Source organism: Durotheca rogersii (assembly GCF_024521655.1).
Source record: "Durotheca rogersii strain YMJ 92031201 chromosome Unknown GGS23scaffold_19, whole genome shotgun sequence".
Taxonomy (NCBI): Eukaryota; Fungi; Ascomycota; class Sordariomycetes; order Xylariales; family Xylariaceae; genus Durotheca; species Durotheca rogersii.
The window spans coordinates 1-104,728 of NW_026251250.1; the positions used below are offsets into that span (position 1 = coordinate 1).

Sequence of the window (104,728 nt, forward strand, 5' to 3'; positions counted from 1 at the left end):
TATAGTATTAACTAAAAACGTACGTTTAACTTAGTAAGCTAATTCCGAAATAAAGGCTAGGTTTCGCCTATGTTATTTCGATTCCTACGTCGTATATTAAATTACCTTTATAACGGCTTTATTAAAGACGTAAAGGAATTCTTCGTCGCTTAATTTAACGATCGTCTTATCTTTCTTATTTAAACTAAGTTCGAGGGCCGACGAGTTCTTAGCTTCGGAGATAGGTATTACCTTTATATCGTCGTTATAAAGGCGGGCATAATTAATTTTAACTTAGAGGCTAGCGTCGGTTTCTAAGTACTCGGCTAGGAACGCGTTTTTAGGCCTATATACGTTATTAAAGCGGCCTAGGGTATTAATAGTATTTAGTTTTCTTAATCGCCGAATATAAGGCTTAGTAGCGTATCGCTTCTTAAGTTAATAACGAGAGGAATTATTATCCGGGCCGAGCTAAAATTAACGGTTCTTATAAAGGTACTTTCGTCGAATTCGAGTTTTATACGGGACTAGAAAATAAAGTTTATACTAAGTAATAAGAAGTAACTAACGAACCTATCTTTAACGACGTAGATTGGTAAACGAAGGTAATAATCGGTAAGCTAAATAAGACCGTCGATTATTCCTATATATAGGGTCTCTATAAAGGATCTAAAACCTCGCTATATCGCCTTAGTACCGGTTATAAGGAGACGCTACTTTTTTACGTAGCTTTTTACGATTATATTAAACTACGTCCTTATATCGATTACCGTAAATATAAGAGCTTCGTTCCCGTTAGGTTTTACGTTAATTACTAGCTTAAGAAAAGGCCGGATATAGTTTTTAGTATCCTTCGCGATAATAAAATTTACCGCCATTCTACTCGAAAGGTTAATAAACGAGGCGGTAGTTTACGGTACGTTAGGTATTTTAACGCTTTCTTCCCGATCCTTTTATACTTATTCCTTTATAATCTTAATAACCTTAGGCTAACCTTCGTTAATCTCTATAGCGCGTATCGTAAGGTACTTAATTACTTATTCTAAAAACCTAGGTATGAACTTAATTAAATCGTCCTACGAAACTTCGAAGCGTTTTCTATTATTCTTATTAATCTTATCTAGCTAAAACTCTCTTAATAACTCGTTAATAGTTTTCGCTTTCTTAGCTTAATCGTTTATATTCGAAGTAGCGTTTTTACCGGCTTTAGTCGGTTTACGCTTAGGTTATAACGATAGAACTTCTATATCCTTTTAATCGGGTACTTTTCTTTCGATATACTCGCCGTTAGAACCTCTAGCTCGTTTAACTATATTAACTTCGATTAGATCCGTTTTAATAATACCCTTATAATAATAGATACCTTCGTCGTTAATAAGGCCCTTCGTTTAATTATAACCTAAGATCCTAGTCTCGTATAATTCGTAGCTATATTTACGTTCGATTATTTAAATAACGTTAATTTCCGATATAGCTCTTAATATTTCTTCCTACTTTAGTATTACTTCCTCGTTCTTAAAGTATCGTAAGTCGAAGGGTATAAGCTTTAGCTTCCCGGCTAGGTAGTAATATATTATCCTACGTACTTACTCTAGAGATTCCTTACTTTAATATACGTAAAATAAGATATAATAAGCGATCGGTTTTCCTTTACGCTTAGCTTAGGTAATAATCGATCCTAGAACTAATATTAACTTTAACTTATCCGGGTTTCCGTTCTCGAGGTAGTATAGTTACTTATTATTCCTATAGTAGAACCGATTTTAGGTTATATTTATTAGTAGCGGGTAACGGCTATAGTTATAAAGCCGATCGAAAGTACTATAAAACTAATATTCGAATTCCTTATAGTTATTCGTTTAAGTTAATAAAATCTTATTACGTATACTTCGGTAGTTTAATATAGTATTACGTTTAAAGCCTACTAAGGTTCTTTCGTTAATTTATAAGTTATAAAGATTTAAGTTCCGAACCGCGTTTACTAAGAACGGATTTTCTTATTAATATTATTAATCGGCGTCGTACGTATCCTTAAGGCTATAAAAATTACTCTCCTAACGGTAGTTTTACGAAGTTATTTTTATCTCTAGAGCGTTAAGTCGGTCGTAGAGGGCTTATATACTAGCTTCTTAACTAGTATTTAGGTAGCCGTAAAAGGGTTTAAGCTACGAGAGAAGCGGTAGTAGAGGTATTTAAAGGCTAGAAGTCGCTAATCGTTAAATTATTTATATTATAGGCTTCTCGGGCTCCTCGAAAGTTACCGTTTTTTACTATCGTCGTTCCTCGGCTTAGGTCCTATCGGTAATTTATATTACTATACGACGTTCCGCTTACTTATAAAGCTAGGTATAAAGAATCCGGTAGTCGATATCTCCGATCTTATTATAATTATAATCTTCCGTTTTATAGAACTTTATAATTAAGGATATCCGGAATTTATCGGTTAAGTATCCTACTTTCTAGGGAAGCTTTCCGTTATCGTTCGCGAGCTTGGAAAGGCGTTTATAGTTTATAAGATACGTAAAAATCGCCTTAAGATCGTTAATTACGTTACCTCGCTCTAGCTATACGAGTTTACGTTTAACGTTAACTTAGCTTAGTTTATCGGTAATCTTAAAACGATACTTTAAGGCTATAACGATAACTCTTTAGATCGTTTAATTCTTCGTAACGTCGTTAATACGCTTCCTAATGGTTTTAATCGTAATCTATTCGCCGATTTTCTTAATCTTATCGTCGTCGCTTATACGGTAGCGATTAAATAATCGATCTACCCTCTTTAGTTACTAGGTTATATTATATTTATTAAACTTAAGCCTAAGGTAATCGGTAAGGTTAAGGAACTTAATGACTAATATTACGATAGTCGGGATAACTATCGGTATATTCTAGCTATTAAAGGCCCCGTTATTATTATTTTAAAATAATACCATAGGGATTAGCGGAATAAGTATAGAGCCGCGGGTAAGGGGTAACTAAGTAAGAGTTTTATCGTCGTCCTCTTCCTCTTCGGGCGGATATAGAGGCGGAGAATTAATATCGACTCTTAAGGTCTTTATTAATAATTTAATCTTTATTACTTCGGGTTCTAACGGCGATTTATTCCGTTTCCTAGCTACGGATTTCGTTTAATCTATCGATACGAGGTATAAAATAAAAAAGGGGGTAGTAAGGGTTTTATTATCTAACATAAGGGTAAAGGTATAATAGTTATTATCTATATCCTAATACTTTTCCTTTAATATAGGTATATTATTATTTATTATACTATCCCGATCGATAGGATTCGGATATTATACGAGCTTCTTTAGTCGGCTAACGCCTAATTAAAATACGATACGTATTCCTTAAATTAATAGTTTAATTATTATAAATAAGTCGACGATAATTCCTTTTATTAAAGTCCAGAACTTTTAACGTATAACCTTCGTTAAGGTAATACGTATAAAGAATAGATCCCGAATAAAGGATCGCGCTAGATACGATACCGGTTATAGCTATAAGCCGGTCTCGATCTAACGGGGGTTATTTAATAGTATTAACGGTATTACCGCTAGGCGCCGTTTTACGCCTATATTAATACTTCTCGTTATATTAACTATTAATTAGTAATATAAAGCTAACCTATATATAGGTATACTTATTAGTTCGACTTTAATTCCGTTTTCCTAATCCTTTATATTTACGTAGTCTTATTAATATTAATTCCTAGTTCTTTTTAAAACTATCGGTTATTAATAGCTATTAGTTTATTAATCCTATCTATACTATTAATATAAATATCCATGTTATATCGTATACTATATCGTCGAGTCGTTACGCTTAGGTATCTTAAAATGCCTCTAGTATAATAAGTTATTAGTATTTATATATTTAATTTATATCGATTAATAGGTTTAAAGGAAAAAAGAAACTATCGTAAGGTCGGTTAGGGTATAATTACTATTAGCCTTTATTCGCCTTTAGTATTAGTAAGGAAGTAACGGGTCGTATAGGTTATCGTAATTTATATTAAGGCGTTCGTACGTTTAATTTATATAGTAGATAGATAATTATAAGGGGGCTGCCTTAATTACTATAACCTTTATTTACTCGTACGAGATATACTATATTATTAGCGGTTCGAGGAAGCGGTTAATATCGAAGGCTAAGTATTATCCCTAATAGCGGTAGTATTACGACGAAAGTTCTCCCGGGTTTTACGGGTTCTTCCGTATAGTAAATAAATAACCATACGAAGGATATCTTAATCGGTATAAACGCGGTTTAATCGTCGTATTATATCGTAGTATCGATAGTTTATTAACGTTATAGGTATTAAGGGCTAAGCGCTATCCTAATAGTTATAGTATCGTTAGAAAAGTTCCCGGGCTTATACGTACCTCCCTATAGTAAATAAATAACCATAAGGCGGGATATTTTATTTAACGTAAAACGCGGGCTACTTCGCGGGTTAAATAACGGCGCCGACGGCGATCGGTATCCTTTAAATCCTAGTAGCGTAATAAAAACTCCGTAGATTAAAGGTTAAAGGGTCGAAAGAGTTATAGGGTAATCGCTACTAAGGAGAAGTAAAGCGTACGCGATACTAGAAACCCGGATAGGTTTACTTAAAGGTATACTTTATCGAAGATTATAATACGTACGATAGTCTAGGATAGATAAATCTAATATCGCTATATTAATCGAAAGGCAAGGAATTTAATGTAGTTATCGTATTTTAGCTATGCCCCTTAGTCGTAGAAATATAGTAATCGCTAGCCCGAAGGTATAAGAGGTAAAAGAAAAAAAGAAGTAAAACGTAAAAGTTACTTATTCGGTTATAGCGATACGACGAAGTAACCTAAGCGCTTATAACTAAAATAAATATATTAATCGGAGAACGACGAATCTAATAATAAAAACGAATCTTTAATTAAGGTAAAAATAATAAAGATAGCAATCTAACTAAGTAATAAATTAAATAATAAGTATGGCATATCCCGCACTTACGGGAGCTATGGTTACTCTATATAGGCATAAGGCCTATCGTAACGTATTACGTAATGCATTAAGAGGGCATGTCTTACCGCACTACTATAATAAGTAAAGGGGAGATACCTAGTTAACCCTCGGAACGCGCCCGCTCCCCTACTATCCTCTTAACTAAGAAAGCTAGGACGAAACTAAGAAGAAGGTAGCCGAAATAAAGAAGGAAAACGCCGATCGGGTTAAATCGGCGAAGGTAAACCGGGCTAAGTTAGCTATAAAGTAATAAAAGGGCTCCCTTATAATATTAAACGAAAAGCTAAAAATACGACGGTAATAGTTAAATAATAACCGGTAGAATAGAGTTTCGCGGTAGTTTTTAAGGAAAGATATTAATCGAGATATACCGTACTACCTTTTTTAATTTAATTATTCCTTACGATATAATTAAACTAAGGAAGCTATAATAATACGGTAAGACATACCTTCTTAATATATTACGTAATACGCTACGATAGGCCTTATACCTATATAAAATAACCATAGCTTCCGTAAGTACGGGATATGCTATGCTTATTATTTAGTTTATTATCTAGCTAAATTACTATCTTTATTATTTTTACCTTAATTAAAGATTCGTTTTTATTATTAGATTCGTCGTTTTCCGATTAATGTATTTATTTTAATTATAAGCGCTTAAGTTACTTCGTCGTACCGTTATAGCCGAATAAGTAACTTTTACGTTTTACCCTTTTTTTTCCCTTACCTTTTATGCCTTCGGGCTAGCGACTACTATATCTTTACGACTAAGGGATATAACTAAGATACGATAACTACATTAAATTCCTTATCTCTCGATTAATATAGCGATATTAGTTTCATCCGTCTTAGACCATCGTACGTACTATAGTCTTCGATAGAGTATACTTTCGAGTGAACATATCCGGGTCTCTAGTATCGCGTACGCTCTGCTCCTTCTTAATAGGTATAGGAAGAATAAGAATAAGGAGCGTCGTTGAAAAAGGCACTAGAACCTGATTTTATTAAACTATATTTTATATAGTAAAATAATACCTATAATTAATTAGTAGCCGGTTATAAAATAGTAGCTAATTAATTAAGAAATAATTACCTTTTCCATGGCTTTTTATATATCATTTATTATTCGACCTTTCTAATTAATAATGTAATAAGTGTCATTCTTACTTATTATAGGCCATATAGGAATATCCGGTACCTATATTATAGTTTCGATACGATATTCGGTATATATTCCAACGCTTTAATAAGAAGAAATTAATTTTAATTTCTCTAGCGTATAATCGACGATAGGATCTTCGTATATTACTTAGACCTATGATCGATTTTAAATTAATTAAGAATTAATCTTTTATAACTTAGGAGTAATACCTATTCTTCTTCTATAGCGTTCTTATATGTTCCGAATCTAATTTCTTATAGCTCTTATAATTCTGAATTAATTCTAGATTAATTATCAGGGTTCGTAATAATATTATTATTTTAAGATAGGTCTAATTCGAAGTTAAGGCTTAGATTTATATCTACATTAGAATTAGATACGAAATCTATATCTAATTAATTAGAAATTAATCCTTAGATATAGATATAAAGAAGAATGAAATATAATACGTTAAGTATTATATGTCTAACCGATTTTAAATCAGTTATTAATCGATTAGCGATTAAAATTAGTATGTAGGTAGGTAATTCGAACTTTCGTAGAAGTTTTAATTTTAAAAAGTTTAAAATTAAAGAGTCTATGGGATATACGAAGAGATATACCCGTAGATCTATCCTATTTAGTTAACAGGGAAAAAGCTCGGTAAAATCGCCTAATCTGGTTAGAGGTTAGGGTAAGGTACTTGGGCTGATCTGAGACCTCATTAAATATTCAACCTGCACCTTCCTACCTACCACACCCCTAGGGTATACGTACCGAAAAGTGGAGTTTTTTCCCAGTTGTAGCTATGCGACTCCGTAGTATAATACGGTTATACCTGGTAGAAAGTACCTAGCGACTTTTGTGATTTTTGGTGGCCCGAGGCCCGTTGGTCAGGTGACATATGGTCACTAATATCACAGCCCTGGAGTCCTAGCGTTGGCCTCCACCTGACTCTTAAAACTCCCTGAACACCCCCCATTTCGTTACGGTAGGGATATCCTATCAGGGCTCAATTCTGCCCTCTACGGAACGACTTGGTCCCCGATCGAGTCCTTAAAACAGCATCCGCCGACAAAACCTCGCGATTTTATCAGAAAGCCATTGCACAACGTCTCACCGAATCATACCAGCCTCCTGCCCGACAGCGTCAAGCCTGATACTGACTGCTTCCTGATAGAGTCGTCATGCAACAATACGTGCCCCCCAGCCCACCCCCCCAACCAGACCTGCGAACAGCAGTTACCGACGCCACCTCTCGTTCGTTACTACAAACTGTACCCTCGAGCGTACTATAGATTGGTGGGAATTCTCCCCCAGCATCTTCTCCGAAACCGGAATCCTCGCTCCGTTTTTCAAACGAGTGAAGCTTGGTCTTCAAAATGCCTACATCCACGAGACGCCTGGATGCAGACCCGGAAATCCCCGCCATCAACAACACTCGTCTCCGCCGCTTCCTAACTCTTCTCGCCCTCAAGACCACCGCGCGGCTCTTTCGTCGACAAGGCGCTTGCATTCCTATCTCGAAGCGCCTACTTGTTAAATCCGATTCCTTTGTCCACTTGGCAGAAGCAGCAACAATGAAATTTATCGCTGACAACACCACCATCCCGGTACCAAAGGTCTGGTGCTCCTTTACACATAATGGCCGCGTATACATCGTGATGGAGAGAATCCAAGGAGATCCTATTCCCAGAGGCTGGGGTTCTCGGTCTAAAGTATCACAGGAAAAGCTCCTAGCGCAGTTGAAGCCTATGATTCAAGAACTACGCTCGCTACAACCTCGTCCTGGGTCGGGGGTGGAGAGCTGCACGGGCGGGTCGTTATTCGATTGCCGTATGCCTCGTCCGAACGGCCGCCGGTTTGGCCCTTTCAAAACTATTCAAGAGTTCCACTTGTGGCTGAGGGGGGGCTTGCAGCCATCGGAAGTCGAAATTCCTAAGCTAGCGACCCAAGAAGATTGGGATGATGTCAAGGACATGGCCAATAAACAAGATGGGCCTTGGCCCCGGCCAGTTTTCACGCATGGCGATTTGAACCCAACCAATATACTTGTCCGAGGCGACGAGGTTGTCGGGATAATCGATTGGGAGTTCTCTGGCTGGTATCCGCATTATTGGGAGTACACGTCAGCGTGGTGCACTCACATCTTACTGACGGAGTGGCAGGATCTGCTTAGCATCTTCCTAGAGCCGTTCCCCGAGGAATTGAGGATGGAGAGGACTAGGCAGAGATGGTGGGGAGAGTTCTAGAGGTATTCATACCGACTCTGAATTCCCTGTTGTTTTAAATACCCGCTTGACTCTTTTGTCTCATTGCTCGGAGATGACAGCATGATTGTTAGGTCCATTTGTCTAACAGCTCTCAGCCTGCCTTCAGCCATCATTCCGAACTTACTCTGATTCGTCCTAAGGCACAATCTCCCTGCCTTCCAACATATCCCACGTAGGCCTCGGCAAGTCAGTCAGTGTAACGTCTCTAAAGCGACCACCCTCCGTCTTTTCCCCCGCATACTGCCTCGCGACAGTTTCAATCTCTCCCCAATCTAGTACTGCTCTACCCACGGCTCTACCGTCCTCCCTTAACGCTCTCAACGCATTTGCGACCCAGGTGCGACCCCTCCAATCAGGGTCATCTTGCACAACAGGCACCTCTCGGAATATATTTGCCAGACGTTCCTCATCTATAATCTTGGCGACGAGAACGCGAACGAGTAGGTTGTTTGTGTTGCGTACATCGGGTAACTCAACCTCCTCGTATACCCAGCCGAGGGCCACAGGGTTTTTGACGTGGTAGTGCATGCCTCTGACGGGGTGTTCGCCTTCGACTTTAGGCCCGACCAGAAAGCCCCAGTGGTACCTGTTCTCGAATTGAAGTGTAAGGATATGGATCCAAGCTCGAGAAATTTAGGAGGTTACGTCACCTGCGCTCTTCATTGTTTCCGACACCACTAGGATAGAGAGCGACGTAAAGGCGTTTCTTGTTAGACACCATCTTTAGTGCTCCGTTGAAATTGTTGTAAATAGGAAGGTAAAGATGGTAGCGGTCCTATGGCATCTCTAATTCGATTAAATGTGAAGAATCCGCGAGCATACGGAGGCCGCGAAGAGATTCTTTATATGTATGAAGCATTTACATGCTTTGGTTCCCTCAATGAGAAAGAGTGGTATTCTTGGGCGCCCAAGGACCACCGAAATCACCAACGAGTATACAGACCAGTCCAATGAGTCCCCTGTAGTTCCTGTTAAAGCGGATCTCGGCTTCCCAAAGATTCTATTCACTCATTTTGAAACGACCATACAGGTTGGGCTGAGGTTTTCCCTTTACTCTAGTTACCACTGCCACTGCTGCTGCCGCACCAACACTACTACCTTAGCCACACCATCATCAACAAAGCTGCATCCACATGGCGCAGTGGTTTAGCGCCTGGCTGTCTACGAACCGTGCATGATGCCGCCACCCCTGTAGAGTCGAATCCTGCTATTACGGAAGCCCATATTGTAGTGGTGCGGTAGGACTAGGCCACGAAGCGTTTTGGATATATATTTATATGGGTCTCGTATTTATATTTTTATCGATCAGATTTAAACCCGTAGATATTAGAACCTATAGTATTTATTTCTTTTTTACTATACTTTCTTAGTTGCCTTTCTTGCTATCTTATTTCTAGCTTTTTTTAGCTACTATTTTACTTAGCCGATTAATTAATTATAAGTATTCATAGCTATAATTTCATTCAATCCATACTAGCCTAGTTATTAATAGTGTAGTGGTGTGGTGAGACTAGGCTACGTAGCATTTCAAATGTATATTTATATAAGCCTCGCACTTATCTTTTTATTAATCAAACTTTGTCCTGTAGACATCAGGTTCTATAGCTATTCACTCATTTTACCATGCCTTCGATCGCCATCTCTCTCTTCTAGCTTTATCCTTCCTAGCTGCCCTTTCAGCTAGCCGATCAGCTAACTACAGCTGTTTACAGCTGTGATGTAGTTTAATCAGCATTGGGCTAGCTGTTAGCAGTTAAGCAGTCCTTGCACGGGTCTCTAACGGCGTGCCCACGCTGCTCATATTTATTATATAAACGTTAAAAAATAAATTAATAAAATCCCGTTTCCTATAGCTAAGTATTTTAAAACCCCCTAACGTTAAGTAAATAACCAACCGTCGAGGTTCTTAAAAAAAACGTCGGCTATGTAATAAGAGAGGAAAAGGGGAAAGAATAATATTCCGTAAGGTTAGTACTCTAACTAGTACTACCCCTCTTCTTCCGCTAGTACCTATTGTTACTCCTCTAACCGTGGTTCCTAACACAATACTACACTAATTATGATGACCCCCTTAAGCTCAGTGGACACCAACCCCACTGTTGCTCGTGTCCCCGAGACGCAGCCTCACAAACCTATCCAGCTGTGTGGATCCATCGCTTCGCACATACCCATCATCCATATCGGACAGGAACCTGTCAATATATTCCCCAGCACCAGAGAGCTGCAGAATATGCGCAATCGCTCTGTGTACTGCGAGAAGCCTACTGGAGGGAGGGTCAATGTTACGGTCGGGGCTGAGACGGAGGGTGCGGATGACAGGCAACGATAGTATCTCATTAACGGGAGTGAGTTCAAATGACTCAATCCTATATGTATGCGGCTCTCGGTCGGCGATCTGGGTGAAGAATGTCTTAAATGTACCAAATCGGCGGTGGTACTCCACCCGTAGAGTCTAAGTGTTAAATGGTCGGTCGATTTCCACGCCTTCGATCAGCCGAGCGACGCCAATGTCGAACATATTAAGGATAGCAAGAGCAGCCTGGCGAGACTATTAACGGATATACATTAGTATCCCAGCTCAAAATGTTGAGCAATGATGCCTACTTCGTAGTCTTCTTGCGGTCGCATTAACGAGTGTGGTATAATGTGCGCGACCTCGAGGTAAGCATATGGGCCAGAGAGTAAATTGCCATCGTCATCTTTAGCATTGGCCACACCCTCAGAACGCATGCGTTTTTCCCCCTCTTCAGCATCAAAAGCGTGCGATATTACACATCTATGGAGATCGCGGACGAGCGTCGTGCCTCGTAAAGCGGCGATACGAGTTGGTGTGGTCGTATAGTCTTGGCAACTTCCCTGAACCATCAGAACGGCCGAGTGGCAAGCTGGTGATGGCTGGGGGGTCTGGTTCGCCGCAGCCTTGACTGAATTGTGATGATTAGCATGACGAATAGACATCTCTATGGTGAGTCACATACGAGGTAAGAAGAAATTATCCATCAGATACTCGGCAAAGCCGATCATATCTTGTCGTAACTCTTCCTCTCCGTCTCCAAAAATGACATCTCCTTCATCGTCGAAATCTAGTCGTATAGATCGAAAAAATGCCTGCAACAACAAGTCTCGAGAGTCTTCTGAGAGCGCATACTCGTAGGTAAGTCGGATAAGTCGAGGTCGATTGTATGAAGCACCCCTGCTCGGTTCTATCTCCGCGTCAACGTCAAAGTGGTTGACTATCTGGTAGAACCTCCGGGAAGCACGATTGCGCTGGTCGCTGGATAGCGAAAGCGGACCAGAAAAATCAAGGATACTCTCGAGGGAGGCTTGGTGCTGATGGAGCGCCATTGTGTGGTAACCTGTATTAGAAGAAAGATTGGGTGAAGAGTCGATCATGTGAAGTCCACAATTTTTCTGTCTAAAATATCTGTCGAACCGCTCCGCTCCCTTACATTAAATTCGATTAAACACAGCCCTACATGAGCTTTGGTGTTTTGAGGTTGTCAACTTCATTTTTTTTCTATTATTAATTTTTTTAACATATACCTACTGTAGCGGTACGGTGGAACTAGGCCACGCGGGCGTTTTGATGAGTATTTATATGGGTCCCGTACTCGTAAGCACACAGAGGCTTGTAGATATCGCAGACCTACTAGGTTATTCACTCGTTTCCCACTATGGCCTTTTAGTCTCCATCTCGTTCTCGTTGCTCCCAGCTACCATTGCAGCTGGCCGATCAACATCTTATAGCTGTTTGCAGCTGCGATCCTGCTTGATCGGCACCGGGCCAGTTGTCAGCAGCTGGGCTGTTCCTGTTTCTATCATGTTCCCCTACAGCGTGCCCACGCTGTTCATCTTCAACACGTAAGAAATGAAAGCCTATTGTTTGTTCGGGGAATATTGAGGTGTAAAGGATATATAAAGTAAATATAAAACTAAAAGTGATAGTCACGATCAGTTAATTCGAGCCAGTTATCTCGAAGGACCCAACCTAGGCCCGGTTTGAAGGTAACAGTAATCGTTGCGCAGGTCTAGGATCGCGATGTGTTGACGTAAAGTCCTAAGAGCGTACTGTACTCCTAGCGGTTTCCTAAGTTATTAGTAGTCCGTAAACTGCGTAAAGTGCCAGGAATCTGTAGATTACGTAGAATACGGCGAATTTATAGGAGTCCGTAGACTGCGTAAAGCACGGAGAGTCTCAGGTTGGAAACAGCGCCTTGAATAGAGAATAGTGTTTCAACGGGCAAAGCCACGAGTCTCACTATATACTAACGCACCAAACTACCGCTACTAGCTAAAACTTCTCAGCGTGTTCATATTATCGTAAAATTTAACGAGCCGATGATTATGATAAGCAGCAGGGCGCATTGCAAGTGATTACAATAACTCGTGGTTTAGTTCCTCCTCTCGTAGGGATGCAGGATTAACCAAGATCTGCCCACTTAGGCCTTCTTGTTCGGGCCCTCGCCGTCGGCGTACTCGGAGTACTCTTTCATGAGGTATCCCATGTCGAACTCTAGGGCTTTGCCGTTTACGATGATGGGCTCGACGTCGAGCATGGTGAAGATCATGCGCGCGGGCTTGTCGCTCGACGTGTTGCGCCAGCGGTGCATGGCCCCGCGGTTGATGGACACGTCCCCCGGGCGAAGCACCCGCTTCTCGCCGCTGTCCACGCTCAGCTCGACCTCGCCCTCGCAAACCGTGCCGATGCCCAATGTCAGCGCGCGGTGCATGTTCGACTCCGTCCCGGGCGCGAAGTCGATCATCCGCACACAGACTCCGTTGGGGACGTGGACGGCAGGCTGGGATGAGGAGCATCGGTCAGTGGACAAAGCCCAACCTTACGGGGAAGAGCTGTCACGAGACTCACCCTGTTTTTGCGGGCGAACTCGAGGTCCGCATTGTCGGTGAGTTGGATGGGGTTGCTGGGGGCGCTGTAGATGATGTTCTGGGCAGCAGCACCGCCTAGCATCTGAGCGCGGTGGTCGCCGTGATCCGTCTAGGAAGTGAAAAGTCAGTATCGGCGATTTTCCAAGTTGAAATATGCGAATGCCGTCCCACCTGTAAGAAGACTCCTTGTCCCTTCTCGTTGTGTCCCGTGATGTACCGGAACGGATCGCGTAGACCCGGGGCCGGAAAGTCTTTGATCGGCCCGGAGGTGGTCATTATGATGGGGATTTGCAAGTGAGATGCCAACGCCCGATTACTGTACTCGGGTGCAGAAGTATGGGCGAATACTGGTAGAGTTTAGGTATGTAGGACAAGTTGGACCAGCAAATGGGAAAAGCTACTCAATAATACGATATAGACAACGACTATTTATGCTCGATAATAGCTAACGCGGAGCCGGAATTCTACTTTCCCTTTTCCGAAGGGGGGGTATTAGATACAGTATCATGGGCAGCAAGATGTACGTGTCATCCAGTATCCCCCCATGCAGATGACGGTCTTAACTTTGATCAATGCGTTCGATGCTAGCAAGGGATACCCGAGAATCATCTCTGATCGGCATGGGCATTATTTTGACAAGTCCATAGCTAACTAAACCGGCAACGTAGGACTACGCGGACGTTCTTATCACGCAGGTGTGCACTGTGGTAGGATCGGATCGGATCGGACACGCACCCTCTTGGAAGGCGTCGGCTACAAACCAAGACATGCTCGGTTGCATGGCGGGAACGACACCTACTAGATGTCGTAGCCACCGTGCCTGGCGTGATTACTTACTTGTAGCAAGCAGCCTTAAGGCCGCAAATGCGGAATGATTCGGTGTGGGCTTATGGTTTGGCTCCAATACGATGCGTGTTGGCTTCACTGCATATATTAACTCGGATAGACTTACGACTTATCAGTGTCGGGAGGATCGGTAAAGTCGCAACTCAAGCGTACAATATTATAATATGCGGTAAGATTCGTACGCAACCCGCTATAGGCAGCGACAGTCGCCGAGATGCATATGCGTAAAGCGGACAGAATAGGATGAAAGGCAAGTGGAGAAACATTACGGATTGTTATTAGGAGGTGGGCTTGGAATCGAGATCGTCGCGATGTTGGCTTCTAGTATGATTATGTACCGAACACGCGTTACTATACCTAAATTTGATGCGGGTAATAATACACAATCTAGGCAGGTTTTGATATGTTTACTCCGTGTCCCATCTTACCACCCCGATACCTATGTTTCACGTAGCTATAGGCACATCCAAAATCACGCTATACCACTTTACCTTCATCAACATCACACCGTGTCTAAGAAAGTGGTCCTCTTAAATCAGCTTTACTGCGATAGCGCTCAGGTTTCCGCGTCCACTAGCCAGGCTGTGTGTGTAACGTCGATTACCTGGCGGGTAAGGTGTAAGCCGCAGGCGCCCACTTACGGACAGCACAAGCAACGCGGGGTGTCGGGGCGGTGAGCCTCAAGTAAGCTACTCTCGATCTAAAGGTAAGCCCGGTAGGAGGGCGGAGCATTTGAGATGTGTTGGCTCCCGTCAGTGACCATGTCTATTAGGTAGGTATTGTAAAGCTCTATCACGGAAACCCTCCGCCGTCGATAATCCTCGGCACTGGAAGCGGCATCTGTAAGATCGGGAGAGAATGCCGGGCAAGGGGCTTTTTGCTAGGATTAGCCCGCGTGGGGCAAGAAGGCCAGACCTCCCTGCGTAATACACTGTAGTATACTCACGCATGTACTACCAACTCCGGCTTACCTTCAGCGGAGGAAGAGTGCGGTCCATCATGGTTAGGAATGTAAGCTGTATCCCACTCCGCTCATGCAGCCTTACTTCTGCTCCGCATTTGCATGATCCACCCTTGAAGGAATATCATGCAAGCTTACAGCGGCAATCTAGAGACACGGCTTGGGAATGCAGCTTATTACGGCGTCTCTGCTGCCGAGCGGTCCACGTACCAGTAAGATGGACATTATCCCGAACCAGAGTACGGTGGCATTGCTCTCCGCACGCAGGGCAATGTGCCCAGATGCAACCGGTACTAACGGGTCGCAGGAATCCCTGGCTCGCATGTGCATATAGATAGATATACCCCCGGGATCTGGGAATGCTGATAAATCTGTATGGGCGTGTCCAAAACACCTGCGGAGACGGCAGTAAGAGCTGGCTAGGCGTACTTGGCCAGCGCCAATGCCGCAGGGCCAAGTGGCTGCGATGCCTGGGTAGGTAGATCTATCTACTTACGTATGTGGCAGCCTTCGAGCATTTCCACCGAGTTGAGGGGTATTGTTGGAGCTGATGGGTGGCCGTGACCGGAGAGCAGCTAGGTATTTATTGTCAGATAGCTCCTCGCTGTGTTTTGGGTAGTTTAATATCTGTAGAACTTCCCTTGTCTGCACCTGATAACACCATTAATAACGGAGCTAAGAGACCTTTATTCCTCGCGGGGTTCAACATGGCCGAGTCCACGGCACCTGTCCCAGAATACTATGTGAGCAGTTTCCCTGCGCCGGGGCTGCGTCAGATCTTTCGACACATCACGCAGAACAATGCCAAAGGCGAGTCTCAGTTTCTCAGTTCAGACCACGGCGAGCATTACCGCCGCATGGTGGACAACCGGGCAGTCGCCAACATCATCTATTCCACTCGAGAAAATCCCGTCGACCTCAACAACAATATAGACGTCCAGAAAGCACATGAGGCAGAGGTTCGTACTTCCAACCACTTAGGCCGTTTGGCGAAGTTCTGCTGAATTCACCAACTATGCTAGCCACCATTCCACTACCCCAGCGGGTCCATAGTCCGCATGATCGACTTTGGCCCCGGCGTAGAGTCGCCGTTTCACCGGGCGATGACCATCGACTACGGCGTGTGCATCGAGGGTGTCTTTGAGCTCACCCTCGACTCCGGCGAGAAGCGTATATTGCGTCCGGGCGATATCTGCGTCCAGCGGGCTACCAACCACAAGTGGAAGAATATTACAGGCAACGGCACGCTTCCGGGGCGGATGCTGTGGGTTCTCCTCGACTGTAAGGAGGTCATAGTGGGCGGGAAGAAGGTGGAGGGCGATCTAGGCGACCTGCATAGCGAATATAAGGGGCGGGGAATCTACTAAGGGCTCTCTCTTCGCACCGGACGGCCGGACGCTCGGTCCATCGCATCGTGGACACTAGAACGCGAGGTAATACTCGCCGTTTCCGGAACCGTCATAGTCGGCATCCGGGCAACTAGGCGTTGCCGAAACACAGGGTGAACTTCTGACGAGCCGGCAACGCGAGCAAAGGAGAACCGGTTCAGCGGTAACAGCTGATATCGGTGTTGTGTAATTATTATGCCTCTTCGGCCCGTGGACCGAATATTACTATGACGGGACCGCCGCATACCAGGTTTAAATGTCGGCCGTGTGATTCGAGTCGGACGCCGAGGAGGAAACAGCAGTGGACGAGGCGACGGAATGGCTAACGATATGAGTGCATTTCCGGTTTCGATGAGACCCCCCGTGAAGCGTAGGTAGACAGGCTCAGGGCGCGTCGTCCCATGGACACAGACATAGGTAATACCTACTAGGCAGATAGGCAAACTGAACCACGAATACGTGAACGGCGCCGGTATGGACAGGGAAAGAAGTAGGTAGGTTACGAAGAAAGGATAACAGGCGGGCACCCATATAATATACTTACGAGTCTATGCTGGGGGGTGCTTTACCTGAACAGAGGGAGATGTCATGTAGGTATCATGGTAGGTAGGTAGGTAGGTATAGGAGCTCCGGTTGCTGAGGTAAGCAACGAAGAGGTGCGAAATAGGAGCAACCTCTACGTAACACCCTTTTAGCTTTCACGATAGTAGCTTAGAACCTATAGAATCAAGCGTTTTCGATCGAGTCTTGTCTGTTAGCTTTATTCCCGAATCTACCCCACCCCCCGGCCGATGGCCTCTCATCTCCAGCAGACGCCATCATCCCGTAATCTGAGCAGCCTCGTGAATACCTCCGAGCACCGCCCCGATACAGAGAGCGTGCTTCGAGAAGAGCCTGGCACTCTATATGTCGATATCCCGGGCTTCGATAAAGCAATTTTCAGAGCGCTTCCTAACCTAGCGGTCGCGTCCAAAGCCGTATTCGAAAAGTATACCGCGGGGACAGATCCGCTCTTTCGCCAAGGCTGGACTAGCTGGCCCGAGGGCGCTGTCGAAAGAGATGCTTAAGCCTGGCTTGACGATCTGACCCAAAAGCTCTTTCAGTAGGCGCCGTACCGCGGATCCGCAGCACCCATACAAAGGCTAGCGGCAGAGCCGAACAAGCCTCTCGGGGGCTCGACGGCGAAGCGGAAACTGGACGTTGGCATCATCTCTCATCCTGAGTCCATAACACGCCGGCCTCGAATCCTGATACCTGGCGAGCTAAAAAAAACAATCGAAACTACAAAAAGAAGGCATAGCAGGGTATCAAAAAGTGCGCATGGGAAGTCTTTACGGCTCAAGATACTCGGTGCTTGGTTTTGGCCTGGACGGGTCGGATAGGTAGGTAGACAAGACTCGGTAGGCGGGGAGGCGGAGAGGTTAGCCAGGCCGGGCGGGTTACACAGACAGCACGCTGTGCGTAGGTAGGCGAACCCTCTGTGGATGTTTCATGCGTGTGGAAATTTGACCGTCTTGGTGGGATCGCTTCGACGCTGTTCGATATCAATACCGACGGGCTTCGGCTCGTTTCGATAATTCTCAGCTTCCTATGGGTGGACGAGAGAGAGTTGGGGTTTGACCCTACTATCATGCTTACCTCTAAGCATGAGCGATATATCGACATAATCCGGGATGGAGTGATCGCCTTGTACCGCGGGCCGAGCGACCGCATGTTGGAAAGCTTACCCGGAAGGACAGCCACCCGTGAGCCTTCTGGTTAAAGATCTGTGGCAGTACCCCGAGCGCGACGAAGAAGGCGACTTACTTCGCGAGGCAACCGAGAAGGGTGTCTGTAACGTAGCCAGATATTACTTCCATTCTAGGTATGCATCCACTACGAGCGACCGGGTGTGCCGAGGGTTGTTCGCAAGTTTGAGAAGTGGAATTGCATGGGTCTAGCGGACCTGAGTGAAGCAAAGCTGGGTATTGTTTCGGAAGAAGCTTTCCCCGCGGCTGTTAGCACTTTACCGAATATTTTCCGCCCTTGATCCCCTGTGTGGATAAGTTACGGAGCGTGGTATTCCCCAGGAGCAAGGCGTGGAGGGTGGAGGATAGAGGAGTGTACTCGTCGATCCTCCGCAATGCCCGGGAGGAGCCAGATGTCTAGCATATGTACCCTTCGTGCTGTAGTCGCAGCACACCATCTAATACTCCCCTCAGACGCGTCGTATTACACCCATATACGAGTGCCCGTGCAATTGAGATTAACAGCTCAAAACCAGTCTAATAGATGCCCTACTCCTACTGGGATACCGTGTTACCCTGATTCAGATGGCTCCCCTGCTTCGGCATCTCCGAAGAGCGACAGTCGTTCTATAGACGACACGGTAATGGCCTAGGCAAGACAGAATTGAATCGATGACGTGACGCGTATAATACACAATTAGGGCGTAATAACGTTATCGCGAGAGATCTACCGCAAGTTTCCCTTGTCGCTATGTAAGCAGTCCTGCTCACTCAATTCTCGGCCAGCCTGAAGGATACTAAGCTATAGACGCGGACGCACTGATGTGGTGGATGTGGTAAGCTGGCTTCTATATAGGTACATTGCTCGGTCGATGGCTAGGATGTGATGCCCCCATTTCAACTCCTCCTCAATTCCCACCCTGGCGCGGTCGATAAGGACCCACTGTGTTGCTATTCAGGAGAACTTATGCCGGAGATCACCTCCAAACGGCAATAGCGAGAAGATAATTGGTTATATGGTGATATTATAGTTGGGATTCTATAAGCTAGACAGACTATCGGGACATGTGTAGCATGGGTAGGGGTAGAGAGCGAATACCCTAACCTACACAGATAGCTCACTACGTTTCGACACATCTTCATAGCTTCAGTAAGCTATCTACTATCCAATCAACCTGAGTGGCAATGTACTCAGAATAGTCCAACTATAGGAGTCGTCATATTTTCATACCTACGTAGTCACCCCGACATATCTACCCAACTCCTACCATCCAAGGAAACCTACGTAAGGATAGCCAGGCTAGTAACCGTTTTCCCCTGGCCCATTAACTCCCATTTCCATATTTTCTTATCTCCCCCCTATATCTGCAATCCTATTTTCGGATCTCCATTGTACCGTAACAGTAGAACGACGGGTCTTTTTCTGAACACACAGCCTTCACTTCCTGACAGCGCAACCAGGAGCGAATAAGCCAACCTTGCCTAACGTTGCGTTGGACGAGTTCACGTGAAACATCCAGGTTCATGGAAACCGACCTTCTGAAAAGCGTCCCCTGATCCGCAACTGCTTTGCTGATAATCGGCGAAGCTCTACACCTCCTTTATGGGGCCCTTGAAGTAGTGTCGAGCACGCACGACGTACCAAACAACGCTGAAAATCACGACTGCACCCCAGACAAGTACACTCCAGTTCGCGTCCTCAGGTGTAGTTGGCGTTATCTGCGGCCAGAACGACCAAAATAAAAGAAGGACGCTGTAGAGGCAAGCGATAACGTTGTTGACAATCCCAAACGGTTCAGGCAGCTTCCACGGGCCCCAAAACAGGTTTTCGGAATTAATAACGTCGGACGCGGCGTAGTACGGTCGGAGGGCCCCGGTGGTGCGGCGCCAGAGAAGGAGACCACACACCAACAGATAGGATGAAAATAGGGCTGCGATCGCCAACGAAAGGAGAGCGTTGAGCGCGATTGTGGAACCGAGAACGATCAGCGAGAGCAGCATAGTAGTGGCCAAAGTAGTCAAGATGGCGTTGACGGGGAGAGAGTTTCTCGTTAGCTACAGACGCAGAGTTAGTCAAACACCAGAGTATGTGAAAGGACGAAATTCTTCGCCGCGTACCTTGACCAAGTGGCTATGGAAGGGGAGGCCTTTATCACGAGAAAACGACCACAGCATACGGGAGGCAGAGGCGTAGACGCCAACACTGCTCGCGATCGCCATGACGAAAACAACACAGGCCATAACGCAGGCTCCAGTGGTCGACTTAACCGAAGAGGAGAAGATCTGGAGGAACGGATAATACATGGTTTCGGCGGCATTCACTGCCGCTTCGACGTCGCTAAGGCAAAACATAAGGGCAAGTGCCATGGCGAAAGCGAGCGACCCGTTGATCAGAATGGTGAAAAGCAGAGCACGAGGCACCACGAGCGCGGCAGACTGTATCTCTTCGGACATGTGGACGGCGCAGTCAGCACCTAATAGGGAGCCCGCAATCCCCGGAAAGCCGACGAAAAAGGACAAGCCCTGCGTCGACCAGCCGCCGTAGTTGAAGAAGGTGGTAAATACGAATTCCGCGTTGTTGTGAGGCGCGAAATAAACCATAGGGATCAGCACGCCGAAAAACCCGGCCAAGTGAAGGATGAGAATGAGGCCTTCAAATTTGGCTATCGCCCGGCTCGTGGTCGAATTCACCAACACGGCGAACAGCATCGTGCCCCAGATGAGCAGCACGGTATGCCATGCCTCTGGCACGTACGACGAATTCGTTGACAGCACTATGATTCCCTGGAGCATGGTCGCGATGATGTAGCCGACAGAGACGGCCAGAGCCTGCCAGGCCAGCGTTGTCATCCAGGCGGTCATGTAGGTGAGGAAAGTGCTGCACGACTCCGGGGCCATCATGGCGACCCAGTGGTCTGAAGAAGACTGTGAGCAGGGACTCGACGGGGTGGAGAGTCTAGAGGCGACTTACATTGCCCTCCAGCTGTAGGCGCCATCGAGGCCAGCTCGCCCAAGGCCATATACACCGATATGAATCCGACCCAATTGATCAAGAACCCCCATATCACACCGGCCGGCCCTCCGTTTAGTAGGCCGGTGATGGACGTGACCAAGATGCCTTCCCAGGACAGCAGGGCCGAGCAGGAAAAGCCGAGGATCGACATGAAGCCGAAGCCACGGTTGAGGAGCGGGCGCTTGCCCAACCGTTGCAGCTGCTCATCGTCGTTGATGGAGCCCCCTATCGTGTAGGGCGGCTTCAGCGTGTTTGCTGCGCCGTTGGGATGAGACGTGGTAACATGGAGCTCAATATGGCTCTTAGAAGGCATGGTTATCGGCATGCCGGAGGCTATGACGAGCGACGCTCGAGGTCGACGAGAACGTGGAAGAAAGGCGGGAAGGGTTGGGCCCTAGACTGTAGAATGGTATCACGGCAGCAGCAGCAAGTGAGACAAAGCTGAATCTAGTTAATCGTACAAGGCAGAAGTCTTCGGACGGATTCGAGGAGTCGATCTAGCTCCAGCTGGGCACGTTCTAGAAGGTCTTCGATCTTAAACCCTCGATCCGCGGGCTGCGTTGCGAGAAATCGCCCATACCATGTCGACAACCAACACGACAATAAGTCTTAGTCATTTCCGAACAACGAGCTGATTGCCATGTGTTCCTCGCCGGCCAAAGGCATCGGTCAATATGTTCCAACGCTTGCGCGATCTCTGGCAAGGAGATCCACGCCACAAACGGATGGGGCTAGGCAATACACCACAAACAGTTATCGAAGCATCGCTTGTTGGCGTGTCCCATCCCCCCTTATCCGTCTTGGGGGGTGTGAGAGGGGGGGGAAGGGAGAGAGTCTTACGCGAATCGAGTCGTCGGCTCACCTTCTGAGGGTGCTTGATTAAGAGGGACCTCGCACGAGCTGTCTGCAAGGGCTGCTCGACTGCCATGGCCCCCTTGCCCGAATACCGCCAACACTCGCCAATCAAGGCAGTCAACCAGAGTGTGGCGTATTGAGCGGCCGCAACTCGACAGCCGGGATCGTCGGTTCATTTCGAGTCAGCACGACCCAAGAACGCAAGCCCCCTCTCGCTTCCCCCCCCAGCCTCACTCCCGTGTGTCCCGTTCTGCACTACCATGCGCACATACTTGCACATGTGTACGTATGCTGGATCGGGCATCGCGGTCGCCCCAGCCGAGGATCCCCGATGCTCCCGGCTTTGTCAGGGTCGTATTTATAAGATACTAGCTAGCCTCTACGTAAAAGTACCTGGAATATTTCGAGCAAGCCTCTGTTAGTCCACCCTTCAAGCCTTTTTAGCACCATATCGTAGACCGCCGCGCCAACCCATGATCTTGGAAGAGTCGGACCGCCTTGGCGATCAACACCAGAACTGGGAATCCCCGCCGCGCTACGCCTGTCTCGGAGGGACGGAGAGACAGACACACCCAGGGCGAAATTCCTGTCGCGAAGTAGGCACTTGGTTTTTTTTTTGGGTTTCTCTTTTAACCCACACCACCTACACGTACTTCTCCCTCCTTATGCACATATATTGTATGTACGTGCCTCGCGCAACCCTGCTTTCTGCCCTTCCGGACCTGGAGAAGGATCCGTTAGGTTGATACTCGCGGCGCAGGTGTCTTCCGATTGAGCCAATTGTACCCACATGCCCACGACATCGTACAGAGCAGATGACACTCCCAGGAAGTTCCAGGTATTATTGCGTGACAACAGCAACCCCATCCGCTCGTCGACACACCAACTCGAGTCGCGAAGGCGGCCTGATAGGCCTATAGGCTCTGTGCTGAAAGGCCGTAACGTGGGTAGACCTAGACAGACTCCTGCGTCCGGCCAGTTCGCGACGTCTCTCTCATTCGGTGTCGTGTGTCGTGTGGGGAGGGGGGAAGGAGGGGACTGGGTAAGCGAGATTTGATCACCAGGTTGCTCGAGTCGAGGGGGCCTTTTTCCCGTGGAGGACTCGCCATAAGAGACGTATTGCCGCCTATTGGAGGTTTCAAAGCTCGGCTTGGTGCTGTCCAGGTTGGGCCACCTCTTTGCCGCGGTCGTGCAACAACTGCATGGTCACACCCGTTAGCGAGCGCCCCTGGCGAGCGAGGCTTTTGGCGTACAGAGGAGTTGGTCCTTGGAAATATCGCAGCGCCAAGCGGCAGGGTGAGCTGCTAATACACCTGGTACTGCCCCTGTTATGCCGCCATGCTACGTAGTATCCATCCATTCCCCCATCCCCGCTAGCCTTTTACGTAGTTCCACATACACTTTCATGGCAACTTAGTTCCCGTCCTGTCGAGGTGGAAGCTCCCGAGATCCCGCTGTCCCTCGCCTTTCCCCTCCTGGATAAGGGGAGAAGAGAGAGGGGGGGAAGTCGGGGATAGCGGCCGGAAGGCAAGAATAGCAGAGCCCTTATACCTACCCAATGAATAACACGGAGAGTAGCTGTGCTATGCTATGCAAATTCCAAGCGTGGTGGCTGGGAATAGATGAAAACGTGTAGCAGGAGCTGGAGGCACTTAAAAGGAGTGAAAATATAGGAAGATCCTCATGAAATACCGAATCCTGCTGACATCAGGACGGTGGGATCCGGATACCATGCGACGAGCAGGCATGGCAGAGACGCGACTGGACGGCAGAGATAAGAAGCTATTCCCCCTGGGAAGAATGGTCTGCCATTTATGAGGCCCCGGAGGCTATGGTACCTACTCTTATCCAATCCCTGCCATTAGGATGCGATCTTATTTACCATAGGCATCCTGTAACGTGTGGTTTCGATGCACCCAACAGGTATTCCGGCTTGACTCATGTCGATCCGAGACAGCATGAATGTACGCAGGTATGGATGTGGACGCGGCCTCCTCAAATAAGCTATCGGGTCCGCTGCTGAGAGAGAGAGAGAGAGAGACCCATGGGGAAGATCTCACTTGAATCTGTGTAAGCGCCGTACGAGACATCGGTTGGCCGGATGGCGTGCGCCCTCCCGTCCTCTTCCCACCTACATCTACATATTTATCCCCCGGACTTGCGCACGGGCACGCGCACGAATCAAGGCCCCTCTCTCTCTACTCCATCTCGGCACTTGAGGGGGCTCTAAAATTGCACATCGTGATCGCATGGCGCAAAACCTTTAATACGCTTCGTTTGCGAGAAAACCCTGCCGCCGCCGCTCTCTGTGCCTTGCCACCGATGTCTGACCCGCCGTCGCTCGTCTAAAATCGATCTTAGGATCCAGTGCTTCTCACGGCCTCGACGTGGACTCGTCGGCGCCTCTCACGATGCTGTCTGCGCTCCGTCGCGCCTCGGCCGAGGCCGCTTCCCCGCTGCCGACGGGGATCGTTGTCACGGACTCGAACCTGAACCCCATCCTACAGATGATCACCTGGCTCTTGCTCGCGTTGACGGCGCTCATGCTCTGCTTTCGGTTCCTGACCAAGTTCTTCCTGAGGACGAACCAACGGTTCGGATGGGAAGAGGTGTTTATCACGTCTGCATTCGTGCGTGAAGCTTGCCTCCCTTCTTCGCCTCTCCCCGCTATGTATAGTTATATAACCTGGTAGCCGGTGGGGTTAACATGCAGGCGTATAATAGCTCTCTGGTGTCGGTGAATCGGTGACGTTCCTCGTCCCGGCGGGAACGATTTTTGGCAAGGATTCGGGGGACATCTCGGGCGCGGAGCTGACAGCAGGCTTGAAGGTATGCTCGGCCAAGCTTCGATGCGATGCGCAGCGGCACACACACTCGCTTACGGAGGCTAATTTTGGATATCAGGTCCAATACGTCGGGGAGCTCCTCTTTATCCTTACCCTCGGGCTTGCGAAGCTCTCGGTCTGCGCCGGCTTCACGGCACTGTCGCTAGACACAGAACACCGCCGCCTCACCTCCATCTTCGCCTCCGTGTCTATAGCATGGACCGTGGTGGCTTTTGTCGGAACTGCTTTCCAGTGTGGTGCTAGCGGGCCGTGGGAGGGGGGGGACCTCCAGTGCCTCGACAAGGTGAGAGAGAGCTAGCTGGCCATGCCACAAGAGGGAGGGAGCAGCGGATGCTAACCAACAACTGATCAGCACGCATTTTTATATTATGTTACTATTTCGAACATCATAACAGACATCGCGCTAATACTGCTCCCGGTGGCCGTGATATTACCCCTGAACATAGACTTCAGGGCGCGAGTCGTCGTCTTGAGTTTCTTCTCCGTAAGAATATTGTTCGTATCACAAGTCCCCCCTATCCCCCCCCCTCTCTGTCGCTCCGGCGATTCTAATACCGGTACGAAGGGCTATCATAGCCACGGCCTTCCAGATGACCTACATCCCCCGCCTCTTCGAAGACAATTTCACGTTGCGGTCCTTTCCGTATTATCTTAGCGCGCAATTCGTCCAATTCGCGAGCATATCCGCCGCTTGCGCCGCGTATCTCTGGCCGTTCCTCCGCTCGTTGCGCAGCGGCCTCTTTGCGGCCGACAAAACCGGCTTCCCGTCCCCGTACGCTTTATCCAAACTGAACAAGGGCGTGCGTAAGGACGCAGATGTTGATATGTCGGCAGGTAACTCCTCGAGGAACAGGGATCGGAGCAACTACATCAAGATCACCACAGACAATACGGTGACTACTTCGACACGAAGTCACGAGTCCAAACCCCACGAACCGATCGGGACAGAGGCGTATATGAAGGGCTGGTAGCAACAAGGAACGGACAGTGGCGTTAAAAAGGATTGGGGATCGGGTTGGCCATTCTGTACTATAATACCCGAGTTGTCGCAGTGGGGATCAATACTCGTGATAGTATGAAATACGACCGAAACAGCAATAGTATCTGCGTTTGTGAGGATGTGCGTGATCCATGATTTTTCTCTATTTTTCGACCGAGCCTCACATACCGATATGTGAACCAAGATATACCCCGATCCTTTCGTTGACCAGTAATAATACCCCTTTCTTTCCCCATACCTGTATCAGCCCTATCGAAAACAGGGACCAACCTCCGATACCATCGCCCCGGGTCTCCCAACTGCCATGAGACAATCAACAACAACCGCACCCCGGGGGGGTGGTTGGCTTAGTCATATCCTAACGTAGCCTGGACATTGCCGTCCACGAAGAGGTTCACATCTTATTCTTGTTGGACGGGAACATCGAGAAAGACGATGAGGCCAGCATCTCGCTTCTCCTCGACCGGGACGTCCTGCAAGACGATGGTGCTCGTATCACGCTTCTCTTCGACTGGGACGTCCTGCAAGACGATGTTGGTCGACTCCCGTTTGTCTGGAACTGTTTAGCCGCACGTCTCAACTGGGTTTCGGCCTGGTAGGTCTGTGTAGGGCCGGATACCTGAGCTAATGGGAGCAGCGAGAGCCGAAAGGCCCATGAAAGCCGCGATGACAATCTCGAAAAGCATGGTCTCGGAAGGAAGTGATGGTGATCTTATAAAGATGCGAAGGGCAAGAGGGAGTGAGGGCGACTTGTTGTGATGCTTCGAATGTCGGTGTGCGAGGTAGTCGAGCAACTTCGTGACGATTCGCAAGGTCTGGAGAGCAGGGCGCCCGAGTGCCTTTATCCTAGAGGAGGTACCACACCAAGTCCCGGATGATCGTCCCATGCTGTCTCAATAAATCTAGGTATACGAATAGCCTTCCCCCCCCTCCTCTTTCTACCCCTCTCCCACCCCGATGACCGCTGGGATCGACCGGTGGCACTGCATAAAGATTGGCGCATGTGATCTCAACAACAACCGGTTTCACCATTGAAAGCCTGGACGTTGCGGTTCGTCTTATGCCGCCAGCCTAAGGACGAGACCGCCTCGGGATCGCTTCATTTGCCTATTCGATGCCGCCAATAGCTCGGCTGCTAGGCGCAACCAAGCGGTGACATGTCGCACCCCTCTGTGCTTCGCAAATCCTTCGAGTTGCTTGCGTTCCAGGGACCAGCGTAGCGCCTCCGATGATACCTACAGAGAAGCTGATGCAATGTTCGGCCCGTCTAAGAGACCAATGGCATGGCACACCATCGTCGGTATATGCCGAATCGTGGCCCGAAGGGGTGTAGCTCGACACCGGTTGTTTAATATTAGCGTCTTGGGCTTGAAGATCCATACACCGGGCCTGGGCGTAGGGCGTAGTTCAACGGGACCCTGAGAGCACGATGAGAGGAGCTTACTATGCGTACGGACTCACCGTGCGTCGATTCCCTGGCATAGCTCACGAGCAGGAACAGGTAGAAAAACTGGACACGTTGTAGGTAACATGTCCGTTACATTGCAATGTCGAGAAATCCCGGCCGAGACTACCGTCGTTACTCTCTGTCTGCTGGGAGGGGGTCGTCGATCCGCCGGGAGAGGAACGAAACCCGAAAAAGAAAAAAAGGCGGCTTTCCCCTCCCCACACGAGCGCACGTACATCCATGGGTAGGTTGCTCGCACACGGCCCTGTACAGCCTACATAAAAGGCCGCAGTGAGCTTATCGTACGGTAGTTGGCGATCTCTGTTCCTGGGCTGGGACCGGGGTTGGTGCAGGGATCTATTGGTGTGTTCCCCGGCTATGGTGTGATGACTTTTCCGTGCCAACCTAGATCACTTACAAGGGAGTTCGTGTGGCCTCGATATAAGACTCATCACCGTGGTTCCGCCTCTACACCGCAGAGAGGGGGGGAATTGAGCCAAAGGAATACAAGAGAAGGCTGGCGCCAAGGATGGCCGACCGTAACGCAGAGGAGACATCTATCAGTTCCATGATCTTATAGCCTACCTTCATCCGTCCCTGGCTCGCATCTAACCATTTATTCTGCTCTCGGATTTTCCCAACCTCGCCCGCCACCATGGAAAAGCACGCTGAGGGTAGTCAAGACTGCCTGCTAGGACCACCGAGCGAATGTGGCGACAACGAACCGGGCGGGATAGGCAGCAGGCACACGTGCTCGGAAAGATCGTGGTTGCGCACCAATGCCATCTCTCTAGCAATATTGTCACTTTTGGTATATATCGCGACCCTACAGACGATCGGACTCTCGTCGAAATGCCCACCATGGAAGGATGATGTCGTCGGCGACGAGCACCTGTGTAAGCCCCCCCCCCCCGGGCCCTGTCCAATTTCTAGTCTGGCTGCTTACCAGAACCAGCATTGCTTCGGGGTGTGGTGAAGTACGAAGTGCGGCCGGAGTGGCTCCAGCCTCAGTACCCGTGGCATCAGGAACCATCTGACGCGCTGGATGCGGTGTGGGATGATTTGTTGTATCGTCAGTGGCACGCTTTACGACCGTACTCACGAACATCTCGCTAAACTGTGCCCAGCCCTCAATGTCAGGATCCGGAAGGACGAGCTGAGCCTCCTAAAGGAAAATACGACGAACCGGGTGCAGATCACGGGGGGGAACGGTGACGACTACGTCGGTGTGATTGGCGTATACCACCACCTCCATTGTCTCAACAACATCCGTCGGCTGTTGAGCTGGGACTACTACGGGCCCAGCATGGCCGGCGAGAAGCACATCGAAGGCTTCTCGGTCGAGCACTCGCGTATTTACCCCACCACCCTGCTCCCCTTGACCCCTTACCCCTTACTCCTTACTCCTTTGCCGGGCTTTACGTCCCGGAAGAGGAAGAATAGGCGAGCTAACGATTCCTCTCGTCACCAGAGCACTGCATCGACACGATCCGCCAGGCGCTGATGTGCCATGCCAATATTGGACTCTATACCTCCGAGTGGGACGAGGAGACACACATGCCGAGCAGGTCGCTGGAGACGAACTCGGTAACGACGTGCGTGCGATGGGACAGCGTGAATGACTGGGCGCGCCAAAGGGCACTCCGACCTGGACAATATAAGTACAAACGGCCGCATTTGCCCTCGTGAGGCGCGTACGGATGGACCGACGGCTAGATAGCGAAAGAGGCCGGGGGGGGGGGATGGGTGGGCGAGGAGTGGAAAGCTGGTGAGGAGTCCCAGCTCACATCCCGCAGTCCCTAGGTGCAGGATAAGCGCACGCCCGTCTATCGTGTATTGCTATTATTGATATCACCTACCTATAATATGCCATCTGCAACGACGATCATCTCGGCCGTTTGCCGTATGTCCCGCGTCGCGGCCTCGTACCTCGCCCGTTGGGTTGTTTGCATTTATTATACGATGTCGCGAGTTACACCACTAGATAACGAGCTCGCTCGACGAGGTGCGACAATGCGGATGTGATATCCCATATTCCTTGCAGGTACTGGGGTGGCTACGTTATAAATAGCCGGCCACGGGACCCATAGCGTGCCATTGATCTCTGGCCCTCGGAACGCTGCCGAAGCGGCGTCGGATTGTATGGTACGCTGGAGGCTATACGTAATGGCTAAACGAGCGGCGTGCGAATCAACGAGCGGTCGAGGGGTAGCAGAGCGGTAGGGCATGCCCATCTGAGGGTCTGAGGGTGTGGATCGTCGACGCCGCTACACAAATAACGGGACCAACTCCCGGCATAGCAAGCTATTTTAAGATTGCATGCGTCTAGTGTCCCCCGCCTTTGCCCAGAGACGAGTCGTCGTCGAGTAGCGATGTGTGAGTATTCTTGCATCGTGCTTCGGGGGGGGAGACAGCAGCCTAGTGTGGTTGGCGTCCGATGGTAGCGATGGTGAACGATGGTAGCGATGGGTTCGTTCCGTGGGGGGCGTCGACGGCAATTGTCAGACATGTAGGTATTGTCGTGGACGTGCGTAGCCGTGCGACAGGGGGAAAAAAAACCAAAAACACAAATACCTACGACTCGCTAAGGCGAGATCATCGTGGTGGTGGTTCATCATGGTGGTGGTCCACCGCAGAGACCTTGGATTGCATCTGGGCTGAATACGGACGGCAGCCGTTGCTCATTGGATGGTCACCCTCCCTATGCAACGCCGTCATGCCTCCCCCTCCCCCTCCCCCTCCGCTCCCCTCCTCTTCCCCCCCCTCCTCTTGTGCCTCTCTCTGTCTCCTTCGCCTTCTCCCCCCCTTCCCTCTCCCTCTCCCCTCTTCTTCCTTCTTCTCCCTCCCTTGCCCGTAGTCATGCGTATCTACACAGGAAGCTGGCCGCCGCACCGTGACCCAGGTGTGAAAGATACCTATGCAATCATCTGTCGCATTCGGCACACGATGTAACTCGGCGCAAGCAAGGGGATGGCATTAATTGGACGGGAATGGGTGGCCGGGAAAAGAAATGTCACACGGCTCGCCAGCCAACCAACACCAGCGTCGAAGACTCGTCGACCCGGAAATACCTGTCACTTAAAGGAGTGTTACTCACTTAATTCCGCCGGTCGAGGTCCCTTTCCCTTGGTCCAATCCCAACCCGCACTGTCACCTTCTCCCGAGCTGCTTTCCCTTTCACGTTGCCACCACACCGCCAGACACTCCATCGCGTGCCCACAGGCGAAGTGCCCTCGGCATCGTAGGAATCTCGCTGCACATTACCCGAACCAGCCAAGTGATCCGCCGGCTGATCTCGAGCAATAACAAGAGAGATTGAACGACGAAAATACACGCACGCACGCACGCACACACATACATACGTACATACGCGCACAACCAAGATGGCAGAATACCCGGTCTCGGAAGGCGAGGTGCCCTTCGACGCCCCCGGCGCCGGAAAGCCCTGCAAGACTTGGTACAAGGTCGTCGGCAGCCTCGGATCGGGCAAGCCGGCCCTCGTCACGCTCCACGGTGGGCCCGGCGCTGGCCACGAATACCTCAAGTCGCTGACGGACATCTACGAGCAGCACGGCATCCCGGTCGTGTTCTACGACCAGATCGGCTGCGGCCGGTCGACCCACCTGCGCGAGAAGAAGGCCGACGCCGGCTTCTGGACGTTCGACCTGTTTATGCGTGAGCTCGACAACCTCGTCGAGCACCTGGGCCTGCGCCAGAGCGGCTTCTACCTGTTCGGGCAGAGCTGGGGCGGCATGCTCGGCGGCCTGTACGCGAGCGGGCGACCGCGCGGCCTCCGGAAGCTGGTAATATCGAGCGGACCCGCCAGCATCCCGCTCCTCGTCGAGGGATTCGGGGCCCTGATCGCCGACTTGCCGCCCGACGTCCGCAAGACTATCGAGGACTGCAACAGCCGCGGCGACTACGAGAGCCACGAGTTCGAAGAGGCTGCCGCCGTCTTCTACAAGCGCCACGTCTGCCGCCTCGACCCGCCGCCCGATGACGTGCAGTGCGCGTTCAAGAACCTCAAGGAGGATCCCACCGCGTACCTGACCTTGTAAGTAGGACGAGGCGCATCCCTACCCTGCCGGCATATAAGCGAGAATGTGAGAAGAGGAGAGAAACACACACACACAGAGAGAAAGAGAGAGAGAGAAGAGGGAAATGAAAGGAGGACGAAGCTTGGTGCTAGACTGCCGGGGTTACTTACTCGCTCGCTCGCTAACTTGTTCCAACAGGCAAGGCCCATCCGAGTTCGTCATCATCGGCTCCTTCAAGGATTGGGAGGGGTACCACAACGCCCACAACATCGAGGTGGAGACGCTGCTCCTCAACGGTCGCTATGATGAGGCCACCGACCTCTGCATGGAGCCTTGGTTCAGAACGATCCCCAAGGTCAAGTGGGTGACGTCCGAGAAAGCGAGCCACATGGGCCACTACGAAGACCGCGAGCGCTACATGAAGGTCTTGGGTTCATTCCTCGTGAGCGGCGCCCCCTGAGGAGGCCTGTCTGGCCTCCTCTCCCTTTGCTCGCAGCGCCGAGTTGACGCGCCTGGTGATTGTCTGTGGGAAGGATTGGTGGAGGATAGAAGGGTGAGACTCTCGTCGAAGACTTCCGGGTCTAGACCAGCTAGTTTTGGGGCCTTAATGGTCTCACCCAAGCCACACGGAGACGTAATCCTGCACTCACGACAGGCTGCTCGACGAGAATAGGACGGTTGTTGCTCGTGGATGCTGAACCGAGAGACGGGATGCGTCATGAATTTCCCGAGCACGGAGAGTATCCATGCCGTTCTAGTACCTAAAAACAAAAACAAAATTTTAGCTAGATGCACCGTGATTCAAGGCAACATGCAGCGTGCTCCCGGCCAATTCACCTTAGCTACGTAAACATGGGTGATGTCAAGGAGGCCTATTGGCCACGACGCCCGACTTCAACTCGGCAATTCACCCTCTAGACTAATAATAATGATAATATCACACCCCGTATCGACAAGGCGTCGAGATTCTCTACCGCCGGAATAATTGATATATCTTCGGAACTCAATGCCCCGGATTTTGCCAGCAACCAGGGGGCTGGAGAGGGGGTGTTAGGTAGAGATCTAGACCCCCCCGAATACCCCTACTCATAGTTAGCGAGAATGATCGCCGAACGAAGGGGGTGGGTGGGGTGGAAAGGAGAAAGGGGAAAGGGGAGAGAAAGGGGCCATAACGCCAGGGGTAGCGCGCCGAGCAAATGGAAGCAACAACGAGATCGTATCATGATCACAATTGTCGATTTCGACTCTTCACCGATTGCCCTTGATTTAGAGACATCTAATCAGCCACAACATCGTGCACAGCGCTTCTGAACCAGCTCCCGGCACCACCACGTGGCAAGGGGTGAACCACCAAGATAGCTTCCAGACCCACTACATACTGTGGTCCGAATAACCTCACAGCGGAGTACCGGCTCGGACAACGCCCGAATCACCTTCCAGCACAATGTTGTTTCGGCAAGCCTGCCTTCGGAGGCGTCTGCTACGTGTGATCGCCGACGTGAGCAGGATCAACGTGTCCGATGCACATCACCGAACGCAGGCCCGCGTCGCGCCGCTGTAGGCCCTCTGGACTTCTCCGAATGTGTAAATATTGGGGGCGGAAGTCGTCGGGTCGCGAACGCACATGTCTAGCGGGAACCGACAAGTGACTCGAGGCCTCGGTAACAAACTGTGCATTGTGCGCGCGATCGACGTCAACACAGACAGCTGCTAGCCGCGGCGGCGACACGGTGTTCGACTCGAGCTGTCGGAATCATCCGACGAGAAACGCGAGGCCCGCGGATACTAGCCAGCCCGCGATGTTGCCGGCGCCGGGAGAGCACCTGCAGAGGCAGCGCGAGACCCCCGCGAACGAAGCATCGCGGGCGCAGCGTCGAGCTGCCGGCGCTGCTTGCGTGATCTCACCTGCTCCGCGCACACCGTTCCCCAGCGCAGTGCCACCCGGGCCAGCCTGCCGGTGGTACGGGCTAAACTTTCCTCCTCTGCCGGTGCGCCCAGCCATTCTCGAGGCGGACGGCGCCAGCGCAACGAGGTGAGCCCCCCCCCCCCCCCCCCCTCCCCACCAGCTAGGCGTCGGGCGGCCTGGCCTGCGCGCGGGACCTCGAATTGGCATGCAGCCCTCGAGGCGAGATCGCGGAGCCACGTCTCCTTCTCTTCTGCCTGCTGACACAGCCAGGTCCCTGAGCGGGCGCGGCCGACGCCGTGCGTAGATCGCCGACGATCAGCTCCTAGGGAGAGGGGGGGGAGTTGGTCCTGGCGATATGCCGTGTCCGTTACAGCCGTCGGGGGGGGCCGCAAGCTAACGGGCGCTCGATGTGCGACGCGACGAGGCCGTCTCTCTACGAGAGGGGATCGTCCAGTTCCGGCGGCGGGGGACAGACTGATCGCCGCGGAACCCGCTGTCCCTGGTGGCCGAGCGCCAACTGCCCTGCGCAGAGTAAGCAGCGCGCCCCGCATTCGCGCGTCGCCGTCGCGGGACCTGTCACCGCGACCCGAGCAGCGGCTGCCAACTCGAATGCAAGATGCCGCGAGAGAGAGGTGGCCCTCGTGACTCGAATGCGTCCCCGCGTCCCAGCATATTACCTGCCTACCTCGCACCGCGCGGCACTGCGATGGAGCGTGCGTTTCTGCGCCAGCGGCACGTAGGTAGCCGAGGCACGCTGTCATTTTTTTCTATTCCCTCGGGCAGCGGACATCTGCTCTGGTCATCAGAATCGGGATGCAAATCCTTGGCCTTCACCGAAAATATGACTTCCTCACGTGCCTGTGTATGTCTGTAGTTTGCCGTTAGAATCATTCGTCTCTGTATGGAATCTCGAGAGGATGCTCGGGAACGTGTATTGCCTGCATCAAGGAGGGCGTTTCAGAATCACGGGAGTTGATTACGTATGAGCTATACTCAGAGGTTATGGCATAAGGGGGGTTCAACAGGTTTTTAGATGCGCCAGGTGACCGGCTGGATTTGGAAGGTTGTATTCGCAACTCGCTCCCGTCTCAGTCGACATCAGGAGAATCTAGGCCTGGCCCCTCAGTTCCCCTCTGTATCTGTATATTGTTCATTCTATTACCATTTACGCCGTCGCTCGGCTCTTCATTGCCGCATTTTGCCTCTGCATTCACACCGCTTTCCAGCTGTTTCTCTTGTTTGACTGGCTTCACCCGCATCTCTACTCTCAAGAGTTCCACTTCGAGGACCGGACGCGCGTCACCCACCTTGGCCTTGAGGCCGTCCTGGTCGACATCGAAATATAACGCCCAAAAGTCGCCCTCCCGAACAACAAAGAAGCCTTCCCAGCCGTTGAACGTTAGTCTGTGATCTTGTCGAGTGCAGTCGAACGGGCCCGGCCAGTTCGCCTGGGCCTGCGGGCGAGTGCCGAACTTAAGCTCGTAGGTGCTTCGGTCGACGTAGATCCAATTCATGATAGGTGGCTCCTCGCAAATTGTCGAAACGAGCCCCGAGTGCTTGGTATCCGGATATGGTAAGAAGTAGCCGGCAAACGGATGGCCGAAGACTTGTTCGTAGTCGGTGCCAGTATCGATGTAGAGCTACATGAGACATCAGTCGGCCTGGCTATATTATTTTCCACAGAACGAGGTTCGAGAAACGCGTGCCTTGTCTCCGGAGAGCACTACTCGCCTGCCCTCGAGGATATGGCTGTATTGACAAGACTTGAGACATCTTAGTATAAGATTATTCTTCCGACTTCTGTGCTCCTTTCTCCTGGCGTCCGACTGAATTTGTCGAATCGCCTCGGACGCGCCTACGACAGCCGAGAAGGCGACGAGAAATGTGAGGGGCTGGGTCATGGTTTCTGCTCTAACTGGGCGTTGCACCGCGCTAGACGAGAGAAACAGGACATGGTGCTCTTATGATGATTCATATTACCTGTGCTCGAGGATAGCCGAGTAGCTGTACCGCGCGTAGCACGCTGGCCTCTTGCATGACCAAGTACGACGGATCCTCCAATAGCCAGTCTGCTCCCTGTCTCGGCTCAAATTCAGTTATCCACAACCGCCCGAATCCGTCCTTGAGGGAATAACATGCGTTGGATCCGTGCACTTGGGGAACCAGCATGTACCCTAGGTGAAAGGCTGAGGGCACGGGGGGAATGTTAGTACGAGGCACTTCCCCCTACCTCGGAGGTCTTCCCGGTGAGTAAGGTCTATATAGATTGGTCTCGAAGGTGAGTTGTCATGCATTTCCGGTGACGAGGTGTAACTGTCCAGACTTAATGCTTCATCTAATCATACGATTGATGGCCGCCCTCGGCATCCTCCACCATCAAAAAACGCATCGGGTCTGGACATCGTTAGTTGAAGAAGAGAGCCGGAGGGTTCGTCGCTCCGGCCATCAAATCTTATGATGTTGACGAACATGCGAGATGCCCTTTGCAGATTCGTGTGACGCTTATTCATGGTCCAGACCTTGAGCGGCAGAGGACAGGTCTGTAGCTCACCGCCCGCTCGGAGAGCTCTTAGCATTTTTAGCCAACGACCTGAGAGAGCTCCTGGGGTTCATAAAGGGTCCCTCGAACCCCTCCCTCACGATGGACCTCCTCCTTCCCTCCGACCCACACGTCCTGGACTCCGAAAAGAAATCCCTACGTGCTCTCAGGCGGCCTCGAGCAGATAGTGATTCCCCGCCTACTGAAGAAACAGATTTCCCTCAGCAACCACGCCCACCGTCTCCTCCCCCGCGCAGGTCATCCTGGGGCTTCGTTCGGTTTCATCTGCCAAGGGAGCCCGAGTCGCCCAATCCTCCGCTGAGGAGAAAGTTGAAGTGGTCGTCCCTCCGATCCCGAGCGGACTCCGCACCCACGCACCACCCGAATCAGGACCTTGAGAGTCCTATCGCCGAAGAACCGGGACAGCAAGTCACTACCATGTCTACCCCGTCGGTGTTGCCCGTCTGTAGGATGAAGGCTCTATGTTGACATCTCGAAGCGCAGCAACCGCCGCTCCCACGGGCGACCAGCCCCTATCCGGCCGAGATGACCGAGACAGCACCGCGAGGCATGGCCTGCCGATGCCAGGGCTCTCCGGCAACGCCAATGGACCCATCGGTGAGCTCCCGCGCCGTGTCCGGCGACTCTCGCCGGCCGGCCGTGTTCAGCAGCAGTCGGGGCTAACTCAAACGGGCCAGGTAACCTCCTCAAGGGCCCCGTCGACGACGCCGGGCGCCTCAAAGACGCGGCGCTACTGGTCGGGGTCAAGCTCGATCTTGAGGCTGAGATACACGCCACAGCTAGGGTCCGTGGTGACATTGTGGTGGGGCTATATTGATACCGAGTTCGGAGACGAGGTGTGGCTCGGGGACAAGGTGAGGGCGGGCTACAAAGCCATCGTCCAGGGCATCGCACTCTACCACCCGTCGGGACGCGGGCACGACTCCGCTGTTGTCGCCTCTATCGTGCTGCACGTCTGGGCTAGCGGGCCGAGGGGTTTCTTGCTTGCGACATTTAGGTGTCTCGCGTTTACGCTCGTTTAGCGGGAGAGGTGGAACCAGTCTCTTGTGTATCGAGAATCGCCATCATCAGCATGGTCGTCAGCATGGTCGTCAGCGTATACGCTGCGCTAGGGTTAGGTACTTGAATTCATACCCCCTGTCGTTCCTTTCGCCTCTATCGGGGTTTCGCGTCGCGTATGCTACTCTGCGAGGGAGGGAGGGAGAGGTAGACGAACTCAATACCACATAGTGTAGGTGTCCGCTCGGGTAGGTAAGTTAACGGTCAAGGAGTCTCCTCCATCGTGCCAGGTGAAGGCAGGAAGAGACGGGGCAGGGAGGTCGACAGTCGCCTCCTCATAGGACCGTTAGCCAGGTACGTTAGATTGAACCTCGACGTCGTCCTAGTCCCCGCTGCGGAGGGGTAGGAGGCGCTGCCATGATGAGGTTAGAACGCACAAAAATAGAAACAAGCTTTGCGTGGATGAGACAGAAAGTGGCGAGATGCTGTCGCGGGATGTCTTTCCTGATGGCACGCGAATTATCCGCAGATATTGCATCTAGGGTAGACTTGCAGACGATCCGGCAACGCCCCGCAAAATGCGTGTGCGCATGTACGCCGTTTGCAATTATCTGACAACATCTCGGTATCGTTGCAGGGATGGTCCACGGCGTACATATCATGGAAGTGCTGACGACTACTCACATAGTATTTCTGTATGTATCACATTTCATTTCTAAGTTTTGTGCGAGAAATAAACACCCCATCTAAATAAAGGGGTTCGTGCAAATGTCGCCCATGGCGGCGGCATCCTAAATTTAGGCGCCTACGGTATTGCGCAGCTAAAATTGTAGGTGTGCATTGTCAACATTGTCAATGCTCCGAATCTGAACCCGCAGTACCCGTTAGGGCACTGTCCTATCGGTTAGCGCATATGCGTAGCGCGCAGTTAGCGGGGTCCCCCCCCCACAGCTGAAAAAAAAGGGAAAAGAGGCAGAAGGAAAGAAAAGGAGGCCCCGATATAATCTAACCTCGAACGAAATCAGGGATGGGCAGCACTTTATGCCACTCTTTCTCCCGTATTGACGCCTTACATATCGCCGCGTGCACTTAGGTATGAAGTGTGGACTCACTCCTATTTCCTAATTTCACGACATGACGACATGGTCCGCGCGCAACCCGCGGGCATGGATGGGCAAAGGTCGCGAGTTTTTGCAACCGCCGTGATCGACAGAGGGCTGCTTGCTCGCCTTACAAAACAGCTCACTTCAGTCACGCCCGCGACGAGGAAATTCGCTCCCCAGGAGGACCCGGCGCGATCCTGCGAATGAGAGGCATCCCGATTCCCGTTTCGTAATGGGCCGAGTTAGCTTGTTGGTCGGTAAGTCAGCCCAGACCGAACGGGCCCGACGCCATGGTTCGATGGCCCCACGCAAGGTCAGACCATCATCACTTCATCGCCCAGCGCGTCCCGGCGCTCAGCTCCAAGACCATCCGGCTGAGTCTTCGTCTTAACCGCGCCGGCTGGTATATAAGCGAATATGGAATTCGGATCGGTGGCCATCGTAGTTGCCGTCTTTCCCATCTCAGCCTCTCTTCCAGCATCGTAGAACGCACCCCTGCCCAAGAAAACCGGGTTTTGTAGTTGGCCTGTCGCGAGCATCGAATCCAAGATCCTTCCGCTCCCAGAATCCGTGCACGGCAACTGATAAAGAGACGGGAAAACATGGGGCCCTCCTCTCGTCCGAGACAACATATCGATCGCAAAGAGCTATACACCAACCTCGAGACACGAATCCAATATCTGCATTCTTTTATCGACTTTAGTTCCAGTACGGACGCAGTCTTGTCCCACTCAAATGGATAGGTTAGCTAACACCGCCACTAGACGACATTGAGGCGCTCATTTCGGGTTCCAAGTACATCAAGCAGCTGATCCCGGCCATCGTAAACATCGTCTACCAGAAGCTGCTGCAGTACGACATCACCGCCCGCGCGCTGGAGACGCGGAGTACGAGCTATGAAGGCCCTGTCGACGACAACCTGAACGAGAACAGCCCGCAGATCCTGCACCGCAAGATGTTCCTGCGCGCATACCTCGCCAAACTGTGTTCCGATCCTAGCACGCTCGAATTCTGGGAGTACCTCGACAAAGTCGGGTGAGTGGCCACGATCCCTTTTTTTATTCCCAGAGCCCCCATTGGTGCGCTCTGTCCTGCGCCGTTCCTCCGGCTAACCGCGACGGTCTAGCATGATGCACACGGGACGGGGACGCGAGCACCCCCTGCACGTGGAGTACGTGCACATCGGGGCGTGCCTGGCCTTCATCCAGGACACGCTGACGGAGGCGCTGCTGTCGCACCCGCGGCTGCGGATGGACAAGAAGATCGCGCTGGTCAAGGCGATCGGCAAGGTCATCTGGGTGCAGAACGACCTGTTCGCCAAGTGGTACGTGCGCGACGGCGACGAGTTCGCCGACGAGATGGAGCAGCAGAGGATCGAGCCCGAGGGCTTCCTACACGGCAAGCGAATACTCGACGACATCGAGGAGGGCCTCCCCGCCGCCGGCACCTGCCCCTTCTCCGGCTTCTCCGCCGGTGCCAAGGCCGAGACTTGCAACGGCTGCGAGAAGGACGGGGAAAAGGAAGGGACCTGCGCCGGGACGTCGGTGGCGGCGGCGACGACAACTCTACCCATACGAGAACACGTCGAGACGCATTGAGCCACGACTGCGCGGCCGACGTGACCGCTGCGCTTCGAGGGGTATTCTTTTGGGAGGAGATTTCGTCTTTCGGTCCGGTGCCTGGGAGTGAGCGCATGAGGCTGGGCCTGAGGACACGGGCATCGATTGATTAGAGCTGGTTCAACAAAGCATCAAGGGAGGCGAAGGGAGCGGCGTCAAGGGAATTTTGTTGCTCGAGTTGGGTTCTCGGGATGCATCACGCATTTATGGACTGTAGGGAACATCATAACTCCTTCTATATATACCTATATACCTATACATATATGAAGATTACAAGAAAGGATCACGGTTAATGCCGACGACTTAGTGCTGGTGACGCACCTCGAGTTAGCGGCGATCGTGGGAAATGCGTCTCAGCACCGGGATGTTTTTCTCTTCGGAGCGACGCGGGATACTCTTCGACGCGAAGCCAGAGGGGTTGATTTAGGTACCTTAGGTGCCAATGGCACATCCGTAGGGTACGTGCCCTGCACGCGGACTCGACGAGTCCTATGACGTAATCAATGGGGAAGAACAGGTATGAGTAAGTATCCAGGTACCTACCCGCATCCCCGCCCCCACTTCGAAAACTTTGAGGGGTAATACTTGGAGGGGTACTCGACGGGTAAAGAGCAACCTCTTTTTGTTATCCAACTTATACCAAAACAAGCCTCGTAGTTGCCTCCTTCCGGTGTCTAGCATTAAGATGGCTTTCCCAGGGCGATATGCCTTGGTGGGTGTGTTAGGGTATGTTTAGGGCACATAATAAGCCACGTTTCTTTTACAATTATCTCACGGCTTACCTATCTTCCATGGCTCCAGTTCACCCACCACTCTGCTCCCACCTTCAACTTTTATCGTTTCTGACTTCGGCACACTTCTATAACCAAACAGCTCGTGATATTGTCCGCAACAATTCCTCTATGACTACCGTTTCCCACCACTACGACGCAACGCGAATTCGACGTCGTGAAGCCACAAATTCCTCCTTAGCCACGGCTTGCCATCTCCCGGAGGGCGATCATGGCCATGCCATCTCTAAGCCGTCCCCGGAGCGCGAATTGCTCGAGGAGTTGAACACGCGGCTCTATGCCGGCACAGAGCCAAGGCAAAATTGCTTCCTAGACCAGGAGAAACTATCCAATCCCATTGGATGGATGTGACAGCGCTACTGACTGTGAGTACTAAAATTCCCACGGTATCAAGTCTCGGACTTTTTCCGTTTCATCAGTGAGCAGCCGAAGGTCGTATTCGCAGCGTCCCACCTCGTCCTATATTAGCTGGGCAAACACATACCAATAGCTCTTTTCGGAACTAACGTCGCAGGAAAGCCAGATACCTCGTACAATGGCCTGCTGTCTGCCCTCCGCCCGTCCCTCTTCCCGCCGACCCGTTTACCTATGGCCAAATGGGGACCTGGTATTGCCAAAACTACCATGGTCCATTCCGAAAATGGCAGCAAAACCCAATCTACGCATCTCGGATTGATCAGGATCAATAGCGACGATGGATCAATCGTCTCCATCCCGAATATCCCGGATGACTAGCCAGGGCTACAACTATGACATGGTAGCTTCACCCCTCACTGAGGGCACATCCCTCTAACTTTCCAATCAGAAATGGCCATCTTAGTATCCTATACTAGCAAAACAGGCACGAGACGCCAGAGGACCTTTCAGCACAAGACACAACCATTTAGCTCACCGTCGCAGCCATCCTAGCAGTCATGCTCAAATACTTATTCTCTTCAACAACCAATGACACTCTCTCTTTTCGAGACCATCAAGCGCGATATCTGCCTCGCGATCGCCCGCAAGGCTTATCACATCCTAGGCTAGGTAATCGTGTTTAGCACAACAATACCGTCAAGACACGCCATGACACTGTCCGTATGGTTGACTGAAACCAGAGATATTCACTTATGACAGCAGGAAAACCCCCATCACAGAATATCTCAATAAGATCGATTTCCCAGCCCATCGTAAGGGCGGTGCTAGACGCCTTCGGACAGGGAATCCTCATGGGCGATACTGATGGAGCAGCGCTCTTTAACCCACTGCCCGTCAGACTACGGGATTTAATGACGTTCGACTCAGAACTGCTCAAAGCCACCTTGTTACGTGGCAATTGAACCAGCCCTTACAAGCCTCTGTGGCCCATCACTCCGTGGCACGCGCGGCGCTGGCTCCTCACCAGCCCGGCATCTTTTACCCCCGGCTTATCGACGCGTCGCCGTACACACCCGGAGCTGTTAGGCGTCTACGTTTTACGCGACACACGTTCTTTGAGAGATTCCAAAAGGGTAAGGGTGAAACCTCCTTCCAAGCGGACGATTTGAAGCATTCATTTAATACCGAAGACACCCTCCCGCTCCACGGTTATGTAGACCAAAAGATCCGCTTGGATAACGAGGCTGGCGATTTCGATTGGCGGTCTAGGATTTGGCGGTTTTACCGACGAAGCCTTAACGAGACGACCTTCGAGATCGGGATCGGAGACGACCGAGATCAGAGACGAGATCGGGAGGCTTGCCCTTATTGTCCGAGTGAAGCTACCATATCACATCATATACAGAGATGTGAGACCTTCGTGGAACGACGGAACGGATAAGTTCCGTTCTGTGGGAGAAGCTAAAATGAAGCCGTCTGCCAAGCTAGGGTTTAATATATGGCCCTCCTAGGTTAGTTAATCGTGTTTAGCTAATCCTTCTTCGTCTGTCCTTCCTTCTCCTGTCACAAGGCTCCAAGGCGGGAACTGTTGTGTGCATCTTCATGATCACTACAAGGATAACCCAGAACGGAAGAGATAAACTTGATGTACACGAGTTAGGTTTTAAGTCCTTCCTTCTTATCTTCCTAGTGTCCCGTTTAGCTTCCGGTCTCTCCTGCATCTCTTGCAGCGGGAACCCTAAAAGAGATTTCTGTGGGACGGCCTGCCAGTGTTATAATCGTTCGGGATCACGACGGACGGATGCTCCTACTCAGGAATGATAAAAGCCAGAGAGGCCAGCCTGTCGAGAGCCGAGCTTGGTGCAAGGAGTGCCAAAGTTTTCGAGTTTCTATTCGCTAAGGAACACCCTCGACTAGTTACCCAGAGCAGCACACAAATCAGCGCAGGAGGAGGGCGTGTTGATATAAGAGGATTGCTGACCGGGAAGGAAGCTAAGCTTCGCAAAACGGAGAACTTTTGGGTGGGAGGAGCGGGATGTTAGGGTGCCTAGCTGAGATAGGCCTTTGTACACAGGATCCTCGCTGTCAGGGATCCCTTTCTTTTAGATAACTTTGGGATCAGGTATTCGTACCGACGACTTATCTAAGCCCGCTAGGGCCAGCCAGCCTTGTTATCCTTTACTTTATTTTCAGCTCTTAGCTTACTCAGCTTTCCTTTTCTCAAACGAACCGGAATAATAAAGTCCCCATTTCAACCACAACGTGCCGATTGTGGTCGTTCGTCATTGGTAGGCCGGGATAGGCGAGATTTAGCAACCGAGGAACTTCCCTGCACGAATGCGGAGGAGGATCTTCTTATAATAGGTATTCGATGCCCCTGTCAACGACGGGTCCCCATTGTCAGAGTATCTAGACCGATTGCTGGGCGGAACCAAGAGTCGTGCCAAGTCCTCTGGTTGTCGTACATCGCAGGCATAATCTGTTCCCCCTCTGACTTGGACCTTGAGGGTGTTCGTTCTCTGTATTACGCTAAAGGTGACCTGAGGCAGACTTCCTCTATTAATACTAATAATACGCACTGAGAACGGATAAGAGAATTGAATAGGTAGCGCTTGAGAGGGGAGATTAAGCAGACCGTTACTACGGCCGTGAGGCCGAAGTCGACGGCCCCGCGTTATGATGTCTTTTATCATATCTATAGGTACATGAAATCCCTTTCATCTCCGTTCCCACTCTATATGTATCAGCCCGAACCCCAACCAATCCAGCAGACCATCCCAGCCACAGAGCACCCCATCCGTAAATGTTATTATAACGAAATCCCACATAGTTGTAGGCCCCTTCGTAACCCATATGCTATGTGATTAGATCCGGAAGCGTCCTTACCAAATAGGACCGCACAGGCCATACCATGAGACATGAGATGAAAGCAACAAGGTTGAAGTACCCGATGTAACCGCACCATGGTCTTCTCGCCCGTCTCTCTATATGCCCTGGTCCAATTTCTGCGCTTCGCACATCTTCGCGTACATCCCATCTTGTTCGATCAGTTCTCCGTGGGTCCCGCTCTCGACGATCCTGCCGCCGTAGAAAACGTATATCTTATTCGCATCGCGTACGGTGGAAAGTCGATGCGCCACGGCGATGGTGATTCGATCCCCCGTTACGGCCGCCTCCATCAAGGCACGCTGCACGATTCGCTCCGACTCGGTATCCAGCGCGCTTGTCGCCTCATCCAGCAATATCACATCCGGTTTCCTCACCAGCGCCCTCGCAATCGCTATTCTCTGTCGCTGCCCTCCCGAAAGCTGACTACCACTGGTACCACAAGGGGTGTTGAGGCCCTCGGGTAGCGAGGATATAAAGTCCCATACATTGGCAGCGCGACATGCCTCTTCGATCTCCGCTTCCGGAGCCGTGTCGGTAACGTCAATATCCATGCCGTGCGATACGTTCTCGCGGATAGTTCCCGGGAACAAGGTCGGCTCCTGTTGTACCAGCGCAATGCTTCTACGGTATAGCAGCGGGTTGAGTGATGGTAGGGGAGCCGAGTCGATGTTTATGGTTCCACTAATGGGATCATAGAATCGTTCCAGTAGAGAGACCATCGTGCTCTTGCCACAGCCCGATGCCCCCACAAAAGCCACGAATTCACCGCGTTGAATCTAGATTTGCTACACGTTAGCATAGTCCTCGTTGCGTCAGATTCAATAAGTTCGCATACAGTCAAAGACACCCCCTTCAGCACTCGATTGCCGGGGGCCAGAGGGTAGGCAAACTGGACATCTTCGAAGTCAAAGGATTTACAACCGTCTGCCGGTCCCTTTTCGCGGTTTTCGTCGGTCTCCCGTACAATTGGCTTGAGTCCTAGCATCCAGAAGTAGTAGTTGGCTGCTTGGTTGGCCTTGGTGAAGCCTTTCAAGGGTGTTATTCAACGGTTCACTCCGAATATCGTCAGGAATTCATCGAGCACTTACTGCTTGCATAAGAGAACAGCTGGCCGGCTGACTGGCCTGAGAAGTAGACTCCCATAAAGGAGACCATGAATTGATCGAAAGTTACGTAACCATCATTGATGAGCTTCGATCCCCACCTGCAATTCTGATTAGTCCGCCATTGCGTCCAAGAAGTGGAAATACGCCGCATTCAAAATATGTGGACTTACCAGAATCCCAAAGCAAGAATAAAGTATTCAATGGACTGAGTGAGTGAGAACCAGATCATCATCCGGAAAAGGGGAGCGGTCGACTTCTTGATGGCCGTATCAAGCTCATCCGTATACCTTTTGAGGACCTTACCCTCGATAGCCAACGAAGAGACGGTACGGATAGCAGTTACAGTCTCAGATGCTACCGAAGAGCTTGCCGAGAATTTCTTGTCCATATCGCTATCCATCTTCGTTTCTACGCGAATACGGGCCCACCCAGCTGCTAGCATGGGTGGGAGCCCGACGAAGACGCCCACAACCGCGACCCTCCAGGAAATAACGAGAGCCAGAATACTACAGGCTAGCACGTTAATAGAGGCCAGGAGCACAAGTGATACATTGAAGCCCATTAGCTCGAGGATAGCTTGCGGGTAGGAATCGAGCCGGCTAGTGAGCGCACCGACCGTATTCTCGGGGCGATCGAAGAAGCGAAGGTCTTGTCGTAGTACGGAATCCAGGAGTTCTTTCCGCATTTTCTTACTCAGGGTCTGATTTCTATCGTTAGAGACTAGAAGGAGAGCCAGAGACTTTTACCAACTTACCTGCGCAATAACATTGGCCGCCCATCCCAGGAGGAAATACGCAGCCATGCCCCCCAGCGCTATCACGAAAAACATCAAGGAAATAAAGTTCCCGCGGGACACCATGTCTGGAGACGTAAAGACATTGACGACGTCACCGAGAAGAACTGCCTGTCCAGGGAAAATGGCAGCTGCCAATCAAGTTAGCATCGGCCTAATCAGAACTACTTCTCCGGGAATTGCTGACTTACCCCCCAAAATGCAACTGACCACAGTGAGGAAGTACCAGAGATTCAATTGGGGCGTGGCCAGGACTAGCTTCATGACGTTCCGAACGATGCCCGACTGTTTGTACATGTCGACATCTTCGCGGTCTTTTAACAGCCGAAGTTGCTGCAACTCGGCCGTTTGAATCTTGCCCAAGGACTGAGCCGGCTTAACGCCTTCGTCCGCGGTCGATTCCATGTCTGAATTCTGCTCCGACTCCCCCTTTACCTCTGTCGGAGAGAGATCTTGCGCCCTAACAAGGCTTGAGTAGACACCCTTTAAAGCGACAAGCTCGTTATGGCGCCCTTGCTCGACGATTCGGCCCTTAGACATGACGACAATGTTGTCGGCATTCCGAATGGTGGCAAGCTTGTGAGCGATAACAATTGTCGTCCGATTCTTCGATGCCCTATCGAGTGCCTGCTGAACAATACCTTCAGCGTGGGGATCAAGGGCACTCGTTGCTTCGTCAAGTAGTAGAATTTTCGGCTCGGATATGATACTTCGGGCGATGGCAATCCTCTGCTTTTGTCCACCTGATAGAAGACCGCCCCTCTCGCCAATTCGCGTATCATATCCCTGAGGAAGTTCCTGGATGAAGTCATGCGCGAAGGCAAGTTTGGCGGCTTCTTCGACACGTTTCATCTGCTCTTCGCGAGAGACCATCTCCCACGGGGTCCCGACCAGGCCGTTTACAATATTATCGAAGACGCTGCCGTTGAAGAGAACTGGTTCCTATTGAGAAGGTCAGCCAACAAGTTGTTAAGGTTTAAAGAGCCGAGCCATAGACACCCTACCTGCTGAACAAGGCGCACGTTTGTCCTCAGCCACATCAGATTTAAGTCGCTTATATTCTTGCCGTCCAGTGTAATAGACCCGGCTGCCGGGTTGTACCACCGTTCCAGCAGCCCGATAATTGTGCTCTTTCCAGATCCACTGGGGCCCTTTTGTCCTATTAGTTTCGCTGAAGAGGAATTTGGAAAGAAAAAAAAAAAGAAACGTACAACCAGAGCCGTGACCTTTCCCGCCGGCACATGCAAGGTAAAGTTATTTAGTACAGTTACGTTTTGGCGCGTAGGGTAGCTAAAGGTAACCCCTTGGAGATCGATGATACCGTCGAGGTTCTCGGGCTTGTCACCTGACTCATCAAATGGGTCGATCTCCGACTTTCTATCCATTAGCGCGAACAGCTCGGAGGCTGCCGTTGCCGCGCGAGTGAAAACCATGAGATGGGGTGCGATGGCTGTGATGATGCTGGCGCCAATCATGACCGAAAACAGTACACTATGCGTTCTTGTTAGCAACAGCCTCCCGCTGCGCACATCCACAGGATGGCCCAAGGAATAGTAGCAATGCCTACGTAAACACGGTACCCAAATCGGGAATTTCGCCGCGATTGATGAAGGATATACCCTGCCAAAATGCTAAGGCCATTCCTCCATACATGACGAAGTGTTCTCCTCCGAGAAGAACACCATAGAGAACGCTCTTCTTCTTGCCGAGATTGAACGCCTTCTGGAGGAAGGCGTCGTACGCCGCAACAACCCTAGGCCGGAGACTGAAGGCCAGTACCGTACGGATACCTCCTAGGGTGGTTTCGGCATAGCTTCCGCTCTGGGCGTATATTTTGAGGATATCTGTTTCGATTCTGGCTTCTCGCGTCGCTGCGGTACCCGCCACTAGAAGTAATGCCGGGACGATACCAATGATGATCAATGTGAGCTTCCAATGGCTCACGAAGGCGACAACGAAGGCGGCGATAAAAGTAGCGATACCCTGAACAAACATTCCAAGTTTCTCCGCGATCCCCGACTGAATCAACTTGCCGTTTGAAGTAGCTTGCATCGAGATCGATCCTCTGGTACCAACGTCGAAGAAGCCTATTTCCTGACTAAAGGCGGCACGGAGGTAGCTATGTCGAATATTACGAACTAAGCGATGGGCGACGTTGGTGAAAAGGGAGGCGTAGATGTAGATACAGACGAATCGCGCAATGCCGATGTATACAAAATAGAGTCTGGAGAGGTAAAACGAGAACACGTCAGAACACACAGAAAATTGGAAGAGAAGGGGAAGGTGTTCGAGCCACGAACGCAGTCTTGCTCACGGCAGCCATGAAGCCGGCCGGTGGGGGCTCGGAGATGGTGAAATCGCCGAGTAGGGTTATGAATTGGCCTAGAACCACGTTGACCAGAGCAAGCGCGGTGCCCGAGGCGATGGCGGCGACGATACCGATGGATTCGAGGATATAGTCTCGTGGCTGACCGAAGGTGAACACCCTCTGCGGTGATGCAGGCCACGTCAGTCAACCGTATCCGGATCAGGAGAGCGTATAGGCTGCGCAGGAACGGATGGACATACGATAAACCCTTTCATCGCCGAACTCTTCCCGGCGCCGTCTGGCTGCCTGCCGTCATCAGTGGAGCCCGGGGAACTCCCACCCACGGGCTTCTCGGGGAGGCCCACGGGGGATCCCATCGCGACAGTGTCAAACGTAGGTAAGAGGAGATCAGCGTAGGGGCGATGTGTTATTGCCGGGATACAAGCTGCCCAGCGGCAAGAGAGGAAAACGAAGGAGAGGGAGGAATTATATTAAGCTACAAGCCCGAAGACCAGCACGGCGACTTATAGCAGAAGCAAGGTAGGTACCTACCCACACGACGCAGGGAGAACGAAGGAGGAAGCTCTATTTTTCCCGTATGAGATCGGAAAACGAGGCCTTAAATACGGCCTGGATGTATGACGGCATCGGATCTATCCGGCAACGCCGCTTCCTCCGACCGCACAGCGAGATGCCGTCGCAGGCAGGCAGGCGCGCCTTGCGGCTGTTAGACGGATGCCAAGACTCCGCCTTGGAGGGCGGGCGCGACACGAGCCAGTCGCGATGCGCGGAGCCACGGAGTCTCCGGGATCCGTGCCAAGACTGGCGGGGCGAAGCTTGACTCGTCCGGCAAGTTGACTCACCTCGCCCAAATCGACAGCCATATCTTGCCAAATCTCAGTCCGCACACCTTTCGCTCCCGTCCTTCTTCGGCCACGGGCTTGCACACCATTCCGTCCACGCCTCTCCTCTACCCAGCGCGCGCTCCAGCACGCACTCCAGCACGCGCTCCGGCACGCGCATCCACTACCCCTCTGCCTGTCCGCCTGTCCGCCTGTCCGCCTGTCAGCCTATCCGCCCGTTCCGCAGACGGGATCCAGACAGGATGGGCCCGCATGATGCGCCGTTCCCTCCCAGCAACGGCCTTCCTAACGACAATCCGATGGATGAAGATGGAGACGACGATAACGCCGCTCACGACAAATCCTCCACCCACTCCGCAGACAAGGACGGCCATGAGATATCTGCCACCGAGAAGCTAGCTGTACGTCAATCAATCCGAGACCGTTCTGGTCGGGGAGGGGGGGCAGAGGGCACCTAACACTAACCCCTGAGCAGTGTGATCGCTGCCGCCAACGAAAGGTACTAGCCCCTGATGGCACCCTCCTTCTGGGTAGCTGCAGGCCCTGTTTTGGAAGCTAACCCAGGGTTCCATCCCGCTACGTAGGTGCGCTGCAACCGAGTGAACCCATGTTTGCATTGCGCCAGAACTGGATCTGTATGTTCCTACACCCTAGGACCTAAGCCCAGGGAGAAGCGGCAGAGAGTCCTGATATCCAGCGCGTAGTGAGTATGGAGTCGTGAGCCACCAGACGGTATTTAGACTGACCGCGTCGATAGCGAGAGTCGGATGGATAGCATTTCCAGGAAGTTGGATGAGCTCAACGAGTTGATGAGCCAGCTGAGCCACACGCAGGGTAGCCAGGTCCCTTTACCCCCGTCATCGTCGTCACTAGCTTGCTCTGTTACCTATCCGTCATCTGCCCTAGCGGGAGTAAGTGTCGGGTCCTCACCAGCCTCAACTCCTGGACCTCCTGTCCACTCGGGGGACGGCAAGGACAATAAGGACAATGACAATACCAAGACGCAATTCGAGGGCGAATCGCCGCTGTTCTCCCATGCCATCTTTGCCACCAAGTTCCTGCAGGATGCCATCGTCAATAACCCCTCGGCCAAGATCTCGCTAGAGATGTCGTCGGTGCTCGACAATCTTCGCGCCGCTGTTGATGTTCAGAAACAACAACCAGGCACCCCCGATCGCCTCTTTCCGCTCGCCAGGCGGATTCCACGAGGCACCAGCATCCGTGATCTGCCCATGCCGCCCATAGAGAAAGCGCTCGCATGTCTGAGAATGGCCAAAGGTATTTTGCCCCATTCCCGCTTAACCGACTCCTCCGCTTGCCTAGCTAGCTATCGAGCTAACTCACCGCCCGAGAATGTCCCCGTGTTGAGTTCTTCTGCCTCGTGGAGTTAGAGTCTATTGGCCAATTCACGGAATACTTCGTCAAGGTTTACTCACCCGGCGCGGTCAGTGATGCCGACTTGATTATCGTCCACGCTGGCCTGTATTGGCTGTTCTGCGAGTGTTCTTGCGTCACCGCAGCCGAAGAAGCTAAGCAGGACCTGGAAGCCCAAGCGCTCTTATGTCGGGAAAACCTGGAGACAGTCTTGTCGATGCTGCCCTTCCACATCCCACCGACGTTGGATTACGCATACGCGATGAGCATGGCCGTAAGCCTCTACCACCCCTTGACGATTCAGTTAGGACTCTGACCAGTGCTTGAAGTCGAACTATGCTCTTCAGAGGTGTAACTTTTCCCTTGCGTGGAATTTCATCTGCTCGGCATCTCGGCTCAGCTACTCGCTCGGCCTTCACGGTGGGATCCCCACGAACCACGAGTCACCAGACACTAGTCGTCGAAGAGCGCGATTGTTTTGGACAATATACGCGACAGACAAGATGTTGTCTCTACGACTCGGTCAGCCTTCCACGATTCGGGACAGCGAGATTGCCTTGCCGCCCATGAGCCAAGCCCAGGCCACCGAATCAATTCCACATATACTTTTGCCCAGCCTCCTCAAACTCTCAGGCTTGCAAGGCCGGGTATACGATGAGATCTATAGTCCTGGGGCACTAAACCAACCTCAAGAAGTCCAGATATTTCGTGCGACGGCCCTTGGGGATGAGTTGAAGAGGATCATGTACACTGATGACAAACTAAAGGTGTGGCGCCATTTTTCCTGATACTTTCACGACTCGTTCTTGATATCGGACCCATTTTCATCGGATGAATCGATGCTAAACCACGGTATTCCCAGGAACAGTACTACGAGGAGAGACGCCGAGTAGTAGGGGATGTCCTGCACGAGCTTTTATGGCATTCCGACAGGTTATCCCAGCTGTCGTTACTAACATTGATCTACCGCGGCATTCCTCCCGCGAAGCCTTCAGGGTCTGCGTTCTGTGAGGAGTGCGTGGCTACGGCTAGAGAGGCGTTGAAAGAACACGAAAGATGCCTCAACATCATTACCAGCAAAAATATGCAATCAATCTTCCTGGAACTATACGTCAATTGGTAATAACCCCCCTCCCTATCCGTTTTCAATACTATGATAGCAGTAGTATTTCTCGGGACATTCACTTGAGCACTCCCGCCGCTAACACCGTCTCACCGCCACTCTAGGGGCCTCCTCCAAGCCCCTTTCACCCCGTTCATCGTCCTTTTCTGTCGCATAATCGAGACGTCGGACCCCTCCGACCTAGGTTGCCTCGGTGCACTAGTCGATACCCTCCAAATGGTTTCCACCTCCACTTCCATCTCCTCTCACTACCCCACCTGTACCAAACAGGTTCGATTGTTCAAGGCGCTTTACGATGTCGCGGTGAAATACATCGAGGTGAGGACGAGCGCAGCTCGCGGAGACATGTTGGAATCTTCTGACATGGACCTGAACACTTACATGAACACAATGGGTATGGGAGTGCTCCAGCCGTCACCGCTCCCAAGTTCTGCATCGGGCTCCCTCGATATGGCAGACAGCGCGGGGAGCGCTGTGGGTGGCATGTCAGGCAATGGGACGAACGTAATGGCTTCAGCTCAGAACCAAATATTTGGGACCTTCGGTATGGAGATGGACCCATCAGGCGCCGAGCTGGGCAACTGGTTCTACCAAAACCACCAAATGATGAGAATGCTAGAAGATACATGATGGTTCTCGAGATAGCCTTCAAAGGAATTTCCTGCCGGATTCAGGAAATGCTCGCTGTATTGTATGACGGGTTTAGAGACGCAAAGGTCGGCCGGCGGGTTGGCAGGGTAATCTAATTTGGCCCTAACTTAACAGGAATACACATCGTAATAGATGTTTGGAAAGGTCAGCCTAAGGGCGACGCGGAATTCCCGCCTTTCAGACGGTTGTGGTGAGGCGGCCTCGCCCCTCTTCGAAAGGGGGCAACGTGGTGCAAAATACGCCAGGTTGCCAGGTTATCCTCAGAACGTGTACGAATCATACGGTATCTCGCGACAAGCTTAAAGTGGCGATGTTATGGTTACTTGTAACTAGTTATATAATCCCTCAGTGGATTGACGGTAGAAACAGCAAAACAGGACACTCATTAGAATCAATACGCTATGATAGTTGTGTTGCTCAATAATGCTTCCCTCTTAAGGCGATTACGAAAGGGCCACCGCGGTTATGAAAGCCCCATGCCATTCTGCCGCACGGTTCGGCGAATCGACGTCCGGCAGCTACAGTTTCAACACTTTACGGTTTTATATCACACTTCTACTTTGGATTACTTGGTAGATCGTCATAGCTAGCCTTTCCCGTAACAACTTGAACAAGTGCCAGTCTGATCCACTCTTCGTCGTCCCTGAAGACCCAGGTATTGATTTGCCCCACGGCGTTCTCCATCTCCAGTTTCTCCTTGTCCGAAAGGGGTTGGTCGTCCGGCAAGAACTCCATATGGTCTCCTTCGTAGGTCATGTCAAACAGACTGTACGCGATTACGTTTGCAAGTTCTCCAATAATACCCATGCGGAACGAACTTCCACGTCGCTCTCGAGCCGCCATACGCACGAAAGTAGCACATGCGACCGGCAGCGGCACCGTCCGTACGGGGAAAGATGGCCAAGGTATGGAGTTAGTGGGAGACGAAATAGGCACAAGCTCATCGACGGCAATGCCTGTCCAGGACAGAGGTAGGAGACCGAGCCTGCGGCGTAGCGGGAAGTTGTTTGAATCATCGTCGACGAGGTAGCGAACCCCTACGCCAGAGAGCTCGGACGTGTACGCCGGACGTAAAGCATTCTCGTCCGCCAGACATAGCCCCAAGCTAGCGGCTATGTCGCAGGCTGTCGGTAGCTGCAGGTCCGGGACGAGGAAGAACAGGTCCTATCGACCATCAGAATGCAGGACCAGAAAGGCGATGCTTCGTTGACTCACTCCATGTGACACGAGGGGATAGCCTAACCGCGCCAAGAGGTTTGTCTCCCACTCGACAAGGAGGATGTCGGAAGCCTCGAAACGATCCCAAAGCTGGGCCAGGCGCTCTGTCATGGCAGTTGTGCGGTTAAGGTGTGTGGATAAGAAGAAGGACGGATGCGAACTTCAAATTGCGAGAGGCAATTATGCTTGATTCAGGAAAGGGGGGGGGCCCATTGGCCTACACTGTTGAAGCATGAATTCACCGGTCGGACATGGGCTTACGTCAGCACACTCGACGGCACAAGGAAGCCCAAGGTCGTGACTGCGCACGAGATTTGGAGGCACTGGACGAATATCAACTACAATCAAGCACGACTTCGGCCGCTAGGTGCCCGAGGGGGCAGAAGTTGAGCGAGGACATGCTCATGACGATGAAGCAGAAGGGATTTACCTATTGCAGAAGGCAAGCGACTTGAGGAGCCGGCCCAGAAGCAGTATTACACTATCAACCTTCTTGTTCATAAGCCACCTAGAGCTTGCCACCCCTGTTTAATCCATGATCTTCCTACGGTCGTCATCCTCCAAGACCGAGACAATGAGATGGACTGTCTCACCATTGCCAGTGTCCTTCCAGTGTCTGACCAAGTCCTTCGTCGTTGTGTACAGTCTTTCCGGCGTAAGGGATGCGTAGCCGGCAAAGTCCACCTTCTCATCGTGCTCCGCCAGCCACCCCAGCAAGAACGTGATATCGGAGAGGTCGGAGTGAAACTTTGCGACCGACCTCGGCCGCGTGCTCCCTATTAACTGTGCACATCGCTTGATCTTGGTCAGGATCAAGAGGCCGGGGTGCAGGACGGGGATCGTTCCTACAGACGTCAGACTTGCGCCTCCTGCAGTCGATGAGCTCTACCGAAAAAAGTACACTTACCGTCATTCGGCCAAATGACGGCCAGTCGGCGGGGAAGACCAAGTTCTCCGATGGGGAGTGTCTCGATTGTAACACGCGAATCCGGGTGATCAGTCGGCGCCGGCGTGAAGAAAAGCTTGGCATGCTGCACAGAGAAGCGCGCATCACTCTCCGTCAGGAGCTGCCTGACGCGGCCTCGCAGCTCGGAAATGTTGGCCACGTCGATCTCGACATCGATGTCGATTGTCGCTCTAGAGTGGCCGAGGGTGGCAACGGCAAAGCCGCCGATGAACGCATGGGCAATCTGGTGCTCGGAGAGAATACTCGACATTGCCGTGGCAGCTATTCTCTGCGCTTCATCCTGCGGAATCATAGTAGGATGATTGAGCTGGAGGGTTGGATTTGGGATTTCGTGAAGGAGGAAGCGTTGTCGTGCACAGGAGAGTTGCTGTAGTAGAGCACCTACTTTGAAAGTAGCTTAGGTACCTGTGGTTCAAACCGAAAACACGTACCTTACCTAAGTACTTATATACGGCAGCTACTCGAGAGGGCCAAAGTACCAGAGCCTCAGGAAACATGAAAACTCGCTTCTTGTGCAGATCTGTACAGGCAAGATAATAGGGCTCGGAGCCTTTCTATTTCGGAACTGGGTTTAACTCAGCACGCCGGAGTATAGAGGCTCAATGTTCAAGCCTGTAATACACGCTTGGTGTAGGCCGATGCGGCAGCCTGTTTTTCCGTCATTATAAGACAAATCAACGCCGTCGATAATTCTACTAGACACGAAATCATCGCCTGTGTCTTAATTCACCGAAAACAGCCTCTTGACCATTCTCGGTGTAAGGGATAGTCCCACTTAACTCCAGGCAAGATTAGATCAAGAAACATGAATTTGATGACCCTGTTTTAGTCCCCTATCGCCACCCTCTCCGTTTATTGCTGTGGGGATGGATTTGCCTTCAGCTTATTGGGGTTTGTTAGGATTGCAAAATAGAAGTTGTGAGGTCCCTGGTAAACCCGAACATTTTCCATGCAACACTCACCCCTCTGACCAGCGGTTCTTAGGATCATAAACCGCACCTTTCTCTGACGCAAAGACGGGGGGCATCAGCGACGTTAGAGATGTCGGATAGGTTAAGAGCAAAGTATGATGTTCATATTTAGGCACAGGAGGCAACAATCAAACTCGGAATATTCAAACGATTTGTGAAGGTACCAGGTAACGAATCCTAACCAGAGGCAAACTCTAAGCAATGGTAGGGTAGAAGAGGAAACAACTTTTGATTCTACAAGTTCATCGCAGACGACTAAGAGCAACGACGAGTCAGTAGTGTATGCCCGATAAAAAAGGGCAATGGATAATGCTCCCTGATTAGGGATGCAGAGGTCTTGATTCCTCTTCTCTAACCTGTATGATATCTATGGCTTTTCTATGCCGGATACGATAAGCTATCACGAGATTCTAAGTACGGTAAATGTATATATAATTGGCCGTCCATCAACATGAGCATGCAAAGGAGACGAAATCAGAAGGGCCGGACTACTTGGCCCACCTCATAACGCCGGGATCCTTGGGGTCCATCTCCACGTACTGGCAGGAGCAAGACGTCTCCCACAAGCTTCCGACGAAGGAGCTTTCATCGCTGTGGTAGAGATCGCCAAGAAGAGGCTTGATAGCCTTCGTGGCTTCTTCTGCATGATAGAACGGGATTCGACTAGGGAGAGTTAGATAGCTAGCTTCGAACAGCAAAAGTTTAGCAGCAAAGGGATATTGCTCACGAGAAAAGATGGTGGACGACATGGGTATCGATGATGCCGTGGAAAATGTGGCGGCCGACGAAGCCAAAGTCACGATCGACAGTCGCGAGCGCCCCTGACACAAATGTCCACCGCTCGCCGTCGTAGTGGGGAACGTCTTGATGCGTGTGGTGGAGATACGTAATGGCAACTATCTTCATGTTAACAAGTCAAGCTATTACCCCAATCGGAGCTATTGAACCCACCCAGCCAGTGGTTGATCCAAAAATACGGAACTCCGTAGAGCAGGAACACGGTCTGCCAGTCCAAGGCCATCGAAGCAAAATAGAGGCCGACGAGAGTGAGGGCGAGGCCAACATCCGAGAGGAAAATATACAAGGCTTCCTGGGGGCGGAAGACTCCGCTGAAAGGGTCAAAATGGCTGCGCCTCCACCATTTGGAGTCCTTGTTCTGAAGGCTGTCATCGCCGGCCGTGGCGTTGATGAGCAGATACACCTGCCAGCCTCCTAGCTGCTGGCCCAATAGGCGAATGAGGTTGATAATGGGCGCGTCCTCCAAAACCTCGGCGTCGACAAAGGAGCTCAAGGCCTTGCCTAGCTTCTCGACGAAGTAAGACGGCGATGTCCTAGGCACGAACGCCATGTCCTTCTGCATATGGCCGGTGAAGCGGTGGTGCCGGGCGTGAGAGAACTTCCACGAGAAGAAGGGCACGAGGAGCGCCGAGTGCAGGACCCAGCCGACGAAATCATTCAGGCGCCGGTGGACCGAGAAGGCTCCGTGGCCGCATTCGTGCGCCAGAATCCAGATGCCGACGCACACGAGGCCTTGCAGAAACCCATACGCAGTCCACAGCAGCGCCCGGTAGACGGGGTCAGCCACCGTCGGGATGTAGGTCAGGGCTCCGTACACGAGCCCAGCAGCCATTGCTACGTCACGGGCAACGTAGGAGAGCGACCTTAGGGTCGAGGGCTCGAAGCAGTGCGCAGGAATAGCCTTCCGAATCGTGTTGATGTCGGGAAACTCCTGCTGCTGCTTCGGCTTAACATTCTGAGATCGGGCGTCAGTATTAGGCCGAGATATGCAATCCTACCGGCGTCACTTACCGCCTTCGCCGGCCGAGACCTCGGCTCGGCTCTCTCGACCTGAGTGACGGTCAACATAGCGACAAGATCTAATTCTTGTCGATAAGAGGGTATAATATCAGCACAGCTGAAGTGGCTATCGCAGGACCAGCGATCTGATAGAATGCCAGAACAATTCGACAGCCTTTCGTCTTGGGGACCTTCGTAGGAGGGGAAGAGAGAGAAACAACCCTACAGCCAAATTATGGACAGCAGGATTTTTTTTTCTTTATCTTCCTCTATGGAAACCGATCTTATCTGGTATTACTAGTCCGGCCAGATCCAGCTAGGTAAAGCCCCTGAAGAGACCACGATTATTTAACGGGCCCAATTACATTCTTACCTATCACCCCCAACCTCTACGCTTGTTGCGGAAGAGGACCGGGGCGAGGGAAATAAAAAAAAGGAGAAAAGTACCTAGGTACCTGAAAAAACTTTTTTTTTCTTTCCCTTGATTTTGTTTGTTTATTCTTTTTCAGCTACTTTCACTTACCTCTCAGTCTGCCCACGAAAGGTTTCTACCTTGCGGGGTTTCTCCATTTCCTCGGTCAGAGAAGTACCTTTTCGATCCTATGTATAGTCGCAAATTCCGCTTGCCCCTATCCTTGTGACTTGCTTACCCACTAGGATACAGGAAGTTGGGGGGGCGCTTCGAGCCCTCAACGAGAAAAAGGGGGTTTGTTTGGCATACCTACCTACTAATAGCGGTTCCTACCAGTTACACGTGGTTCTGGGACACCCATCTTCGTTGGAAGAGGCTCAACGTTCTGCAGGGTCCTCACGATCCCTAAGGGTCCTAGGGTTGTAGGCCTGCAAGCGGGTCTTCCCCCATCAATCCATCCACTGGCTTTTCAGCACAGTTCGTTTACAGGCACGAGTTGGGGGGACCAGGCCCGGTACAGGGCTCATTACAGGGAATTTCCCGTTTTGTCACAGGAGCCGTTGAGCCAACCCTGGTCTAAAGTGCTGGCACGAAGACTTGGCCAATAACTTGGCTCTTGTTATATAATAAGTGGATATCGTATATCCTTGCCATGTAACACTAGGGCGATCGTCAAGATTGAGGGGGTTTAGGAAATTTTCTAAGCGAATCTTCAACACTACGACACTACGTCGTCTTCCCAAGTGTCAAAAAAACAGCAGCGTTGGCCTTGTCTCGGCGGCATGTCCGCAGCCACAAGGGGATTTTCGTTGTCTTCTGCTTTTGTCACACAAATCTCGAATGTGTTATTCTAGTATCAAGTCCTCATTGCCGTCACATATACCTGCGCACAAACCAATGTAAAGCTTTGCCTGGTCGAAAACTCATCTTCGGTAGTAAGCTAAAGCTGGGCAAGGCCAAGCATGACACAATCCCTGTCTTCAAAGATACAAGCACAAGATAGCCCCACGGGGCGGTGAGATACATCCTGGGTACCAAGGATCCTGGGTACCAAGGCATTTAGGAAACACGTCTCAACATGACGATTGCCAACACTGGTTGGCGGTGAGCCACGCACGTAGTACATACATATACATATGGAGATCTCGAGATCAAATACTACGCATCGTAATGCGAATCTACCAATAATACTACGCCATGCATGCTGAATATCGCATCTTCCTGTCCTGAAGTTGGTAGGTTGGGTAGTGCGGCATCGTCCGATGCGCTGGGCACCCATCCCATCGACTAGATGACACTGCGTGCCGTCGTATGTACACACTTCCGTAGACAGAAAGTCCCTCTCTCTGTACATCGAATCTGAGAGGGAGAAGCCGCCTGCCCATTGGCCATCTGGGGGAGTCGAATCCAATACTTTTTGGTGGTGACTCGGCTAGAACGGTGAAACTTCTTGTGTGTTGCTTCAACATATTAGAATAGACTGGAATGACACGCCAGACAAACGAGCACGCACGCACAGACGTGTAGCTTTATAGAAAACTAGACAGTATGAGTAGAGCGTCATGTGGTAAGATATACATTTAGTTACATATCTACCTCCTGAACCCCAAGGGTTGAAAAAGATGATGGGACAGACCAAGCGCCCTAGCTACCTTGTAGCCACCACTGGGTGAGGACCAGACTGGATATTACTCCTTATAACCTTGCTCTCCAGGATCTGGGCCGGGACTAGGTATTTCCTGCTCCGGCTTTCTACAATTCGACTTGAAGCTACTCATGTTTCCTCGCCTACTCATAAGCGGACCACCATACTTTTCTACCCTACCTATACGGCTCGGGCGCCACATGGCCTTAGTCGGGCCCTCTAGCCTCCACCAGCCGGATCCGCCTCTCCGCTTTATCGCCGTTGCCTCCCTCGAATTTTCGACAAAAAACCTGCTGACGGTCAGGTCACATACCCTCAGCCAGGCTCGTGAACACCGCTTCCATCATAGTTGGGGCCGGTTCCAGCTTTCCAGAAGAGCGCTGCCCCACAATCACAAATTCGATGGGAATATGCCGCGAACCAACCAGATCTCCCAGCGCTTCTCGTGTTGTATAGCCGGGCCCGTGCCGCCGCGGAACCGGCTCGTGGCTAAGGGACTTCCAAGGAAATTTTTCGTCTGGCGCGGATCCGGCGCAGCGAAAGGGACAAGCACGCCGGCCTCACTAGTGTCTCTATACCTGAGATACAGAAAATCAGATAGACGATACCCCAAATTTAGAACCAACCCCATTCTAGATTCTTACGAGTCGGTGTCGGTGATCAGAGCCCGGTCGTTTTCCCGCCTGAGCAACTCCCGCATGCAACACGAGCCGAAAATGCATGTGCTTAGTTCGTACATATAGTAGCAACGGAGCCCAGTGATAGTCACGGCCCAGCGGGGTCGTTGGAGGCGAGGCGGGAGGAAATTCTTGCCGCCGCACGCGGTAGATAACAGATTTCCACATACACTCGACACGACGACGACGAAGACGGCACGCGGGTCGTGAAGAGACACCAGTCTCTCGCTGGTCCACGTAGGGAAAGGAGGGCAGAGCGGCCTACACCGTCGACTCGGCTTTTGCACATGTTAGCCAAGCACGGCTGCCCCGCAATATACAACCCTCGCCACCTGCGGCGAGCCTATAGTATACTTACTCCCCACTGCCTTCGGCCTCTCCGCAATGAGGGCTCTTCGACACCATTGCTCCTAGCCTGGCTGGCTCAGGGGTAAACTACCAGTGCCCCCACAGTCGAAGTTCCATGCCGAAATCCCGAAGCTATCCTACGACTAGCACTGCAACCTTTTTCACGTTATCCCAGTTCGTCGTGGAGAAGTGATCCGGCGGCCACACCGTCGGAAACCGTAAGCTGTGTGTGCCACAAATGCGCGACAGTAGCTTTGAAAAGTGCATAGACCTATGGCGCGGCGAATATTTATAGCTAGCACTCCCAAGCTTCGTTCATTCAGCACTCCCCGGCGAGCTAGAGAAACTGGATGATGGTATGAGTCGGGAAATCCACGAGGGAACTGCAAGCATCTACGTTTTCATGTGACAGAACCTTTTCGATTCTAGACTTTGCCTCTCTGTAACCCCAGCCGCTGACTAGGAGCTCGAAGTAGGGACCTACGGCGTTTAAGCAATTGTAAGGAGCCTCATACCGCAGGGGAACTAGACTCGTGTTACCCGGTGTATAGGCCCCTAATTCACTCCCACAACCTCGATTTCTAGATGCCTTATTACTGAAGGTGGGGGGTATTGTGAGGCTAGCAGAGACGAACCATGGCTATTATCTAAAATCGAACAAGGGTCACGAGTATTCGAAAAGACAAGTCACCAGACCCCTATCTTCTACCAACATGCAGCGTTCGAATCTTGACTAGCCTTTATGTAGCTTTCCACGTCCCTGTGCACGTATAAACACGGCGTCCCGTGCCTGAGTACTCAGACGCGCGCCGTCGAAGTCTAGTGGGGGGCTTTAACAAGTTTCGTCTCCTCGGGCACGTCCCTCCGATCGAGCACATATCCGGTCTACCCCGACTAGCCAGCCAGCCGTCGGGGCAAGCAGCCGCTCCTCGGCCGGTTTGGCGCGACCTTCTTCTCGGGTGGGGTAGCGGCTCGCGGGCAGCCGCATTCAGCGGACTCGGACTGCGCCGGGGCTTCGCAGGCACTGAGCGAGGCGGGCCGAACATTGGTGACATGCGTGGGCCCTAATATGTAGAGGATTTTGAAGATGGGCGGGCAGTAGGAGGAAGAGAGCGCATTCGGCGGCGTAAGTAAGCAGCTAATAATACTCGTAGTGCTTAGGGTTCTCCCGTGACATGTGCCTGGGAGATAAGTTGCCTTCAGTCCCTCTAGGATGCACCCCTTTCACATCTCTGCTTAAAGAACCGGCCAAATCTCCTATAATGTGTCTTGGATCGAGTCATTGGGACGTATTTCGTACTACTAGATTTACTAAATCGCCTATCCAAGTCTGCTCATGAGGTTCGTGTCAACCTATTTATTTTCTCAGTCCTGGTCTCGTATGCTATGCTTTCTAAGCGTAACGAGCGCAGAGGGGTATCATAAATAATTTCGGCGCCAACCGCAAAATTTACATTGGTAGGCAAAGTCCAGACGCCTCCATTTCGATCCAATTCGGGCAAGTGGGAGACTTCTCTTCCTCTCAAAATATCCCGATCTCGGCTTTGGGTGGTGTTTTCCCAAGCTCTAGAAGCTGCTTCACGACCCCTCCCAAGCCGGCCATGGCCCCATTACTCCTATGTCCGTCTCCTCGTAGGAATCCCTCCCGTCTACAAGCCTCCGTCGATCGATACTAACGGCTGGCTTGGTAGGCGGGTCGTGAATGTTTCATAGAATGTTGTTTCGCCTCCAGTATCGTGCAGAGAGCTAATGTAAGACGGGGCGGGGATCGGTAGGGGGTACCCACGGCGAAGCTCCAGAGGTATTTCCGTCTTGGATGTCGAGTCGGCGTGTCGCACTACTAATGGATGGATGCGTGGTGCTAGGATCAGATAGGCGCCGGCTGCGGGTTATTGCCAACCGTCTTGTACATCTCCCTAAGCTCGAAAGCCTCGTGGCCGCCCTCGGGCACCTCACCGATGACCCGAGCCGGGTGGCCAGCTACGATGCTGAAGCTGGGTATGACCATATTAGGGGGTACGACGGCGCCATCGAGGATGCGGACGTAATCCTTAACAATCGCGAACTCGCCGACGACGACGTCTCGGCCGATATGCACGTGGCTCCCGATGGTGGCCGCTTGGACGATGGTGCTCTCGCCGATGAAAACGTGATCGCCCAGTCGGAGAGGGAGGTAGGTGTACGATCTGCAGGCAGGTGTCGTCAGCAAGGAGGCAGAGGGGAACCGATGCCTTGGACCAGCGCGTCTGGCGCAACCGACCCTTTATAGATGCGACCCGGCGGGCGCAGAAGACATCCTCTGCTCAGGTAGCAGTAGCGGCCAATGGCGACGGCAGTATTGCTACCCGGGGCAGGGGCAGAACCGGAAGCAGGCTGGGCAGTTCGGGCGAGGTCCCCTCGGATCATGGCTTCGGCTTGGATGACGGTCTTTCCGCCCAGCATGATATGCTGGGTTCCGATCAAGATCGCCTTTCGAGACACCTTGTTGCCGGTATCCTGCGCGCGGAGGAGAGGATGTTAGAGAGGGAGCGGGGGTTGATTGGTTTGTCCGTGGACTGTAGGTATAATTGGAGGATGGCAATTGGGGGTCTGACGTACCGTTTCGATGTACTCTCCCTTGGCTGGCTTCCGCGACATCTTGGATGCTGTCCGGAGAGCTGCGAGCCGCCTGGTCGGAACGAGTTAAAAGAGAAACACCGGGACTGTTGAGGGATGAAGCTTGAACAGCTGAGAGTCCATGTTGACCCGTTATCGGTCCCTTATCGCAGGATTACATAATGCAAATGACTTGTATACGCATACGCATATGTTATTAGCATATGCATATACTCATACTTGTGTAAATATAAGTCGGCAATCTTCAGACTTGTCCTTTGGTTTGTTACACGACACCTAACAGATCCCCTCGTGCCACTAATGTTCATGTTGCCGTCCCTTCTGTCGGTGTTGTCATCGTCATATGAGGCATCATTCTCATTCTAGTTTTGGTCAGCTCGATCCCAACCGTTCCCTCGATGGATTCGGCGAGAAACCGTACCAAACTATACGTACTGCCATTAATACCGACATAGTATCCTGGCAGCGACGTATGTAAGCCATCGGTACCCGTAGAGAGCTGAGATCTGCCAGAATACTAAGGATTCCGGAGCAGATCGGGTCTCTCATTCTCAGGTAAGTATTCCTCCTTGATACTTCTCGCCAATAGCGTTCGATACCGGGCGAGCTTTCGTAGGTTCTATGGCGCGGGCGCGACCATTCACAAACCAGCCCCGTTGGCGGAGAGTGCCCACTGTGGCGTTGATAAGTAGGTATGCAGAAGCCTCGCTCTCTTGTTCTCCGTGCTGAGTATACTAGGTTCCCACCAAGGAGCCATTGAATCTGGCCTGGGTCCATTCACCTCGTATATCTCACCATCTCACATAACTAGGGGCTCACAAACCGAATGTTATGGCGGAGAACGGGGAGTGGAGAGCAGCTGGTACGGGCGTGCCTTGAATTTGAGCCCTGGAGACCTCAACCACCGCCCACCTCAGCCAACAATATTGGGCAAGCCATAACTACAGCTTTAAGTCAGGCCCCAGTAATAATCGGTTCCCAGGAGCTCCAAGGACCTCACACCTCACGCCGGCTCCGCCACCCTCGGCGTTGTGCTTATAGCCGTGGGCCAGAGCGCCGAGACCTACGCCTCTGCTCGAGGACATCAAGGAGACTGACCGAGTACCTGGCTTACTGAGACTATCCCTTCCCTCTCAACAGCAATCCGCTGTTGGACTAGCCAACGTACCCCCGCATTGTTGATATACGCTTAACGTAGTGCTACGTAGGTCTTCTGCGTTGGCGGTAACGGCATGGACTTCGCGCTCGACGTCCTCGTATAGGGCCCCTCAAGGCTGGCCCGGTGGGTGCGCATCATGGTGGTTGTGGCCGCCACCTCCCTAGCGACCGCGTTTCGTGGGCCGGTCGTGGCCGGGCTGTGGCTGATCATCTTGCCCCCGAGCTCGCCGCGTACCGGATCGGTAAGTGAAGGTCCGCCGTCATCATTACGATGATCGTGGTCAGCGACCGCGTTTGAAGTCCTTCGCTGTGATGACGCTCGTCTCGTTCCACCGAAACCGCACGATTGTGGGCGCCTGGGCGGCGTGGTGTTCATCGCTCCGCGTTGTCGGAGCCCGTACTTCCGGAGCCACCGCCTGCAGGTCGTCTTCTCAAGTTGAATCCGAGCAAATCGACAAATCCAGATGCCATGCGTCGAGGTGCTGGACCCCGTTGGCCGAGCCTCTTGTCTGGCGTAAAATTGACCTGTAGACCCGGTACTGTTGTGGTGGCGCCCTGACGCCTAATAGGTACCTAGCTAGGCAGGGTAAGGTAGTAATAATATCTATATTTAGTCCAATGCAATACTCCTCGCGCTGCCGATGTTATTCCAAACCCTTTCCGGCATCGACAGTATCCAATACTCCGTGTAGCATCCACGTAGTGGTAGATAGGTAAGTGTCTTGTACCCATCTCACTTAGACGTTTCTCTCCTAACCACCCCGGAACCCGCGCCTTACTTGCTTCCGCGGCCCCCCGGCACTCGCATACACTCCCCCGCAATAAGCCCAGCTTCATCCACGGCGCCGGGGCGTTGACAGTCGCAGCTAATCCGTATAGGTACAGCCTAACTCTGGTTGGCGGATCATATCGCCTTACGGGGGCGGAGGAGAGGGAAAGTAATACGCATATAGGCATAGGCACGTATCCACACGTACGTATATATTCCTTACCTATGTGCTGGGTACGAAGAGGCATTGCCCAGAGGATGTGATGTTATAGAGGACCGAGTGCCCGTTGGCCGATTCGGCTCCGTCTTTTTCATGCTACCTTATCCTATCCGGAGGATAGTTATAATACGTATAACCCCCTGTTATACTAATTAATTACGGGGTTAAATACCCCTGTAAATAGCCCTGTAAATAACCCTATAAATAACCCTATAAAGGGGTCATTTAGAGGAAACTTTATTTTTACTAGCTAAAAAACGCGCTATGGGTTCCTAAAAATGCGTGTACCTAATAAAAACGGCGGGATAAATGAAGTCTTATAATTTAAAATCCTTACGTATATTTACTAACGCGTTTTCTATCCCTATTTCCTAACCTTTTCTAACGCGTTTTCTACCCTTATTTCCTAACCTTTCCTAACCTATTTTACAGTAACCTTTCCTAACCTTTCCTAACCTATTTTACCGTAACCTTTCCTAACCTTTCCTAACCTATTTTATAGTAACCTTTCCTAATCTTTCCCGACCTATTTTATAGTAACCTTTCTTAACCTTTCCTAACCTATTTTACAGTAACCTTTCCTGATCTTTCCCGACCTATTTTGTAGTAACCTTTCCTGACCTTTCCTAACCTATTTTGCCGTAACCTTTCCTAACCTTTTCTAATCTTTCCTAACCTATTTTATAGTAACCTTTCCTAATCTTTCCCGACCTATTTTACAGTAACCTTTCCTGACCTTTCCTGACCTATTTTATAGTAACCTTTCTTAATCTTTCCCGACCTATTTTATAGTAACCTTTCTTAACCTTTCCTAACCTATTTTATAGTAACCTTTCCTAATCTTTCCTAACCTATTTTATAGTAACCTTTCCTAACCTTTCCTAACCTATTTTACCGTAACCTTTCCTAACCTTTCCTAACCTATTTTACCGTAACCTTTCCTAACCTTTCCTAACCTATTTTATAGTAACCTTTCTTAATCTTTTTTAATCTTTCCTAATCTTTCTTAATCTTTCCTAATCTTTCCTAATCTTTCCTAATCTTTCCTAATCTTTCTTAATCTTTCCTAATCTTTCTTAATCTTTCTTAATCTTTCTTAATCTTTCTTAATCTTAGATTTTAATCCCGTTAAAAATTATATATAATTTCTTACGTTTTCTATGTTTTTTATTATAAATAAAGTTCGTAAACGTAAAAATCGTTATTAAATAAACTAAGTATACTTCTTATATCTCTCTATCCTCCGGATAGGTTATTATTTTTAGCGTAAATGCTAAAAATAAGCCCGAATTATTCTACGAAGCAGAATAATTCGGGTCTTATTTTAATACCACGGCTAACGGCTTATTCGAATCGACCCAGGTGACAACCCAACCTTGATACACATCCCGAATCTAGTCACAGTGTGTACAGTAGGCGATACTTCGTTGACCTACCTACAAGGAGATGGGCTAAAGAACGAAGACTACCAAGTAGCGCTGTTAGGAATCGAACCTATCCTTGGTTAAGTAACCTACTGATCTCAAGGTAGGTAGACATAGGTAGACATGTAGGTATACTACGCGCCTTAGGTGCCTGTCGTTATATAATACCTTAGTGCGTAGGTGCATGCATGTAGGGAGATACATGGGTAAAAAGGGGTCGAGGGACGTCGTTTGAGATATCTGGTTGGTGCTTGGCGGTGCGACTTGGCCTGCCCTATGCCGACGGGACCGCCTACCACGTAGGCAGTCATTACAACCACAATTTCTTAACCATCCCGAGGAAACCCTCGTCAACCTGCCCTGCACTACGGCACCTCAGATTTCATTGCCTGGGCCATTACGCTTGATAGCTATGCCGATCATTACCATCGCCAGACCGGTTCGTGTTCCGGGCAAGGGGCTGAGCAAATATTAATAGACAAGTCGGCTTCATTTCGCTGTTGGTGATCGACTCTAGGTACCCATATCACCTCCTCTTTATATGCCCTCCATACCTACGGCGACGCGCTTGTTGAGGGACACGACGCGAGGACTAATGATACGCACGGCCCAGACGCAAGACGAGATCCTACATTCATACCTACATGCACATACGCGCAGACGAGAGATGCGTAGATCATCGCTTCGACTGGCACATCTGAGCTAGACCGGCTGGCCCTCCCCTCTGTGTCCTAAGCTCGCGACGGGATGAACGAGTCCTGACGATGAAGTGGCGCTCCGGTGACGAGAAATCGCTCAGGACAGAACGGAAGACTAGCAGACATACGCATATTATAGGTAGGCACATCGTCACGATCGATGCTGCGAAGACGACAGGTAAAACTCGGTATGGGCTGGCTAACCTCGCCTAAACGCCTTCCTACTACCCTATTACGTAGGGCCCGAGGGGTACCAGATTGCAGGCCTCAGGAGAAAGGGTGCCAGAGAGGGGGTCGCATCTCCAATCAGATCTCCCGCAATGGCAACGACCCGTCATCCGAGAGTCTAGGATGTGTGGTACTAAGGTATAATGGCGCATCCTAGGTCTAATTCTGTTCGTGTCTAGTATTAGTGAGTATGCCTACTCGCAAGCCCATCACCCCAACGATGCACACAGACAGAAAGATTGACCGGCAAGAGAGGACAAAGCGGTATGAGAGATTTTACCTCGACAAGCCAGGCCTGTCGAGTCATCTCTTACTCCATCCTATGTCACCTTGACACCGCATCTACTACCTACCTATTTACTGCCTCATTCCTACGGGTGGCTTTTCTGCTCGACGAGTTAATAACCCCACTATCCGTTACACCCGACGTACGCAGCCGGTATGCAACGAGTACGCGTGTATCTCGAGCGTGCGTGTGTGTAGGTGCGCTGCCTTTAGCTCCGCAACCGCAGCGAGAGAATCTCGGCATTGCGGTCCAGACTTTTACTGCGCCGGAAGCATCCCTGGCGGTCCGCGAGAAGAACTCTGCTGATGTCCGAACTTGGGGGAATGCATCAATATCGAAACTCCGTTGAAGATAGGCGGCAGGCCCGCTAAGGGATATCCACCTAGCTGCCGTACCCCATGATGATGGAGGCTGTGGAGCCGAACGCGGGGGAGAGATGAGAGTAGTTTGGCGCCCCGTGGGGAATGCTAAGAGGAGCGACAGACCGGGTCGGATCAGATGGGATGGATCCGGCGGCGGGAGTCCCCTGGTCACTTTGGAGCTCGACAGGAGGGTTATAAAAGGATCCTGACTCTTCTGGGGAGCTGTCGCCGTTCCACGATGAACCCCTCCTTGAAGCTCTCAACCTCGACACATCGACATTTCCCTTCTCAATCACCAGCTCCTCGAGTCATAAAGGAGAACTGTGAGCGGAGCTGGAGTGCTGTGTTCCGGGTTTTCTCCCGCTCCGTATAGTCACTTTCTCACTCCCCAAGAGTCAATTACCCACCTGAAACCCGCCTGGGGAACAAGACCATGTCGGACAGCAACGACGAGGAGAAGACGGCTAACACCGAAGAGGAGCAGCGGGAGCATCAGAAAATCCCTTCTATCGAAGAGGAGGCCGTTCGGAATGTCGTTCACATCAAGCTGGGTTGGAGATCATGGGTACGTTGCTAGCTCCTATCCAGCGTGGCGAGTTCTCCGACTTCTATGGCTAACATCGCTCATTAGCTGGTTGTCGCCGTTTGTGCCTTTGCGTGAGTTTCCTTCGGTGCGCTTGCATCAGACCTCGTGTCGACGGCTCTGCTTTCCGGCAGAAGAGGAGGAAGCACGACAGGAGGCAAAGAAAGTTCGCGGCTGGGCAGGCGTTCCGCGTCCAGCTTGCTAACCAACGCGAACAGCAACATGGGTCAGATTTTCGTAGTCGCCGGTGCAGGCTCCGTCATTGCATTCATCGTCCGAGATCTCGGCGGCAGTCCGCTCTCCGGCTGGATTATCCAGGGTCCCCTCCTTATGCAAAGTGTGCTGTCTCCGGTCTTGGGCCGCTTGTCGGACGTGCTCGATCGCAAGTACGTCGCGACGATCCCCCCGCTCATCGCCTTAGTAGGCGCCGTCATCTCAGCCCGCGCCGCCTCCATGTCAGACCTCGCCGGCGGCAGCATCCTCATCGGCGCGACGCTCTGCACTGTTTCCGTCATCCACGCGATCCCCTCCGAGATCTTGCCCCGTAAGAGCGTGCCACCCACCTGAATAGCCGAAGGAAGAGAAGCTGCTGATTATCCCGGTATTCTAGTCAAGTACCGTGCCCTCGCGAACGGTATCCTGGGCGTGGCTGCATCTTGCTCCGGACTGTAGGTAGTGAGCCGACTCCACCGAACCCGCCCAGGGACCATACAGAGGGGAGCTAACCGAGCTTTCCAACAGAATGGCCTATCTCAGCACCGGCGCTCTGACGGCCCTCGCTCCCGACGGCTGGCGTAACATATTCTGGATGCAGGCGGGATTCCACGGCCTCACTACCGTCGGACTCTTCCTCTTCTACTGGCCCCCGAAGAACACCTTATACACGCACATGAAGCTCAAGGATTACTTCTGGGCCTGCGACCCTATCGGGTCCTTCTTTTTCATAAGCAGTACAACGCTTATTCTTCTGGCTCTTAACTGGGCCGGCGGTGCTTACCACTGGTCTGACCCGCACGTCGCAGCCCCCCTCAGCGTAGGACTTGCGATGCTCGTCTGCTTTGGCGTCTACGGTAAGCCAAGTCGAATTCTGTCTCGCTTGTCGGTGTTATGTTTGAGCAAGCTCAGCTGATCTCTCGTGCTCTCTTCTAGAGTGGAAGGGCCGTAGCGATGGTCTTATCGCCCACATTTTCTTTAAGCAAAACGCCAACTTTGCCTATTCCACATTCGCCTTCGTGGTCGAGGGCTGGGTCTTTTATAGTGCTGTCAACTCCGTCATCCCCCAGATCGTGCTGCACCTGGACTTCGCTCCCGATTCCTTTAAGATCGCCGTCCGCCAGCTCAGCTTCCACCTGCCCTTCATGGCCACGGTTGTGTTGGTTACCTGGTACGCGACTCACTTTAAAGATCTTCAAACGCCCCTAATGGTAACATTCACCTCTTTCTTCGCTGTGTAAGTATACCTCGGTCCCTGCTTGCCCGGTCTCGTCGGCGTTTCTTTTTCTCAAGTATCTCTGCCGTCCTCGCTCGTTGACCGGTAGCTAACTCATCCGCCAGATGTATCTGCTACACTCTCATTAAGCCATCCTGGGAACGTATCCAACTCGTGATCAACGTCTTCGCCGGTATCGGCCAAGGAGGTCCTTTGGCTCTCCTCCCGGTGGCCGTCCAGCTTACGGCGCCGCACGCATACCTATCTACAGCGACCGGTCTCTCCTACTCCGCGCGTGCCATCGGCGGTGCTTTCGGCTCCGCGGCGCTTAACGCCATCATCAATGGACGTCTCACGGGCCACTACGCGGCGAACGTCGGCGGTGCTGCCCTCGCAGCCGGCCTGCCGCTGAGCAGCGTTGACGCGATCGCCAAAGCTGCCGACGACGGTCAGTTATACAAGACCACCATCCCCGGAGCGACTGCCGAGATCCTGGCCGCCGCGAATGAGGCGAGCAAGGAGGAGTATGCGCAGGCATACCGACTGGCCTGGGTCAGCGTCATCCCCTTCGTCGTCCTCGCCATCGTCGCCGTCTGGCTCCTCAAGAGCGTGAAGAACATTATGACGGACAAGGTCGAGGCCACCGTCGAGCGCGTTCGGTCCGACGAGGCCAAGAAGGCAGAGGAGGCCTCCTAAATGGCAGAGGTGATGAATGGCTTTTACGGTAGATACGAAGGAAACCTAGGGAGGCAGACAGTTGCGAATCACTCGGCCTTTGGGTTACGATGGAAAAAGCACGGTTATTTCGTTAGACGCTTCGGCTTCGGTTTCGTTAATTATAGACACTAGACAACCGCGTCAACCAGCGCGACCCGTGCCGGACCCAGATGTTACCCCGACGAACCCGGTTCACTGGGTTGAAGTGCCCTCGAGCCTGGAGGGCGACCAAGATCCACCAAATCCCAGACCTCCAAATGCCGACGGACCCTAACCCCGTCGCACGCCGGCCAATGCGTACGTAGGGATTTACTTCAAACCTGCTGTCGCGGCTGGACTACGCGTGCCGTCTGCCTTAAGCGGGTTGGCGCTGAGCGGCGAGGGAGGGGAACACTGGTGCGCGCTGGCGCTGCTCTCGCGTCCTCTCCCTCACTGCCCAACCGAGCCAGCGAAGCCTCCCTTGCCCTCTTTCGGTGGGGCGGCGTTGGCAGGCTAGGTAGGAAGCTCGACTAACACGCCTCGAGCGCGACCGTCGCCTGCCGCACGTCGGATCGCGGCTGGCGCGCTGGCCGTAGAGGGACGTCGCGGGATTCATTAACGGGTTGATGTGAAGAGGAGGGGAGGGGGCTAGGAGCTGCTGTTATCCGGTGCGCTATAGATCTTCATGCGGTGCGTGGATGGATTGACGGTTGAACTATCTCCCGTCTACTCGCCCCCCTTTTCCCGCCAGTCGTCGAGGTCGGGATGTCAGCAGTAGCATGGGAACTTGACATTGAGACGGTGCTTCACGTTCCACTAAGAATAAGTAGCTGCGCCTTCACCCATGAAGTGTAGATTGGAAAGTTTTAGGTTACCTTCCTAGGTTCAACAGTAAGAAAATTCCAGACTGGCGAGGCCGCAGCTTGCATGATAATGAGAAATGGTAACCATTTTTGCCACAACCTTATAGCCCACGTCAGCGTTATTGTGAGAGAGACTTGATCGTTAGCGTGCCAGATACGATGTTGAGGAATGTCAGGAGAATGCTCAAGCCTGGCCTCCCTACTTGAAGACTCAGCTGTGTGCGTGCACACAGGTTTTGAGGCACGCAGTAGAATGAATTTCTTGCTCGACAAGACGCTGCGGAGCCCCGGGAAATGCTCCTCCTCGTCTTATCCTCTTAGGATCAACTTTCCGCAAGCTCGAAGCTGAAATAAGTTTGAAGATAAGGGTGAAATCGTCAATTCAAAATACCAACGCAAAAACCTTACCTCCTTAAACATTTTACCTAGGTAAATACACCGTATTCTTGAAAGGTCCCCCTGCGGCACCTGAGGCACCCAAAACAGTGCCCTGTGATCGGCTGAATTGACGAAAAGTGCGCCCCAGCTAATTGATCGTAAAACGCTGTGTTTAAGCTGTTTCTAGCACCTAGTTTTATTTCCTTTCCATTCATCAGTCAGGTTCAGCTCTCAACGTTTTATATGCCTTAAATATGGATAAGGCAGCGAAGCAACGAAAGTGAACCCTTTGTGGCAATCTCTCGTAGAGCGAAGCCACACAGATCAACGTGCCGCCCCACGCACATGGCCTTGCACAGCCACATCAGCCGCACCGCATCTGATCTGATAAGGCAGAGCCAATCGGACGGGCCTGGCGAGTCCGTCAATGTCGTCACTTGGGACCCTGAATCCGCTCCATCCCTTTCTTCTCCCTCTCCTTCTTCTTCTCCTTTAAACCCCCCCCTTGCCTCCTCGCCCGTCTCAGCGCACACCACTCACCTAATTCTCTCGAACCCCCGCGAGAACCGACTCGTCGCCACGCGCTGGCGCACTGGAGAACGAGAGCCACAAGCCAAAAAAAAGGAAGAAAAAAAAAGGAGGGCAGGACGCGGAGCTCAGGACAGGCAGCCAGACTTCGCGCGCGGCGGTTCGGGATGAGGCATGCTGCTGCTCCGCCGCGCCGCACCCACCCGCCGCCAGCAGCACGGGGCGCGCCGCGGGTGCTGGGGCCCTATGCTCTGGGCCCCTCGCGCCTGGCCGCCGCCGCTCAGCCGCGCCCTGGCCGGCCCCGTCGGCGTCGCGGCGGCAGCGGCGGCGGCGCCGCGCCGGCTCTTCGGCGGCACGGCGGGGCTGCGCGATGAGCAGCACGTCGACGGCGCGCAGAACCACTACGAGGCGCTGCGGCTGCGCCCGGGGGCCACGCCGGCCGAGATCAAGAAGTAAGCGGTGCTCCCCCTTCCCTTTGCTCTCGCCGTTCCCCCCCCCCACTCCCGACCCACGCCGATAGCTAACTCCCCTCCGTCCCCCCCCCCCGCGCGCGCCGCAGGTCTTTCTACGCCCTCTCCAAGGCCCACCACCCGGACCACAACGCGGCGGACCGCCACGGCGCGTCGCGGCGCTTCGTGCGCATCAGCGAGGCGTACTCGGTGCTCTCGATCCCGGCGAAGCGCGCCGACTACGACCGGCTGCACGCGTTCCCGTCGCCGTCCGCGCAGCACCATCCTCACCACCCTCACCACCACCACTCCCACCACCACTCCAAGCCCCCCTCCTACTCGAGCACCGTCGCCGCCGCCACCAACCCCGCCGGCGGCCGCCCCCCCTCCGGCCTCAGCCGCCGCCGCGCCGCCTTCCGCGGCCCCCCGCCCAGCTTCTACCGCAGCGGCGGGTGGGGCGCGCAGGCGGCGAAGCGGCGCGCCGCGCATGAGAGCAGCGGCAGCAGCAGCAGCGCCGGCGCTCCTCCCCCTCCTCCTCCTCCGCCGCCGCCGCCGCCGGGGAGCTCCGCGTCTCCCTTCTCGCCGCCCGACCGCGTCCCGCACTTCGACCGCGAGAGCCACGAGCGCACGGGCCAGAACCAGCAGCGCCGGCGCGCGGCGGCCGCGGCGGCCGCGTCGTCGTCCTCCGCCGCCCGCCCCGCCGCCTCGACCCCCGACGACGACCAGCGCAGCCCCGTCGCCATGTTCTTCGTCGTCGGCGGCGTGCTCGTCCTGAGCACCTTCCTGGGCCCGCTCGTGGCCGGCGACTACCACCGCGAGGGCAGCAGCAGCGGCAGCAGCGCTGGCGCTGGTAGGGCCCCCAGCAGCCGCGGTTCCGGCGCCGACGGCGCCGACCGCCGGAAGCAGAAACCGCAGCAGAAACCGCAGCGTGAGAAACCGCAGGGCAAGACCGCAGGCGGCAGCGGCAGCGGCAGCGGCGAGAGTCCCCCGCCGCCGCCGCCGCCGGAGTGATAGACTCTGAGGGCGCCCTCTCGGGAAACTAGCGAGATGCCGGCCTCGGCAATATGGCCGGCCTAACCAGACGCTTTCTTCTTTTCCTGGCGTAGACACGAACTACAGAACGACCGAGCGACCGAGATAAACATAAGGGGCTCTCTGGCAGGAAGGCGAGCGACGAGAGGGCGTACACCGACAGCCAGAACGGGAACTGTAGTGTCTCGCTCGCGTATTTTCTGTACTAGCTCCGAGACATCGGGCAGATATCGTAGAGATGTCGTATGAGGCGGCACAACTCGGAACGACACGATGGTAGGGGCCGTTAGAGGGACCTTGCAGTATGTTTGTATGTATGTGTGTATGTCCTTACGGTAATCATAGTGCACCATGGGAATGTATGAATTACGGGACGCTGGGCCAGTCGCCCCAAGACGCAGACAGATGACTCCCCCTAGCCCCATATTCATCTTATTAAACCCCCTCTGGCCCCCCACCTCCAGAAAGGGGCGTCGAAATTGAGGATGCATATAAGTGCAATAAGTGCGACCTACTTTCGGGGGAGCATTTCAAAGCGTCGAGAGGCATTTTGTATGTGGAAAAATCAACGACGCTCACCGTACCCTGCCCCTCTATAGGAGGAGGGGGGATATGTGATCGTTAGAAATGACCAAGAGGTAATAGATCACCCTTGTCCCTCATCGTGTTTGACCATCTCGCTATTCACACACTTCGGTGGACCAGTAGAAGACACCTGCTTCTTACGAAAGTTTTGTTTCTTATTATTCTTCATTGCGCCCCTTAGGATTCGGCTTCAGCTTTTCACTGCTTCCGGCACATCTTTAGGTGCTGCTGCTGCTGCTGCTTTTTCTAAGTTGCAAACGGCGATCATTATGATGAAAAAAAGCATTGGGGGGGTATATCGTTGGGATGCAACCCCCGGGGAATATTTTCTTCATCCTACTTCTATCGTCTAGAACGTAAAAAAATTCCGGGGCGGATGTTTAATTGTCATCTGCCTTTCTAGCACGTGAGGTCATAATCTAGCTCTCAAAGGTGAAGCTGGCGCCAACCTAGATGGAATTGTCTCATTAGCTACCGTCGACGAGAGCATATGGATCTTGATATGCCGAACAGGGCTGGGTTTGGTTGGGTGGTGTACTCACCTTGTGGGTGGCTTGCTCGAGCTTCTGGGTATCGAAGGAGGCACCGAGACCCAAGGTGACACCAGGGCGGAGCAGGACGTTGTATGCGATGGCGGCGACGCCACGGTCGTTGATCTTGGCCTGTTGCCTCGTCAGTCGTCTCCTCAAATTGCAGTTAAGCATCCGCCGCTCCCCTCCTTTCCCGCCGAGCGATAGGTATAGTGTACGGACCTTGGCAAAGGAGACAGGGTCTAGGCGGTACTTGCTGGCGACCTCGAGGCCGACAGTGTTGCCGCTCTTGGAGTTCCAGGTGGCCTTGGCGCCGGCTTCGACCTGGCTATTAACTTTGTGGTAATAGCTGGCGGCGAAGATGCTCAGGTTGTCGGTGGCGGTGACGGCGGCGCTGTACTGGGGGGCGAGGTAGCCGACGGCGGCGCTGTAGCCGGTGACGGCAGCCTTCTGGACATCGTAGCCGGCGGAGGCGCCGGCGATGAAGCCCTCGTGGCCGATGACGGCGTCGACGTTGGCGGTGGGGCCCTTGAGCAGATCGAAGAAGGCGCGGCCGTGGAAGGCGGATTGCTTGAAGGTCAGGTTGAGCTTCACGCCCTTCTTCTGGCTGGCTGGCAGGAAGGAGAAGACGGTCTCGGCCTTGAGGCCCTTGGCGAGCGAGTCAGCAAGCTCGACCTTGGTGTCGAGAGCGTTGGCCGTGTTCCAGGTCTGGGTCAGAGTGAGACCTGCGCGTCGGTACATAGTTAGCAATGTTGAGCCGTGCCGACTTAGGACGATGCTGAACTCGAGGGGCCAGACGCGCGGTCCTGGCACCGCGATTCCGGTGAGGGATGATGAAAGCGAAAGCGCGGACGGGCGGACACGCTTGCGGGCGTCCGTCTCGGCGGCTTTCGCGGTGCGGGTGGATTTACCGAGCGACTTGTCCGTGTATTTTCCCTCGATCTATACCAGCAGAGCGACCAATTGTCAGTCTCCAATGCACAGATAGCTGCCCGAACTGTCTCCGTCCGTCCCCATTGAGCTTGCACGCGAGCATCGGCCTCCACTCTCGCAGCTCACTCTAATGAGGTTAGTGGGAGGAGGAGGGGGGAGGACGTACAGCACCGCTAGTGGCCTTCTCGTGGCTGCTCTTGCCGGTGACTTTGAAGGCGACATTGTTGGGGGTGTTGCTCTTGACCTCGATGGTGCCGGACGAGAGGTGGTAGAAGTCCTTGCTCAGCAACTACAAATTGCCGGGTTAGTCGAGTTGCGCGAAGGGGGGGCCGCGATGCGGGAAATTCGCCGTTGGCTGTGCAGCCAAACCCAGCCGAGGTGGGCAGGCTATCGCGGGCCCAAGCGATTGCGGAGGCGGCCAGGGACACTCACGTCATTTGCCGACTTGGAGATATCAGCGAAGGCCGGGACGGACATGTTGGGCTATGCGGACGAGTGGTGCGGCGGGCGGTAGTGGGCGAGAGCGTTGGCGTGAGGGCGGGCCGTAGGGGGAGATGGGGCAGAAATCACGAGGAAAAAAAAAAGTGTGTTGAGGGTTGGGTCTCCAGAGAGGTGTGCGGATTGGGAGAGAAGATGTGTTGTCGCTAAAACTGGGTGGAACGGCGAGATGGAAATTTCCCTCTTCTTTTCCCTGCCCTCTTTTGTATTCTTCTTTTCGTCAGTTGCGCTGCACCTGCCAGCCGGGTCTTTGACAACTACCTCCTCTGACTTGCCGTAGGTACCCACCCACCTATTCACCTACTTCAAGGTACTTCCTCGCCTACCCTCTGCAGCTGCACAACCCCGTCAACGCCGAGGCAAAGACGGACGGCGGCGTGGGTGACCGATGTATACCATGCGTCCCGCCGTGGTACTCCGCCCGTGGCCCCTCATGCTATAAGGTACCTCTGCTCCCGCCCCCGAGGTACATGCCTACATCTACGCAACGCAGGTACCGGAGCCACCTCAGCCCCGAGACCCCCGTCTCCCGTTGCCGACCGGGCTACAGCTCTGCCAGGTGGCGGCGCCCTGTTGATCCCGTCAGGATCCAGGAACAGTCCCCTTTACCCCTCAACACGTGGGAACTGGCTACGCCCGGAGCGGTTTAACCCAAACTACTCCATAGCACCATACCGCGCCACAATGTCACGAAACCAACCAACAAACCGAGAGATCTGAAAGGCGAATCAACCCGGAATTGTTCTCTCTCTTCCCTCCCCCTTCGCCGCCCGGTTCGTCTCGTTCGTCTCCCACTCCCTCCAAGTAGGTAGGTATACAACCAACCGTCAACCGCACATATCCCACACAAGGCCACTCCTAGCTGCTTGAATACAAGAGTCGCACTAGCTGCACGTTGAGAGGCCTCCACCCGACACTGCTGAGAGTTCACTATTATAAAGTAGGCAAGGTCATTGGCGAGGTAGGCATATGTACCTACCTCCCTTCCCTTTTCCTCCCTCGATTCGGCATTGGTGATGGTACTGGTGTGTTTCGGCCCTGCTACATGCTGTCGCCATTTCTAGCTATGATAACCTCTACAATCCCGGGGCCGCCAAGCTCGACCTCGTCTCCCCAGCCAGGCTTAGAGAAAGAGAGAGAGGCCAATCATGACTCGCCGTGCCTGCCGAGAACGTCCCATTTGGCATGGTGCAATCCCATACCCCGACTTACGCGATACCATCTTTAGCACCCGGTCCTCTACGAGGGTATTTCAGATGACCCCAGATTCCGAATTTCCGCCCTGCGCCTCGTCCCAGCTACCCATCCAATCTTCTACAAACACTACTGTTTCATGCCGTATCGTACTTGGCGTTATGCGTAGAGATGGCTCTGCAACTCGCGCGTTAGCGTCTAATGCGTTTCCGAAAGTTCCTCCCCGTGCCCGACTTACCGTCCGCTAGGGTCCGTCTGCTTCGACCAAGTCGGTGTCCAGCGCTCAACCGTCGAAGCGCAGTGCGGGGGGAAGTGCTCGTCAAACATCAAACGGTACCAGTACCTATATTCCGGCGCGCGTGAGCATAGTCTCGTTGCCGAGTCCGTGAACGGAGTAGTAACGGGAAACTTACGCCTCCTTAGTGTCGGGAATGTCGTCTCCCCACTCGGGCTTGGGGTGCTTCATCATCTCATCCGTGACGTGGAGCTCGGCGTTATCCTTGAGGGCGTCGATCCAGCCGTAGCCGACACCGTCCGAGAACTGTTCCTTCTGTCTCCAGAGGATTTCTTCCGGCAGATACGGCTCGGCAGCAGGATCGTCAGATGTGTCGAATGCCTTTCGCAGGATCCACTTCTCGATCCGCTCCTTAGTTATCATCTTCTCCTGCGGGTCGATGTTCATGCAAACTTCGAGAAACTAGGACGATCATGTCAGCAAGGGCAGGACTGGAGATACACTACCCCATCATACCTGCTTGTCGAGGAAGGGCACCCGAGCTTCGAGGCCCCATGCCGAGGTCGACTTGTTGGCTCTCAGGCAATCCGAAAGGTGGAGGTTCTTGACTCGGCGAACCGTCTCCTCGTGGAAGGCCTTCTTGTCCGGAGCAGCATGGAAGTACAAGTAGCCCCCGAAGATCTCGTCGCTCCCTTCACCGCTAAGGACCATCTTGATTCCCATGGCCTTGATTTTTCTCGACAGCAGATACATAGGCGTCGAGGCTCGGATCGTCGTCACGTCGTACGTCTCAAGGTGATAAATAACATCCGACAGGGCGTTGAGGCCCTCCTCAATCGTAAACGTCGTAACGTGGTGTTTCGTACCAAGGAACTTAGCGACCTTGATTGCAGCCTCATTGTCGGGGGAGCCGGGAAGGCCGATGGAGAACGAGTTGAGCTGTGGAAGGTAGGTAATCGTTGAGAGCTCGTTCTCGTCGTCGATACCCACCAACCCCTCTCCCGTATCGGGGTTCTCAGTCAACTCGGTCGCATTTCCGTTGGCCTCCAACGCGGCCTTCTTAAGCCTGAGGGTCTCCCGCTGCGCAATCGACGCCACCAGACTCGAATCCAGACCCCCCGACAACAGCACACCGTAGGGGACTTCGGCCATGAGCCGCTTCCGCACCGATCGCTCGAGCGTCTCGCGGACCAGCTTCAGGTCCAGAGGTGTGTCCGGAACCCTGGAGCCATCCCACCAAGTCGGCTGGAAATACCGCGTCGTCTCGTCAGTCTTGGTGTCGTAGATGTGCCCCGGAGGGAAGGAACGGATTCTGTCGCAAACGGTATGCAGACATTTCAGCTCCGAGGCGAAGTAGCCGGTACCGGGTTCCTTCGAGGACCAGCCTTGGTACAGCGTGGTGATGCCGATGGGGTCCCTCGCCGCGATCGTTCGGTCGAGGTTCTTGTCGTAGAGGACGAACGAGAACATGCCATCGAGGTACTTGGGGGCGTCAAGTCCGTATTCCAGGTACTATAGACGACGGTTGTCAAAGGTTAAAAAAATGGCCATGTCCAGTATTCAGAGAGCGTCCTCACCAAGGGGATAATAACTTCGCAGTCCGAGGCGGTCTTGAAGTGGTAGGGTTTCTTTAGGCTTTTCCGGATCAGTCGATGGTTATATATCTCGCCGTTGACAGCGAGGATGATAGTCTCGTCGGCGTTAGTCAGAGGCTGGGCGCCAGATTCTAGAGTCTCGTCGTCAGCACCACGGCCTTGAGACGCCCAAGTGCACGGAGAGCGTTCAACACGTACCGACGCCAACGATGCTCAGTCGTTCATGGCAGAGAACTGGGTGCGCATTAGTATCAGGGCACATGTATGGTCGATGGGCGTCCCGTACTTGTGTTGTTGCTTATGACGCTGCCGCCTATGAAGCGCAGGGGTAGGTTTACCGGTCAGCACATCTCCGGGTTGCTCTCGACTATGTTCATCGAATGTGACTCACTCCAGTCGGGTCCTCTATGCCGAATTCTGCGGAGACGGAGTCAATTGAAGCTCGCCGTGCCGAATATGGATCATACCTACTGCTTGGCCAGTTTCAGAGCCGTCGGCTTGAATTTCTGGACGTTGGGATGACTGGGAGCAAGCCGACTTGGTCAGTACTGGGAAGATCTCCCCGAGACGGCTGTGGCATTTTCCCGACGGCATATGCGGCCAGCCAGCAACAGAAACCCAATGGACGGTGGTAAATAATCAAAGATCAGAAAATAGGTAGTGGTTGTTGGTGGGGTCGATAGCGAGCGGGCGCAACTACCCCTCCATAGCTGAGCGACTGAGCAACGGCCTAACAACCAGGCCTTGCGCCATCCACGCACCGGCAGAGGGATTGGAGGGGGACTCACCAGTGACAGGCGAATATGCCACACATCGTGCTCGCCGTCGAACGAATTGAAGGGCGCAGAAGGGGGCAGGTGGTACCAGGGCCGTAGATGCGAAGCAGGAGTGGCGATGTAAGTAACCAGAGGCTTTCGTCGCAGGGAAACCAGTCTTGTCTACGGTGCACGCGATAGGTACGATATCAAGACGCGAAAAGTAGGGGAGAAAGTAGAAGAGAGGAAAGGTGTAGGCAGCGCAGTAGGAGTCTGAAGTGGCCCGGTATAGGTGGTGTGTGTAGATATCTAGGTTGATAGGGTAGATGGGAAAAAAAAAGGTGCTTGAGTCACAACCGGAATTGGACAGTGCCTGGGTATGTTACAGAATTGTGGATTTTTCTGGCTTAATCCCCTTATACCCGTTTATTCCTAGCCTAGCGAGTTATCTACTACTAATCCATAGTAGAGGCCGTTCACACGCGACGCTACCGAAGGGCAGACGGAATGGACGTCGATAAGAAGCCATATCTACGTACCTGCACCGGATAACGAAAACTCTCGAACGCCCCGATTTCGGCCTGGAAAACTTAGCCTAGGTGACTGGGCTGGAGATGACTAACTCGCCCCCGATAATTGGGCACCACCCTGTAACTTACCTACCTCTCGCTATCACTCGAGATATAAGATAAGAGAATGAGGACGTTTCCAGTAATCAATGCTAGAAATAACTTCAGCCACGATATCGACCAACCTGTTTGCCTGCTCCCCCTCGAGCACCAGATTGATAAGCGATGATAACGGGCTTGACGTTAGCCTTGGCTCGTCATGTGGCCGTAGATGTCGGATAGGTGCAGTGTCCCCGACTCGATGTTGATTGCGAGGTCTGATAACAGGATTACGTATGCCAACACCGATGGTTGTAAAAGGATCTCGCTGTTATCCTTGCTTGAGAGGTGATAGACGGTAAGCGGGAGGCGCTAGGTAGCTATGCTTGATATGGAGATGGGACGTTCAGGGGAACCTGTCTAGTTTTTTTTCTTTCTCTCTTTTTTTTTTTTGTGAGGCTCGTCCTCGCTATCTTACTTGGCTAGGTGGTGGTTGGAGGTGTCCAACCAATATTCCCGAGATATTCGGGCGTTGCGCGCACGGCAGATAGTGGGGACGTGTTTTCGCGAGTCATGGCGGCTGTGCTTCGTTTAAACGCCCTTGCAGCGCAGCAAATACCGTCCTATCCTCTCGGTCCTAAAAGCCCGACCCTGCCTAGTAGTAACACCAACAAGCATTGCCTTGGCTGGATGCTTATGAAAACCTCGCGTGTAGCCGCGGCCGCCCGTCTCAACTCCGCCCGAGGGCTGTCAAAATGCACAACGCAGTCAAGTCATCCATCCATACTTGGTATCCGTCACCGAAAACTCCAATCCGAAAAAGCACGACGCATCCCTGAATAGAACGCCTCTCGAGGGCCATCGTTCCCCCCGCCTCGGCCGGGTCGATGCACACGAGGAACGCGTCCGCCTTCAGGAGACCGGGTTGTCCTTGACGGTTCGTCGCACGCGTCGCTCATACTCGACTTTGTCACGTTTGAAGAGATTGTACGCTTCGGCTTGGGCAGGCGATTCCGGATTGGGGTTGTCGAGAAGATCCTGGATCCCGAGCGCGATCTGCTTCACCGTAATTGCCGGCTTCCAGCCTTCGTCTTCGTTCAGGATCGAGAGGCAGACGGTGCCGGAAGGATAGACATTGGGATGGAACAGCGGCGGTGTAAATTTGCCTGGGCCTAGAGTCAGCATCGCCTCGATGACCACCTACGATGCAATATCGGACGGTAATGAGGCTTCTATCGACGTACACTTGGGTGGCTTGGTAGGATACTCTGTAAAAGGCACATGTTAGTACCGAATTTCACGCTCTCTCCTCGTAGCTCGTATGCCTCGTCCGAACTCACCGTCGGGAAAGGTCATCGTCAGTTTGAAGAGACCGCCTTCCCACATCGTCCTCTCTTTGCCCGGGATGCCGCACTCCCAGACTTTGAGGTCGAGGACGCCCTGGGCATTCTTCATCGGTCTTGCCCAGAACCCGAACGGGTGGTCTCGCCTCCATTGCTTTCTGCCACACGTTGACGCGTCAGTAGAGGGTACAGCAGGCATAAGCCTGCCGATAAATGTCTCGTGTGTCACAGCCTCGCAGGGTAAGGTATACATACCGTTCCTCTCCGAGGCGCAACTGGCAGAGAGACATCGCGGTTTGTAATCAATTTCGGGTGGGGGTGGAGGATTGTATTTGTTCAGTTGAGGTCTCCCGTTTGTGCGGGCTGGCTGGGAGAGATGATGATGCCTTTCCTCTTGGTACGGGGAGGGAGGCTTGTAGGAAAAGTGGCTGTGGGGGAGGTCGAGACGAACAATAAGAGGTAACCAGAAATAGGCACAGTGTATATCGGTCTTAGGGGGGCAACGACAGCTGAGAAGCTTGAGAAGAGCCGCAGATCGGTATGGACTCCGTCGAAATAGCAATGGAACAAACCCCGGGGAGGAAAAGGAGGAAGAAAGTAAAAGAACAGGATGGGGCCTAAACGTAAGACCTGAGAGAGAAAAGACGAGGTGTGCCAGAAGATGTTGCTCTGATTGCAGGGATTCCAAGAAGAGAGAGAGAGAGAGAGAGATCTTCGCCAGCAAGCCACTAAACTTGACTTACCTAAGGGCACCCTACCGTACTTTCCCACATGCAGATTCTAGAAGGTACCTAGGTACTCAACAGACCTGGGGGGTACTTACCTAACCTACTTAAGGCACTGTACGACCCCATTGTAGGAGGTAGGTATTTGTGCTTAGGGGTAGGCTATTGTACTAGGAATGTCCTGCCTTCAATACGCCGATCTAATATTCCGTTTAGTACGCTTGCAGCCCCGTCTGAGAGATTGACGTGAATTGCATATACCTAGGTACTATTGTGACCTGCCCTGTAACTAACTGCCCACCTCTGGCACCATGTGGGGGCATGCCTACAAGGTAGCCCCAACTTACCTACCTAGATACCTACCTACCTACCTAGCAGCCGGTTCTGGGTTTCTGCATAAAGCTGGTAACAATATCGGTTGCAGAAACGGCAGTTCTCCGTAATGGTGACATTTTTGTTGTCGGGTTGCACAGCTCAAAGGCCTCGGCAAGTTGTGAACACCCGTGAATTACTCAAATTGTAACTCGGTTTCCTGAAAAGGCCGCCTTTGGTCTACAAGCCCATCATCTATTAGGCACCTCTTCAGCCACCCTTTTCCTGGTCCGCAAGGTCGTCCTTATCGTCACTATTTCGTCTTGCTCCCAGAACTACATAATATACGCAAGTCCTGGTCTTGTCCGTATTCCTCCCCCCCTCCATTGTCATCCATCCCACTGGCTTAGATCCCATCTGCCTCAAATTCTTGGCCCTTCGCACCTTATTTTGGGATCCCACCCTCTGACGTTGGTCGACTCGCACAACTCACCAACACACAAAGTCGCGCTTATCTCCAGTGGGCAACGGGGCAAGCGGTGAGGGAGGAATCCCTATATACAACATAATGGAGGCAAACCAGACGGCTGCACCTGCTACTAGCGGTAATCCAACTCAACAGAGCACACCAGCAAAGTCAGAGAAGACCACTGCTTATGTGCCTGAAGTGGATGACGCGCCAGACCCGGATGAGGATGACCTCGACGATTTGGATGACATGCTAGATGACTTCTCACATGTGAACTTGGAGACAAAGGGGCCTGCGGCACCTCCACCAATACCCAAGGCCCCCGCAGCAGCGGCACCTACGGCGAGCGCATCCACGTCTGCCCCGCCAAAGGCATCAGTAGAGACGGAGAATCCTTTGGAGGGACTAGATGATCTCTCTGACGAAGAATTCCAGAAGCAGCTCCAAGCCGGCATGGCGGAACTGATGAATGGCTTGAACGATTCGGTACGTGGTGTTCTCATAGCGAAAGCAATTGTGTTTCTGTTTCTTGACTTTTGGGGGGCCGGCCCAGAGAGCTGATACGTTGCAGCCGGAGATGAAAGCCCAATTCGAGGAAATATTCAAGGGACTTGGAACAGCCCCCGCCTCGGAAGGAACCGGTATCCCCGGGCCGGACCCGGCCCCGCAACCGTCGGGTAAGGCGCCGGCTGCGGGCTTGGGCCAGGATGCATCGTTTCAGGAGACGATCCGCCGGACGATGGCCCGGATGCAAGAATCGGGGGACCAGGCTACGGCGGCGGCGGCGGCCGAGGGCTCCGAGGACGACTTCATCGCCGAGATGCTGAAGGCGATGAAGGACATCCCCGGCGAAGGCGGCAGCGAGGAGGACTTTTCAAAGATGCTCATGGGCATGATGGAGCAGCTCACTAACAAGGAGATCCTGTACGAGCCCATGAAGGAGCTCAACGGTAAGTTCCCCGGCTGGATGGAGAAGAACAAGACTGGCCTGCCGAAAGAGGACCTCAAGCGCTACCAGGACCAGCAGGTATTAGTGGCGGAGATGGTGGCCAAGTTCGAGGAATCGACGTATTCCGACTCCAACGCGGCGGACAGGGAGTACATCGTAGACAGGATGCAAAAGGTGAGTCGATTCACCGACCCGTCGACCCACGATTGGCCAACCGAAGTTGTGTTGTTATATGCTGACTGATGGCACGTTAGATGCAAGCAGCAGGCTCGCCACCCAACGACCTGGTCGGGGACATGCCGTCTGCCAAGGAGGTGCTTGACGGACCTGACGAGGCGTGCGCAACTCAGTGACGTAGAGTACACGAGGGGATTCGGGCTCTTCTAACCAGTTTTACATATCGGGGTTATGCGTCGATTCCGGGGGCCTAGGGGGGAAACCGGAGGGGTTATATACACATACGACGCAATATCACCATAATACCCTACTATAGAAGAACCACAATATACCCACAACGCCACATTCTATGTTCCCTACCGAACTCCTTTATGCCGTTTCCCCCTTGTTCGCCGACAATTGACGAGACACTCTAAATCCCTAGCCCACCAACGATCTTTTATGACAGGTCCATTTCCATCTGCCCCGACGAGGCGAAACCCTGACGACCGGCGTCTGGTTGCGACAGGATGTTTGCGAAGAGGCTGTCGTAGTCTTCGTCGTCAGAGAGCGAAAACGACGGCGACGGCGGCCTCGCCACGGGCTGGGACGGCTCGGTGTCGAGTATGGAGAGCATTGCGTTCAGCTCTTCCTCCTCCTCGAGCGCCATCGCGTCGACCATGGCATCGTCGGGGTATCGGGATGCCTCACGCTGGAGTTCGGAGATGTCTTCTATCTCATCCTCGAACACGATGCCGTCGAGATCGGCATCTTTCTGCTGCCGTCGCTGCCGGTCTAGCATCGACCACTCGAGCTTGAGAGCCTGCCCAAAAAGCACCGCATCAGCACAATTACGAAAGGGGGTAGGACATCTCAACGCGTCAAATCGGAATGGACGGAGGGGAAGTGGCGTCTGTCCGTACCTCTTGATCGCCTCCCCTCCTCAGCCACTTCTTGTCGTCGGCCCGTTGCCGCACATTGCGCAGGAACAGGCTCCGCCGGTTCTCCTGGGCGTTCTCCCGCGGCTGCCTCAGCGGGTTCGGCTTCGCGCTGCGGGAGGCGAACCTAAACTTGGCCGACGGCTCCCTGATCGGGGAGGACTGGGTGTCGGGTCTGGGGAGGGTGTTGGGGTCGCGGGGGGACAGTGGCGGAGAGCTTTGTGACGGCCTGATGGGCGAGGAGGACAGCGGGGAGGGTCGCACGGGACGATGGGGCGACGAGAAGTCGAGATTGAATATCGGCATGGCGGCAAGCATCTCGTCCTGTCGGATGCATACACGGGATATCGGATTCACAGGACGGAAGGATATACGACGTAATTAAGCCGCGTCCAATATGAGGCGTAAGTGTGTAGGTAGGTGTAAGTGGTTTTGGTGTCTTACCAGGAGCTGGTTGCGGGACCCGAGTATTAAAGACGCGGCGCAGACCATGACACAACGCGCACAACGCGATGCTTTGCCAGTGCCCTTAAGCGGGCCCTAACGCGTAAAGCGGTAGGTACATGCCATTTTAATTGAATACCGGCATGTACCTCAGGTACCTCTGTCTTTGTCACCTCGGGTGCCTGGCAGGCGGCGCTTGGCAGGTGGCGCTCTCATCCGGTTAGATGCATACTCCCATCGCGTGTTTACTCATACCTGTTTACCGGTCCAAGCCACATCACCCTCTTGGCTGATCCTCATCACACCACAGTCAGCCGGGGCGGCCCAGCCTCTTCTCCCCGTCTCACTCCCTTTATCCCGTCAACCCCACGCACACAACAAAAAAGACACCCCTACCCCTATGACGCCGAGGTTCACGACGGACTGGGCATCCAACTCCGGCCTATGGGTGAAAAAACGACGGTGAAATTTTATTAGTTCATATTTAGCTCTGAGATCCCAACATAATTCGCGATTGATTCGACGGCTTCCACGTTCACGGGCCAACCTCGACGATATCTCCACTGCGCCAGCCGAAAAATAAAATAAAACAAAATAAAAAGAACAACATGTCTCTATCCTCGCCTAGTTGCTCATAAGGATCCAGTCGACTGAATACTCTAGCTAGCTGTCTATCTATCGGCCCGCCACCAGATTCCGTGCATGTTGGCGCTGCAAATGACTAGATTCAGGTTATCATGAAATGCCTCTCCGTCAACTGGCTTGGCCGCATAGCCAGCAACCGACGAACATGGGCCTGCTCGAATTGTCGCATCCAGCAGCTGCTGCTTGCCCGTGCTAAGACGACACAACATCACCCTCTCGCCCGGCGTTACGCCACCGATTCCTCGCGCTATTCGCGGCGGACCCCTAAGTCTACGAGAACAAGGGTTACTATCTTAACTGCCGCCGCCTCCGCCGCAACCGGCGCCGGCGTGTTGGCCTTTACCGACGAGATCAAATACGGATATGATGCGGTGGAGCGGACGGGCAGAGTTGCTGCCGCCCTGGCGATTTGCATCAACGAGTATGTCTCGACGTGTTGTCATCATCTTCGCTTGCTTCTCCCCAAGGGCGTAGAGAAAAAAAAAAGATGGAGAGAGAAAACTAACATGGCTCTAGCTACCGAACCTCTTTGAACCAACGAGAGGTAACCGACGACGCCGGGGAGCGGGAGGTCATCCTGGACGCATGCCACAAGAGATGCGCGGTGCGAACACTTAAAGTCCTTGAGAAGAACGGGGGGATATTCATCAAGCTGGGGCAGCACCTGGTATCTAACCCTAGGCCCTGACCGTCCCCGTATCGATAACCCAGACGGCTAACCTACGTCGTAGAGCGCGATGACATACCTACTTCCGCGCGAATGGACCGAGACGTTCATACCACTTCAGGACAGGTGCCCCGTATCTTCGTTCGAATCGATCGCCGACATGTTCCGGCTCGACACTGGCGAGGAGCTCTGGGACTACTTCTCTGAATTCGAGAAGAGCCCGATAGGCGCCGCGTCCCTTGCACAGGTGCACCTGGCCACTATAAAGGAGACCGGGCTGAAAGTCGCCGTCAAGGTCCAGCATCCGGGGCTCGCGCAGTGGGCGCCCCTCGACCTCGCGCTGACCAAGTTCACCTTTTCCACCCTGAAGAAGTTCTTCCCGGAATACGACCTCGAGTGGCTCTCGTCCGAGATGGAAATCTCGCTGCCGCAGGAGCTCGACTTCCAGCGCGAAGCCGCCAACGCGATCCACACCCAGGAGTACTTCGCCCAGATCCCCGAGCTGCCGCTGGTGATCCCGGAGGTGATCTGGGCCAAGAAGCGCATCCTGGTGATGGCGAACGAGTCGGGCCGGCGGCTCGACGACCTCGACTACCTCGACGCTAACCACATCGACCGCGACGAGGTGTCGGCGGCGCTGGCCCGCATCTTCAACGAGATGATCTTCGGCCGGGACGCGCCGCTGCACTGCGACCCGCACGGCGGCAACCTGGCGATCCGCAAGGCGGCACCGCGGCGGCGCGGCGGCGCCAACTTCGAGATCATCATCTACGACCACGGGCTGTACCGCGACATCCCGGCGGACCTGCAGCGGGCGTACGCCAAGATGTGGCTCGCGGTGCTCGACGGGGACATGGCGGCGATGCAGCGGCACGCGCAGGCGGTGGCGGGGATCACGGAGGCGCAGTTCCCGCTGTTCGCGAGCGCGATCACGGGGCGCGAGTACGCGGTGGTGCGGTCGTCGATCGTGACGGCGCGGTCGGAGGCGGAGCGGTCGTCGATGGGGCGGTCGCTGCAGGAGGGCCTGCTGTCGGACCTGGTGACGATGCTGGGGCAGGTGCCGCGCGTGGTGCTGCTGATCCTCAAGACGAACGACCTGACGCGCAGCCTGGACGAGAACCTGCGGACGCGCCAGGGCCCGGTGCGGTCCTTCATGATCCTCGCGCGCTACTGCGCCCGCACGGTGCTGCGCGAGCAGGTCGACGAGATCCGCGCCCGGCCCGGCAGCCTGCTGCGCCCGGGCAACGCCCTGCGCTTCGTCGCCGCCTGGCTGGGCTACCTGCGCGTCGAGCTCAAGCTCGAGGCGTTCGAGCTCTGGCTCCGCGTCAAGAGGCTCGTCGGGCTCAGGACGGCATATTACGAACGTGCTACGTTAGGATCATGATAACGACGACCACGAGGATTCGAATATCGCGCAAGCGTTCCCGAAACGAACTCTCCTGCGTCCAATTTTTTTCTGGTTCTCTCTCCCCCCGTCCCCCTCCCCCTCCGACTCCGATAGACATATAGATTCCTCGATAGACAGTCGGCCACCGGCGGTTAGACGCGGGCTGGCCGGCTGATACGTGCAGGTGCACGACGCGCCCTAGGCGGGACGTCGGGTGAGGGTGTACTGTACCGGTAGAAGAACTGGGAAGGAGAGGGGGGAAAAAAGAAAAAGAAGGGGGGAGGAAGAGGGGGGAGAGGGGGAGAGAGAGGCGTGCCGGACCATGTATTAGATGTCTGCCCGAGCGGGGGGGACGACGTCGTCCCTCGGCGGGTATAGTGTAATACCTAATATCAACAATACTGCAGTAGCGTGCGCCCCCCCCCCCCCCCCCCCCCCCCCTTTCCCCCCCCAGCCTCAGCAGAACGCAGGCGGCGCGAAAGTGACCCCCGGCCCACCGCGGCGCCCCGCCTCCGTCTCCGCCATGCCCCCCCGCCCAGCGTCTGGAAGTCAGGCGTGGAGGGGGGGCTTTTCCGCATCGCGGCCGCGCGACGGAGCCGGGACGCGTGAGGCTTTTCTTTCTCGCGCGCGCGCGTGTTTTATGCTCTTCCCCTCTGGGGATTTGGCGGAGTGTTACGGTGGGTCAGCGGGAGACTGTCCTTGGTTCCCCTTTAGTTGCTCGAGAGAGAGAGAGATTGGGTTCTAGTCATTGAAATATCTAGATCTTTTTTTTTTTTTCCCTTTTCAGTTTGGCTTGGCTTTTCACTCGTCGGACAGAGAGGGGGGCCTGCTTGTAGGTCTGTCTGTGTGTGTGCGGTCTTTGAGATGCTTTGCCGGCTCAAGCAAGGTAGAAAACTAGGAATATTTTCTCGAGATAATCCCCGATAGCTCCTATTAATACCCCCGGTTTGATTCTCTATTTGGGTTAGGCAGCCAATCCGGCCCGGCGTTTCTAACTATTGGCCTCTATGGGAAGATCGATATACGTAGACAAGGTGACTGGCGGGTGTTGGGGAGGCTTTTCATCTCGTTGGCTGCGTAACCTGTATAGCAGTTGGTAAGATTGCGATTAGTGGACTCAAAGAAAGCGACTACGAAGATTCACGTGTGAGATAGAGGATGTCGGCACATGAATCACTAAGCATGAATTTCCCATCCCGCCGTACTCTGCTCCTGGTCCAATCGCTCTGCGAGAGAACCCGGGTGGACATGTCGCATATGGGGTTGGCATCATTGGTCCGCCGGCGATCCTTTGTGAGCGGTTCTCCTTAGGCGTTGCCAATGAGAAAGAGAAACATCGCCCCAGCCTCTCATTAGCCCGCAATGCCTAGCAACCTTCTGTTAGGACAAGGCTGAGGGTCCCATGTTTCTCGGTGCGTGTGGAAGTGGCCCGGCGATGAAAATCCAAAACAGAGATTATCATCATCTGTAGTCTTTATCTCTCATCTCTGAATCGCGGCGGTATACTCAACCGGCGTCCACTACTTAGGCCTCAGCTCATCTTGAGCGTCGATTGGTGAAGACTAGGCCAGGTTGACTTACACGCACACTTCCTAGACAGAGGTGACTTAGTCTTGAGCTCACACAAAAGGCAGACCGCGTGTAACGGCAACATGCAACTCGGTCGCGAGCCAGCATACATACGTACAACACCACGGAGTGTATTCAAATACGGAAGAAAGGCATTCTAAACTCTCCTGCCTGACATCTGCGGTGAGACCCTAAACCGTTAGGGGTGCAGATAAGACTGGGTACTGATGTGGCTAATTTGTAGGTATAACAATCCGTCGCAATTCATTGCCCAAAGTTCCTCACCAACGAGGACAATGGGCCAGGCCATACCATGAGACGATTGAAAAAAAAATTTTGAAAAGACAAGATTCCGATGGACGTGCTCCGGTAATATACTAGATGTGTAGCATCGCATTGGGTTATGCATGAGTAACTCGAGTCTTGCTGCGTGTTGCAGCCCCGCGGCCGGGTCGATCATCGGTGGCGTGTATGTGTGCGGGTGGCGTGGTTATGTGGATTTATGTAGTGCCAGTGTGAGTGTGTGTGTTGTTGTGATGATGCAGCAACTCGGACTGCGCGATGCGTCGGTGGATGTGCCCAGTTACGGCGCACTAATTCACCTGAGAAAAATCCAAGTCGTAAAGGGGTATCATGTTTCAATTATCCTCCCTCCAATTTCCGGTAGGCGTTCCGTATACCTCGCCCTCGTCCCTCGTTTCCCCCCATCGTCTTTCCCTTACTACCACTGCATAGAGGGGGCTACTCCTACTTAGGTACTGAGCGTAGCGCCGGCTGGCCTCAGCGACCACCCCACCTCCAACTTGAACTTGACGGCGGGGACGCGGGGCCATGGGCGCTCGAGTCGCTACGGTCGCTGTCCATAGAGCGCTTCTCGGGGAGGGTGGGCGAAGGCGAGCGACGGGAGTACGACGACATGTATGTCGTAGCGGGAGTGATGGTGGCAGCGTTGGTAGCCGGACTGCTCAGCGGGTCGGGGGAGGTCTGGCGCGTCTGGAAGGATTTGTAGATTTGCTTGCACAGGTGTGCAGACATGGTGTAGGTGGGCGACATGCTGGCGCAGGTTGGTGGTGGAGGGGCGAGCAGCACCTCAAGCCAAGTAAAATAATATTGTGGACGGTGACGCGTTCAGGACAGGATACGGGAGAGTTGCTAGGCGCGATACTCGGTCGTGGGTTGGCAGGCGTCGAGGCTGGAGAGAGAGGGGGGAGAGAGAGCAGCAAGGAAGAGCCAAGTATTTAACAGAATAAACGGTCCGCTCTTTTACAAATGCCAGTCAAGCAGGAATATGGCTCGATGGGAAGACTTGGCACCGCAAAAGAATAGAAGAGAGGAGCGACGGTGGTGGGTATATAAATGGAGTAGGTAGGTAGATCAATACACGGGTAGACAAGAGGAGGGTCCAGCACAGGAGTGGGCCTGACGAGATAGGAAGAGACAGGGAGGGAGAAGGGGGAGGAGGAGAAGGGGGGGAGGAAGGGAACGGGAGCAGTCTTGGTCGTAGTATTTAAAGGAATGGCCGATGAGTCTGTAAGCAATGCGGGCTGCTAGCAATTACCCTAGGCAGAGAAGTAAATAGGATCGCAGGGAGGACTCTGACGAGGGTCAGTGACGAGAAGAAGGTCAATCAATGGGCAGAGAGCACGCGGATATGGGACGGGAAGAATGGCTTGGAGGAGAGAAGCAGGGAAACAAATGTGCGATGGCCGATTCGAGAGCCGAGAGGTACGGGACGAGATGGAGGAGTATTAGGCGTCGGCAGCAACTGTAACCCCCCTGGTTTGCGCACCCGACGAGCTCAACAGGGGAGAGAGGTTACAGCGAGTTAGCAGCCTGTCATATGTACCCTACAGGCTTTACAGGCTGCCTCTCAGCACCTGCCTCTCAGCACCTGCCTAGCACCACGGCGACCCCTCTCCCTCCTACCTCCCAGGTAACTAACTGCCCAAAGTGGACTGGCAGGAGGGAGGCACTTTAAGGGACCTGCCAAGCGCAGTACTACCTATATGTATACGCAGTACATAGTGGGTATGTACACGCGTAGGCTAGGTACCCACCCGCCTCCCCGTAGCAGCACCCGTCGAAGGCTTCGTCCGAGGTATCGCAGTACGCGGAGAGGATGTACGTGTATGAGCAGGCGCCCGAAGGGGAGAGAAACCCGGCCGTCCCCGCCCCAGCGAAGGCGCGACCGAGTCAACCCACTCCCCGCCGCTCCCACTCTCCCAAAGCAGCTACGGCGGCGCGCAGCGGCCAATAGGCGGCCGCATAATCTTCATTACACAGCAGAGACACGAACCTTACGTACCTCTGCGCCTACATTATGACCTGATCCGGATCGTACGACTTGCACTACCCACCCGCACCACCTGGAATCGCTCGTCCCGAGCACTCTGCTGTCCTGTCCTGTCCTGTCCTGACCCTGTCCTGACCCTGTCCTGTCCCTCTCTTCGTCTTGCTGCCTTTTTTTCTTCTTCGCCTGGTGACTCCGACCCTAGTTCTTCTCCCCGTCCACGTACTCACACGCTGCAAACGGCATAAGCCCTCGTGAGTCGCACGATGCCCCCCCCAGACGGTGAGCAACGATCGAAATTGGCCAGCCTGAAGCCACGTCTCAACCTCGGGTCTGGTCAGGGCCCTCTAGCAACCCTGAGAGCGTGCGATCACTTAGCTACTGTATGAGTATTCCGTATATGTTTATACTTACCTAGGCACCTAGAGATAAGTAGATTGGTGTCTACGTGTTGCGTTTAGCACTGTCGTATGTACACGTCCCTTACCGACAGCCACTTGTAGGTGGTGGGGTGGTGTGTATTAGCCGCCGCGGCGCGCTTGAGCTCTCTGTTCTGTGTACTCGGTAGAGACGTTAGGTAGTGTCGGCCCCGCCAGCCGGGTTTTCCCAAAGGGGAAGAAGTCCCAGGGAGAAAGACGGGCCCCGCCCGACCCCTGCCGTGGGTTGGAAAGGTCCCTCTTCAACTTCACAGGTGCGCGTACTCAATCAACACACGTGTCTATGGGGAATCGACATCGAAAATAGGGGAAACTCCCCCTGCCTCCCGGCCTACCGAGACTCATATGTCCAGTAACACCATCGAGGAATGGATGATCCGTGGATTCGTGGAACCCACCGCCTGCAGGGCCGACAGCAACAGGTGAGAGAACAGGTGAGAGAGGCCGTCGAATGTCGCGAGGCACAGACATTCGATGCGACGCCCAGGGCAGGTTTACCCGACAGGCGTCTCCCTCTCTCTCCCTCTCCAGCGGACCTACATGATGTATGTCTGGAACGTACGCGAAGGCGTACCTACATCGAGCACGCGAGTATGTCAAGCGTGCATGCGTCTCTATGCCTACGTGTGATATCTCCGCATCGCTCGTCGCGCACGGTATGTGCTAATCAATAGCCACACCTCTCCTTCGACGCTGCCCACCCGCCCAACTCGCACGCCTCCTCCCGGGCTTGGAAGCATATGCTGGGGACGAATTGCCCATATAATAAGGCTTCGCGAAGCCTTCGGTAGTTGAGGCCAGCCTGCCTGTTCTTCCCACCCCCGCAGGCGCAATGATGTCCCGCCTGCCCCGGTAAGTTTAAGCCAGCGTAGGGCCAACCGTAGGGCTCGTCGTCGTCGTCGCGGACCCCTGTCTTGGCTGCGCCAACGTCATCGCACACTAAACTGAAGCCATCCTCAATCGTCACCAGCGACGTCGAGCGCATCCCGATACGGGCTGCCCCGGCTACTACTGCCCCTCTCCGTCTCATAGGCCGACACAGCCTCTCGCTACCCACTACGTATTATAGCGTAGCCGTAGCAGCTTTCCCTCGTGGCAGCTTTCCAGGTTCGAGAGCTTGCGGAGACGGCGCCGTCTGGTTGCTTCTGGTAATCGGTACCAGATTCCCTCCTCCTTACCCAAGGGGCCCGCTACATGCATGTCTGCACCCTACGAGTACTAACTAACCGCATCCTTTGCCGTCCCATCGAACGATGTGACTTCTAACCCTCTCGGTTCGATAAAAGCCTCTGGCCGCATTGTTACCATCTCCGCCCTAGTGTATTCCCTCTCCCCTCTGATGCAATCATTAACCCCGGACGCTATCTCCGGCAACCAGCTAGTATTTTAGGAATAGGAAACTAAAAACACCCGTCAGATGTTAGAGAGCCATCGGTGCCGTCGGCAAAGTTGGGATTTCGTGGTGGGCGTAAAAGTAGAGAGGGGCGATACGATGGAGTCAAAGCTGAAAACGCGATGCCGGCGTTGTCTTGGTCAGAAATAATCCTCATCGGGTCACAATCGACCCATATCTCCTCTGCGAACATGCAAACGGAGAAACTACCACAGCGATCACCTCTATCTGACTCCGACCAGACTACCCATTTGCCTCTCAGCCAATTGTCTCGCATGCGAAAAGTCTTCCTCACTAACCTCTCGAGTCGCCCAGCTACATGCCGCGCCAGCTAGACGAGAAGCCGACCTGGCGAGCTCCGGCCCCGCCTAGCGGGAATTATGCCATGACACCTCTGCATGGTCTCATCGAAACCCAGCCTAGATAGGTACCTAGGTACTACGCTGCGAGGTACCTACCTTAGGTACCGACCTCCACACAAGACTGCTGGCAATCACAACCCGACACGGATACCGAGCTGGGAGGAACACCAGGCTCCGCGATAGCTTCACTTCCTATGCGTTTTCACAATGGCCAATACTGCCAAGACGCAACCACATCCTCTCAAGGTCGGTCCAGTACCCTAGGTACCTAAGTCTACGCGAATTCGGTAGGTAGGTACGTATCGCAAGGACAGTAGGTAGGAGATCAGTAGGTTACTTAACGAAGGATAGGTTCGATTCCTAACAGCGCTATTACTTGGTAGTCTTCGCTATGTTAGCTCATCTGTAGGAGGCTCTACCTAACGTAGAGAGCTACATAGGTACTAACATTGTTCACTGGGAAAATGTCAATTTTACCCCTAAGGAGTGTGTACCTGCTAGAGGTAGCTCTACAAGGCCCGCCTACCTGTCCTGGGCACCTCTAGGTACCTCCCTAGGTTAGGTACCTACCTAGGGTCGATATCCAGCTTTGCCTTAGGTAGGTAACTTATCCGGATTCCGACTACCTCCATAACGAACTTGACGCATCCTTCATAACTGCCTAAACCCGAACTGCACGCAACCGGAAGGCAGCACCTAGGTACTATTTCCACCCTTGAGGAAGGAACAGATAACCCAAGATGAGAGATACCATTATTCGGCGAGAGGTTCTCGGTGCCGTGCTTCTCAACCTTCACTTTGCCAATGTTGAAATGGCCGAGAGGCGTCCGCCCCATTCGGCGTCTTCGGACGCCCCCCTCAACACCGGCTGCTTCCCTTCCTTTCCGCGGTAAGAAATGCGAATTGCATACGCGAATCCCCTTCGCAGGCAACCGCATACGCAGGCCAGCCCCCAGCTGAGGTGGATGCCGAATCAAGAGTCGAGGAATTGCCGTCATGCGCTGTACGCAAGCTCCGGGTAGGCTAGGACGGACGGCTCGAAGACGCCGTCAGTAGATCAAGGAGGGGCGGCGGCCCTCCCCTCGGTACGAAGGTCCTAAAGGGGCTTGCTTTCCTCGCGGAGTGGGCTTCTACTCCCACCCGAACCAGCAATCAACGAGGTCTTCCCCAACCACGCGAGCCCAGAACGAGAGATGTCTCTACGGCGATAGACGGGGACCCTCCGTCAACCTCTTCGGACCCCGACGTCTTCTACGACCGCTTGGGAAAAGTGGACCAAGTCTTTTGTCTTGTACGATCCAAACGTAGTGCTGGATGACACTCCCACCGTTACGAATTGCCGTCACTAGACAGGTTGCCTGCCGTCTTATGACGGGTGACTAGGGCCACCGAGCTTCACCGACGGCTAAGGGTGCCTTTCTGCAGGAGTTAGACGAGATACTGCTTGACTATCGCATCTGCGGTGATTTCCGTGGAGATCAGGATGAGTTTCTAGGGCTCCCTAGCGACTCGGGTGCTCAGACACGCCGTACACAACCTCCCGAAGGCGGCGGTCGTCTCCGTTGGATCCGGTGGTTGGGCTGCTCGGGCTCGGGCTCGGGACCAGAGAATCGCCACGGTTAGACGACGGTACGCCTCACACAATACACGCCGACCTCGCAGATGCGCACTAATGCATACGGGTGGTATACAGCGAACTTTTCGCTGCAGTCGGGATAGTAGTAGTAGTAGTAATTCACGCCCGCAGGGAGGCTATCCCGTGACCTCCCGTAAGGTGCTAAAGGCGTGCTAGGCTAGGGCTAGGTATTTACAGCTCTTGGCTACCTACCTATCTAGCAACTCATATCGTCGCTGCGCGATCCGCGATCCAACCTATATCCTCCCTCCTCCCTGCGAGGGCAGTTCCCAGTACGTCTCTCTGTCCTTGGTCTCTGCCGGCGATATGGCTATATGCTCAGGGCTTAGGAGCTGTCGATCATCTCCACCGACAATTAACCTCTTACTTAGGTTCCCAAGTCCCTGGCCGTGAACGGAATATACTCCAGGTGGACCTCCAAACGGAAACTACCGGATTTACAGATGGAATACATTCACAGTCCAGCGTATCCGGTGACTTCGTCCAGGCACGAACGGGAGACCTTCAGTGTGCTAGACTGGGGCGATAGCTAACTACGTTCCTACACGTGTCACCTACCTCCACTTTTTCCACGGCAGGATAGGGTTAAGACGAGGATGGTTGTTACAAAAGGAGGTCCTAGGTTGTCACATCTATGTTAAGAGATATTCTCAGGGGTACGGCTCGGTCGTAGGGCTATCGGGTTTCGTGTCAGTTCCTGTCAAAGTAACCAATATTCCCGTAAATTACCCCGATTTAATACCGCTTTGCGGATCCGGCTGCCCTATCGAACCGCGAACCTTCACATCCTCGGATGGGAATACGCCAGGTAGTCTTGTTCACGCCCTCATCTCAAGTTCTAGTCGGGGACTGCTAGCCAACCTTTCCGACCTCTGCCAGCGGCCGTGCTACATGTTACGTCGCGACCGCGAAGCCATGGACAAGATCCAAAACCCTCGAAAGCGATAAGAGTCATTAAAGGTTCGTGAGTCTAGGGGAGGAGAGCACTATATATGTTATCACCTAAGGACTCCCACCTATATAAGCCTGTAAAACCCCTGAGGGAAACGTAGGTGTCTACATTTTCATGACATTATATATTTTAAATTACGCCAGCCTCTTCTAGGTAGCCGAATAGCTAAACATGGCCCCTGAGGGTGTGGATGGAGAGGCACAATTCATGATCCTATTCCGTTTCCTCCTTATCTGGTGATGGAACCCGGGTGCGTGTTGCCGGAACAAGCTAAGAAGGAGGTATACCTTCCTAAGGAAACATACCTCATATGTATGAAGAGTGCCCTCCCCATCCCCAGATCTACTTAGAATATCGTCGTATCATATGCCTTTGTATATGCCACGAGACGCCCGATCTCATCGTTCAAGGCCGTTCGCTGGTGGTAGTCTTAGGAATTACGGCGCAGCCCTTTGCCAGACGCCGGAAGGACATTACTGGCTACTCATTTTCTCTTCCGAGACCCCTCATAAACACTAGCACCATTACCGAGGCTGAGACGAATGTCCTGGTCTGGGCCGTTCGAAAGCCTAGTAACTAAAATGCCTGGTTACAGTTTCGTTCACGGGTACACAGCGTCAGCTCGTATTACCCCTCGGGTCGAGGAAGGGTCGCCTCGCAGAAGAGATTTGTTAGCCGAGGGACGGCATGTTCGTCCAAAATTTATCGTGTATTGATAGATTCACTCTAGTAAACAATAGTTGCTACCAAGGTGAGCCTATGATATCCCGCGAGAGATATAGGATAGGGCGTCCCGCGTGGGAATGTAGGACCTCGTGGGACGATCGCTACCGGTCATAAAGCCATCAGGGACGCCTTGAAGAAAGGCAGCACCTCACGCCCTCGAATCTGTTCCCTAGCCGGGTCCGGGATCTATTATGATGACTTGCTATCCGAGCCGCCAACATGTTAACGCGGACGCCTTGTCGCACCTTCATCCGCCTCAGTCGGATGACCGGTGACGGCACCAATCGTGAGGGCGAGACTAGGCCTAGCTCCTGGGTTACCGTGTTATTTGTACCACCCCATACCTTTGCCATCTTCTACATTCCCTACCGCGAAGCTCAGAATAGTGTGACGTGGAAAGCAAACGCATATGCGAGCAATTGCGCCGTCAAAACAGAGAAGTGTGGGCGTTTACATATATACATGTAGTGGCATAGTATAAGGAAGCAGGAGCTACAGGGGCAACTGGCCCCTTTGAACGATCGACTCCGAGAGCTAGAGAAATATCGACGGCGATGAGATCGAGGACCCCAGCACCCACTCCAGGATTGGTAGAGGCTGAAGAGCTAGATACGTTGAGTTCATTATTCGTATACGCTGGCTATCGCGAGAAAAGAGCTGGGAGAGGGCAAGGAGACAGATAGGAGAACATATACATAGAGGTTCTTGTAATTCCTAATTCTCGTCACCGGAGACTACTCAGTTGCGCCGTGAAATGATGACATACGCTGGGGTATGTCGCAGGTATACCCAGCACAATGCTCACAAACAGCCTAGACAGAAGGGAGTTCTAGAAACGTGCTGCCAGGGGGATATCGTCAATAAACATTCCGCACGTCACAACCCTCAAATACAAGTAAGTGCTTGAATTGCCGCGAGACCACGATCTTTAACGGGTGAGATGTACGCCTGGCAGCTACTACGTTGCCTTTCCCCTATGGCCGTCGCCCTGATCAACCACAAAGGGACAAATAGCCGGGCCACAACACGATCCACTGCCGCGGCGAACACCACACGGAACAAGAGTACGGGAGCGAAAGCGGCGTCGAGAGATAGTAATTCGTCTAATATACCGTGTCTGGGCGATGCATGCCCTCCGTAGCTAGCCAGTTCCCTTTCCCTGCCGCGGCCCCGAGGCCGCGCACACGACCACGACATCCCGACGCCTCCCCCACCAGAGCCCGTCCGTCCGCTGTCGGCGCGCCCCGGCGACGCCGCCGGCACAAACTAATAGAGAGAGAGAGAGAAGCAACACAAAACGCCAGACGCCGAGCAGTGCCCGCTAGTGGGAAAGGTGGTGGTGGGGGGGAACTCGGACCGGCCTACGAAGCCGTCCGCAGCCGTCGCTGCGTCCCCATCGCAGCAACAAGTCGAGCCGGGGCCCCCGATGCCTCTTTTTATTAACCCTATGTACGCGCGAACCTGGGACGCGCCGCTCACGTGATTTTCTGCCTTTTCGCGTCGGCGGCGGCCTGGGCGGGGGGGTTGGTCGAGACCTCGGAGAGGGGGGGGCGGGGGTGGGGGTCGGGGGGCGCGGGGGCGGGGCGCTTGACGGTGAGGGGGCGGTACTGGCCGCGGTTGGCGAGGGGGCTGGCGGCGGTGGCGGCGGCGGCGGCGGCGGGGGGCGCGCCGATCTGGCGGGCGTGGTGGAGAGGGGGCCCGGGGCCGGGGCCGGGGGCAGGGTTGCCGACGGCGGCGGAGGCGACGCCAAGGAGCGGGCGGGCGACGGCGTCAGGGCCGGCCAGCGGCTCCCCGTCCCGCTTCACCGGCGCCACGTGCTGCCCGGTCTTGGACACGGGCTTCGACGCGCTGTGGTCGATCCCCGGCGTCTTCCGGATCGACGGGCTCTCCGCGTGCGGGTTGAACAGCTTCAGCCCGGCCTCCGGCAGCAGCGCCGCCCCCGCCGGCGCGTCCTCCGCCAGCTTGCGCACCGAGCGCGCCGAGAAGAAGGATACCTCCTCCGGCACGCCGTTCGGGGGAGGCGTGCTTGTCCGGCCGTGGGCGGCGGCGGGCGGCGCTGGGTGGTTGGGGTGGTTGGGGTGGGTGGGGGTTCTCGCGTGTGGTTGTAGGTTGGGGCGGCCCTGCTGCATGGGTGCGCCTGCGCGCTGAGGCGGCTGGTTCGGCCCGGGGGCGGGCCGCGACGGCGGGGGATTGGGTCGCGACGGCGGCTGCATCGGCCGAGGGGCAGTCTTGGGTGCGTTCGCCGCGCCACCGGCGCTGGCGGGTAAGGTTGGAGGCTTCTCGCCCGAACTCGTCTCGTGAGAGGCCGACAGGACGACTTCGTCGGGGTGCCCGTCCTCGGTGACGCCGAAGTCGGCCATGTCGAAATCGCCGAATTCTTCGTCGAGCGCGTCGGAGACTACACAGGTAAGCTATCAGCATGCCCTGCGGTAGCTGCAGCTGGGACCAAACCTACAATCCGCGCTGGTTTTCTCGGAACTCCGCTCCACGAGGTTCTTGGGGTCGGCCTTCAGCACGACAGGCGTGTCCTTCTTTGCATAGTCGGAATGGCGATGCAGGTTCTCCTCGTTAAACCTGACCGGGCCGACCTTGATCTTGGTGACCTTGGACAGGTAATCCTTGTCGTAGATGCAGTTCCCGAGGACGTTGCCGAAGTTCCGCAGCGTGCGCTTCAAGGCGTCGGTGGTCCCCTCCTTCTTCGCCTTCTCGAAGGCGGCGGCCTTGCCCTTGCAGTTCTCGATGTGGCCGTACCCGATGTCCTCGTGGAACGTGCCGTCGCGCAGCGTGACGCGGACGATGACGGAGAGGCCGAGCGAGACCTTGAAGGTTTGCGGGTGCTCGTCGACGAAGTCGACCTGGATATTCTGGATGCTCGAGGACCAGCCGTTGAAGCCGAATACCTCATTGGCGAGGGCGATGCACTTCTCGGCGGCGATGTAGTGGACCTTTTGGCCGGACGGGCCGCTGCGCGCGGAGAGGTACTCGGGGCCGAGCTGTTTCTCGAGGCGCGCTTGCAGCGTCGCGATTTCGACGGCGGTGAATTCCGAGATACGGGGCTTGGCCTCTTCGAAGGGGTTGACGATACCGCTGTGCTGGTCTCCCGGACTGTGAGCCGACGCAGGGATTGCGGGTTAGCGAAGACGCGCCGAGGGGGAACAGGGGGCATACGCTGGCATGGTGTCGATTTACGAGGGTGGACGGGAAAGCATCGAAGTTGTGAGCATGATAAGCTGAAAACAAAATAAACCGGCTGGTGGAGGTGTGTCGTCCTCGTCCTCGGGCAATGCTGCCTTGTTGCTTGTGGGCTGGGATACGGAACGGGTTGGGACGCGAGAAGAGGCACACGGGTACATGCCCGAGGGCGCTAAGCCGCCGGTTCAGATTACATAAGACGCGTAGGCGGACACCAGGTCACCTGACATGCGCGTTGCAATATCACGTGATGATGGGTACGATAAGACCGGTAAGCACAAACCCCCCTTACTGGCCTACTTTTCTGCGGACAATATGTGCATACCGGATTCTACGGACTGTTGGTGTATCCTGCCTGCGCACAACACTGAAAAGTTGGCTTATTAGGGGAAACCTGTTGATATTCCCCTTCTACATTATCTACTACGTGCTACCTACTACCATTGTACAGCTCTGTGCTTCAACCTGCGAAAGACATGGGTAGGCTTTGTGAGGTGCACGATGGAGATGTAATTTTATGTCCTCACAGCCTTCTGTCACCCAGTGTCTGCTCTCACTAAGTCTAGGTGCCACCGAAGGGAGAAAGACAACGGGCATAACGCGATGAGGCTAAACTCATACCTGCCCATAGATGCCCGCAACATGCTCATAGGATTTTTCCCAATCCGATGGTCCAGCTCCTACCTAGGACTCTAGAGACAGACGCTCTCTAACGTGAAATCGTATGGCGGGCAATTGCCAATATGCGAGAGTCGGACCCTACGTTCGGACGAACGGCGGGAGGCACGAGATGGGAACATGCCAGACAGAAGGCTAACACCAAAGCAAGACGCCACGCCGGAAACATCAGCCAGCATGAGGAACCGGCGCCGAAGAAAAAGACGGCGGGAGAGCTACGCGCTGCCGCGTGAGATCGGACGCCTTGACCACTCAAAGGTAGCCGCTTTGTGTCTGTGACGCAAATCAAATCGTGGAGGCATCGGTTCACGATATTTCTGCTTCCTTCTTCTCCTTCGGTATCTAATACGTAGGAGAATAAGCCAATTTGAAACGATGCGGCTCCTCGGGATAGGAACATACATGCTCCTTAAAACGCGGCTGTCCCGTTCCCGTCATGTCGTGGGCGGATTTTCAGGGGCGTCTCGCAGGTCGCCTTCAGCCCCCAACGGCATGACAACGCCGCATGAAAGTAGGCAAACCCCGTTGTACGGCTGCTGCCAGAACTGAAGCGACCTCTGCATCGAACAAAAATAGTCGACCCGCCAGCCAGCCAGCATCGTATTAATTCACATCTATACCCCACCGCCGTCGTCGTTGTTATCATGGATCCGCCGCCGGCCCCGATCGGGCTGTCGAACTACTAGAACCTCGGCTTGCGCTGTGGGATGTGCTCGATGCCCGACTGCGCGCGTAGTAAGCCCCTTCTGCTGTGCGGCGGGTGCCGCGCCCACGTGTATTGCGGCGCTTTGCCCGCGGCCTACGTGCTCGGCGCCTTACAGGAGTTTAACCTCACCTTTCGCTACGCCCAATACACGTAGTCCGAGTGCCCGGCCGCCCTCGAGGTCGTCAAGGAGTATGCCGGGGTTTAGGACAGGGCGGGAGAGGGGACGTAATACAAGGGAAACAAGAGAAAGAGATAGAAAAAGCTGTTCCTGAGCACGCGAAGCATTTTACCGCGAGTTAATACTACGAGCCTCCAGATGTGTTGCTCTCGTCCCTTTTAGAACCCGATCAGACGTCTCCGTTGCATAGGGAGACGGGGCAAATAAGCGTGTAGCGATGATTAATATATACAGGGCCTAGTTGTATTATATATAAAGGACGGCGAGGTAAGGGAGAAGAAAAACATGGGACGACATCATAACGCGTTACGAGGCTACACGAGGTTACGTATACGGACCCATACATCAAGTCATTATCACCGCAGCGTCGAGCATATATGCTTTCGGGAACCTAACAGCGAAGACCGCCACGCGCGCCTCGGGGCGCTACAACTTAGCCTTCCACACGCTCTCGACGACCTCGCTCTCAGCGAAGGCGTAGACGACGCCGCGGGCGCCCTCGACGGTAGCGCGGACGAGGGCCGCGCCGCCTCTTCCGCCGCCGCCTCTTCGCGCTCGCACCACCTGGCTCCGGACCAGCACGGTGACTTCGGCCTCGCCGCGCGGCGCCACCAGCGGCCGCAGGAAGCGCGTGTTGGTGTAGGCCGAGTAGGACCGCAGCGCCAGGTCGCGGTGCAGGTAGCCGACGCGGCCGCACACCGCGTCCAGCAGCAGCGCCAGCACGCCGCCGTGCGTCGTCCCCGGGATGCCCTGCAGCGCCGGCCCCAGCGTCAGCACGTCCACGTGCACGGGGAAGCGGCTGCTGTCGCCGTCGCCGTCGTCTTCCTCCTCCTCCTCCTCCTCCTCCTCACCCTCCTTCTCCGCGCCTCCTCTCTCTCGCGCGCGCCGCCGCGCCGGCCGCCGCACCGCAGGCAGCACGCCCGGCGCCGCCAGCAGGCTGACGTGCCGCGCGAGCCCGTCGCCCCGCGCGAGGATGCCGCCCAGCACCGGGTCGCGGCCGGGGTGCGCGGACGTAGCGGCGCCGCCGCTCAGGTCCGGCGCGTAGGGCCGCACGCCGGGCCGCGATACGATCTCCGCCACCCACGGTACCGCCGTCAGAAAGTGCGCAAGGTCTGCTGCCGCCGCGGCGTCCGCTGGCGCCCACGCGAGGATGTCGTGGGGCTCCGGCTGCACCATCGCGTTGGGTGTGTGTGGGTGCCCGACGTAGGAGAGAGAGAGAGAGAGAGTATATAGGTGTGTATGTGTCGGTGAGCGTAGCTGGGCAGTCCGGGTGCGGCGTGGATCAATATTCTGAACTGTAGAGGGAGAAGATGGGATGGAGGCGAGAGGAGCGACACGTGTGTCGGCGCGTTCGGCGCGGGCGCGTGCCAAGGAACCGACTGGCCTTTGCGGTTGATGCCCGCCTATGGTAGGTAGGCTAGGTAGACAGGCGGCCGCCTCAACAAAGAATTCTTTCTCCGCCTTTTTGTTTCGGCGAGGGCGCTGTCGGACCCGCGGCGGCGCAGGTATGTGTGGCTTGGGGCCAAGGCCTGCGATATAAACACGTTGACCGGGATGGATCTCTCGATCGACCGGTGTGTGGGCGAGGGGGCGAGGGGGCGAGAGAGAGCCGCCGCCATGGAATGCGCATACGTAAGTGGCCATATAGCCCGGCCACCTTCGTCTATTAGCCCTGGCAGACGCGGGCTGCGGGAACCCCGCCCACGCGATGCTACCCTCTCTCGCCTACCCTTCCTCACCCTGGTCGTGTCTAATATTTTTAGCCCCCCAGGGGCGTTGTCCGCGGACGGTCTCGGCTCTTCGTCCCTGGTCCACGGGGGGTCTGTCTGTCTGCTACCCACCCTCGCGATAAAAGGCCTCACGTACCTACCTAGTTACTAAGCTTGGCCGCCGGTAACCCGCGAGGGAGAGGTCGACGCGCTTCTACAAGACGGGGCTGGTTCTTCTCTGCAGCGGACTGCTAGAGGCCGTTCCCAGACGGCCCTCTCAAACCCGTGGTTTCAGCCGCTCGAGGCGTTTCTAGCTCGGCAACGGCGCC

The 104,728-nt window shown here is 53.4% G+C and overlaps 29 protein-coding genes across 29 annotated transcripts; 12 read left to right on the plus strand and 17 right to left on the minus strand.

Annotated features, from left to right (window-relative positions):
- The first annotated feature begins 6,977 nt into the window (after positions 1-6,977).
- On the plus strand, positions 6,978-8,989 carry GGS23DRAFT_576988 (kinase-like domain-containing protein). The gene is made up of 2 exons (XM_051516898.1): positions 6,978-8,381; positions 8,496-8,989. The coding sequence occupies exon 1, from the start codon at positions 7,510-7,512 to the stop codon at positions 8,377-8,379; it is 870 nt and encodes a 289-aa protein (XP_051369818.1). The 5' UTR covers positions 6,978-7,509; the 3' UTR covers positions 8,380-8,381; positions 8,496-8,989.
- Positions 8,536-9,121, minus strand: GGS23DRAFT_606343 (uncharacterized protein; the record flags this gene model as incomplete). The annotated part of the gene is made up of 2 exons (XM_051519896.1): positions 8,536-9,023; positions 9,076-9,121. The coding sequence occupies 2 exons, from the start codon at positions 9,119-9,121 to the stop codon at positions 8,536-8,538; spliced, it is 534 nt and encodes a 177-aa protein (XP_051369819.1).
- Positions 9,122-10,323: 1,202 nt separating this feature from the next.
- On the minus strand, positions 10,324-11,745 carry GGS23DRAFT_612060 (uncharacterized protein; the record flags this gene model as incomplete). Its single annotated transcript, XM_051520459.1, has 4 exons — positions 10,324-10,852; positions 10,883-10,948; positions 11,005-11,324; positions 11,379-11,745. 4 exons carry the CDS (start codon positions 11,743-11,745, stop codon positions 10,478-10,480), a joined length of 1,128 nt encoding a protein of 375 aa, XP_051369820.1. The 3' UTR covers positions 10,324-10,477.
- An 868-nt stretch (positions 11,746-12,613) lies between these two features.
- Positions 12,614-13,794, minus strand: GGS23DRAFT_152526 (cupin domain-containing protein). Its single transcript, XM_051511372.1, has 3 exons — positions 13,459-13,794; positions 13,268-13,396; positions 12,614-13,199 (listed from the first exon to the last, which is right to left on the minus strand). Exons 1-3 carry the CDS (start codon positions 13,561-13,563, stop codon positions 12,840-12,842), a joined length of 594 nt encoding a protein of 197 aa, XP_051369821.1. The 5' UTR covers positions 13,564-13,794; the 3' UTR covers positions 12,614-12,839.
- Positions 13,795-15,245: 1,451 nt separating this feature from the next.
- On the plus strand, positions 15,246-17,200 carry GGS23DRAFT_576996 (uncharacterized protein). Its single transcript, XM_051516899.1, has 3 exons — positions 15,246-15,333; positions 15,402-16,053; positions 16,117-17,200. The coding sequence occupies exons 2-3, from the start codon at positions 15,802-15,804 to the stop codon at positions 16,459-16,461; spliced, it is 597 nt and encodes a 198-aa protein (XP_051369822.1). The 5' UTR covers positions 15,246-15,333; positions 15,402-15,801; the 3' UTR covers positions 16,462-17,200.
- Positions 17,201-19,799: 2,599 nt separating this feature from the next.
- GGS23DRAFT_598642 (putative GABA transporter) lies at positions 19,800-21,535 on the minus strand (the record flags this gene model as incomplete). Its single annotated transcript, XM_051518812.1, has 3 exons — positions 19,800-20,264; positions 20,328-21,124; positions 21,181-21,535. 3 exons carry the CDS (start codon positions 21,533-21,535, stop codon positions 19,800-19,802), a joined length of 1,617 nt encoding a protein of 538 aa, XP_051369823.1.
- A 1,059-nt stretch (positions 21,536-22,594) lies between these two features.
- On the minus strand, positions 22,595-23,694 carry GGS23DRAFT_152675 (uncharacterized protein). The gene is made up of 2 exons (XM_051511373.1): positions 23,331-23,694; positions 22,595-23,275 (listed from the first exon to the last, which is right to left on the minus strand). Exons 1-2 carry the CDS (start codon positions 23,435-23,437, stop codon positions 22,741-22,743), a joined length of 642 nt encoding a protein of 213 aa, XP_051369824.1. The 5' UTR covers positions 23,438-23,694; the 3' UTR covers positions 22,595-22,740.
- Positions 23,695-24,488: 794 nt separating this feature from the next.
- On the plus strand, positions 24,489-25,894 carry GGS23DRAFT_598643 (uncharacterized protein; the record flags this gene model as incomplete). The annotated part of the gene is made up of 5 exons (XM_051518813.1): positions 24,489-24,707; positions 24,802-24,906; positions 24,982-25,206; positions 25,276-25,418; positions 25,489-25,894. The coding sequence occupies 5 exons, from the start codon at positions 24,489-24,491 to the stop codon at positions 25,892-25,894; spliced, it is 1,098 nt and encodes a 365-aa protein (XP_051369825.1).
- Positions 25,895-26,324: 430 nt separating this feature from the next.
- Positions 26,325-26,609, minus strand: GGS23DRAFT_598644 (uncharacterized protein; the record flags this gene model as incomplete). Its single annotated transcript, XM_051518814.1, has 2 exons — positions 26,325-26,476; positions 26,543-26,609. 2 exons carry the CDS (start codon positions 26,607-26,609, stop codon positions 26,325-26,327), a joined length of 219 nt encoding a protein of 72 aa, XP_051369826.1.
- Positions 26,610-28,025: 1,416 nt separating this feature from the next.
- On the plus strand, positions 28,026-29,059 carry GGS23DRAFT_606346 (uncharacterized protein; the record flags this gene model as incomplete). Its single annotated transcript, XM_051519897.1, has 4 exons — positions 28,026-28,266; positions 28,326-28,442; positions 28,498-28,722; positions 28,842-29,059. The coding sequence occupies 4 exons, from the start codon at positions 28,026-28,028 to the stop codon at positions 29,057-29,059; spliced, it is 801 nt and encodes a 266-aa protein (XP_051369827.1).
- Positions 29,060-30,390: 1,331 nt separating this feature from the next.
- Positions 30,391-32,530, plus strand: GGS23DRAFT_152707 (proline-specific peptidase). Its single transcript, XM_051511375.1, has 3 exons — positions 30,391-30,479; positions 30,681-31,424; positions 31,606-32,530. The coding sequence occupies exons 2-3, from the start codon at positions 30,754-30,756 to the stop codon at positions 31,865-31,867; spliced, it is 933 nt and encodes a 310-aa protein (XP_051369828.1). The 5' UTR covers positions 30,391-30,479; positions 30,681-30,753; the 3' UTR covers positions 31,868-32,530.
- A 1,741-nt stretch (positions 32,531-34,271) lies between these two features.
- On the minus strand, positions 34,272-35,480 carry GGS23DRAFT_153341 (uncharacterized protein). The gene is made up of 2 exons (XM_051511376.1): positions 35,020-35,480; positions 34,272-34,953 (listed from the first exon to the last, which is right to left on the minus strand). Exons 1-2 carry the CDS (start codon positions 35,212-35,214, stop codon positions 34,402-34,404), a joined length of 747 nt encoding a protein of 248 aa, XP_051369829.1. The 5' UTR covers positions 35,215-35,480; the 3' UTR covers positions 34,272-34,401.
- Positions 35,481-36,112: 632 nt separating this feature from the next.
- On the plus strand, positions 36,113-37,063 carry GGS23DRAFT_152694 (uncharacterized protein). Its single transcript, XM_051511374.1, has one exon. It carries the CDS (start codon positions 36,335-36,337, stop codon positions 36,893-36,895), a length of 561 nt encoding a protein of 186 aa, XP_051369830.1. The 5' UTR covers positions 36,113-36,334; the 3' UTR covers positions 36,896-37,063.
- Positions 37,064-37,865: 802 nt separating this feature from the next.
- GGS23DRAFT_577103 (Protoglobin-domain-containing protein) lies at positions 37,866-39,964 on the plus strand. Its single transcript, XM_051516900.1, has 3 exons — positions 37,866-38,683; positions 38,740-39,010; positions 39,102-39,964. Exons 1-3 carry the CDS (start codon positions 38,578-38,580, stop codon positions 39,571-39,573), a joined length of 849 nt encoding a protein of 282 aa, XP_051369831.1. The 5' UTR covers positions 37,866-38,577; the 3' UTR covers positions 39,574-39,964.
- A 3,077-nt stretch (positions 39,965-43,041) lies between these two features.
- GGS23DRAFT_577117 (P-loop containing nucleoside triphosphate hydrolase protein) lies at positions 43,042-48,565 on the minus strand. Its single transcript, XM_051516901.1, has 11 exons — positions 48,099-48,565; positions 47,831-48,018; positions 47,098-47,754; positions 46,742-47,021; positions 46,535-46,681; positions 45,722-46,472; positions 45,492-45,661; positions 44,908-45,437; positions 44,720-44,835; positions 44,467-44,657; positions 43,042-44,407 (listed from the first exon to the last, which is right to left on the minus strand). Exons 1-11 carry the CDS (start codon positions 48,213-48,215, stop codon positions 43,727-43,729), a joined length of 3,828 nt encoding a protein of 1,275 aa, XP_051369832.1. The 5' UTR covers positions 48,216-48,565; the 3' UTR covers positions 43,042-43,726.
- A 162-nt stretch (positions 48,566-48,727) lies between these two features.
- GGS23DRAFT_577121 (fungal-specific transcription factor domain-containing protein) lies at positions 48,728-52,244 on the plus strand. The gene is made up of 8 exons (XM_051516902.1): positions 48,728-49,102; positions 49,177-49,200; positions 49,286-49,404; positions 49,459-49,979; positions 50,054-50,349; positions 50,405-50,842; positions 50,944-51,194; positions 51,303-52,244. Exons 1-8 carry the CDS (start codon positions 48,944-48,946, stop codon positions 51,826-51,828), a joined length of 2,334 nt encoding a protein of 777 aa, XP_051369833.1. The 5' UTR covers positions 48,728-48,943; the 3' UTR covers positions 51,829-52,244.
- An 18-nt stretch (positions 52,245-52,262) lies between these two features.
- On the minus strand, positions 52,263-53,261 carry GGS23DRAFT_154154 (uncharacterized protein). The gene is made up of 2 exons (XM_051511377.1): positions 53,065-53,261; positions 52,263-53,013 (listed from the first exon to the last, which is right to left on the minus strand). Exons 1-2 carry the CDS (start codon positions 53,176-53,178, stop codon positions 52,405-52,407), a joined length of 723 nt encoding a protein of 240 aa, XP_051369834.1. The 5' UTR covers positions 53,179-53,261; the 3' UTR covers positions 52,263-52,404.
- A 149-nt stretch (positions 53,262-53,410) lies between these two features.
- Positions 53,411-54,574, minus strand: GGS23DRAFT_577127 (uncharacterized protein). The gene is made up of 2 exons (XM_051516903.1): positions 53,975-54,574; positions 53,411-53,912 (listed from the first exon to the last, which is right to left on the minus strand). The coding sequence occupies exons 1-2, from the start codon at positions 54,324-54,326 to the stop codon at positions 53,596-53,598; spliced, it is 669 nt and encodes a 222-aa protein (XP_051369835.1). The 5' UTR covers positions 54,327-54,574; the 3' UTR covers positions 53,411-53,595.
- A 635-nt stretch (positions 54,575-55,209) lies between these two features.
- Positions 55,210-57,169, minus strand: GGS23DRAFT_577128 (fatty acid desaturase-domain-containing protein). The gene is made up of 4 exons (XM_051516904.1): positions 56,815-57,169; positions 55,957-56,758; positions 55,733-55,901; positions 55,210-55,668 (listed from the first exon to the last, which is right to left on the minus strand). Exons 1-4 carry the CDS (start codon positions 56,869-56,871, stop codon positions 55,494-55,496), a joined length of 1,203 nt encoding a protein of 400 aa, XP_051369836.1. The 5' UTR covers positions 56,872-57,169; the 3' UTR covers positions 55,210-55,493.
- Positions 57,170-61,149: 3,980 nt separating this feature from the next.
- On the minus strand, positions 61,150-62,618 carry GGS23DRAFT_577134 (trimeric LpxA-like protein). Its single transcript, XM_051516905.1, has 3 exons — positions 62,483-62,618; positions 62,145-62,380; positions 61,150-62,070 (listed from the first exon to the last, which is right to left on the minus strand). Exons 1-3 carry the CDS (start codon positions 62,519-62,521, stop codon positions 61,752-61,754), a joined length of 594 nt encoding a protein of 197 aa, XP_051369837.1. The 5' UTR covers positions 62,522-62,618; the 3' UTR covers positions 61,150-61,751.
- Positions 62,619-67,742: 5,124 nt separating this feature from the next.
- On the plus strand, positions 67,743-70,541 carry GGS23DRAFT_154364 (MFS general substrate transporter). The gene is made up of 7 exons (XM_051511379.1): positions 67,743-68,210; positions 68,277-68,302; positions 68,447-68,772; positions 68,839-68,896; positions 68,970-69,298; positions 69,378-69,678; positions 69,783-70,541. The coding sequence occupies exons 1-7, from the start codon at positions 68,079-68,081 to the stop codon at positions 70,351-70,353; spliced, it is 1,743 nt and encodes a 580-aa protein (XP_051369838.1). The 5' UTR covers positions 67,743-68,078; the 3' UTR covers positions 70,354-70,541.
- Positions 70,542-71,971: 1,430 nt separating this feature from the next.
- On the plus strand, positions 71,972-73,613 carry GGS23DRAFT_612090 (uncharacterized protein). Its single transcript, XM_051520460.1, has 2 exons — positions 71,972-72,574; positions 72,682-73,613. Exons 1-2 carry the CDS (start codon positions 72,297-72,299, stop codon positions 73,580-73,582), a joined length of 1,179 nt encoding a protein of 392 aa, XP_051369839.1. The 5' UTR covers positions 71,972-72,296; the 3' UTR covers positions 73,583-73,613.
- A 737-nt stretch (positions 73,614-74,350) lies between these two features.
- On the minus strand, positions 74,351-76,365 carry GGS23DRAFT_154508 (uncharacterized protein). The gene is made up of 5 exons (XM_051511380.1): positions 76,084-76,365; positions 75,818-75,940; positions 74,941-75,660; positions 74,731-74,850; positions 74,351-74,637 (listed from the first exon to the last, which is right to left on the minus strand). The coding sequence occupies exons 1-5, from the start codon at positions 76,126-76,128 to the stop codon at positions 74,608-74,610; spliced, it is 1,038 nt and encodes a 345-aa protein (XP_051369840.1). The 5' UTR covers positions 76,129-76,365; the 3' UTR covers positions 74,351-74,607.
- Positions 76,366-77,428: 1,063 nt separating this feature from the next.
- Positions 77,429-80,494, minus strand: GGS23DRAFT_154545 (asparagine synthase). Its single transcript, XM_051511381.1, has 11 exons — positions 80,468-80,494; positions 79,962-80,111; positions 79,645-79,695; positions 79,565-79,590; positions 79,460-79,486; positions 79,372-79,407; positions 79,156-79,304; positions 78,095-79,090; positions 77,757-78,040; positions 77,582-77,686; positions 77,429-77,520 (listed from the first exon to the last, which is right to left on the minus strand). The coding sequence occupies exons 2-11, from the start codon at positions 79,985-79,987 to the stop codon at positions 77,481-77,483; spliced, it is 1,740 nt and encodes a 579-aa protein (XP_051369841.1). The 5' UTR covers positions 79,988-80,111; positions 80,468-80,494; the 3' UTR covers positions 77,429-77,480.
- Positions 80,495-83,484: 2,990 nt separating this feature from the next.
- On the plus strand, positions 83,485-84,687 carry GGS23DRAFT_598661 (Pex19-domain-containing protein; the record flags this gene model as incomplete). The annotated part of the gene is made up of 3 exons (XM_051518815.1): positions 83,485-83,871; positions 83,957-84,508; positions 84,589-84,687. 3 exons carry the CDS (start codon positions 83,485-83,487, stop codon positions 84,685-84,687), a joined length of 1,038 nt encoding a protein of 345 aa, XP_051369842.1.
- Positions 84,688-84,763: 76 nt separating this feature from the next.
- On the minus strand, positions 84,764-85,902 carry GGS23DRAFT_154856 (uncharacterized protein). Its single transcript, XM_051511382.1, has 3 exons — positions 85,873-85,902; positions 85,414-85,821; positions 84,764-85,313 (listed from the first exon to the last, which is right to left on the minus strand). The coding sequence occupies exons 2-3, from the start codon at positions 85,744-85,746 to the stop codon at positions 84,951-84,953; spliced, it is 696 nt and encodes a 231-aa protein (XP_051369843.1). The 5' UTR covers positions 85,747-85,821; positions 85,873-85,902; the 3' UTR covers positions 84,764-84,950.
- Positions 85,903-86,185: 283 nt separating this feature from the next.
- GGS23DRAFT_577169 (ABC1-domain-containing protein) lies at positions 86,186-88,980 on the plus strand. Its single transcript, XM_051516906.1, has 3 exons — positions 86,186-86,938; positions 87,034-87,184; positions 87,249-88,980. Exons 1-3 carry the CDS (start codon positions 86,610-86,612, stop codon positions 88,566-88,568), a joined length of 1,800 nt encoding a protein of 599 aa, XP_051369844.1. The 5' UTR covers positions 86,186-86,609; the 3' UTR covers positions 88,569-88,980.
- A 1,940-nt stretch (positions 88,981-90,920) lies between these two features.
- GGS23DRAFT_598664 (uncharacterized protein) lies at positions 90,921-91,193 on the minus strand (the record flags this gene model as incomplete). Its single annotated transcript, XM_051518816.1, has 2 exons — positions 90,921-90,987; positions 91,051-91,193. The coding sequence occupies 2 exons, from the start codon at positions 91,191-91,193 to the stop codon at positions 90,921-90,923; spliced, it is 210 nt and encodes a 69-aa protein (XP_051369845.1).
- An 8,886-nt stretch (positions 91,194-100,079) lies between these two features.
- On the minus strand, positions 100,080-101,261 carry GGS23DRAFT_577180 (recombination protein Rad52). Its single transcript, XM_051516907.1, has 2 exons — positions 101,105-101,261; positions 100,080-101,041 (listed from the first exon to the last, which is right to left on the minus strand). The coding sequence occupies exons 1-2, from the start codon at positions 101,110-101,112 to the stop codon at positions 100,351-100,353; spliced, it is 699 nt and encodes a 232-aa protein (XP_051369846.1). The 5' UTR covers positions 101,113-101,261; the 3' UTR covers positions 100,080-100,350.
- Between the last annotated feature and the right edge of the window lie 3,467 nt (positions 101,262-104,728).

Bases quoted from the DNA above. Each gene is read 5' to 3' on its own strand.
- GGS23DRAFT_577117 (XM_051516901.1), bottom strand. From the start codon at position 48,215: ATGGGATCCCCCGTGGGCCTCCCCGAGAAGCCCGTGGGTGGGAGTTCC. The intron at 45,438-45,491 runs GTAAGTTGGTAA...GATAGAAATCAG, and splicing joins CGGCCAATGTTATTGCGCAG to ACCCTGAGTAAGAAAATGCG. The intron at 44,408-44,466 runs GTATGCGAACTT...TAGCAAATCTAG, and splicing joins TGAAGGGGGTGTCTTTGACT to ATTCAACGCGGTGAATTCGT.
- GGS23DRAFT_577134 (XM_051516905.1), bottom strand. From the start codon at position 62,521: ATGTCGCGGAAGCCAGCCAAGGGAGAGTACATCGAAACG. The intron at 62,381-62,482 runs GTACGTCAGACC...CTCCGCGCGCAG, and splicing joins AGGGAGAGTACATCGAAACG to GATACCGGCAACAAGGTGTC. The intron at 62,071-62,144 runs GTCGGTTGCGCC...ACCTGCCTGCAG, and splicing joins CCGGGTCGCATCTATAAAGG to ATCGTACACCTACCTCCCTC.
- GGS23DRAFT_577127 (XM_051516903.1), bottom strand. From the start codon at position 54,326: ATGATTCCGCAGGATGAAGCGCAGAGAATAGCTGCCACGGCAATGTCG. The intron at 53,913-53,974 runs GTAAGTGTACTT...TGACGTCTGTAG, and splicing joins CGTCATTTGGCCGAATGACG to GAACGATCCCCGTCCTGCAC.
- GGS23DRAFT_154545 (XM_051511381.1), bottom strand. From the start codon at position 79,987: ATGTGTGGCATATTCGCCTGTCACTG. The intron at 78,041-78,094 runs GTATGATGGGGT...TGATCGTCCTAG, and splicing joins TGCCCTTCCTCGACAAGCAG to TTTCTCGAAGTTTGCATGAA. The intron at 77,687-77,756 runs GTAAGTTTCCCG...GCCGGAATATAG, and splicing joins ATTCCCGACACTAAGGAGGC to GTACTGGTACCGTTTGATGT.
- GGS23DRAFT_612090 (XM_051520460.1), top strand. From the start codon at position 72,297: ATGCTGCTGCTCCGCCGCGCCGCACCCACCCGCCGCCAGCAGCACGGG. The intron at 72,575-72,681 runs GTAAGCGGTGCT...CGCGCGCCGCAG, and splicing joins ACGCCGGCCGAGATCAAGAA to GTCTTTCTACGCCCTCTCCA.
- GGS23DRAFT_152675 (XM_051511373.1), bottom strand. From the start codon at position 23,437: ATGGATGGATACTACGTAGCATGGCGGCATAACAGGGGCAGTACCAGG. The intron at 23,276-23,330 runs GTACGCCAAAAG...GTGACCATGCAG, and splicing joins TTCCAAGGACCAACTCCTCT to TTGTTGCACGACCGCGGCAA.
- GGS23DRAFT_577169 (XM_051516906.1), top strand. From the start codon at position 86,610: ATGAAATGCCTCTCCGTCAACTGGCTTGGCCGCATAGCCAGCAACCGA. The intron at 86,939-87,033 runs GTATGTCTCGAC...ACATGGCTCTAG, and splicing joins CTGGCGATTTGCATCAACGA to CTACCGAACCTCTTTGAACC. The intron at 87,185-87,248 runs GTATCTAACCCT...CCTACGTCGTAG, and splicing joins TCAAGCTGGGGCAGCACCTG to AGCGCGATGACATACCTACT.
- GGS23DRAFT_153341 (XM_051511376.1), bottom strand. From the start codon at position 35,214: ATGACCCAGCCCCTCACATTTCTCGTCGCCTTCTCGGCTGTCGTAGGC. The intron at 34,954-35,019 runs GCACGCGTTTCT...TGTCTCATGTAG, and splicing joins TAGTGCTCTCCGGAGACAAG to CTCTACATCGATACTGGCAC.
- GGS23DRAFT_154508 (XM_051511380.1), bottom strand. From the start codon at position 76,128: ATGTCCGTCCCGGCCTTCGCTGATATCTCCAAGTCGGCAAATGAC. The intron at 75,661-75,817 runs GTACGTCCTCCC...CTGCTGGTATAG, and splicing joins AGAAGGCCACTAGCGGTGCT to ATCGAGGGAAAATACACGGA. The intron at 74,851-74,940 runs GTCCGTACACTA...ACGAGGCAACAG, and splicing joins ACCCTGTCTCCTTTGCCAAG to GCCAAGATCAACGACCGTGG.
- GGS23DRAFT_152694 (XM_051511374.1), top strand. From the start codon at position 36,335: ATGTTGACATCTCGAAGCGCAGCAACCGCCGCTCCCACGGGCGACCAG.
- GGS23DRAFT_577128 (XM_051516904.1), bottom strand. From the start codon at position 56,871: ATGTTGACCGTCACTCAGGTCGAGAGAGCCGAGCCGAGGTCTCGGCCG. The intron at 56,759-56,814 runs GTAAGTGACGCC...GCCCGATCTCAG, and splicing joins GGTCTCGGCCGGCGAAGGCG to AATGTTAAGCCGAAGCAGCA. The intron at 55,902-55,956 runs GTGGGTTCAATA...ACATGAAGATAG, and splicing joins TTGGATCAACCACTGGCTGG to TTGCCATTACGTATCTCCAC.
- GGS23DRAFT_577121 (XM_051516902.1), top strand. From the start codon at position 48,944: ATGGGCCCGCATGATGCGCCGTTCCCTCCCAGCAACGGCCTTCCTAAC. The intron at 49,201-49,285 runs GTACTAGCCCCT...CCCGCTACGTAG, and splicing joins ATCGCTGCCGCCAACGAAAG to GTGCGCTGCAACCGAGTGAA. The intron at 49,980-50,053 runs GTATTTTGCCCC...TCACCGCCCGAG, and splicing joins ATGTCTGAGAATGGCCAAAG to AATGTCCCCGTGTTGAGTTC.
- GGS23DRAFT_576996 (XM_051516899.1), top strand. From the start codon at position 15,802: ATGGCCGAGTCCACGGCACCTGTCCCAGAATACTATGTGAGCAGTTTC. The intron at 16,054-16,116 runs GTTCGTACTTCC...CAACTATGCTAG, and splicing joins AGAAAGCACATGAGGCAGAG to CCACCATTCCACTACCCCAG.
- GGS23DRAFT_154856 (XM_051511382.1), bottom strand. From the start codon at position 85,746: ATGCTTGCCGCCATGCCGATATTCAATCTCGACTTCTCGTCGCCCCAT. The intron at 85,314-85,413 runs GTACGGACAGAC...CTTTTTGGGCAG, and splicing joins GGAGGGGAGGCGATCAAGAG to GCTCTCAAGCTCGAGTGGTC.
- GGS23DRAFT_152707 (XM_051511375.1), top strand. From the start codon at position 30,754: ATGGCAGAATACCCGGTCTCGGAAGGCGAGGTGCCCTTCGACGCCCCC. The intron at 31,425-31,605 runs GTAAGTAGGACG...TTGTTCCAACAG, and splicing joins CCCACCGCGTACCTGACCTT to GCAAGGCCCATCCGAGTTCG.
- GGS23DRAFT_577103 (XM_051516900.1), top strand. From the start codon at position 38,578: ATGGGGCCCTCCTCTCGTCCGAGACAACATATCGATCGCAAAGAGCTA. The intron at 38,684-38,739 runs GTACGGACGCAG...CACCGCCACTAG, and splicing joins TTTTATCGACTTTAGTTCCA to ACGACATTGAGGCGCTCATT. The intron at 39,011-39,101 runs GTGAGTGGCCAC...GCGACGGTCTAG, and splicing joins GAGTACCTCGACAAAGTCGG to CATGATGCACACGGGACGGG.
- GGS23DRAFT_576988 (XM_051516898.1), top strand. From the start codon at position 7,510: ATGCCTACATCCACGAGACGCCTGGATGCAGACCCGGAAATCCCCGCC.
- GGS23DRAFT_152526 (XM_051511372.1), bottom strand. From the start codon at position 13,563: ATGACCACCTCCGGGCCGATCAAAGACTTTCCGGCCCCGGGTCTACGC. The intron at 13,397-13,458 runs GTGGGACGGCAT...TTCACTTCCTAG, and splicing joins GACAAGGAGTCTTCTTACAG to ACGGATCACGGCGACCACCG. The intron at 13,200-13,267 runs GTGAGTCTCGTG...TCCTCATCCCAG, and splicing joins AGTTCGCCCGCAAAAACAGG to CCTGCCGTCCACGTCCCCAA.
- GGS23DRAFT_154364 (XM_051511379.1), top strand. From the start codon at position 68,079: ATGTCGGACAGCAACGACGAGGAGAAGACGGCTAACACCGAAGAGGAG. The intron at 68,773-68,838 runs GTAAGAGCGTGC...CCGGTATTCTAG, and splicing joins CCCCTCCGAGATCTTGCCCC to TCAAGTACCGTGCCCTCGCG. The intron at 68,897-68,969 runs GTAGGTAGTGAG...GCTTTCCAACAG, and splicing joins GCTGCATCTTGCTCCGGACT to AATGGCCTATCTCAGCACCG.
- GGS23DRAFT_154154 (XM_051511377.1), bottom strand. From the start codon at position 53,178: ATGACAGAGCGCCTGGCCCAGCTTTGGGATCGTTTCGAGGCTTCCGAC. The intron at 53,014-53,064 runs GTGAGTCAACGA...GATGGTCGATAG, and splicing joins ATCCCCTCGTGTCACATGGA to GACCTGTTCTTCCTCGTCCC.